Here is a 138,807-nt window from a genome sequence, read left to right as displayed (position 1 = left end):
TCCCTGGCATTGGGAAAGGGTGGGAGGGGAGATGCAAAGGGAAAAGAAAGTAGGGTGGATGCCAAAGGCTTATTTCTCTAACCCTCCCCAGAGCGCCCTGTCAGCCCATGAGCAGCGGTGTGTGATCACTGTGGGGGCTGCAGCGTGTGGGACATGAAAGGACTGGCGGCCAAGCTGTCCCCAGGGTGCTGAGGCTGGCTCAGGAGGAGGTGGAGCTGATGCCAGGAGAATTTCAGTGCAGGAAAGTAACCTTTGTTCTAACATCGCTGGCTGCAGGGTGCAAGGGGAAGGGGGCAGCCTCTGAGGCAGTGGCACCCACAGCGCCGGGGAGCACAGGATGCCCTTGTTCCCCCTGTATTTACACCCTGATCTGCAGCTAGCGCAGGTCGGGGACTTTGCAGGGGCTCCAGTGAAGCAAGAGAGATCCACTAGGGCTTTGCAACGTTGCATGAAGATGTGGGAGCCTGCAAGAACTGCTTGCATAGAGCCCCTTGGATCATGCTGCCATGGAGCTGCTGGAGGCGCAGGGAAGGATGCTCCGTGAAGGGGCACCCCGACAGAGGGAAGCACATGCTAGAGAAGATACAGGCTGGGAAACCACTTTTCCCAGGGTGAACGTACCCAGGAAATAAAAAGGGGATCTGGTGTTGAGGCACAACATTGGGATTTGGCAAAATAGGTTTTACTCACAGACAACACAAAAGTTCATGAATAAACTGAAAGCAAGCCCAAACCCCAGTCCCCTCCCTGCAATGCTTCTGCTTCTTACTTTTGAGGAGGAAGATGGGAAAACATTGGCCTACATTGAGGTGTACCTCACACCTTCTCATTTTAGTCTGTCTCACAGGGAAACGTGCCCCCAAGGTGCGGCGGTCACTTTGTTGGTCACTGCCGCAGCACCGTGCCCAGAGGACGAGGGTAGAAGCAGGGTCCAGGCATGGAGATGATGGATGTGCACTGGTTTCCCTCCTGGGCATTGCTGCTGGCACATGCCCCCGGTCCATCCCTGCCCCAAAGCTTAGCTGCCTCCTCTCACCTCCTCTCACCATGAGCACCTGCAGAAGTGGGAGATGGGGCAGCCAGGAGCTTTCCACCATGGTTGCATGTGGTCCCTGGCCACTGCCTGGAGGGCAAAGGGATTCCCCTGTTGCCACCAGCGCCCAGCCGTAGGTTCGCTCCAGCTCCCGCCGTGGCACAGAGGAATGCTGATATCCATGCTGGGAAAGTCACGTAGGACCAGCCCTTCCTCCTCCTTGCAGGACAGCGGAGCCCTGATTTGCACAGGTGTTGAGCACCCTCCATCCCCGGCAGCCCTCAGGGCTGTCACGATCACTCAGCACCTCCCAGGATCTGGCCTTTTTTCCCCTGTTCTTTTATGAAGACATTATTTTACGGCTTGTTAATTTGTACTTTTTCGAGCTTTTAACAGGGAGCAGGGGCCAAGTCCCCAGGCAGCCCATTGGCCGTGAGAAATCCCATTTGGTATCATATAAATTATTGCAGATATTACTAATATTGTGTCTATTGTGTAAATACTGACTAAATGTTTGAAAAACACAAATAAATACGAGCTGAGCTGATGGCTGGAGCAGCTGCCTATGAGCCATTCTGGGCCCCCGGGGGAAAGAATCCACATTTTAAACTAATGTGTAAATATGTAACCTGCCTCCATCCCCCGCCAGATCGGCGTGAGCAGTCCTTGGAAGCGGCCCAGTCCCTCAGCTGCAGAGCTATGATTTAAGAACAGCTATAAATACATCTCATCCGCCGGGCAACTGCGCAAACAAGGGCTCACCTGGCAGTAAGGGGTCACCAAAAAGTCTCCCACCTGAGACCACTGCGCACGGAGAGGCGCGTGTTGGTGGGAAATGCTCAGGGCTGCCCGGTCCTCAAAGCCTCCCTTGGGTCCTGGATCTCATCAGCCCAGCCTAGCAGAGCTCAGTGCTGCACATTGCAGCCAGGTATGATCTGATGGACCACTGTCAACTGATGGGCCACCAGGAGCGATGATACTGCCTCCAAGCCAAGCAAGCTTCCCTTGTTGGGGCAGGTGCCCCTCCTCGCTTGTAAGCTCTTTTCCCCATTCCCCATTGTTGCAAAAAAGTCACAGAGTCCTCTAGTATCCCGGTCCCTCAGTGCCATCCAAAGCCCACGAGCAACATGCCCCTTGCCAGAGGGCAGAAGGACCGGCCAAGGATTGTGTCCCTGCATCCCACTGCCTCCCGGCCTCAGATGCTGGAATTTTCCAGCCCCTCCTTGCAAGTCCCCAGTTCCTCCCCATCACTCAGGGTTGGCTCTGAATGGGATGAGGAACCCCCTTAATCTCTTCCCCACCCAAACCAGGGGTACTGCAAATTGCCCTCTTGACACAGCAGATGGAGTGGTGAACCACAGGCTGCAGACAAGGGAGAGGAGGCAGCCTGTATCCCTGGGCTTTGCCTTTGTTGGATGTGGAATGATGCTGGGTTTTTTCCCAGCCTTTTATTTTGTGACCTTCCCAATCTTTTCAATTAAATTTAACCCATGGTCACTACGCAGTTGGGTACAAACAGCTCTGGGTTTGCCCAGAGCCGCAGAGGTCCTGCAGAGGATGAGAGCTGCTGGGTTGGCTACAAGCAACGCCGTGGGGTGGATTTGCTCCTCAGCTGATGGACAACAGCACAGCAAAGGTGTTGCCAGGCTGTGTAATGGGTCCTATCACCCAGGACTGCAGAGGGAGGTGCCAGCAGCCGCAGGGCCCCCACCGCCCTGCCAGCAGGCGGGTAGTGCAGGCAGGGAGGGAGAGGAGAAGCCAGGCCAGGAAGATGTGAGTCAGGGCAATAAGGTCATTGCAGTGGAAGCCGCTCAAGACACTTCTGGGCGGATGCCTGTCCCCTGGGGCAAAACATGGGATTTAATGCCATTTCTCTTGAGAAAGGTGAAGATCATGGTATGGGTTCCCATCTCCAAAGCTGCAGGTATTTTTCAGGCATGGGGTGCCAGCTCTGATCTTGGCTCCAGATGACAAAGACTAAACCCACATGATCTCCATGGGACCAAACGCTGCAGGGAAACTTTCCCCAACTTGTTCTGCCTCCTACCACCTCTTTGGGACAGCCAGAGAGATGTTTCCCCACTGATTTTCTTAGCTTCTCCCACATCCTGGGGATCAGGCCGGTGCAGCATCTGCTTGTGAGCTTGGACCTTCCCGGGGTCCACCATGGCCACAGCCTCCTCCAAAACCCAGTCTGGCGCCTCCAAGCCCATGCAGCTGGTGTGGGTGCCCAGGTGCCCAGGCTTGGCTGAAAAGGAGCAAATCCCTCTCCCAGAACTACCCTTTTGGCTCTTACATGTCACATCTCTGAGCCCTTGTATAAGTCCAAGCATGGGTCCTTGGCCAAATGCACCGAATGGAGCCAAGCAGGGTGAGGGACCAGGGGCAGGACAGCACAGGACTGGGTTATGCATCAGGGCTCAGCTCTTCCCCTGTAACTACAGATTAAAATAATAAACTCAGAGAGATCCAGTGTTTGGCAGGGCCTATGAAGAACTGATGTTTGACTGGCCCTCAGCTCACAGGCACACCCAAATAAATAGCATTGTTTATAAGGACTGAAAATTAAAAATTAAGGGCTGTGATTTTCAAAGCTCCCTGAGGAGCCCTGACATTGAACTCCCATAAAAATTAATGGCAAGAAATCCCATCCCTACATTTCTCTGGAGTGATAAAAAGAGCTATTCATTGTGCAATCAATTGCAGAAATTCATAATAATTTTTACTAAAGAAATCCTAAGTAATTTCACTGCTAAGGAGCGTTTCAGTTAGCAATAAATCTAATAAATAAAGTACCTACCATTTGAGTAGGAGAAATGACTGCAAGATTCAGCAAATCAGCTAACACAATACAAAGTAATTCCACTTCTTATTATTTGCTGGGAATTGCAAGCCACCAATTGAAATTCATTTACTCTAGTTTGAATTTTAAGTCATTTTTGGCTTCAGATGAAAAGCAAAACTTCTGTGGCTGATTGGAAAGCATTTGAGGAAAATGTGGGGGGTTGTGTGTTTTTTGACAAAATCATGAGCTGTCAATCAAACCGCATTGACCGCTGCTTCTCGTAACAGCCTCAGTTTTGTCCAGAGAAAAACATAACCAGGAGAGATTTTGATGCGGAGACTTTGGCCTTCCCTAGACGTCTCTGCTGAGTTTCTGCATATTTGCATGCACCTGTGGGTACCAGGATCCTCTGCCATCCCCCCTCACTTGCAGAGAGTTGTTCAATTTGGTATCAGGCACCCTCGTCACCCTTTTGTGTGGTCTGCTGAGGATGAGATAGATGGTGCACAGGACTAGATACGCCCCATGAAATGCCACTGCTGGAGACATGCTGTGGAGTCAGTTGATCCCATCCAAACACACGCACACAAACACACATGTGCAAGTCCCACATCCGTCCAGACCACCCGTGTCCATACTGCAGGCGTACAGTGGGAGGTCACCAAAGCCACACGTGCCCCACTGACACTCACAAGCAGCCGGCAGGGACACTCCTCCACATCCCATCCTTGGAGATCACCCGTGCTGAACAAGCATGTGAAACGCACTCAGAGCATCAAATGCCATGGTTGGACCCTACATCCCTTTCTGAACACCATGGTCCTCTCTCCACCGCATCTCTAGAGCTGGGCATTGCATTCTGGCTCTACTCGGGAGATGGACCCTGCAGCCACGCAAACAGCTACCTCACTTCCAGATGAAGAGAAGATCAGCAGCATCATTCATGCCCAGGTACAATCCTTTTTTGGGGAATTTGATCCACAAAATTTTAGCTTTCAAAGTTGGCTGAAGAATTAACCATTGATCCCATAATAATTTAGTAGGAATCATGTCCCATCCTTCTTTAGATTCCTCTGAAACCCTGCCCTACCTTCAGGTCTTTACATAGGTGTACATCCAAGCTCAAATTAGCTGTACCATCAGAAGTCACTGCAGATGAGAGTCCCCAAGAAAAGGTCCGTAAGGAAAGAGAAGCAGGAGGCTGCAGGTCGCAATACCAGGCACACACACGGCATGGTTATCCCAAATTCGTGACCTCTTTTTAAAGAGATGCCACAGTAAAGGGAAAGATAAAGAGGAAAAGTCTTGAAACTCTTCCTCTCATTTGAGTCATTTTTGGGTCTTCCCCACAGGTCACATCCCATCGTGCCATATGCCCACTCCACACACTGAGCAGACCCAATACAGGGTATCCAGGATTTGCAGACCTGGAAAATGCCAGCCAACCTCTGGAGTCATACCAATGACGAGCGGGAAGAGTGAAGAGTGAAGTCCACCCCATCCCACACCACAGCCATTGGCTTCACCATCAACCAAAGGGACGGAGACTTTCACATGCACGTTGCCTTCCTGTGGCTGGGTATGAGCTGGCTGTAAGCACCATGGGCAATCAAGGTCCAGAAGGTCTGAGACGGCAATGGCTCATGCTGGCCACCCGGTCACTGGGCCACTGAGTCTGCCCCACAGGTCCACGCTCGTGGCTGGTGGCCACGTCCCATTACACGTGGCTGTGTCCCCCTCTAGTGGCGTGTCCCAGCCAGCACGCTTCTGGCCACTGCGGTGAGCTGGACACGCTCACCCTTGGCGTGGTCACCACGAATTCACGCCTCCATGACTCCTCAGTGGTCCTGTGCTGGGTGGAAGCATGGTCAGACCTGAGATGCACAAAGAGGACCTCCAAGAAAATGTCGAGCACCAGCCTCCATCGGCCATGGCAGGACAAGGTTTTCCTGTAGGGAAAGGCTGGTCCATCAAGGCGAGCAGGACATTCCCAATCCATCAAACCTCTCCAGCAGCTGGACTAGGAAGGGCTAGAGGATGGCTTGGCCAAGCAGGACAATGTTACAGCCAGTCACAGGTACCAGAGTTTGTAACAGCTCCCCTGCCTCGTATGAAGGGGTTTTTTTTGAGAGGGCTGGCAGGATTAAGTGGAATTCCCTTCTGGCAGCTGCTGCCTGCAGATGAAGAGATGAGTTACGGCCATCCAGGCTGCAAAGTTAGCAAGATACCTCCTTGCTACAACTAGGATGTAGCACTCTGCATCACTGTTAACTTGGACTTCCTTAGCAGTTCTGGTTTCGTGTTCCCCCATCCATAGTATCACCACAGGGCAGGATCAAAACTTGGTTCCTTGCTGCATTTATGGCTGAAGATTGTGTTTAATCCTGAAAAACACAGCAGGTCAGGCTCCCTGTTAGCTGCGTGTGCACCATGGGATGTAGCTGTTCTTGCTTTCCTAAACATTTATTGTTTGTTTTGCTGGCTGATTCTCTTAAGCAACCGTAATTGTTTCACAGCTTCGTGTTTCCATATATCCTGGTGGAGTAAGCAGTGTGAATTGCCCTGGTTTGCTCAAGAGAGCAGAACTGTGTTGAATCAGCACGGCATTTCCTTTGGTGGGAGGACAGACCCCCTCTTGAGTTTGAAGCGGTGCTAAAGCAGGTGACCATAAGAGCTCTAAGAGACGATGGGACACCACGGGAATCTGCTGAGCACGCTGGGATTGGGCCAGGTCCTTAAAAGTGCATCTCACCAAAGTGTGTTTCAGTTTCTTTCTAAATTGGGTCTCCAAACAAGGCGCCCTTGTACACTTAGCAGCAGAGTGTCCGCTGACAAGGGTGCTGTGAGTGCTGCAGGCTCTGCTAGCGTTCACTGTGAGGCTCTTGCCATCATCTCCTGCACCTCTGGAGAGGAACTGCTTGGAAATCAGCACTCTAAATATTTTCTAATTTTCTTGAAAACTAGAAATTTCCCCAAGCAACAGAAATCAGTAATCAGAAAAATGAAGAAATGACAAAAAAAAAAAATGCACTTGGGGGGGGGGGGGGGAATAAAAATGAAAACTTTGAGTATTTTTCTGCTCATTTCAGCAGGCCTGAGTCCATGCACACTGGCCACTCTGTACTGCTCATCTCAGCTTGGTAGAAAGCCAGAGAGATGGTTAAACACCTTCCCTTTGGCTCTCCCTCGATACCAGATGTGCACCAAGGTATTTCCTGAATCATGCAACATTTTTGGGCTGTATGAAGTCTGTCACTTTGTACAGTGTTTCTAGGATGGAAGATGACCCATATATCAATGTCAGCATTTACAACTGGGAGTCCTTTGAGACCCTTGAGTCACCCACGACTGCACTTATGAATTCTGGCATCTGTGACAGCAGCTCTGTGGGCCTGGGTAGCCTGACTTGCTGCTGTAATTTCCCCTTCAGAGACATCCAGGGAAAATGCCTCAAATCAGCAAGCGGGTCACAAATTTCATTTTTGAGTCCTTCTCACATGGGCTGCCAGGGATGAATTCATTTCACCCACTCACCCCCAAAAAAGTCCAGTCTTGAGAACTTACATGGGCTTCTCTACAGCTTTGCCAAGCATTGCCCCAGGCTCTGCAAGAACAATCCACTGGGGAGAGATGGGTGAACGCCTGCTGGAGAGGCCAGCATTTCTCTATAGATTAAGAAGGGACCCTGGCTGATTATCTTACAGTTGACACCCGTTTTATGGGTGGTTACACTTAAGGAAGATGTGTTGAACCCTTTGTGGTGGACTGCCATGTGTGAGCTCCCCACAGTGTGCCGGGTATCTGGCCTTTGTGGGATGGTACATCTGCAAATGACAGCAAAGGACCTGTCTAAGGACCTCAAAGGGGTCCAGCACGCCAACGATGCCCTCCAGGCTCTCTGATGTTTCACTGTCGTGTGTTACACATCTGAGCATGGCATCCCCACACGAAACCTCAGCATCCCCAAGGCCTTCCTCCCCGCCATGGGTTCTGCTATTTCTCCCTCCCCAGGGGAGGAATAGGGGCCCGTGAGGGGAAGGAACCCACCAGGGTCCAAGTCAGAGGACACTGAAGAAACCCTTGGGAGGAGGAACATGGCCAACCTCTCAGCTTCAGTCTCCAGGTTATTTACTGCCTAGAGGGCCTTGACCTAGGACATTTCCCTTGATGCTGAGCATCTGCCTCAGAAAATATCTGTGTTAGGAAGCTCCGGTACCCATAACATCCCTCTTCCCTGAGGCACCGCTTACCCAGACACCCAGGGGTGATGGGAAGCCCTGCATCCTCTGTCTCCACTGCTGGGTTTCTGTGCTGTGCCCTTCTGCTCCTGGCATCTCTTCCTCATCAGCTGCGACTCAAGAGCCCCTCTGTTGGTGTGTTCCTGGTAGGTAGCCCCAGACCACTGCTCTTCTGTGTCTTCATCACTAACATCATCCTGGTAGGACTCCTGCATCTCAGCACTCAGTGGTCCACCCCGTGGCTGGACACTCTTGTGATCCTGGTAGCCCACAGTGCTCTTCGTGTGTTCAGGCCACAAAGCCCAAGTGCTACCCCTTTGATGGGAGAGGACATTGGGTCTAGCAGCCCTAGAAACAGTTCTCAGCTCCTCCTCATCCCCCACCAGCCATCCCTTCACTGGCCTTTGCCCAGAAACCCCCCAGGAGTTACTCTGGAGGTGCAGCTCCCCTCATCAGGGAAACAAGATGCTGCTCCACTATCCATCACCACCAGGTTACTGAGTACAAGAAACACAGGTACACGGACAACACAATCTGTCATTTTTAATCTCCTCTCCACTTGCTATTTAACCTTGTCCAAGGAGTCCTGACTCCTTCCACCCATCCGTGTCTTGTCTCCCAAACATGTCGAGTTTCCCCTCTCTTTCCTCCAGCCGTTTCGTTCTTTGCCACTAACCTGAGTGAGACTGTGACCATGCGCCTTTCTGATCCCGTCTCCTCCCCAAATTTCCTGTGTCTGAGCCCCTCTGCATTTCCCCCGTTTCCCTGGCTCTGCAGTATTTACGACTTATCTCTTTGTTCTGCTCTGGAGAAATCCCAGTGCTGCAGACTCGGCTGGCCGGGCTCCCTAGGCTGCAGCCACCACATCGTCCCCAGGAGCTTTCCCATGAACAGGGGACAGGCGATGGATGCAGCACTGCCAGTGCGGGCCTGATTTCCCATCCCCTGACCCATGCAACATTTTCCTGACTTCAGGCTGAATTCATAGATCAAAATAGATATACATATGCATATTCATAGGTCAAACATGCAAGCACCCACAGCCATTGCTCGCCTCAACAGTCCCATTCTTGGTGATTTCTGTTAAGAGGTTTTCTGGAGCACATCTGCCCCGTGACTCAGGAACCCCTCTAAATTCAATATGCAAAACAATTCACGTCTAACTGATCGACTGTCTCCCGTGTATCTCTTGGATCTGCACTTTTGAACCTCTGATCCGCAAATCCCTACTTATGCGGGGTCCACAGAAAGTAACTCATCAACCTGGAGTCTGTTATCAGTACAGTTAAGTTGCTTTAGAAGGGCTGCATTGCCACAGGAAAATTTTTCGGACTCAGCAAACCGAAGCAGGTTGAAAACCACTGACCAGAGGTTTTGGGATTCTGGGGAATGTCTAAGACGATTCAGAGGCTCTGCACTTCTAGAGCTGAAATGTTAATAAGAAACTATTGACTTTAGTTGGGATGAACACTGCTATATTGACATGAGAAGGAAGTACCAACCGAGGAAAAAAAAATGAAGTCAATATTTGCCAGGTGGGATAATAAATCCTGATTTATGATCAATGCAAAACGCAGTGACTGCGTTGCTATATACAGTCCATCGGGTAAACCGAGCCACTGCGTTTCCTTTATTTCAATTAGCTGCAAGTAATTTGCTGAGATATTCGGGGTAATGTGTAACCGAGATGTTCTGAGGGCCGTTCCCAGCCTACGGCTAAATAACCTGACACCTCTAAGTGATGTGGAACATTTTTAGCCTTTGCTGGAGGCAAAACCGAAAAGTTAGACAGTGTGACCCTAATTCTTCCCCAGATTGCAGGGATGGTTTCTGCTGGGTCCCTGCCCCACCGCCGCGCAGCCTGGGTGGGAGCCGGGGGTAAGGCGGCTGACCCAACACGCCGGGGGAGGCTGGGTGCAAGGGGGGTCCTGTGCTACCGCTCCTCCCAGCCTTCACAACCCACCCAGGCAAAAGGCAGCGCATGTCGGCATGGAAAATTTGCCCCGTTGTCTCTGACCACAAAGTGACTTTTAGCGGACAGGAGATCAGCGGTCGCCTTCCTCCATGCGTGTTAGGCGGCTTTTTTGTCTGTTCTTCTGTACACCTCCGTAGAGCCATAAAACTCTGCCTTTCTTCCCTGCCACAGATGTTTCAAGCTTCACTGATTAGGTTTGCATTGTATGTAGCTAGCTATTAAAGCCAAGCATTTACGGTCCTTCCAGTTTTGCAGGATAATTTCAGAAGCAACAGCCCCAAAGAAGTCCTTTGCTGTAGTTGAATAACCTGATTTGCACAAATATTTTAGCAAAAATCTGGACTACTCTGATTTCTACGTGGCTTCCTTCCCTTCCTAAGAGTAATTGCGCCAAATCCTCCAAGACACAGGATAAACACAGTGGTTTCACTTTATTATAACAAAGTATAGATTTTTCACTGCTGCATCACCAGGTCTGTCGCTCGCCTGCGTCTCCAAAAGGTTTTGTTTTCATCATCTTACCACCATATTTACGTAGAAATGCGCTGGACAGCTGAGGGGATTTTACTGTCTCTTACATTTCCTGTTCTGTTGTTTAATTGGTCATTTCTGAAAAGAACATGACTTAAAATAAGAAGTTTCCTGCTACAAGAGAAAATTAAAGAGCCCCAGACAGCCCAACACTGCTGTGCGAGCTTCATTCCTGATGTGTTTCAGGAGAAACAAGGATTTGGATAGGGAATCGGATTCAATTATCGATTGCATTTTGGCAAAGCGGCGGACTCAAAGTTGGTCGGAGTGCAGGAACCTGTCCCTTGGTTATCTATCTCCCAAAGCCCAGCCCTGCATCTTCCTCCCAACCAGGAGACTGCGCTATCCATGCCCCTTCCTCAGCCACCAGCATGAAGAAGCTGCAAAGCCACAGCCAACGCCTTGCTCCACGTGCACCTGAGAGGCCCCATTAAGCAAAGGACCAGCTCTCCGGGAGATGCTGCTCATACCTCAGGTTCCTGTTTCCTCCACTCTGGGGATGCAGATTGTACATTAAGCCAATAGAAGAGATGGTTCAGCACAAACATTGGGACCTCCCGGAGATGGGTGTGGAGGGGAAATGCTGTCCTCATTTAAAACATTCCCCACTCAGGGAAGGGGAAGACAGGTTGATGTCCTCCAAACATAGCCATGCTCTGCCGTAAGGCCGGTGTCTTGTCCTTTGCGTGATAGACAAAGACAGAAAAAACGCTGTTCCTTACTGATACGCCATATGGCCTTCAAAGGGCTTGGCCAAGGCAGCTCTGCAGCCTCTTTGGTGAAGAAAAGAGGGGGAATTCATGCATGGAGAAGGCAGACACCGTGGGCGAGATGTGGCAGGGGACTTTGGGCCTGGACTTCTCTACCGGCACAGACAAGCTCACTTGTCTCTTTCTGCCCTTGTCCCAGGAGGAAGCTTGGAGGCTCCTTCCAGGCTCTAGTGCACAATTTTTCTTGCTGCCTGAGATTCAGCGGATTTTCTCCAGCAGCACTTTATTCACCATCAGTAGACCCAATATCCCAATCAGCATCTCTCCTTTCCTTTATTTTCTTCTGTTCCTTCCCACCTCGGGGTTTGTAGCCCCAAAAGGCTGTGGCTGCATGATGAAGCAAAACAGGCCAGGGAATGGTCGCACAGAGGGTTGAATGGTATGGACCTGCTAGGGACCTTATAGCTAAGCCTAAAACAAAGCTGCCTCGTCTGTCCCATTCCTTGGGACAAGACCTCCCTTGAACTTTGCCTAGCCACTGCCTGGCGGGGTGCAAGTTGGCTGGGCCAAAGCCACACCGGCAAGAGCTTTAACAGGTTGGGTTGTGCCAGGAGAGAGCTGGAGTCCCCACAACCTCCTTTGAAAACAGTCACACGTGGGAAGAGACATGTGGACATCACTTAAGGTGAGCACCTTGGCATTGATAACACCACCTGGTGTGGGAGTAGGTCTTATCTGCAACGTGCTGAATGTGAAGACAACTCCACCGCAAGTCACCCGTGGTCAGACGTGTTCATCCCTGCTCAGTCCTTTCCTGGCCATCACCAGCTGGGAAGACCCTTGGCAACCCTGGTGGCCACCATCCCTCCTCCCACCCTGCTCAGCTGAGCGTGGCTCCCCCCCAGCTCCCGCGACGGGGGGTGAAGTCTCGGTGCTCCTGAATGCCTGGAGGTATAATTAAGCACTGAAGAGGAGTCGATCACGGTGTTATGTATCCGACCAGCCGGCAACCTTGTTGTCTGCCTGGGCAGGGTGAGCAGGGCAAAGGTTGCAGTAGCTGGCTGTCACTCCGTCACTGGCTCGCTGCACGTGCACCGCCGTTTATGACCACTTGTCCGGCACCTGGATCAAGATTTGTTTCAGCAGTGCTACGATCTGTTTGGTTTGGACGGCACCCGGGTGAGCGGTGAAGTCAGTTGTGGTATTTTAAACCCCGGAGCCTGGAATCGTGATACAATCTCCTTTGAAGATAGCACAAGCCAGGAGACAATTCATTCACAGTCCTGTACAACAGGATATATTTGGCTGGTCAAAAACTTGGCTCTTTCTGCAATGGTACGGTTTGAAAGCATTCACCATATTCAGAGATGCTCTTCAGCTCCCGCATGGACAGCACCCACAAATTCACCATAGACACTCGCTTTTCCCAGAGAAGCTTTCCTGGTGTGTTCAGAGGCAACATCCAAAAGCAAAGACCTTAAATCCCAAGCCACTCCGCCTTTTTTTCAGTGCCGTATTTGACAATAAACTCAGAGGAGTGAATTTTTCCAGCCTCGGCGCCGGATTTCAGGTGATGGCACGGCAGATTTGTTAGGCCTGAACGTCTGCGCCTGCGGTTTCCGAAGACTCGCACAAATAAATGCACATCCCCACGCACGCACGCTGAAGTGCTCTGCAGTCCACACGGAGCTAAAGGCTTCCTGTGGCAGCTGAAAAAGGACCGTCTTGATTTTCTAGTGACCGTCACGTTGTGTTTAGTCGACCAGGTGAGCACGGGTTACAGCAACCACGCGCTTTCTGTTTATAATGCACTGGACACAGTTCTTTTGTCAGAGCAATTTTCATCTTTGCAAAGCTGCTTCTGTTTGTGAACTGCACTCCTATACAGCACCTTCTCTGAGCAGTCATCAGCGCCGCTCTGAAATGTTTGGATAGTTTGAAATAAATTTCATCAGAAAAACCACAGGTTTCTATAAAGGAGTACAATTGTCCTGTGTTTTCTGGTATGGAGGCTCTCAGAACAGCTTCTCCTTTCTCCAGGACAGGATTAATACATGCACTGTTGCTAAGTGTCCGATATTTATGTTCCATTAAGTTCAAAACAGAATTTATTTCTATTCAGCGTCAACCCCCGCAGCCTCGGATTCACCCATGAGTTTTGCCTCCCTCTTTCTCGCAGCTCTTCTCCCCATCGCGTGGCTGAGACCACCACCCAGATTGCAGACTACCCAACTTTCAATCCCATTTGGTAAGCCCTAGGGGCATCAGAAAGTCAAAAACCTGTAAAATATCTCCCACAACCTCTGTGACTAACAGCACTGGTCAGATCCAGGAGTTGAGCAAGAGTGCTACCTGCCTGCACTTATTCTTCGGTGTAGTTGGATTTACATCGCTTGAATCCGGAGTCTGGCTACACTTTTGCACAGGCCTTTGCAAGCTCTGTGCTTTCACGCGGGTCTCAGAGTTGGAAACTCCCATTCTGCTCCCACTGCTGGGACCTTTTCCTCGCCTGTCATATGGTGATGGCAATTTCTCTGCAGCCTTTGAATAGAGAAGCACCTGGGCAAGCCTATGAAACACTCCTCAGGTGCATTTTATTCCTCTTCCCATCCGCTGAAATATTTACACATCAAAGGGAGCCTTCTTATCTAATGGGGTTTTGATGTTCATTAAAGCAACGCATGGGCAGTAATAAAAAGCGATGCCTTGCAGCGCTGGGGTTGTCGGCAGGATCTGAGCTCCAAGCCACACCGGGGGTGACAAGGGCTCTTCTCCCCCGGCTGCTGTCCTGAGAGGGTGGCAAAGGGGGGGGCTCCGCTGTGCAGGATGCTCTGCGCCAACGCACAAGGCTGGGAGACCCGGTACCTCCTTAAATGCTCTCCTGGATCTGGGCCTTCCTCTCTTCCAAACCAGCTGTGCTTTGAAGTCTTTACAGCAACCTGGCATCTTCTGAATAAGAGGCCAGCTTGCAGAAAGCGCCTAGTCTGCAGGTAACGACGGAGCAGTGTTTCATGGGCATCTTTGAAAAGGCCAAGGCACCCCCCTCTCCTGGTGAGTGCCCATTTCCATATTCCATCCGTTCACACTCATCATCTCCTCCACCGCAGAGGCTGTAAAATAAACACCCCTCCTGCCCTGCCATGCTGTTATCTCTGCAGACAGCTCACGCTGCACTTCCCTTCGGGGTGACTCACTCCAGATGTGTCTGCATCTGCCTTCCCTCCGGCATGGGGCTCTCACCCCTCACCCTGGGGACACCCTGGTCCCAACGCAACCTGTGGACGTGATCCCACGCTCTGACTGCTGCAAACGGCCTCGTGTTCATGCCCCCTGCATATACCTCCCTTCCTGCTGGGTTAGTTGGGATGTTCCCCTCTGCTCTACCTGCTGTGCTGGAGACAGCGGCTTGAACGTGCTGCAGAAGCAGGTGGACATGCTCTGCAACTCCTCGCCCAGGCCAGGAGAGGCGTCAAGGCGGGCACCTTGCAGGCAGAAGGTGGGAAGTGAAAAGGAGGAGGGAGCAGACCCGGGGGAGCACCTCCAGGGGTGCTGGGGCCAAGCGACTGGCAACCTCTGCTGCTGCTAGCAGGATGAGGAGCAGAGCGACCAGGGACGTGCCTTCCCCAACACCTCCTTGGCCCACCTAACCTCCCCTTAACACAGGGCCAGCAAAACAAGCCTGCAGCCAGGTGCTGGGAGGGGGCACCATCGGGCGGAGGAGCATCTCACATCACCCGGAGCACACGGGGAGCGTTAGGAAGGGCCCTGGAAAACCACACTGTGGCATCTCACAGAGGTCTTCCAGCTAACGTCAGGCACTCGCCGCACCATCCTGCCATCACAGCGACCCCGACACGAGCAGCGCCGCCAGCCCGGGCACCAGGAGCACCTCGGCCAGGGATGCTCCTCGGGCTGCAGGTGTCCGCACCGGCCAGGGTGCGCCCACAACCGATGCAGAAATCTGGGAGCGTGCCCACCCCTCTGGCTTCTGTTGAACTCCGGTGTTTCTCCTTGGGGCGGGGGGGAATAACACATCTGAGGCCCAAAAATATGATCTGCCCATGGACCCACGTGGCTCTGGCCAGCCAGCCCCGGCCCTCTAACCTCTCATTCCCCTTAGCTTTTCAATTAGCTCTTGCCTTCCTGACGACTTCACTCAACACCCAGAGCGATTAGAAGCCAGAGGAAGGCCACGGCTTTGTCTCGAACGATGAGCCAGATTAATCAGCTCCAGTTGCACTGAATTACCCAGTCGGGGCTCACAGCAACAACCTCCGATTCACCGGCAAAGCAGCCAGCATCCCGCTTTCAACCGGGATAATCAGCAAGGACGTGAAAGCCAGATGAATGACTAGGTGAGGGTGGGCTGCCGCCTGTCAGGAGCTGGAATATAAGTCAAAGCACTTTGAAATTAAATCCTCGCTTTGACAGGGAACTAATGCAGAGATTTTAAAGTAGGTGTAATACACTTAGACAGGCATGTGCGCAGCCCAGCACAAGTTGCCGTGCTTTGAATGAGTGTGTCCCGGCTACGCTGAGAGCAGGAAAATGGAGTTGAAAAGACAAAGGGAATTTTGAATAGCTCCAAACCAGCTTGGCAAGATTTTAGAGATGGTAGCAAGAGGTTTTAGTAATGGACCTAACTAATAACATTGTCAGGAGGAGATTTGGTGCACGGTTGTTGGCCGCCTGGGATCTTGGATTTCATACCGAGCAGTCATCTTGCGTCGCGCCTGGCTTTAAATTAAGTCATTTGTGCCCACGTGGACCACTGGGGATAGATGGAGGCATGGTGGACGGGGGAGGAGACGGGGATCCCCACTGCATCTCTCGGCCTCCAGGGTGGGCAAGCCGTGCTGCCAATAGCTCCTGGGATTCCAAGAGCTGACCTTTCTAGACAACTTCAGAGGTAGATTTAAGCCTCGATACTTGGTCAAGCATCACCCTGCACATGCACAGCCCAGAGCCCATCACCAGATCACCGTGGCTGGCTGCTCTCCACGGGGACAGCCCTGCGGAGGCACCAAGAGCGTTTGCAACCTCGTCCCTGCTGCCGGCTCTGGCCGCTATTCCCTCCTGATAGAAACCCCCCCAGACCCCTCTCCTTGTTTGTGAATTTTCAAGTGCCAAAAGTCGGCCTTTACAGTGAAGCCTCAGAAACTAGGATTTGGGAAATCCCTCCCGATCCAGCGGGTGGTGGTTAACGGGGAAGGCAGGCTCGGCGATGCCCGGGCTGCTCCCAGCAATACGGAAACCCGAGGCAGCGCCAGGCCCCATCCCGAGGGCTCTGCTTTTCCACAGCCACGCGGAAATTACCCTAAAAGCATCAAACGCGAGAGGAAAAAACCCTCCTCCCCTCCTCCCGATGCCGCCGGCGCTCCCGGCGCTGCCGGGACAGCGCACCCCGCCGCGCCCCGACCCCGCCGCCCCCGCCCGGGGGGTCCCGGCGGCCGCCGCGGGGGCGGAGGGGGGGCCCGCGGCGGGGCAGGGGGCTCCGCCAGAGCCCCCGGTGCCCTCCCCGCCGCCGTCCCGCCTCCGGGGGTGTCCCCGGCGGCGGGTCCCGCCCAGGTAGCGGCGGAGCTGGGGCGGCCCCCGGGGCTGCCCCCGCCCCCGGCCCGCCCCCGGCCCGCCGCTCCATCCCGGGATGGGCCGGCCGAGCTGACAGTCGGGCTCGGCGGCCGCCGCGGGCGCATCCACCGGGCAGCGCCCGCCGCCGCCGCCGCCTCCTGCCCGGCGCCCACCTGCGGCGGCGGCCGCGGCTGCCCCGGGCGGGCGCGGGGGGAGCCGCCGCCGCCGCCGGCTCCGGCTCCGCTCGCTCTCTCCCTGCCTGCCCTCCAGGATGAGCCCGGAGTATTTCCTGCGCTCCTTGCTGCTCATCATCCTCGCCACCTTCTCGGCCAACGCCAGCAACTGGCTGTGAGTAGCCGCGGGGCGAGGGCACCGGGGGCGACCGGGGAGGGGCCGCCGCCGCCACTTGTTGATACGCGGCCGGGGCGGCGGAGCAGGTGCCGCCGGGGTCGGCGACGTTGGGGCGCGACCCCCCGCAACGACGCTGCTCGGTAGTCGGCGGGGCATCGGGCTTCGGTCCCCATCGCGCTGGGCACCCACTGGCCCTGCTGACCCCCAAACCGGTGGCGGCGGGGGTCGCAGCCTGCATCCCGGGGCAGGTGGGCTGCGGGGGATGCAGACCCTCCCCAGCCGCTCGGGCGTCTTATCGAGGCTGTTTGGACCGGGGCTGGTTATCGAGCCCCCGTCCCCTTTTTGTCCTTAAGTTATGAACCCGGACCACGCCGGGGGAGGACGGAGGTCAGGGCATGGGGTCAGAGCAGGGCCCGGGGCTTGGCGAGGTGCCGCGCGAGGGCCAGCGGTCCAGGGAAGGATTTGGCAGGGCTGGGGCGGCCGAGCGTGCCAGCCCCGGGGATTTGCGGCGGGCAGGGCTGCCCACGCTGTGGACCCCCGTTCCCGGTGGGCAGATGGGTGGCGGGGGGCTGCTGCACGCCACAGAGGAGCCCGGTGACACTGGGAACCCGCTGAACAAACACTGAAATAATGTGTAAGGTAAACAGGGGCGGAAATCGTTCTGGAAAATTCCTGTGTGTTTGCCGAGGCGGTGGGACTGTCTTCTGGGGAGACCCCTCCTGGGACAGAGGGAATGGAGCACGACAGCACTTTCCCACCTAACTTTGAACGAAGGCGCCAGTTCCTCCCCATTAATCTTCTCTGGTGGGAGATGGCGCTTCCCCTGCTCCCAGTGTCGCCGGCTGCCGTGAGCTAATTAGCTCCCGGTGCACGCACCCAGCAGACCCGCTCGCAGGCTGGGAAAGTGAGCCACCTCCATCTCACCTCCCCGGCTCGCCATCAGCAAGGGCAGGTACGCTGTGGCCGGGTGCGGAGTCCCCGAGGCTGCCGGCATGAAAGATCCCGAGCGGCTTGTGCCTCTCCTGACACCTATGCCCAGGTGGGCACGGTCCCACAAGCACATCCCCTGCGCGAGGCGTCCTCTCTGCATCTGGATACGGCTCCCGTCTCTCCTGCCTTTAGATTTGGCTTGCTGGAGGCTGTGGGACGTGGGTGGGTTTTGGAGGATGCTCCCTACGCCCTGGGAAAGCGCCAGGTCAGCGGCATGATCCAAGTGTCCTGTCCGTGGGAAAAGGTGCTCGCCCGTCGGTAGCTGCTGGGGATGCGTTAGCACTTAGTCCTCCTCCCCTCCTCCTTTGCCAGATGGAGCGACTTGCGCACCACGCGTCTCCGGCAAGCGGTGGGTGGATCATAGCAGCTATCAAGGTGGTCTTTTAAGCTGCCACGCTTCTGGTGAAGGTATATTGGGAACTGTGGGAGTGTTTTTCCTGCAGGGAGAAAGTCCTGCTGAGGAAGCCCTGGGGGATGATGTCAGGTCCCTGGAGAGGAGCAGCCTCGGCTGCCCCGGCACAGGCACGGGGAAGCGCCTGGCAAAGGGGGATTTCATGAGCGAGGTCGACAAGCCGCCCGGCGCGGATGCGCAGAGGTGGGACCCTGCACGCAGCTGGGATCGTATTTGGGAAGCCGAGGTGGAGGGGGTTCGCTGCAATGGCCGGGGAGGGCTGCGTGCAGCCCTCCGTGCTGGCGAAGCGAGGGGTGGGCGCCGGGGCTCGGCCGCGGGAGAGCGGAGGGCTCGTTCCTGCCAACTGGGGAGGAAAAGCAGATGCATTTCAGTGCGTTTGAAAGGAAGGGGGGCAGCTTTTTTTGATGTTGCAAATGTATCGTGATAAAAGGATCGTCCCCCGCTTGGTGCTTTTTATTCTTTGCCTTTAGGATTAAGACAATTCCCATTGTTTATCTTCTCACATCAGAAACAAAGGCTGCCAGAGGCAATAAACAGAGTTAGAAGGATCCCAGGAGTTATCAGATATTCAAGGAATGAGTGTGCCTCGTACGTCTTCGCGAAGCCTCACGCGTGTGGGCTCCGGCGTGCTCTGCGTTATTGCGGGGCTGCCCGGGCGCTGCCAGCCCGCGCCCAGCACATCGGGGCCAGATCCAGCCTCGCCGGGCGCATACTTCTGCGCATAGGTGTGTGCGCTGGGTGGCAGCGCGCGGTGAAGTTTGCTTTTCCAGAAACCTGCTGGATTAGTGATTAAGCTCAGTTGTGACTTCTTTTTTTTTTTTTTCCCCCCTAAAGCTTCTTTCGACCTGTCCGGACTCGCATTCCCCCAGCGCTTCGGAGAGACGCCGCTTGCAACACTTGAGCTGAAGGTTTTCTGTAAGCCTGGCTTTGTGGGGAAGGGCTCGTTTTGGCCATGCAAATGGTGTCCTCCGAGCCACCCCATCCCATAGAAAAGGGAGACGGTGTAGGTATCTCAGAGGGATTGCTCTGCTACAGCGACCGTTGAGCTGGAAGGGACTTTACCAAATCTTTTCATTAAACAGACCAAGGTACTTTCTCTCTGGTTAGGAAGCAAACCTCAGGTGTGTTTTCTTAGTGTCTGAGTTTTGGGAGTCGCTGCTTGGCTTGCTGCCTATCCAGAAAACCTCTGTTCTCCAAAATTGAAGAGATGCTCTGTTCTTCCTTCTCGTGAAAGCCTCAAGTTTGCTCTTCCTCCTGCCTTTGGAGGCTCAGGGAGTTTTAAAGCTCTTCCTCCTACCTCTTCAGGCACAGAACTGTAAAATTAAATAAAGGGCTGTAGCTAGTGCCTTTTAGATCTAGCTGGTTGTGCGCGGGAAGGTCCCTCCGGCTTCTGCTTTATCTCTGGAGGAGTCCAGGGACGCCCTTTATACAGGGGAAACAGCCGAGTTGTTACTTTCCAAAGCAACTCACATTTCACAGACTCGATTCAGCTCTTGAACCTGGCCATGCAGCAACGTGGTTGGATTTGGAAGCGTGTTCTCTCAGTGGTCCAAACCCATCCCAGTGCTGGGAGTGTTTTGTAGAGGGTTTCAGCCAAACGAGCACCTCTCTGAAGCCAGCATGGGAGCGCAGGGCTCCGGTTTCAGTGGGAGGTAAGGGGCGAGCAGTCGTTATTTATTTATTCATTTATTTATCTGTTTTGGAGGGAGGGAAGTCCACCTGAAGAGGTGAACTAGAAAATGTGCGAAGTGGCGTGCGGATGTGAGCATCCCCTAACTGCACGTGGCACGGGGGCTGCTGGGATCTGTGGCTGTGTGGGTGGTTGGAATGATGAGAGTCAATTCCCGTGCCCAGAAAGCATCGGACACAACAGGGCAGGGGTCCTTTATGGGTGAGACCCCTGGTTATCAGGCTATCTGGGAATCAGCCTCTCTCCATTTTCTTGCAGCTAAAACTGGCTTTGGAGGAGGCTCTCCGTACGGACGCTGAATAGCCGGAGATGCGGTTATGCCATTGCAGAGCAGGGTGTGCCACCAGCAGCTCCGTCTACCCCCTATTTACAGGGGTTTAAAACTTCCGTCTGGGCTTGAGTCCTGGCTTAAAGGGCCAGGAGCACAGATGGGCTTTTAAACCCTTTAAAAAAAAATGAATTTGAGCACTCAGGGAAAGCTTGAAGACCTTGCAAGTGTCCGAACAAGCCTGGCTAAGCAGCTGCCCTCTAATAGTAACCACTTTAAAGGGCTGGAGAGGGAGGGATAAAAGGAGTTTGGGTTTCTCTGGCCCCCTTTCATCTGAACATCACAAAGTGCTTTACAAATGCAGGGCCTGATTCTCCACGCTCACCCCTGCCAGCTTTGCAGTGGGGATGTTGCAAGAGCAGCCTGAACGCTCATTTTGTGCCAGTTTGGGTCATTGTGCAATGTAGAGGATTTGGGAAGAAGCATGCCTGGGTCCTACGCTTGCATCCCTCTGGTTTCAAACCAGACTTGGGTTTTTTTTTTAAGGTGAATCTCCCCAGCTGTGGTAGGGGGGAGAGGCCACTTCGCTTTGAGCCTGGCTTGGTTGAATTTTGTACGAGATTCTTTGCATTGTCAGTGCGACCCTCCCATTTTCCACCTGGCGAGGAACCGGTCCAGCATTTTCCCAGCGGATGCCGTGCCGCCACGGCGCTGATTCAGCAGGTGCAGCTAGCTCCGGGGCAGAGCTGCGCCCGCCGAGCCCCGCTCCCCTCCCTGCGCTCCTGTTTTTGGGTGCGAGGACAGCGTCAAGAAGGTTCCCCGGTCACGCCTGGTCTGGCAGACGGGATGGCGGATTGCACCGATTGGGTTTGATGGAGAACTTCCTTGCTTTGAGGGCCACTGTGGGGGTGGACGAGTCGCTCTCCACTTTTGGGGTGCCCAGAACATCTTTGCATTGCTCTGGGAACCTGCCGGGTCTGCGAGGTTGGTGCATGCAACCAGTGGCACCCGTTCCCCGAGGGTGTGGGGAGGGAGAGCGAAACCGGCAGCCTCCAATGGAAATATTTTTTAATTTTTATTCATTCATTTATTTATACGTCTTGCCGCTTTTGACAAAACCAGCTTATTTTAGCTCAGCAATGAAAACAGACTGGCTTTAAGGGTTGCATCCTGCAGAGGCAAGAGACCTCTGCCAATTTTGGCGCTGGACTTCCAACCAGCTTGGCTTGTCTCCGAGCTCTGGTCCTGCCTGGAGGGAAGGCTCAGGGCGGCGTGTGCCAGGGTGTAGGAGGGATCCGTGCTCTCGGGCTCCTCAGCGGTGATGGGCATTTTTGTCTTTTCCTAAGGAAGCCTTAAATAAAGCTACTCCCCAGTCTTTAGTAGCAGGGCCTTATTCGAGGGAGGATGGAAATGAGTGAGATAAAAGCACCCTGCACCCCAGGTTGGGCAGAACTGGGTCAGCTCCAAATACCAGCAACAGCAAGAAGCAGATTTCATTTTTGCAATGGTTTGCTCTGACTCCATGAGTCAGAACTGGACTTTTGCATTGAAGCAAAAAAATGTTTATGTTACTCTGCTGAGAGCTACTGTCCTCTCAATTAATTCATCCTTGCAGATGGAGAGAAATGAATTACAGCCATTTATTTGGGATTTCTTAAAATGATGAAATTGCTGAGCAATCCTGGAAGTTAACAGTTTCCAGGAGGTTCTTCCGTATTTCCTTACAAGTGCAACGACGCTGGCTCTTACAATATTTGGTGATTTTTTTTTTTCTTAAAGCTTGAAAGCCTTGCGAACCCACAAAAATCTCAGTCATCCAAGGCTGCTCGAATGACAGGCTCTGCTCTGGATACAAAGTGCAGGTAACCTTTGCTTGGCTCCAGCCCCAGGGTCTCTCCCCCCACGCCTGTGGGTGACCCCCGACAGCGTCCTCCAGGCGCTGCTGCCATGCAGCTGGGAAGGTGGCCTGCAGGATCTGGCTGGCTCAGCAGAACCAAAGCCAGTATTGTGCTTTCATGAAATTACTTGGGGAAAAAAATTAATTGAGTGTCTTGGCTGATGGAGAGCAGCCTGGGGTCTGTTGCAAGTTGGGCGAGATCAAACTAATCCTGCAGAAGTCTCCTCTCACCACGTATTTGTAAATTCTGATCGAAACGAAAACCTCATCAGATTCTCTCCAACCACGTCTAGCCTGAAGCGCTGCATGAGGGGAATTCCCGCAGAGCTCAGCCCAGTGGCCTGCACTTGCTTCCTCTTGCAACAAGGCATTGCTGTTGTGCTCAAGCCCAGGAGTAGCTTCTATTAACTTGCAAAGGAAGATGCAGTAAAGGATATTTCCTACACATCCAAAGTGGATTTCCAAAGTGGATGCTGCTCTCAGGGTCTTCCCAGCTTCCACCCCGGTCTTCCCAGCTTCCACCCCGGTCTTCCCAGCTTCCACCCCGGTCTTCCCAGCTTCCACCCTGGTCTTCCCCATCAAAGTGGAAATGTTGCCCCGGGATGCTCAGAAAGCCAAGCAGCGCTGGCTTGGGACCAGCAGCCAGGCCATCACACTGTCCCCAGAGACTTGTGATGGGGGAGGCAGGCCACCAGCAATGTTTGGTGCATGGGTAGATGGGTGTCTGCTAGGTGCAGATGGTGTCAGGTGCAGGGTCCAAGGTGTGGGAGGACAGGATTTGAGCTGTAGGTTCACGTTTGAGCTCAGGCAGTGGAGCTGCACACTCAGGTCTGTAGGCAGGTAGTGGTGAGCATGGCAATGCCTCCTCCTGGGAGACTGTTTTGACAACTGGAGGTGGAGATTAGGGTGTGAAAAGCACGGTTTCGGCCAAGAGATGAAATGTGCAGTAACTGTGACGGGAAGGACTGAGCCAGAGAGCTGCTCTTCTTCCAGGGAAGAAACCAGACAGCCTCTCAGATGATGACTTTGTAAATCATGGTTTACACTTAGAAGGGATGGAAAGGCGGGATATCTAATCCCAGGAGGGGATGCCTGGTATTTGGGAGGGACATGTCCTGCTGCAGAGCCATCAGCTGGATGAGGGCAGTCTTGCAGGTTGCAGGTCTCCAGCAGATCCTGACAGGACCATGCCCAAGTTGGCAGACCTGCTGAACCATGCCAAGGCTGTGGGTGGTACCTACAAGCCTGGCCCTGTTGGCACAGGGAGAGTGGTAGTAAGCCCGGTGCGGGACACCACACAGAGCACAGGGGCTCTCCGGCCCACCTAGAGCATCCTTTGACCTGCCAGCCCTGGGACATCTCTCCATGCCTTCTCTCCACTTGTAAGGGGAAAGCAACAAGGAAAAGATGATCCCCTTCTCCGTAGCTGCAGGGTGGCTCCTTGCGGTGCCTGATCAGTACCCCTCTCTGCATGCATCTGTCTGTCTGTCTTCATGCACTTTTGGTTTTTCCATCCCAAACAAGCCTTTTCTTCTTCCTCAGAAGAAACCTGTCTGCACAAGGCAGTCTCAATCCCAAGTACACCCCTGAGTCCCTGGCTGACCATACGTCCAGCCACAAGAGGCACAGAGATGCGCTGCTGATCCGGGCTGCCTTTGTTCCTCCACGAGCAGGGAGGACATTGGCAGAGGGTGACCCTCAGAGAGGAGCGGAACTGGAGCATCTTTGCAATTTAAGACCTGAACAAGCCTTTTGTGGCCTTGGCCAGGCAGGTATCCCAGGCAGGTTGAGTGTTTGCTGAACAGGGTGAAGCTTCTGAGCTCATCTGACTTCTCAGCATCTCTAAGTGATCTATCAGTGATGCCACTGGCCTGGGTCTGACTGTTTACCATCTTCAGGAAAATAGTCCCAGAATGAGACAATATGAAGAGTTCTGATACTTGAAACTCATTTGTTTAAATAAAAGAAACACCAGAGATTTCTGCTTTCTCCAAGACATCTGCTACATCTTCCCTGACCCGCCTCTGTCGAGAATTTGTCAATGACTCAAATTTCCACACCTTCCCACAGCAGGGAATCCCCTCCCCTCTCCTTCTGGCTGTATCTGCCAACCGCTGTGGCTCTTCCAATGTCGGCTTGTCATTCCACCAACTAGTCTTCCTCCTGAAATTATTATCGTCATTTTTATTTAAGTGGGGCTTTCCCCCCTGCCCCGCCTTTTCAAAGCTCCCTGGATTTGAGGTTTCCTTATTTGCCATCTTGCAGGGTGGATCAACTGCAGCTGCTTAAATTATGGGGCTTCAATCTTGATCTATATATTGTGGATGGAAAAAAAGGAAGGGCTTTCCATCATTTTTGTGTTAAATCAATGACTTATTAAAAGGGAGTGACTCATCTGCATTTAAAGGCAGGAGAAAAGAAACGTAAATGCCATGATGAAGCAAGAAGACAAAACTTGAACAAATGGCTTGGGCGGCAGGTCACCCCTTGAAACATTCTTTGCCCAGTCTTGGAAAAGGAAGAAAATATGCCATTATTTGGGGTTTTTTCCACAAGCAGGGCTGTTTGGAGGCTGCACGTGAGACTGAAGTCATAACCTAGAGCTCTGCGCAGCTCTGCACAGCATTCGAGATGTGATACCAGGATGGAGATCTGCACCGAGACCTTGCAGAGGGCAGGAACTGTTGGGTTCGTGCCTGTCTCGCTGTGTGTGCAGGTAGGCAAAGGCTTTGTCTGTGGTTTCTACCACCTCAGTCCAGGAAAATGAAGTTTGGAGCAAGTTCCTCCTTAAGGACCAGGCGAAGTGCTAGAGCCAGGTTTCCATGGTGACCGTGGGATGCTGCGGGTGGGTTTGGTGCCTTGCTTGTGCTCCACAGCCCTGAGAAACACTCTGTGAGTCGCGGGGTGGAAGTATCTTTGAGGGCTGCTGAAGGCAGAGCACGTTTCCCAGCTCTTATCTCGCCCTTCACCTGCCCCAGCGAGGGGAAAAGAGGCGAGATGTTCCTGTCCAGTGCCCCTGAACATGGTGTGGAGAGATGCCATGTGAAAGCCTCAAAGCTGAGGTCCTTCAGCAAAGGCCCTTCCCTACGTCCTTGACTCAACCTCTGGATCCTTCCTGGAGCAGGGAACAGGATGGGAGCCTCCCCCCACCAAAAAAAGCACCTCGTTTGGAAAGCAGCGGTGGAACGCGTGGGACGTAGGAAACTGGTAGCAAGCTGGGAGTTTGATGGGGCCGTGGCATTTTAGGCCCAGTTGCCTCCATCCCCAAGGAGAGGCAGACACGCACGGGCTGAGGAGGGATGATGGCATACAGAGGATCTGTCACGGGGGAGAGAGGCCAGAGCACCGTTCTGGATAACTTCATCTTATTTGCCTGCCTTGCAAAACAAATTACCAGACCTGTTCTTGGAGAGCTGTACCTATCTTTGAAGCATCCTTGGCCTTCGTTTTATCATCCCAAACAGCATTAAATGCTTGTTGGGGAGGCATCTTATCAGGCACATCTACTTGGAAAGGCTTGAAAGGCTCTTGTCACGCTTGTCTTATGCATGCTTTGAATTTATAGCTCCCCATTGCCTGGAGAAACCCACCAAGCTGGGAAATATATTAGAAAAGGAGATGATGCCCCCGTCCTGAGCAGAGCTGATATTAATGTGGCTGTTACACCTGCGGCACAGCTCTCTCCTGCCAAGGTGCCTGCAGTCGGACGGGGCACTGACTCATCGGCAGGACCGGCCGTGCTGCTTTGCCGGAGCTGGTTCCCTGCTATGATAAATGCTGCTTAAGTTGCAGGAGGGGGGAAAAACCAAATCAGCACAAGGGCTTAGTACTGGAGGCAGAATCTGGTTTTCTTGGCTTCCAGGCTCAAAGCTGATCAACCAGCCCGTGGTGTCTTGGGATGAATCTCACCACTCTGCCCTGTGTCAGCTTCCCCATGCCCACACTGAAGTGATGGCTGGACCTGTGAGGGGACAGAGCTGTCACAGTCACTCCGGGCTTGCTCGGCATCAAACATCCTGAAAGCTCCCGAGGGTGGTTTGCTGCCTTCATCCTGGCTCAGACGAGAGCAGCAAGATGCTGGAACAGCAATTGTCACATTCCACGTGCAGGACCACAGCACGGGAACAAGGATGCTCGTTGTATGGTGTGGGGGCCAGCAGAAAGGTGACAGCCCTGGGCTTGGCCACAGTGGGGTTTCCAAGCCAGCAGTGGGCATCAGGGAGCCATGCGGCAAGTCCTCTGCAAACAGGGCTGTGCCCTTGGAGGAGCAGAAGGCTTTGGGCAAAGATGCTTAGCTGGTATAAAGGCTAGAAAAGAACTTGGCTCTGAAACCACGGCAGCCTGCCACTTCCCGCTGTCCGAGAGGCATTGCATCAAGTGATCTCCACGCACAAGGAAAGCTGAATGCTTTTGACGGCTCGCCATGCAGACTCCCCACGGACGCTGCAAGCCAAGTGGGCTTTCTCACCGTCTCCCACGGCCCCCCAGTTGTGAGCGTGAAACCAAGCTGGTGAATAATTCTGCTGATGCACAGAAGAGAAAATCCTGTTCTCTCCTCCTGGGGCAAACTGGCAGGGCTAATGGGAGGAAGAGGCTGTGACAACTTGATTTTGTGGCTGAAGTCAGCATATCTGCCTCCTGGGACACATGGGAACAGGCAGGGAGCAGGAGCCACTTTTGCACAGTCACTTCTCGGAGGCGAGCAGGGCTTCAAAGGAAAAATTCTTAGCAGGATGTCGCAACTTGGGAGGAGGAGGAAAAAAACAAGCAAACAAAAAAACCCACAAGCTCTGTAGGGCTGGGAAATGCAGAGTCAAGGAATGAGGCTTCCAAAAAGCCTCTGCTCGGTACTCGCATCTCTCGGTGCAGACGAGGTAGCAACGTGAGCTGACACTGGCGATTCCTGAGGATGTTAAAGCTCAGTGCGGTCAGCGGGTGCAAGTGTGAGTTTTGCCTGTCCAGTGCAGGGATCTCCCTTCTCCACAGCAGGATGGGGCTCCACCGGTGGCAGCGTCACTTAAAGTGGGTGCCGGCAGCCACGGGAAGGAGGGAGGCTCAGCTAGGCGTGTGCCAGCACAGGCACAGACAGAAGAACTGGAATTACACAGCAGCCTGACCGAGCTGTGCGGGTCTATTAAAACCCCTCTGGGGTGCAGAGGCTGGGGCAGGAGGATGGACCTGGGAGATGGGCAAGCAGGCACGTGTGCAGGGCGCGGTGGGTTGGGTTACTGGGATGTGCAGGACGGACCATCGTGCTCACGTGCTCGGTGGGGAGATGCCAAGAGCTTGCGGGGTGCTTGCCCCAAAAGGGTAAGATTCTTCTTCCTCCTAATGCTGTCACTGGAGAGCAGCTCTGTAACTGAGGGTGGGGCGATGGAAAGCAGAGCACATGGTCATCTCCACGCTGGGCCAGTCTTTTCCAGGTCAGCAAAGACCTCGTGGCCATGTTCACGAGCTGGGCTGGTGGAGGAGATGCCCAGCGTGTGCCGGCTCCTGACTCTGTCCTCCCCACTTCAAGCCCTGCTGAAATCCCAAGTGACGGGAAACCTGGCAGCTCCCAGAGCCCATCCTTGCCTGCTGGGGGCCGGGGGAGCTAAAAGCAGGCTCCAGGAGGGAAGTGGTTTGGAGGGTGATGTTTGTCAGTGATGAGCACACAGCCACGCTGCGGGAGCAGTGTGGCAGCTGGAGCTGGCAGCCGAGCGTCTGTCCTGCTTGTTTTGGCTGACTTCAGAGACCTCTGGCTTTTCCTAGTAGCACTTGGATGTGCCGGTACTCAGGAGACCTGACCGGGCACATTCAGACAACGCCGAAAATATCTTCCTTGCAGGCAATAGAGGCAAAGGGGAGCCAGCAGCTGGGCTCCCCAAGAGACAGGGGACCAGGCTGCAGAGGACGGTTGTTTTGCTTGGGCTTGCTCTCTGCCAGCCAAAAACGCATCCTGTGGATTTAAGGTGACCCCAGATGGGCACCAGCTCTCAGCTACGGACGGAGGGGACGAGAGGCTAGGTCTCCTCGCTTTCTGCGGTGCACGGTGTCCCAGCTGAACGTGGATTCATGGTCCCCCAACCCTTGCCTCCTAACCAGTTGTGCTGGCTGTCACGGCAGGTACCTGGCGAAGCTGTCTTCAGTGGGGAGCATCTCCGAGGAGGAGACCTGCGAGAAGCTGAAGGGCTTGATCCAGCGCCAGGTGCAGATGTGCAAGAGGAACCTGGAGGTGATGGACTCGGTGCGGCGCGGAGCCCAGCTGGCCATCGAGGAGTGCCAGTACCAGTTCCGCAACCGCCGCTGGAACTGCTCCACGCTGGACACCCTGCCCGTCTTCGGCAAGGTGGTAACGCAAGGTGAGACGAGAGGACACGTGCCTGGGGTGCTGCTGCGTGGGGAATGGCTACAGCAGCAGTCTGGTGGGCTGCAGGCAGGTTTTGCTTGCTTGCCCCTGAGCCAGCGGCTGGGGAGCGTAGGGAACAGCCCAGTGTTGGATCTTGGGGTGGACAGGTCTTCCCTGGGCATTTCAGCAGCGTTCTTTTGATTGTATTAGGGGCAGCAAATCCAGACCCTTGCAGTTCCTTGCAGTTGCTGGGTGCTTCCTCTCCCAAACGTTTTTCACACCCAGCAGGTGCCCATCACATGGAGGCACCAGGCCAGGGCCTCCGGAGAGCCTGGATGTTTTACGAGGACATGCTAAGTTCGAGCAGGGACCTAAAGTCACCCTGCGGTCCGATCTCTGCCCCGCCAAGCTCGGGAGCTTCGCTCCGCAAAGCCGTGGCTGCAGCGGGATGCTGGATTCAGTCCGTCTCTTCTCCGGGCAGCCCTGAAGCGGTGACCGCTGCCAGGCTGGCGCGCAGCTCGCCAGCGGAGCCGTCTGCGGGTGAGACCTTGGGAGGACAGCCCTCTGCCGCCCGATGCGAGTAAAACACACGGTGGCTGGACCCTCTGAGGACAGCATCATCGCCCGCCGCCACCACCCAGCTGCCAGCCTTCAGCGGGGATTTATGGCCAGGGCAGCCCCCAGCCCCTCCGATCCCAGCTGCGCACAGGCATCTCGGAGGCACGGGGGTGTGATCAAACCAAGCAAGGACCCAGAGCATCGGGGTGAGGAGGCGGAGGGGGAAGCCCCTCTGCAACCCCTGGAGACCACCGAAGCGGCCCTTGCCTCCCCTCGTGTGCCTCTGCCACCTCCGATGCACCGTCTCGCTTCCCATCCCAGGACCCATAGACCAAAGCCTCCCCCCCGGCTCCTTGTTTGACTTTCCTCCCCTCAACGCAGGGTGAAGATCTCTTCTTGTGAAGGTTCAGGGACTGGAAATACCAGAAATACCAGAAACTAAAAGTCGTCTCTTTTTAGGCAGCCACAGCACAAACCGACCAACACGATCCTACTATTAACCTCGATTAACTTGGAGGCGGTTCAGTCCCCGCACTGGCTGGGTCCTCCCCAGCCACTGCCGCCCGGGCCAGATTACAGCTGGGCCACCAAAGTCTGGGCTGCGACCACCAAAGTAGCTGCCCTCCGTCCGACTGGCGAGCTGGGGCAATGTCTGCTTGCAAGCCATGCCCCCCTCTACCCCTAGCATGGGACTACCCCAAATGCCGACCCTACTTGCTCGGAAACGAGGGGCTGTGTCCTCAACCAGCCTCGGAGGATGGTGGGGATTTGGGTGTTGCAAGGGCTGATCCCTGGCCACGCCGCCTGTGTGTTTATGCCCAGGGCTGTCCCGTGACTTCCCAAACAAGCTCTTCCTAACCGTGGGACGCCGCAACGGTAGACGCAAGAGCTGGGAAGGGGCTGCACCCTGGGGGCCAGCGTTGTTTTCCAAGGCACTTTGGGAGCGGAGTGGAGCGTTGCAGGGTAGTTTGGGAGGTGCTGGAAGCTACAGGACCCTGGGTGAGAGGATGGCAAGGATCTGCAGCTGCAGGAGGTGTTCCTGCATGTGGAAAGCAGCCAGCTATTTTGGATGCAGGAGGGATTGCATGGCAGAGGTGCCCTGCAAGCACCAGGCAAGACAGTCTCTCCATATAAGCTCTGGAGGGCTCTCCCCACATTGGCAATACAGCCTTTGCATCTCCCTCATTGCCAAGTTATAATTTGCCTATCGCATTCATGTTTTGAACCTTGTAGGGCAGTTCCCAGCTCCCTCACTATTGCAAGACAAGGCTCTCACTGCAAACGACAGGGCTGCAAACGATCTCCCAGCATTGAGGCGTCTCTGCTGAGACGGGTCCGAGCTTGGCACTAAGCAGGCAGCGTGTCTGGGAGTGGGGAGGATGAGTGTCCTGCCTGGGGTACCCCATCTTGGGAGGAAGAGACGGAGCAAAGGCCTTGACTTGATAGCTCAGCATAGCGTATTTTGTCGAGAACCAGTTTTCAGACCAGCTTTTCAAGGGGGTTTATGTGCAACACCAGTGTTAGGAGGGAAGAGGAGCAGAGACACATGCAACCACCCACCAAGGGTCTTTGGCCACCTGGCTGCATGCCTTCCAGAAAGCCCTCTCGCGTGTCTCAGACTTGCTGCCACATTTCCCACCATCGTTTGTGCTGTTGCAGGGACGCGGGAGGCAGCATTCGTCTATGCCATCTCTTCGGCAGGGGTGGCCTTCGCAGTGACCCGAGCCTGCAGCAGCGGCGAGCTGGACAAGTGTGGATGTGACCGCACGGTGCAGGGCGGCAGCCCACAGGGTGAGCACGCAGGGCCGGGGGGACGGGACAGTCGAGCGGGGATGCAAAACGGCCAAGCATGGAAATGCCCACTCCCTGGAGCCATCCAGAAAGGAGGTAAAAGAAAAAGCCTCCTGTTAGTCTACGTGAGTCCCTCAAAAAGGCATCTGGGAGCATCACCCATGGGACAGAGAAAGCATCTTGTCCGTGTCCCCCCCCCAGGTCCACACTCCCCAGCTTCCCCAGTCCCCTTAGGCAGCCCAGCCTAGTGGGTAGCGAGACAGAAGAGGGGGCAGGTCAGCTGTATTTTAGCAAGAGCAGGGCTGGAGAGGACGAGCAAGGCAGGCTGGCGGTATCTGTCTCATCCGTGCTCTCTGCCTTAGGCTTCCAGTGGTCGGGCTGCTCCGATAACATCGCCTATGGCGTGGCCTTCTCGCAGTCCTTCGTCGACGTCCGCGAGAGGAGCAAAGGGGCTTCTTCCAACAGAGCGTTAATGAACCTCCACAACAACGAGGCAGGGAGGAAGGTAATGGTGAGGGGGAAACCCCGGCAGCCAGTGCGGCTCTGCAGCATCCCAGCTGGGGTCTGCAGCCACTGCTGGAGCCTGTTTGGCTTCATTTAATCCCATCAGCTCACGTGCATCAGCATCGCTTTCTGCACAACCCTTCCAGACCCCGCATGTTGCACCCTTCTTGCTGTGTCCACCCCGAGCTGACTGTCCCGTCTCGTTTCTTGTGTCCGTTCCTCCAGGCGATCCTGAACAACATGCGGGTGGAGTGCAAGTGTCACGGCGTCTCAGGCTCGTGTGAGTTCAAGACGTGCTGGAAAGCCATGCCCCCCTTCCGCAAAGTGGGCAACGTCCTGAAGGAGAAATTCGACGGTGCCACAGAGGTCGAGCAGAGCGAGATCGGGTCCACCAAAGTGCTGGTGCCCAAAAACTCCCAGTTCAAGCCGCACACAGATGAGGACCTTGTCTACCTGGACTCCAGTCCCGACTTCTGTGACCACGACCTCAAGAACGGGGTGCTGGGCACCAGCGGCCGGCAGTGCAACAAGACCTCCAAGGCTATCGATGGCTGCGAGCTGATGTGCTGCGGCCGGGGCTTTCATACGGACGAAGTGGAGGTTGTGGAAAGGTGCAGCTGCAAATTCCACTGGTGCTGCTCCGTCAAGTGCAAACCCTGCCATCGGGTGGTGGAAATCCATACGTGCCGGTGATGCACAGAGGGGAGCACCCATCCGTCCCCCTCTCTAACTGACCCTGCTTCTCCCTTGCCCCACGGCCAGGACTGAGGAAGTAACCCAGACGCTGCAGGGAGAGCACAGCTCTTTACAGAGACAGAGCCCCAGAAGAAAACAGATTTTAAAGAAAAAAAAATATTTAAAGTTTCAAAAAATTGATCATTGTTGGCTTTTTTTTATTTTGTTTTGTTTGCTTGCTTTATTTATTGCCAGAGCCCCTCAGTGTCCTGTGCCAGCAGGGACGTGTCTGCTCTCGGCAGCTGGCTGGGGACCTGCGTGATGCCTGCTCTCATCGGATGAGCTCCTGCTGACTCTGGAGCATTGCAAACGGGAGGTGTTTAAGCCGAGGCTAGCGTTAGGCACTCGGTATCTTCTCTCACAGTTATTTTTATTTGTTTAAGGCATGCGCTGAGCATCCCAGAGCACTGCTTGCCTTGGCTGAGCCTCTGGAGGGGATGGAGCGCAGCCAGTGCGTGCAGCCCGGTGCACGACGGTGACGGGGTGGCACTGTCCCTGGGAGTTAAGCTCAGCGCGGGGAGATCCCAGCCAGGGTGATCAGTAATGAGGGGGACGTGGGACACTGCTGCATCCCCTTGTTGTGGGATGCTCGATGGCCTCCTGGGCGTTGGATGGATTTTGGAGCAGCTCCAGTGGCCACTCTGATTTACAGAAGCTCCTCAGCAGCTGCCCAGGGCTGTCGGAGGACGCAATGTTCCCCCCACGCTCCCCTTCCCCTTGCAAGGCCCCTTCCTCCCTCATTTCTCCAGCATCTTGTTTAACTGGAGACTGTGAAGAGGGTCCAGAGAGGCCGTGGTACCCGCAATCCAGTGACTCTTAATGGAGCTGGGAGCTATTGGGAAGAAATCCCAAGGGCTTTCTTTTCCTCTGTCCCATAACTGCCCCCACCTTGCTCACCAGCATCCCACAACCAGGCCTCCTCTTCTTCTTCCACATGCCTGCTCTCCACACCCAGTGCGGGCCCTGGGGACAGCCCCCATCCCCTGGGCTGCTGAGAAAAGCAAAAGGATAAAGTGGAGCAATTGCTGGGGGTGGGGGAAAGATGCTGCTGGGGGGAAAGGCACTGCTCGTGCTCTGCCGCTACCCTCGGGCAGCAGGAGAGGAGGGCTGAGCCGGAGGGATGCTGCCATGTGTGCCCCGACCACCGGGATTTAGTGCAGCAGGGCCCCAGCTGCCCTGTCCTGCTCCCTGCGGGCTGGCCTGGAGCGATGCCATGAGGATAACGCGCTGTCCTACCCGCTCCGGCTTCCCTTCTGCCTGGGATCGGGTTAGTGCAGAGTCCTTGCTGCCGGGCTGCAGGACGAAATATTTGGAGAACTAATAAGCAGAGGGGCACTGCGAGGGGAGGTGGAAAGCGAACTGGTTCCTCTCTCCCTCACCCACTTGTCTGCGAGTCAAGAGGCAAAAAGAGAGTGGAGAAAAACCTCGAAATGGCACCTCGAGCCAACAGGAACATCTGCCCACGGTGCGGCAAGCAGTTGGCATGGGGTGGCATCGCCAAGCCCTCGTGTGCAAGCTGGGAGCTCTCTGCATGGTCCAGAAAAGCCCGGAGCTGAGACCATCACCCTCTGGGCTGGGGGGGTCTTTGCAAACCTGCAGTCTTGTTTTTCTTCATTGCTTCATCTTGAGAGGGGAAAGGTTGGGGGAACGCGCAGACATACATTAAATCCCGTCTGTGCTGTGGCAGTGATGGGCTGGGGGAGAGTCTGTGGTCGCTGGAAAGCCTCCAGACACCGTCCGGCTGGAAGGCTGCTGACAACTGACTCGAAGCAGCGCAGGGCGAGGGAGCTTTGCATCGCGGCATCCCCCCGATACCCCCCGGCTGCCTCCCCCCTCCCTGCCCGGCCCCAGCTCCAAAAATCCTTCAGCGAAGGGTGCCAGGCGGCGGGGGGGCTGACACCAGGGGAGACCCCGAGGTGGAGCCACCATGGGTGGATCCACTTCAATGCAAACCAGAGATCTCCTCACCAGAGCAGTGCAGAGCAGGGATTGCCTCTCTCAACGGCTCGGTTGGCCAAGGGTGCAGTATTAAACCCTCAGGGAAGGAACAAAGCGTTGCCCCCCCAGCTCCATCTCTTTAGCTGCAAGTTCTCAAGTACCTTGGAGGCTGTTCCTCCTCTTCCCAGCTCATGCAGAGAAGGCCACAGACCTCAGGCCACTGGCCAAGGTTTCTGCTCGTTGTCCATCTAGGATGAAGGCCAAAGCTGAACAAGACAATCCAGATCAGTGTGGAGATAATCTCTGCACAAGGGATTTTTTCAAGCTGCGATGAAAGCTGAGCCCTGTAAATGTCACCCGGAGATACCCCAGCTCCGCAGCGCTCTGGCTCTTCTCACAACTGTAAATTTCAGCACCAGAGCGGGGAGGAAATGCCTTTTTTTCATATTTACTTTGTCTATTAAATAAGGATTTTGTGCTGAATGAGCCACGGGCTTTTCTCCTAGCAATCGGGCTCCACTGGGCTGTGTAAAACCAGGACGTGCTGCAAACACCTGACAGTTGTTGGTCTCCTCCCGAGAGCCCTTGGCTGGGAGGAGAGGTGCCCAGGTGGGGCCTCTTGACAGTGTAAAGGGGACACCAAGGACATCCTTGTCCCTCCTCCTGCCTCTCCTTGGGAGATGCTGGTGTTTGGACCACAGGCTGCATCCCTGCTTTCCCATCAGTGGGAGGAGAGCTTGCTCACTAATCTTCTGCCTTAACCACTTGACACACCGCTGGCTTAAGAGGCCACTTATCTTAGATTTCAGTAAGTCTGCGACTTCCTCCTGTTGAGAGGGTGCTGATATTCATCTGCTAAAACAGCCAAGGGGCCACAGCTGCTACGTGTGCTGCTGGAAACATCTCACCGTGGTCTCGAGGTGCGTTTGAGCTGGGAGCGGGCAAGAACTGCCCGTAGATGCGGAGTCAGGGACCCGCCGCCTCTTGCCTTCATCCCTGTGCTGCAGGGTGCTGGATTTGGAGGGGCTGCGGTGCCAGATGCCCAGCACACTCCAAGCTGCCCCCGGCCAGTGCATTTCACTTGTCCCTTGTCCTTCCACAAGCCGGGGGCTCTCAGCTGCATCCTCTTCATGCCGTTCCCTATGGTCCGGAGCTGCCCGCTTCAGCACGGGCTGCTGCTGGGTCCAGCTGCACTGACGCTCTGCCTTATCTCCTTTCTCTAGCTGTAGCTCTCCGTTTTTGTGCTCTCCAAGCTCACCTTTTCCCAGGGTTCATGGTAAAACCAAGGGCTTCTCTCACTTTGGCCTCCATGGGTTGCAGGGGTTGAGGGCTATTCTTTTAAGTTTAACTGTTGTTGCAGAAATAGGATGGTAGGATGGGAGCAAATGAGCTCCGAGCCTCCCAGAAACCCTTCCTTCACACGGCTCCTCTGGTGGATCCCACCCCACAACCTCCCACCTCCATCCCTTCCCCTCCCCACTCCCGCTTCGGCCCCAGGTAAGGGACTGCCTCCATTCCCCCACACCACCTCCCAGCACGGCGGTGAAACGAAGACGTGCATCACCCCTGTGCTGAAAAAAGGTGCAGGGAGATGCCAGCTTCTCTGTGACCATGGATGGAGCAAGACATTCATGTCCTCCTCCTCCACCCGCTCAGCCTGTCCCTTACATCCCCCATGCATCCGAGGACATCCCGCTAAGCCCCTCCCCACCACCGCATCCCTCCACAGGCTCGCCCCCGTGCCAGCCCCACAGGCTCAGCACTCGGCCCTCCTCCTCGGCCCCCTCGACACCCTCTCCTGGTGAGCTCATCCCTCCTCCGAGGACTCGCAGGCCAACGTCTCCACCCAGCCTCTCCCGCTCGTAAACCTTCCTGGATGTCCCACTGCCAACTCGAGATCATCGTGGCAAAAACAGGACATCCCCTCCAAGTCCTCCCCACCCTGCTCCAGCGGATGGGTAACTCCATGATTTCTTCCCATTCCCTGAACTTCCAACTTCACCACCATCTTCTGCTCCTTCTTTTTTCTTCACCTTTTCTCCTGGAAAACCCACCCCATGTGTCACATACCTTCAACCTCAGCTACTCCATGCTCTGGGCTTCACGTTTGCCAACTCTCCACCCCCCGGTCTGAGCACGACACGGGCATGGGCAGAGCTGGTATTTCTCTCCAGCTGTTTTGGCCACATCACCCTCGTGCCCTTTATTGGCCACGAACACTTTCATCACTCCCAACTATCTCATCCTCCCTCCCCGGGCATGCTCAGCCTCACCCGCCGCTCTCCTCGCAAAGCAATTAAATCACCATGGATGACATTAATAACGCTCACGCAGAGCACGAATTAGCACTCGCATTCTTTCCCTCCCTTACACCGTCAGCAAACGTAATAGCAAATCCTACTGCATATTCCTGCAGCGACGACCACAGTAATTTTCCTGTATCTCCTGCCCTCCCTTTATCCACACGAATTTACCAGCTGGCTGTAGGGAAGGCAAGTGATGGAGACAGCAGGAAACAAGAGCCTGGGACCGGTGAGTAAAGATGCTTTGAGGATGGGATGGTGCCTCTCTGCATGGGCAGATGGCAGAAGTGGATGAGTCCTCCTTACAGCTGCCACGCCATGGGAATTGGAGATGATGGGCCTCACCTCAGTCTGGCATAAGAGCACCCATGCTGGGGTGACCACTGCTCCCACCTACGCTTGCTGAAGATGTCCGTGGTGTCTCGGCCGCCTGGGCACTGCCTCCATCAGCCCCGACGCTGCGGCAGAAGGCCACGCTGAAGGACGCCCGGCGGAGCAGAGCCTTTGACAGCAGCGTGATCCCGTGACAGCGGGAGGGCGCCCAGCCAGCGCTCCTCAGAGAGGCCTCCCGACCCTGACTGCCAAAATCCTGCTTTAAGTACAGGAAAATAAATTGTGCAACCTGCCTTAGACCGGATCGTAACACCCCGTGCGGGCGGCGGGGGAGGAAGGGGCAGGAGCCAGGCTGAGGATCAGGCCCCGCATCACAGCATTCAGGCTGGACCATGCTACCCTCTGGTGCCCGAGCAGCACCTGCACCAGGCGCTCCCCTCCTCGTCTCTCACGGGTACGCCTGGGATGTTTCTGCAGCCACACAGCCCCTCCTCAGGGTCCCAGAGATGTGGCCACACACAAGCCCCATCCTTGTGCCTGTGCTCAGACCTCAGGAGCCACAAGCTCCCCTAGGCTTGGCCTCCTGGCCTGGCGAGACATCCCTCCCCCCATCCCAGATCCGACCATTAACATCTCCTCGAGCGCAGGAGCGAGGCCTGTTGGCTGGGGGACTGCAAAGAGTCTCCGTACCACCGCAGATCCCCAACCTGCCCTGAGCAGTGCCTCAACGCCAGGCTCTTGGTCCAAAGCAGCTAAATCATACATCGGGGTCCTCTCCTTCCAGACCTCCAAAAGCACAAATTGTGAGCCTTAATTAGAATCAGCAGTGCCAAAAAGAAACCCACCCAAAACCCCTGAGCGGCTGTTGAGCCCACTTGCTCCTCCGGCTCTGGTCTAGGACGGTTGTTACACCATCGCAGCTTTGCTCCTGTAACTGCGGCCAGGCGAAGCGGAGGTTAGACAGCACAGAACCATCCCTGTGAGCTCCTCCACACCACAAGTGAGAGCTATTAGAGCAAGGCATAGTAAGAAGAGGCTGGAAAATGCAATGTCCTCTTTCTTCAGATATCCCAGCCTCCCTGAGCTGGGTGGTAGCCAAACTCCGTCGATGAGAAGGTCTCACCACTGCCTCCAGCCCTTTCCAAAAGTAGACTGTGAAGCAGGCAACCACCAGTTAGATAAACTCCCTTCACAAGTGACTACTGGTGTACGGACCAAGAACCAAAACCATGATGGCTGGTCACCTCTCTCACCTACCTTATCATCCCCAGGTGCCCAGAAGATGGTCTCATGCACTCTTTGCCAGAACAGGACCACTGCTCACCAAGCAGGAGCTCAGCAGAACTGTGACTTCTTCCCCACACCATAACCCAAGAAGCCACCAGCTTCTCCAGGTGCCATCTTTTGGCCTGCAAGATGATTTCAACTACATGTACGTACAAGCATTGCCTTGCTGGTCCAGAAACAAGAGATGCATGATCCATTCCCACCAAATGTCAAGGAACTGTCAGAAGAATTGCCAAGGCCAGGAAAGGATGCAGGCCACCGAAAGTGCTACTTCATCTTCTCTCTTATCTACAGTTTCCACCAAATAAACCCAGGAGACTCAGCACCTGACAACACATGCAATTTACAGCCTCAAAACCTCAACTTTTCTGATGGAGAGCAAGTTGGTGTGTGGAGGTTTATCAGCAAATGGCTCTTGAACCCAAGAATTAGAAATTTAAAAGGGAGTTTTCAGGCTGCTTCTGAAAAAGACAGTTCAGGCACCCTGTTGTACTGCAAAAAGCTGCTTGCTGAGTTACTGCCCAGGAAGGAAATTGTGCAGAAAATTCAGTGTGGCAGGATTATAGATATCTTCAAACTTGAAACTTGGCTATAAAACAAGATGTCCAAGAAAGACCACAGAAATATAAAACATGTTCAGAGCAGTGCCGGGGGTCAAGGCACTGTGGTTTATATGCAGCTCAGTTGGAAGAGTGAAAAAATCTGGAATCGTGGAAAAAAAGGAACATCAATATCCATGTTGCCACAGAATTACCAGGGGGAACAGACCTTGCGCAGACAAGCTATCGGAGGCCAACCACAGGGCGACTGTCAGCTTGCAGCCACTTCCAAGGACACCATGAAGACGTTCTGGAGTCTCTCCCTGCAGCAGGATATTCAGCTTATTTTGCATGGTAACAACACTCTCCAGGCTCACGGGGGGCTGTACGAAATGCATCTCAGAAGGCTTCGTGGTGCAGCTTTGTACTCTAGATCAAAGTCCTCTCTCTGGAAAGTCAGAGGCAGGTGAACTCAAGCACTTCATCTTTTGCTTCATTAGCAATGAGCCACGCTTCCTTCCACCTGGTTTGCTTTGTTTTGGAGCAGAAGGCAGGCGTGTTCCAAGCCCATCAGCAGACCTCGCTAGATCTGCAGTAATAAAGACAACTGGGTACGAGCGTGGAAGAGGAGGTCTTGCAGCTCCAGGGCTGCCTCTCGCATTCATGGAAGCTGGCATGATGGTGCCACGTCTTTGCTGTTTCATCAAAGCCAAGCAAAGAAAGACACCAGGTCTGGACAGAAAACAGGAGGAACAAGTAACTGATGGGGTGAAAGAAGGAAGAAAACATACAACCCATGGCACCACGGGAAGACGCATACTCTCCAGGGGACTGGGACCAGAAGGGGAAGAGTGGGACAGACAGGACTCCCAGGATGCTATTAAGAAAAATGAACTTTGAGATGAATACGGGGAAAGGCAGAACAGCCGAAGCGAAACAGCAGCAGTGGAAGCCCTGCAGATAGCTCATTTGGGACTTGGCCTGGTGTAAGTGCTCTGCTTTCCGTGGCCAGCTGGAAAATCTGCAGCCGTTTCATTTCCACCAAGAAACCCGGAACATCTGGGAGGGCCTCAGAACTGAATTAGATGCAAAATAAATCAGTCCTTTGTGTCTTTTTTTTCTCAATAAAGTCACTTTGCCATCTCAGTTTTCCACGTGCTGCAGCTAGGAAAAGTCAGGCTGATAAAGAAGCCCTCCGGGATGATGGTACACCTCGGAGTCCTTGCTCTGGGCTGCCTGCAGATTCGGGAAGCCAATGCATCAATTACACGCCACTGTTGGGCTTTTTCCTTTTACCTTCTCTTGGTTAGAGAAGGTGGGCAGATATTTTTGTACCTGCAAACTACATGGAGGTTTGAACACAATCCTGGTCTCCTTGGTGAGTGTCAAAGGCACAGAAGCCCTGATAAGAGAGGGCAGTCACGCAATGGGAGGGGATTTCCCAATACCAAGGCCATGAGAGAGCTGCCAACATAAAGGCTTTAGCAGGTGAAGATGCTGCGGGTGACAACGTACCATCTAGAGGAGCAGAGGTCAGGACAAAGACGTGGCTGAGGAGGCAAATGGAGATTTTGGAGCTGGGGAGCCTGTCCAGGCAGGAGGCTCAGGGCAGAGGCAGTGGCGGAGGTGCTGCGACTTCCCCAAGCCCTCTCTGAGTTTCACAGCCAGCATGAGCTGGAAACCTCCCAGAGCCGGGCAAACAGCCCAGGAGAAGCTGAGCTCCGGGCTAGTGAGGATGGTGCCTGGAGAGGAGATGAAGCCGAGGTCGTAACAGGGGTTGGACCAGATGATCTCTGAAGGTCCCTTCCAACCCAAACCACCCTGTGAGTCTATGTGAGCCTGCAAAAGCCAGTTGTGTGGGCAGTGGGACAAATTTACCTGAGATCTTCCTGCATGGCTCTGCCACAGTTTTAAGAGGAGCTCTTTGGAGGTGCCCAAGGTCTCTTGGCAGAGCAGTTTCCCAGCTGCATCCCCTGCCTCTTCCCATGGTGCCAAGACCCACCTGCCCGTGTGCTTCCCCATGAAGAAGACCCCCCAACGCTACGGAGGCAAGAGCAGAAGTAGATGCTTGGTTGGGTAGATGGAGAGCTGCTGTTTCGTCGCTGCTGTAGAAAGCACTCAGCCCATTGGAGATTTGGGGGGAACCCAATTCTGCCCTGGTGCTGAGCACCCGCAGCCCAGTGCACCGGAGGAAGAAGGGAAGGATCCCAGCACTCGGTCGGGGATGCCGCTGGGCGTTTCGCAGGTCATCTGAGCCCAGCAGCCATTTCCAGGGATGTTCTCGGGCACGGTAACAGGCTCTGCCCATGTTTTTCCAGCCAAACCCAGCTCAGGAGGGGCTGTTCTGCACCCTGATGTAGCAGAGGCCCTGAGCTTAATTCTGAAAGTACAATAAAAATCCCCTCTAATAAACAAATTCACAGTGGTCTTAATAATGCCAATCCCTTTTTTTCCTTTGGAGCAACCAATGGGGAAGCCACCTCAAGCTGTTTTTTCCCCATCCTATTTCTGTCTCCATCTCCCATTTCCTTCTATCCAATATTACCTTCCAAATTCCAGCTCTGATCCTTGGATAATTCAAACATATTGCATTGCTTTACAAACTGTGTTATTTTATCCCTTTCACCTGCCACTTTTGTTTTAGATAAACACTCATAACTCCCAACATATCACTTTAACTCTTTGACCGTCACTGGAAATTGAACCAGCCAAGACTTTCACAGGGGAAGTTCCTTCCTCTCCTTTTCTTCTCTGTTTTGTGCATTAAAGCCAAGCAAAATTTCACCTGCCTTAGCACTGTCTTTAGATCATTTTACTTAAGCTCTGCCTAATAATTTCACCAACTTCTGGGGTTATTGTATCTGTCCAGGCTGGACTCCTGGTGTAAAGCTGTCTTAATCACAGCTCCTTGTTGAGGGCTACTGATTTTCCGCTCCAACCATCACCTCCCAGGATGTGAAGACCCAGATTTAGATACAGGCATGCCCCCAGCAAAGCAGGGAGCTGACACATCTCACACCCATTTTCCATCCCAATGCAATGGGCACGGATGGCACCATGAGCAGGAGCTGAGCAAAATGCTCCCAAATGAGGAACTCATGCTCCTTCCATATCACTGCCAGGACTCAAAGTCCAGCCCCACCTCGTCCTTGCTGTTGGATCTAAGCTCAGAGTTGCTCCAGCATCACCTCTTGCACATCAGCAGCATCCTGGTGAGCCAAAAACGAGCCACGGTGGAGCTGGGGAACAACAAAAACATGGGGCAAAGGGAAAAAGCTGCAAGCTATAAATCCTCTTTTCCCCTACAAAGAAAACTCAGGAGCACTTCACTCATCATTCTCACCCCCATCACCCAGGGATCTCGGTTCAGCTCCTTGGGCTTAGCTGTGCCTGCCCTCCTCAGGACCCAGATCCACCTCCTGTAATCATGGGATCAGCTAAATCACCATCCTTCAAAACATCTGATCCCCTCAGTCTTCCCAACCTTAACCGCCTTAAAATCTGTTGTCCTTCCCCAAACTTCATCCGTCAGGACACTGGACCAAAGCGGGTTTTGGTTGGAGTTTGCGAAGGCAGGGGTTTGGCAGGGAAGTCACCCACCTTGCCCGGAGTCCCTGCACAGGTCAGAGCCGACAGCAGCCGTTCAGCTGTGCTAAAAGGAGACCAGCATTGAACATCTCTCTCTTCACCCTGCACCAGCTGGACCCACACTGAGTCCTGCTGAAAATCCTACCCTGGCCAGGTGCTCCTCACTGCTGGGCCACCATGGCCGGCAGCCTGGTCCTCTGTCTCCCATGCGCCTCACCACCACCGTGTCCTCGGTTTGGGTGTCATCCCAGGCCAGATGGGCTATGGGAACATGTCGCACATGGGGCAGGCGAGGTGGTAATGGACAGAAGCTACTTGGAGCACAACTTTCTTGCTCCCACGTGAAAGCATCTCCTGGCATTCACCAGTGGATGCAGCACTTACTGTCACCTTCCTCCAGGGCCACCTTCACCATCCTTCAGACATCATTTGGGGGGAAAAGAGCCAAAACATGAGTGTCTTGGGGGGTCCCACACTAATGCAGACTGACCTCCTGGCCTCAGCGCTCCACCGCGGAGCCAGCAGCACCCCAAATCAGAACTCGGGAGCCACCAGTGCGACCAGATGGAGTAAAGCTCTGACATGAGCTGGGACACCTCACAGTTCAGGAGGGAACCCACAGCCCTCCGAAAACTGCTGCTGGCTCCTCGCCACAAGTCTCAAAAGGCTGCCGGGAGGTGCCTGGGTTAACAGGGCTGCTCCACAGAGACCCACCAGCTCAGCCAGGGGTCACAGCCGATCTGTGTCGCAACGTCTCTCTGAGTCATCCGCTTCCTCCCAGTCACCGAAAATGGCCTCAAAGTTTGCACAGATGGTGCTTAATCCCCGTTTGGACAATGGGCGTTTGGGCTTTTAAAGGACAATTACTAAATGAAAGCAGGGGAAGGGAGGGGAGGCAGCCAGGGGTGGGCGAGGGCACAGGCAGGACTGCAGGATGGAGGCCAGCGGCACAGCGAGGGATGCAGGCACCGGACGGGCACCCTGGGGTAGCCCACAGACGCTCAAAGCAACAGTCAATGCTACATCTCAGAGGGATGAGGACCAGGGGACCACGTCCACACCAGGGACCTTAGCCTGCCTGGGGCTTTCTGTCCTTGACCTGGCCTAGAGCTCTCTCCCTGCACGTCACCCTGGGGGTGCCACGGGTCAACAGCATGGTCATGGCTGCATGAAAGATGGTGGTGGGGTTGGTAGCCTCTTCCCAAGGCCAGGAGAGCATCTGGCAGCTCCTCCTCCTGCCCTGGATCCCACCCACCTCTGGGAAAGGACATCCCCTCCCACCACAGATGGACGGCTGATGCTGTGGTGAATTTGGCCTCCTCAAAGGGCAGCGATGCTGAATGATGCTGTGTCCATCCTGCAAAAGGAAACGCTCAGCACCCTACAACGTGCAGCCAGGGCTTTGGTGCTGGCATGGCTGGAGGTCCCAGAGATGCTCTGTACAACATGCAGGGTGGTGCTTTCAAGGTCTCTCCTCTCCTGCCTGCGCTCAGCTGGACTCACACTGAGGTGGGGGAACCGGACCCCTCTGCACCACCGCTCCAGTCCCAGAGCTACGGCAGGACCAGGTACAGCGAAGGTTTAGGGATGAAGGGGGTCAGCCCATGCTTGTTTGCTCTCTACAACTGCCTGAAAGGAGGTTGTGGTGAGGTGGGGGTTGCTCTCTTCTCCCCAGTAACGAGTGATAGGACGAGAGGAAACGGCCTCAAGCTGCGCCAGGGCAGATTTGGGTTGGATATTAGGAAAAACTTCTTCACTGAGAGGGTGGTCAAGCATTGGAACAGGCTGCCCAGGGAAGTGGTTGAGTCTCCATCCCTGGAGGTATCTAAAGAACGGATAGATGTGGTGCTCGAGGACATGGTATAGATGGACTTGGCAGTGCTGGGTTAACGGTTGGACTCGATGATCTTAAGGGTCTTTTCCAACCTTGACGATTCTGTGATTCTAAGGGGGAAGCCCTTCTGCAGGGCAAAATCCTCCTTTCCCACCGCTCCTCCTTCTCAGCCACCAGTCCCACCAGTCAGAGCACTGGGGGATTTACAAACAAGCGTGAGAGCAAAGCTGGGCTGAGACAGGGCAGAGAGCCAGCAGGGCTCAGCACAGGGATTCGGGGCAGGGAAAGCCTCTTCCCTGCCAATTCCCCCCTCTCCAGCCCAGGAGGGATGACGTGGGGCAGGGAAAGGGGTTGCTCTTTCTCCACCAAAAGCAGAGCATCGCATCTCAGCCCCGGGGCTCCTGAGCAACTGGGTCATGGCCGAAAAACCTCTGCTCCCTGCGGGTTAAGTGGGGCTGATACAGCCAGGAGAGGGGAGATATCAAGGTCTCGAGAGCCCCGAGCAAAGTGGTACGGGGCCAGCTTTCCTCCCCGGCTGCACTCGCTGTCCCCGTCACGCGTCCACGTCCGTTTGACAGAGCCCCGCACTTCAGAAGCAATTAGCAGCCGAGTTGAACTAATTCCCCGCGTGGCAGATCCAACACAAACAGCGCACGCTGGCCCGCGCCCCACACCTCCGCGCACATTCACCTCTGTTTCGGAGGGCCAGGCTGCCTCTGCCAAGAGCAACACAAATAACCCGCTGCTTCTCCAGGTTAAGAGGCAGCCCTGGAGGGCTGGAGCTTGGTGGCCAGGGCCGTGCGCGCTGCCGCCGGCTCCGCAGCCGGCAGAAAAGCAGCCTCTGTTAACAGCTCGGGTCAGGACGGAGGCAGGCAACAAGGATTCGTGTATGCAGGGCTTGTCCCGGGGGGCTGGAGAGGCGTGAGGTCTGGGGGCGGGTGGCGAGGGAGTCCCGAGCCAGGGAGCGGGGGGCTTTCAGGGGCTGTCGGGGTGGAGGGGAGAAGGTACTTGCAAACAGCACCTGCGGGGTGTTTGTCAGCCCCGCAGAGGCTCCAGCAGCTGAAATAACAACTTGGGGAAGGCAGGGGGAAATGGTGCTGGGCCCCCTCGCCCCAGCGCCGGTCCCTGCTGCTCGGCTCAGGCACTGCTGGGATGCAGGCCGATGGGTCACCACGGGGATCGCCCGGTCCCTTCTGCAGCCAGGGCTGTTCCTGGGCTTGGTGAAAGCCCCTGGCAGGGTTTTGGGACTCACCCAAGGGCTCCTGCTCCTGTTTGAACCTCACGATGCTGCAGCACAAGCAGGGTTGCCAGGCTTTTCTGAGGCGCGTTGTGATTTTGGGCGCGACAGGTTTGCAGAGTTAAAATCTCTCCAAGGAGAGAATGCAGAACACATCTTGTGACAAGGAAGGGACCCAGGCTGCTCTCCAGGAGACAAACCCACGGACGGCTGAAGAGGGGAGGGGAGATGGCAGCAAATCCTCCCCCGTTGGCACGCCAGCTCTGCTTGGAGCCCTTTGGCACGGGGCACCACGCTGCCGCTGCCAGGCCAGGATGCCACCCACGCAACCCGAGCAGGTCAGGGCTGCCCGCCTTGTGCAAGCATGCCGAGACAGCCCCAGGGCAGCAGCTGAGCACCCGCTGGAGCCGGCACACAAGGAGACGTGTTGGGAGTGGTGCGGGAGAGCAGCCAGTGGGGTTACGGCAGCGCTGAGCACCGCGTCTCGCCTGGGATCAGCAGGTACTGGGGATCCCCGGTGGCATCAGAGAGGCCGCGACCCTGGTGTGCCAGCTCCTCAATGCTCACTGCTCCTGTGCCTGGGGACGTATTTCTCCCACCCATCACCCATGCCAGGACACGGCTGGGATCATGCTGGGAGCACCCACTAGAGGAGAGGAGAGGAGAGCTGCATCACCAAGCATCAGCCCCAAATCCACATCTCCCATGTGTGGCCAGGGACAAACCCCTGCCTCCGCAGGGTCCCTTCAGGTACCCTCGGACAGGCAGGGGCTTGGTTGCCCGTCCCGCCCGTACTCCCCCAGCCAGCTCCTGACCCAGCGGAGGGGTAACCACATCCCCCCTGCAAAAGTCGGGCTCACGCAGCCTGTCTAGACAGGGGGACCGACATCTCCAAGAGTCACAGTGCGCACACGAGCCTTTGGCCTACAGATGCTTGGTCCTCTGCTGTGAGCAGAGGTCTGTCCAGCCCCTGTTGCAACGCAGGGCCGGAGATCCACCCCAGCAGAGCGATGCCTGGCTCGGGACGCGTTCCCACACGTGCTGCAAAATCACAGCCGCTGCCCCAAGCAGGCAATGGAGAGGTCCCGGGGTCAAGCTATTAAGCCTCCTATCTGTTTAAACCCTTAAGCTGTCCTGTGATCTTGGCCAGGCAGCCCCGTCCTGGAGCCCCTGGTGGGGAGGGAGAGGGGTGTTCAGCGAACGATGCCTCGTGCAAGCACCCCAAGGAGCCAAGGATTGGGGGCTGCCAGGACTGGGGGGGAGTGGCAGGAGGTGGAGGGCTTGGGGGGCTGCCAGCGGGCTGGGAAGGCCCCGCGGCACAAAGCAGCCCCTTTTCCACCTCTGCCCAGCCCTTGGGCTCCTTTCCACCATGCCTGCGTGCGCCCAGCAGCTTCCAGCCCCCTGAATGCATCCGCAAAGCCACAGGACAGGAAAACGCGAGGAGGCCAGGGCAGAGGCTGGGGGATGGATGCACGTTTTGGGCTCGGTGGCAGAGCCAGCCAGCCGTACCTGGCAGGGCCAGGCTGTTCGTGGGCACTTGCCCCAGGCAGCAGGGCTTGGCCCACTGCTCAGTGTCTCCTCAGTGTGCTCCACTGATCCGGCGTACCCAGTGGCTGGGATCTGGCTGCTGCCACGTCCCCAGGGTCTCATCCTCAGCAGGGTGGGCAGGAGGAGGAAAGAAGCCATAAAATGTGATGCATGCCCTGAGACAGGCTATACGGATGCCACGCCAGTGCCGGCTCATTTCGGGAATGTCGTGGAGGCAGGAAAACTCCTAGGACATCTACCCACCAGATCTCCACTCTAGCCACGCAAGGTCTTCAGGGACAAGTAAAGAGCCAGGGCGACAGAGGGACAAACCTCCAAAAGCCAGGAATGAACAGAGCCTGCCCAGCGAGCTCCAGGCCAGCCGGGTCTGACCCAGCCTGCTCTGCCACCGGCGGTGCCGCCAGCCAGACTTCTCCCCCAGCATCGCCAAACCTGCGGATAGGACACACAAAGGGTATTACCACCTTTTGCCTTGGCTCCCCAGCTGCCAGCACCTCCCCAGAACAGAGCAGACCTTCCCAGCCAGCCCTTCCGAGGTGCCAAGACACAGCCATCCAGCCCACACACAGCCAGGCTCAGCCTCTGGTGTTGGCTGTGCTGTGGGCCTCTGGTCCTTCAAGCTCTGACAGCACCCGGAGTGACCAAAATGATCCATTCTGTCGCTGCAGCGACATCACGACAGATGTAAGTGCTCGTTCTGCCCGTGTCTGTGCCTTCCAACCAGCCTTCGGGAGGGAAGCAGGCAAGGAGCCAGAGCTGGCAAGCTAAGCCAGCAGGTTCAGGGGTTTTTTGGATGGGACAGTGTCAAGAGACTGACAGACCCAGCTGCATACCGGAGCCCTGGTTCCCTGAGCTGCTCCCAGGAATGAAAATAGTGACGCAGACCTTCCTAAACCAGCACCCCAGTCCCGAGACGTTCCCATGGGTCATCAGAGCCAGCAGAGGCTCCTCCAGTGTGGTTTGCTTTCACGTTCCCGCCTTACTCATCCTCATTCTCCAAGACTCCAGGTCCCAGCGTCGGTCTTTGGATACAGACATCACCCAAGGAAAGATGGAGGATTGCTTGGGTGCCCAGGAAGGAGCCTTGGTCCCCCCAGCTTTCTTGGGGTGCCTTGGGGATAAGCCTTGGGAGAGAAGGGGTTGGCGATGAGCACACAGCACGTGGGGCCTGCCCTACAACTCCAGCCCCGACAGGACCCGCAGGGCGCACCGCGCTCCCTCCAGCCTGACATTTCCTAACTCTACCCAAGACAGTAATAAAACGCATCTGGCACAGATGGGGAATAATACGGCTGTAGCCCTCTGGCTTCGTTATCTGCACGCGATTAGATCTCCCTCCTTGAAGGCAAGAGGCAGGCAAGGAAGGAACTGGAACCCTGGCTTTGCTCACGACGCCTGCGCAGAGCAAGCCTGGAGCAAGTGCCGGGCTCCGGGGTTGGGCTGTGCCTCCTGCCAGGCAAGGCGAGGTGGGAGCCGGGCTCACCTGCACCTCCAACCGGCAATAGCTGCCCTGAGCACCGCCGCGTTGGCAAGGCAGCTCCACAAGCACACGTGCAAGTCCTTCTGCGGATGGAGAGCTGGGGAAGGGCGCCGCGCATCACCTCCGGCCACAGCAACGGCACCGCCGGGTGACTCAAAGTGACTTCAGAGACTGCCGTCACCTTGGGGCTCCCCAGGGCAGAGAGGGATGTGCTCCATCCCCCTTCCCATCCCACCACTCCGAGGCAGTGCCCTGAGGCTCTGCACTTTGGGAAGAGTGGCCAAAACCTGAGCTAACCCCCCCAGCACCCTGCCCCCATGGCAGGGATGTCCATCACCAGGTCCCCTGCTCCTTTGCAGGCTGACCCCCGCAGGGGACACGAGCAGCAGGTGAGTGAGCAACACACTCATTTTGCAGTGCACTGTGCTAATTTTTAAACACCGCGAGAGCAAACTGAACCTTTTGCAGAGCTGGAGCCTACCACGTAACCTCAGTTATCTTTAGCAACCAAACCCACAATCTCCCCCGAGAATGACATCAGGTCTGTTAGACCAGGACTATTGTTCTCAAACCCAAATTGCCATCGGTCGCAGGAGGGGCAAGGGGGCAGAGATGTGGGATGGCTGATTGTCTGGGTGGGTTTGTTAAAACCAGTTTGACAGATTAACCCACGCTGGAGCCAGGCTAGAGCCAAGCCCAAATGAAACTAGAAGGGAGCAGAGTAAGGGGCAGACGCTTAAAGTGAGCAAGGAATCAAAACCCAGGTGCTCTTCCTCCGCAGAGGCGAAGGCTGCAGCAGGCAGCGGGGCAGGGACCCTGCGCAGGGCTCCGAGGAGGGACCAGGGCGAAAAGCAGATGCCCACAGCACCACGCTGAGGCTTTTCCTGCATTCACAGCCAAGTTCAGCACTGAAGGGCAATGCAAGCTCTGCGTGCGCTCCACGCGTGCCCCACCAGCACTGTGGACACATCACCCGGCCCAGGCCCTTCCCCATTCCTCCCAGGGTTAGGAGTGCATCTGGATGCCCACCCGGGTCAGAGCAGGCAGCCCCAGGGCGAATCATCCCCCATCGCGACTCCAGACAGGGCTCGGGAGCAGGACAGGCTTGATCAGGGCACAGGGTCAAAGCTCACGTTTCCAAAAGCCCCCTCCAGCAACACGGTCCCATCTTCAAAAGCGATACTGCTTTCTAGGCAGGGCGGCCGAGCTCCGGCCAGACACCACGGACAGATTTTTCAAAGATACTTCAGCCCCTCAAGATACAGATTACAGTCCGGAGGGGTTTTCGGGGCACCTCAGTACCTGCATCCATCAAGCTCCTGAATGACTCGGGCATCTTGAAAAAGTCTCCCGCTCTGCCGCAGAGGCAGCCACGGCCCCGGGTTCCCCGGGAAGCATTTGGAGCTGGTAGCAGCTCTTCCACAGCGCAGGAGACACGTCAGCCCAGCAGATTCAAGCTTCCTCGCTCTCGGGAGACAGAAGATGCTCCCACTGTTTCACTGAACCTCAAAAGTCCCAGCTCACAAACCTGAGCGGCATCTTCCCTTCACGCAAGAACGTGGAAAGGTCCAGAAGCCAAAGCTGGGGAGAGGCATCAGCCCGGCGGCAGCGCCCTCGCTGGGACAGGTTTGTCCCATCCACCTGAGCAATTGCTTTCACCAAAGAGACCAAACCACCCCAGCTTCACCAGGGCCGAGACACTGCTGAGAGCAGCACGGAAGGACATCTACGGAGAGGGACGGGGCGTCTGGGCAGCGTCGCAGCCGGTACAGGCTTCTACCAACCCCGGATCGGGGAACCCGAGAGGGGCTCAGCGCTTTCTGCCCGCTCTCCTGTCCCCATGCAGAAACCACCCCCTGGGGACGCAGCCTCAGGGCAAACAGGCGCTCGGGATGAGCTCGCTCCGGAGCCAGGGAGACACAGGGAAACCCAGGCCGCTCAGCACAGCCCGTCAGTGGAAACGCTAAACCCCCTCGCCTCTCTCCTCTTCCTCCCGAGCCTCTCCAAACCAGGGCCGGGTTCATCCGGAGGAAGCCAAAACCAACAGAGCCGAGGCTGCTCTCTGCAGTCCGGCAGCAGTCGGAGCCCAGCTGGACGCTGCTAATTCAGCCGCGCTCTGTTGATGGCGGAGCCCCGGCGCAGTTGTAAACAGCTCAGCAGTTTGTACACTCTCCAGTATTGATGTTATACAAAGGAGCTGGAAATGTAAATGATTGCAGTAGACCTACAGCCGGTGGCTGCTGGTGCAGACGGCCTCCGGCAAAAGAAAAAAAAAAAAAAAAGACAGACAAAAAATCTCTCCAGCCCACTCCTTGGCACTGCAAACAGGGCCTGACTCCGGCCAGGAGCGGAGGAGCAAAGCTTTTACGTGTTTGCCATCTAGTGGGCTTGGGAAAGCCTGCAGAGAGGTGCTGCCCTGCAGCACGAAGCCTCGCCAGGTTGCGGGACTGGAACAAAAATCTCTGCCATTTGGCCAAGACAGGGCGGTTGGGTCACCGGTCAGCCCGCTGCTGCTCTGTGATGGGGTCGGGGCGGGGGGGTGAGCCAGGACCTCGCAAAGCACCCTGCTGATGAGACCCCAGCTCAGGAGGGAACACGTCGAGGGACAGGACACCGTCCATCAGGGGCGAGGGGTCTGTATCTGCGTGGGAAGAGCCTGAAAATCCACCCCGGACCGCCGAGGTGGCCACATCTCAGGAAAGCAAGGATGCCGCCTGCATTACATCTGCCTCGCCTGTTCGCAGAAGCAGCTAAATACTTTTTTTAGGAATAATATTTTCATTTTTAAAATCAGCGGTTTCAAGGGAAAGGGGCTTAACATTTCCACCATGCTCCCGGCCAACTTGGCTGCCAGCTCAATTCAAAACCATTTGGGCTGTACGGACCCACATAGGCCTGCTGCCCCATAGCTCACTGGAGCGTCTTTAGGATCGTAAAGAAAAGGGGACATAAAAAGAAAGAAAAACACACGATACTATGTAATGGCACTAACAAGTAAACTGTTTTAATTTTCACCCGAATAATAATTCCTAAGGAGGAAAAACAAAGTTTGTTCAGCTGTAGTTAAGGTTGAGCAAACATAACACTAATCACTTTTGCTTCGCCTCTTGGAAAAGGCTCTACAAGAGCGTCACATCTAAGAAAAAAAGGCAGCAGTACCAACTCTCAGCCCCTGGGAAAGCTCTGAAGAGCTGGTGCCGCTTCACCCCCGCTGAGAGAGGGGTTGAAAAGCCTCCCCGTAAGCTGGAGCAAGCTCGGGAGGCTGCGGCACCGCCGGCCCAGCTTCGGCAGCACGTATCCACCCTCCGAAAGGCTTTGCCGATAGGTAACCCCGCGGGAATCGGCCGCAGGACTGCTGGCACGCTGAGGACGAGAGGGAACGGCCTCAAGCTGCGCCAGGGCAGGTTTGGGTTGGATATTAGGGAAAACTTCTCCCCCCAAAGGGCTGCCAGGCCCTGGCCCAGGCTGCCCAGGGCAGGGGCTGAGTCCCCATCCCTGGGGGGATTTAAAAGCCGGGGAGATGTGGTGCTTGGGGACATGGTTTAGTGGTGGCCTTGGCAGTGCTGGGTTAACGGTTGGACTCGATGACCTTAAGGGTCTTTTCCAACCTAAATGATTCTATGATTCTATGAAAAGGGCTTGAGCAGATGGGATCTGCTGCCTGGCGGCGGCTCCTGACGCTACTTGCCGGCATCTCTCCATGCTGCTCCACAAACAGGACCCTGTCCGAGGAAGGGGGGGCCTAGGAAGAGGCAGCTCAAAAGGACAGAAGGCAAAATGGGGGCAGGGGGAAGACGAGAGAAGGAAGCCGCGGAGGGAGGGAGGGATGGAAAGGGAGCAATTGCAGGGGCTATGAGACAGGTGGAAGGGGTTAGAGTTACAACAGAGAAGAAGAAGAGGGTCAGGGGATCCTGGGAAGACACATGGGGAACCAAGACATGGGAGAAGGCTGCCAGTGGGAGAAGGAGGCAGAGGGCAGTCAGCAGGAGCTTTCCCCTCCTCTGCTCCAGCCTCGGCGCACCGCAGGGCTCACTTGGGATTAACTGGAGCAGTGACACCCGCTTTGGAAACACCAGGCTGGTCCTAAACTGCTCCTTTCAGGTCACCAAAGATTTGCCAAGCAGCCCAGCAAGGAGCAGGCGATGAGCATCCTCAGAGGAGAAGGGGGGACCTTGTCCACCCCTACACGCCCACGACTGACGCGGACAAAACACCCCTGTGGTTCATCCCCGCAGGATCCACCCGCATCAGAGGCCCGGCTCGCACGCCCTCCCCGGCCCCCGCTGCACCGAGTCCCCTCCGGCTTCGCTCTGGCGACGGTGCCGCAGCCACCCCACGTGCGACAGGAGCGCGAGCGAGCAGGAACCCGGACAACCTGCATCCCACTGCTGGATTTGATCCCAGGGAAAGCTGCCGTGACTAGAGGCAGGGGACAGCACCGTGGCTGAGGGACGCCATGGCGAGGTGAGCTGCACGGGCCATGACAACCCATGTGCCAAGCAGCAGGGAGAAATTCCAGGTTATTTCTTGCAGCCGACTCCACCCCCCATCCTGCACCCCCCCATCCTGCACCCCCCCATCCTGCACCCCCCCATCCTGCACCCCCGCACGTGCCCCCACTGCGCGTAGGTGACAAATTACCGTCTTTGTTATTCGAGCACATACCAAATTGGGGTGATCAGTATTTGTCAAATAAGGGAAGAAAAATATATTGCGCAAAACATTTCAAGGTTTATTTTAACAGGGCTTTAAACATCAGTCAGTGCCAGGTTCATAAGCACCTCTCGGGATGGTTGGCCCCAGTTTGCCATAAGAGACTTTTTTTTTTTTTTTTCCTTTTTCTTTTCTTTAATTCAAAGGAAATAAAAAAGCCCGCTGCCTCCAGGGGCAGCAGTAAGGACGCCTATCCCATCAGGACAAACACGGTGCCAGGCAGTGCCTCACGCACAGCTCGCGCTCCCCTTGCCTCCCCGCGAGCCCGACGCAGGCAGCGAAGGCTAAATCCCTGCCTGCACCTGGAAGGCAACGCTTTTCAATCCCCAAGCAACAACAGGGCTGGCCCTGCCTCCCCTGCAGCAGCAGGCAGGGCTCCCAAGAGGCGCCGGTTCGCACCGCAGAGCGGAGACCCGCACCAGCCTTGGCGGCTGCTGGTCTCCCGCCGGTGTCGGGCGCACTCACAGCACTCACGGAGCTTGGGTACCGACGGCAGATCCAGCGCGGGAGCCCAGAGTTATCCGCCCGAGGTAAACACGCAGCTCGCCATCCTCAGAAGAGGTTGGTGGGCTCGTTTTTTGCCCCCAAATCCAAAAAACCACCACAAGTGCTCCCCAGTCCTGTAAAAACTGTGCCTGCATCAAGCAATACCTGCCTGGTTTACCCCCCGAGCCCCGCTCCTGATGCAGAACATGAGCAGAGAAATGCAGCGTCATGGAAAAGGCTTTTTCTTGTGCTTCAGAGCCAGATCTTTGGGCGCTAGAAAGCTGCGATTGCTGCTACATGCTCTGGTGAGTTGGACTGAACGAAGGCAATGCAATACAGGACAAGCTTCAGAGCTACCCACGGGCAAATCCTGACAGCGAGCAAAGGCCGCAGCGCCCCGTCGGTTACACCCACGGTATCTCCGATTTACTCGACAGGAGCCACCGAGGGTCCAGTCCCGCTTACACAGCGATGCCCCGTGCCTGGAGAGCTGAGCAGACCCCATCCTCCGCCAGGACCCGACCCAGGGCCAGGACAAACTCCTATTGAACCAATGCTCTTAGCTCACCCTGCGCTGGCACAGGAGGCTCCAACTCCGAAGCAGGGCTGAGCGGCTCCCGGGATCTGCCACGACCCCCTCCCGCGTTGCCAAGTATTCCCAGCTGTCGGTGGCAACCTCGGCAGCCGCCTGCGCATCCCAACATTGCCACCACTTGGGATGAAGCCAGGGATGTTGCGCTCCAGGGCGGGCCAGCCGACGCCTCTCAAAACTAAATTTTGGATAAAAACAGAGAGCAGCGACCCCGCGACCGTGTCGCAGCCCCCCCTCCTGCCTGCCGGCCCTTCTGCCTCTTCCCACTTCTGCTTTTCAGGAAGCGGAGTGGCTTTTCCTCGGCAGCCGCGCTGCTCGGGCACGGCCACATCTCCCCATCAGCACAGGAGCGCACCGGAGGCCCAGCCCTCGCGTCTCCTCGCAGGAAACAAGCAACAGCCTCTTGGCTGCCGGGACGATGTCTCAGCAGTTTCTAAAAGCGGTGCCCGAGTCAGACGCTCCCCAGGAGAAAGGAAGAAGCCAGAGCATGTTTACAGGGCAAGCCTTTCCCATGCTGTTAGCTCCTATGTATATTCAAGCATCCCCTCTACACCCAGCAGAGCCCTGCACCTCCGCTGCACACATACAGCCCGCACAGGGCACGAAGGAAGGAGCTGACCGCGCTGGCAGGCCAGGGATCAGAGGGCTGGAAGGCTCCTCGAGGGCCAAAGGAGTCACTTACCTCGCTTGGAAGACATCGGGTCTCAGCTCGTACATGAAGGTGCTCGTTGCGAGCTTCCAACCGCCACCTGATGCTTCTGGTTTTGCCCGCGTTAAAACTCTGTGCGCGCGGTTGCATTTAAAAGGAATCGCTTCCCACCCTACGCTGACCCTTGGATGTAAGGAAGGTACGCAGCCAGAACGGGGACAGGCAGGTGAAAGACAGCAAACGACCCTGAAACCATCAAGGAGAGCAGGCTGCCGAGAGCTCTGGGAAGCACGCTGCACTGCGCTGGCATCTCAGGTTCCCCTTGGATACCAAATTATGAAAGGTGGGAGGGAGGAGATTTGGGAAACGTGCCCCAAACCAGGACTAGCGGCGGAGCGGGAGGGCAGGACTTTGTGAAGGCTCCCACCTGATGGGAAGGGGAAGAGAAACTCCTCCAAACCAGCAGAGCATCACGAAGGAGGGGGCAAGACACCTACCTGCTTCACTGCCGCCACAGCTCTTGGCAAGGGAAGCTCCCCACCGATCTGATGCTCCCAAAGCATTCAGGAAAGGTCAAGAGCAGGGAGTTTCTCCTGGGTAAGCTCCCTCTAGCTGTAACCATGTCATTGGGAGCACAGGGAGGTCGCATCTACACGAGGAATAGCACCCTGGACTCTAGAGCCCATGCTAAATTCAAGGAAGACGTATGCGGCACTCTGCTTACTGCCCATCCGTCTTTCCAGGGCTGTATGTCGGATAAAGTAACCGTTCCCCTCTGTGTGAACGTCAGAAATCCTCTCCCCTCCCCACACAATCACAGGTATGCTTTGGTGAGCATCATCACCCCAGAATAAGAGGTGCTGATGTCCTCCCACACGTTGAGCGTTGGCAGGTCGTCGGTGTCCCGGACTTGTGCAGAAACCACTTTTATTCAGGAAAGAGAAGAGCTGGACTTTTCAGCAGCAACATTGGCGGAGATGTCAGCACGGTACCTGCAGATGTCCTACGTTTTTGTACAGCTCACCCGCTGTAACTGCTACCAGGGAAATATCAGCCCGTCGGACAACAGGCAGACACATCTGGGGTCAGCCTGGCAGGAATAAGCCACACAAACCTGCACAGTGTTCGTCCAGCTCCGACCAGTAACTGTACAGGCGGGACCAGTACACTCCTTGCACTGTGGGGTTTAGGCTTTTTGCTCGCACGCTTACCACTAGCAACGAAGTTGGTGAAGGGTCTGGAGCACAAGTCTTACGAGGAGCAGCTGAGGGAGCTGGGGTTGTTTAGTTTGGAGAAGAGGAGGCTGAGGGGAGCCCTCATCGCTCTCTACAACTGCCTGAAAGGAGGTTGTGGTGAGGTGGGGGTTGCTCTCTTCTCCCCAGTAACGAGTGATAGGACGAGAGGAAATGGCCTCAAGCTGCGCCAGGGGAGGTTTGGGTTGGATATTAGGAAAAACTTCTTCACCGAGAGGGTGGTCAAGCATTGGCACAGGCTGCCCAGGGAAGTGGTTGAGTCTCCATCCCTGGAGGTATCTAAAGAACAGATAGATGTGGTGCTCGAGGACATGGTATAGATGGACTTGGCAGTGATAGGTTAACGGTTGGACTCGATGATCTTAAGGGTCTTTTCCAACCTTGACGATTCTGTGATTCTATGATTCTATGATCTTTCACACGGGCACTTCTCTGGCCTGAGAGGGGCAGCAAGCGAGGCACACGCACTCCCTATACGTGCAGGCAGTAACGCCCGGCTGCGCTACACAACCCTCAGCAGGGTCCCGATTTCTTCAAAACCAAGGAAAAGCTGGAAATTCAAAACTAACAGAAGTGTTTTCACACATACATGAAGTCTAAAAGTCAGGAACTTAGTAAATCTCTAGTTCAATTTTACGTTTATGTAGTTTATCCCAGCACAAACACTGATGGCAAGGGATTAAAGGTGATAGTAAACCTGTGCTTCGCAGTGCGAGCCCATGAAGAAGCTGCTGTAAGGCCTGCAGCCGGTGTTTTCCTGCTCCAGTACTCCACCACCTCACCCTGAAACATCCAGTCACCTCCCGTGCAGATACTAAGCTGTGTGACCCTTACAGCCGATTCGTTTAGTTCCTCCTCAGGCTTTCTTAGCAGCACACGCACCGCCGGCACCGCTGCAGGCCATCCAGGAGGCCCCAAGGGCTGCTGGAGTCGAGCCCACCGCGTCCCACCCTGCCGGCTCCTGCTCCGAGCGCTGCTCGGCTCCGGAAGCTCCGGGGTGTGGTGCGGAGAGTGCTCAGTCCAATTTGCTGCAGAGGCTCTTACGAGCGGCTGACGTCAAGAACGCAGGCTGATTTTTCATCTCAGTCCTTCTGTCCGAAACCACCAGAGGGCAGCTTGAAGCTTAACCATTTACGGGCTTGGCCACGTTAAATATTCCATTTCTGAGCACTAAAACCTGCTTGCCCGGCTACTGCCCCACAATAACTAAAAAGACACCCCACCACACGCTCTCTGCCCTTTAGATGGGCTTACAGGAGTGATGAGATGAGTGCTGGTGGCTCAGGGAAGCCCTCTTCCCTCCTGCAAAGCAGTCCCAGAGGCCTCCCAGCACACACCGCAGCGGGTCTGTGTCGATTTGGTCCCTAGCAGCGATGCTTACTTTGACAATTCAGGCCCAAGAGCTCCTTGGGGTAAGAAAAAGATTTGGCTCATTTCCAGGGACCACTGGATCAGGGCTGATCCGATGAATGCACTGCCTTTGTAACTCTCAGCCTCCAACAAAGCTGAGAAGCAGGCAGAGGGCAGCAGCATGAGGCTGGGTCTAAAAAAATACAGAACCTACACCCGAGAGTCCTCAAAATCAGACAGGAGCCCTGCTGCGGCATCAGGGGTTTCATTCCCCTGCCCTTCATCCAGGCTCCTCTGTCTGAGCTAAAGCCAATTTCTTTTTTACCCCAGCTTTTTATCCTGGTCCAAAGCCCATGACAAACAATCTTCTTCTCTCACCTCACCATAGCGAGCAGGAGTTGGGCAGTTGATGCCAGCTTGCAAGGGAGGAGGTCCTGGACTTGCCAGTGTGCTTACGACGGGCGGCAGGATCTCCAGTTAAGACAACCTTGCTGCTGAGCCCAAGCCTGTGCCCTGCTACCGGCTTCTTGCGCAATCTTGGACAAGTCATTTAGGGCAGGAGTTCACAGGAGAGCTCCAGCCGACGACACTCCCTGCTCCCGGTTTCTTCTTTCCCAGGCTGGGTTTCAGGAACTGATTCAGCTCATGAAAGGGACAGATCATCAGCGGGACTGAGATAACAAAACCAGCAGAAAGACATTGCCAGGAGCAGGGGCTGCTCCTTTAGCCAGCTACAACTAATTTATTCTTACTTTAACCACTTCAGGATTCTTCTTCACCGTTTTTGAAGCAGCGCTTTCCTCTTTCACGCTTGATCTTCTCGATTTGTTTTACTACTCACGAGCAGGAAGGTCTCCGGGCACCCAAACGGTGACTTGCAGTCCTCAGACGGGAGACCAGGGGTTGAAGGCCAACAATAGTGAGGAGTTATTTCCCAGAGGAAGCAGAGTACGTGCAGGCAGGGAAAGCAAAGCAAAGCAGCGCAGCTCCCCAGCAGAGGACCCCAGAAGCACCCCACGTAAAATAGCTGCACGGTGAGAGAGGGTGGTTCGTGTAAGTTAAGGCAACAGGAAGGCTGGGTCAGGGGCACTGCTGACACAACAGCTCTCGCAAATCCCACTCAAAGTCTGTTTTTAAACGGAGGCAGCTGCTACCAGCTGCATAATGAGACCTAGATGGTGGCCAAGTAACAGAGGACATTGCTGCCTCTTGGGAACACGCCAAAATCATCAGTCTGTTTTTAGCTGCGTCTACAGCAGCAAACGGCAGAGACGGCAGGAGCAGATCTGCCAAGTGAAACCGTACCCAGCAGCAACACTGCGCACTTTGCAGGGGCCCTGCAAACGAACTCTAGCTGGGTCCCAAAGACCCAAACTCCATTAGCTGCTGGAGGACAACATCCATTTAAATTTTACCTAGTACCAATCCAACTAGCACGCTCTAAAAAACACTCCGGGATGTTAAATAGAGCACATGGAGCACAGACAACTCGGAGATTTGCACATTGATCTGGCCTAACACACTAAAGTAGCTGCACCTCGTCCAATCTCCCTTCTGGGAGCCCCTTAAGAAAGGGCGGGCGGGCAGACACAACCCAAGAAGAGGGAGTAAGCAATGAAGAGGACCATCCCAGGCCAGATGAGATAGCAGGCTGCTTGGAAAGCCTTGCAAGCAACGGGCAGCGTCTTCCCAGCGGTGTACTCCAGTTTGGGCAACGCCATGAAACAAACTGCTGAGGAGCCTGGGTGACTCAGCGGTGCTGGTAAAGATGCAGTTGCTCCAAAAACCTCTTCCCTCAGAGGTCTTATCAAATGTGCTCATCTTTCCTTACATGATACCCTACCCGTGTTTTAATAAGGGCCACACCTAGGTAAGTATAATGCACAGCGCTGACAGCAAGAACTAGCACACTACTGGGAAGGAGACGGGGAAGAGGAGTAAAGAATATGGCTGAGCAGATGAACTGGCTCCTGGGAAGGCTGCAGAGCTCAGCCTGCCTCGCTGATAAAAGCCATCTCCCAAAGGCTTAAGAAAAGACAACCCCAGCTGCGTCTGCTCTTCAGCAGCACCATTTCTTCCAAGGCATAACAGTTTCCCATTGCCCACCAGGGAAACAGGCAAGGGAGAGCAAGAAAAAGCTCACATCTCCAACGTGTTCCTGATGGCACAGCACAGGGAAGCTTGGAGCGGGGAAAAATACAGCCACTAGCTTAACACAATCTTAGCAGCAGTCTGAGTTACAGCAGCCACGCAGAGACCATGCCTGCACCAGGAGCTACGGGAGCAGCAGGGTTAGTTAGATCAGCTTATACACAGTGGGCAATTCTCACATATTAACTAAATCAGCAAGGGAGGGAGGGAGCGTAAGGGCGTGCTTGAAGTTACCTGCTGCTCGGGAAAGCAACTGCTGCCCTGGAGCACTCTTCCCACCAGTAATCAACCCTGGAGTCCAACCTCTGGTTTTGGACTTCTCATCCAGGTATGTCCCTGACAAGAGAGGCAGGACTTTTCTCTGCATTAACTACTTGCCTATTTAGCTGATAATCCTCAATTTCCATATTCCAACTCTGTTGACAACAGCACAGTGGAAAAACAAACTGATTCATGCTCTTTGTCACCACGCCATACAGGTGTTTACCTGATACAGCTGAACTGGTCAGACTGTGTGCATGCTCCCACCTCCTCCCTAAGCCTCTATCAGATCTGGTTCTCCTACCTCCTCCCTCACAGTCATTTTGGCATCAGCTTGACCATGAAAAACAGGCAGTAGAGTCCACCAGTTCAGCAGGAAAGTATCCTGCGAGATGGTGCATTTCCGCGCAATTAGTGAATGTACTCGTCTCCCTGTACAGCTTAATGGAGCTAATGTGAAGGATGGTGCGGGAACAGGCAGCCGAGGCAGGGAAAGGGGACGATCGCCGCTTCCGAGACAACAAGCGGCTGCTAAAGATACAGAGCCACTTGTTCGGAGTAGCCAACGGAAGCAAGAGCCCCGCTCACTCGTTTTAAGCAAAACTGATTTAACATTAGGAACTAGAGGTTCACATGAGAGCCAACCAAAAACCAGAAATCACTAACATAGTCCTTGTGCAGGGTCAGTGCTGTTTAATAGAAGAGTTACACGGATAACCGAAGGATTTCATTAAGAAATCGTTGTGCGTCCCAGCTATTAAAACAAGAAGCTGCTCTCCGGTTTCCATGCAATCACTGGAGCAATTTTAATAGGATTCTAAGGTGCCTTCCCATTGGAGATTTTTGGCCCTTTACAAGAGACACCATTAACACACGCTGGTTAAGCAGCCAGCCCAGGCCTCATGCACCATTTGCGCCAGCGAGCTGCTAGGCGTACCTCAAGAATCCTCACGGGTGAGAAGGAAGACAGCACCGAGCTGCGGGTGCATCTTCAGATAAGTGAGTCCTCTCTTGTAAAAGCAGTAACATGAGGCAATCCCAGCTCATACCACACGCTAGCTTGCCACACGAGTATCAAGGGAAGTGCCAAGCATTCCCACCTCCCTCCAAGACCTTTGCTCTCAAACCTGCTAGCTGAAAACATCTCACCCCCCCGGCCTGAGAGGGACCTCACTACTGAGCTCCAGGGAAGAAGGGCACGGTGTTCAACAGCCCACAGGCTGAGCTGTTTGAGCTTGTTTTACCAGCTCCAGCATCTCGTCCTCTCTCTGGAGCGGGACAGCCGTGCACTAGCAGAGTCGGGGAGCTATCAGCCAGACTTCTGCAAAGCTCATGCAAGGCTGAGAGGAAGGAAGCAGCACCGCTCCTTGAAAAGGATGTTTTTCCATCATCCAGTGCCTCCAGGATTCCCTCCAGAGACAAGTTTAACCTCGTGGCACCAATTTAACACAACGGACTTTATTGCTTAGCCAAACGGACCTGCACGAGAGGACTGCCACAGGTCACTGCCAGAAAACGTATGCAGAGGGACCAGATAGCTATAGGCAACCCCCACGTAAGGATGCATCCAAAACAGAAAAAGCCTGACAGGGTAGCTACTTAAAGCAGAAGTCCTAAAGAGTTCTCCCTCCACTTCAGAGAGAGTCTCCTGCCTGATTTCACGCAGGCAATCCCTGGGTCACCAGTCAGTCTGCCGTAAGGACACGGAGCAGCCACCGTTGCTCACCAAGCATCACAAGTACCAGCGGTGCTTCCACCTGGGAGCCAGGCCTACGAGCCAAGCTTCCCCGCAGAAGACAGCAATTAAAAACTGAACTGCGAAGTTTAACAGCAGCACTAATCACGATGAAAAGCGGAAAGCACACATTTTACACTAAGCTTTTGGATTACAGCACCCACAACTCAGCTTCTTAAAATAAAAGTGACCTTTAATAAGGCTCTTTGGAATGTGTTTTAATAATTAACACAAATTGTGCATCAACAGTGTAAGGCTTCACCATTTCTTTGCTGAATTAACAAAAAGGTGTAATAAATCCTGTGCATTTTTGGGAGGGAGATCTGTACGATGTCACTTATTCCGTTAGGGCTTTTGCTATTTGCCCATGAATAGGGAACAACAGGAAACTTCCAGAAAGACTGGTTTCTTGACAGAAGAGGTGCAAGAGCCCAGTAAGCCCCAAAAGCAACTTTTAATATTTGGGAACAGGCACGACGATGAGTATTCTCTTCGTTAAGAGCCACCGTGCCATCTCTTCAGAGTTGGGTATGGCAGCAAAGACGCTGCATCAAAGATTAGAGCAATCTTGACAGAACTGAGGCCAGCAGCAGAGACGGGGAAGGCATGAACCGACAGGATTAAGCATTAAGGAAAGACCCAAACTAACTTGCACGGAGGAGAGCGGGGCTCGCAAGGGATAAAAGCCACATTTACAAGTCCTTCACACTCAAGAGAAAGGCAAGGGAAATAACTACCCTCAGGCAGGCTTGTCAAGATACCATGTTTAATACATCCAAAAAGAATGCATATACAAAGAACTTAGACATGAAAAAGCATTGGTTCCACACTAACGAGTCTACAAGAAATCGGAATTTTGGAAGATGGAGAATATTCCCTACGTCTTAAAAAAATTTTGAATCTGCAAGCCAAAATATATTTTTGGTAAAATCCCTAGGACACTGCAGTCAGTCTACGTAAAGACCCTGCGCACAATCCCCAGCAGGCTGGAGCCCATCCTCCAGGCGCACCATTACTTACGAGCAAAATGCAGAAAAAGGGGATTCCCTTAACTGGTCCCTATATGGTGCCACACTAAACACTAGAAACCCCTCCCTGCAGTTCCTTCCTCCCGCCACAGGTCTGCCTTTCCACCCCCCCCCTGCAGGATGCCAAGCCATCCAGTAAGAGATGCACCACCAGGGCCAGCTCCAAAACTCGTCTTAACATACACCAGGTCCTTTCTGAGTGTCCGAACAGCGGTGTACATGCTGGTCGCTGTAAGCGTTTCTCTAATAATTAAGGATTGGCAGAAGATGGAGTTGTTAAAAGCCAACTGAATCAGTTGGGCATGCTTTAAAAGGTGCAGTTATTTCTTCATCACGTGACAAAAGCTTATGATGTCAAGGTTAAGAAAGAGACTGGCAAGCTAGTTTCAAGTCTGATGGTGCATCCAGAGAAAAAGGATTCTCCTATTCCTAAGGCTTCATAACTTAGAGGATGGGGTAGAAATTTATGACCTGCACAGTGGAAAGCCAGGGGAAGAGATACAAGGCAACTTCAGAGGAGATGCAGATAGGTTTTCTACACTCCTCCTTAGAGGAGCACCAGCTTGGGACATTTTACTTTCCTGTATTTTACTTTCTGTTACCTTCTGTATTCTACTGTATTTTCCCTTCCTTTACTTTCCTTTAGTACTTTTAGTACTAAAGTCTGCTCACGCCCAGGCTGCTGGCTGGCTGCAGAACAGCACTAGAAGTTCTTGAAACCAGGAGCAAGTCTTGCCAGACTGGCATAAGGGACAAGGCTTCAGTAAAACAGCCTAGAATTAGTCTGTTACAGAAAAAGTCATCACAAGCATGCCTGGATTTTACACAAAAAAAAATTAGAAACAGTGAACAAAATAAAAAACTAGTACTGATCAGTGTTTTCTGAGAATACATAATTATTCAAAATTAACTAGTTTAACTGAATTGAGGGGGCACTGGGGAATAAAGGCTAACATTCTCATCTCGCACAGGGATCGTGTGAGGGAGATGGGAGTGCAGGGCATTCGTCATTATTGCAAAAACAAATTTTAAAATTTGTATCTTTAGTTTGATTTAAACATTGCTTTTTAGTATGACATCAAACACCAGCTTTGCAGAAGGGGCTGTGAAGGGACGTTCATAGCAGCACACACCTGCGAGTCTTCTTCGGCTCCGGAGGCTCCAGGGCAGCCAATATCGCTTCGTCAAATACATTCTTTAGGCCTTTCTGAAAAGGGGCAAAGAGAGAAAGGGGCAGTCTCATTTTTGAGTTTTCACACAAACAAAACCACAGACAGCCAAGTGGCAGACAAACTCCTCTAATGACAGACCGAGGTTTGCCACCTACAACTCCCAGCGTCTCCTTCGCTCAGCTTGGCTCTGTCCAAGCCGTGTCGCTGTGGTCAGCGGTTCCTTCGCACAGCATCCGATTTTCTGAGCAGGAACGCGAATCCTTTGACACCAGACCAGTATACTTCACAAGAAGCAAAAACACATGTACCAAAGTCATTTCCTCAAGGCAATTTTTATGATTAGTTGGCTGCTAACACATTTCACATGCTAAGGACAAAGCGGAAAGTGCTGCATTCAAATGGAAGCGCTCGGTCTGGAGCACGCCGGGTAGCGCAGCGCAGACACCCGCGTGTCAGGGGAGAGAAGAGACAAGGCAAGCATGCAACGATAAATCGGTCCGGTACACGCTCTGGGCAGGCTTCACCCGACGGCTCGGAGCAGCCAGGCAGAGCCCAGAAGGTGTGCGTGGTACCAGCGAAGTCACGATGGGAGGAGTACGGAGCGGGGACTGTACGTGGCGTTAAGTGTTAAACTGAAGCCAGGAAGTGCAAATCGGAATAAAGCTTCATCAGTCATTTATACAAACAACTGCAATTTTTAATTTCAAAATTGAAAGACAAGCTACAATTGATGTTTTCTCCTTAAAACAATAAAAATCAGAAGCATGAGAGTAAGAAGCAGCTTTACATCTTACAGTAACAGGCTTTAAGGATCTATTATTGAAATGAAGAGGTCTACCATGTTAGTGAAAGCAAGAATTTTAACAGTTCATAAAGCAGTAGCAAGTACATTGATATTTCCTTCCCCCCAAGGACTGACAAATACTCCACTACAGCACAGACAGCCAAAGCAACAGCAACAGAAGAACATCTCACTGCACAAAGGAGAACCAGAAAACCCTTCACATTACAGCGTAACTTGCAGATCACCATTTCATGTACTTTTGTCATGCAAATACAGTTAACAAGAGTCACAAGTAGAAATTGAAAAAAAACACGCATTGTTTCTTCCAGTTGGATTCAGGAAGATCAAACATCATGTCTTAGTCTTTTGATCTTTCTTTAAATAATGATGTAACCAGATCCTTTCCCCAACAGCCTGAATTATAAAGCTACCCACATCTGGCAACCCAAGCAGCAGAGAGTTAAGCGAGTCCAGTTCATGTTCCACGGTCACAACGTTTTACTAAATATCTTAAGTATTGTTTTCAGTCCAAGAGCTAATACAGAGGTTGCTCTAAGATGGTAAGCAGACACAACAGCTTTCAATCAAGGTGGTTTTATTCATTTTTTTAACCAGGTTTCTACAGTAGTGGGACAGAGGAAGCAGCAGCAAGAGGGGAAGGAGAAAGTTTAGAATATACAGCACTTCCTTTTGGGCTGAGTTTCCGGAGGCTCGAGGGCAGCTAGGATAGCCTCATCAAACACATTCTTCAGACCTCTCTACAAGACAGAGGGGAGGAGAAAAAACAGCAGCCAGGTTAGCGGATTAGAGAAAAACAAGCAGATACAAAGAGCATTCAGGATAGACCGGGCTGAATTCACAGAGGCAGTAAACAGATTTACTTTGCAAAAAAACAAAGTAGATCCCAGCAGGAAACCTCATTTCGATGACCCAGAAGTCAATGTCAGAGACAGACAGACCATGAGATGGACCAAGTTCGACAGAACGAACACCCAGAACGGCAGAGGCACAAACACAGCGGCAATCGGCAAGAGCACGGGGTGGGAGGGGCTCACAAAAGATGGTGGTTTCCACCTCGCTGCTGAACACACACTTCGGGAGTTTACAGGGGAATAAACACACAGAGCAGCCTGCCCCACCGCAGGGCTCCAAAAGGTCAGGTAAACCTTTGGTAGTCACCCGCTGTGGCTAAGCGAGCGCCTCAGACGCACGGACTTACTGGTCCCAAGTGCCCCAGCGGCAGCTAGGCTGGAGCAAAGGCTCCGAACCACGCCTCTGCTTTGTGAATTCAGCCCCGAATAACTGAAGATCTCCAGATGGCTGGGAAATCATCATCTGGGATCGAAGCAGGACCTCTCTGGTAAGCCATCGTCATCTTCAGACATCGCCTATCAGTCTTTTCAGAAGCGATGCAATACCTTACCAGCACGGCTATTTTGACATTGAGAGCCAGCAGGGAAACGGTGCGTTTCAGTTATTCAGTTTAGTTACCAAAGCAAGTATAACCAACTCGAGTCACGGGAAGACAGAAATTAGGAACTGGAATAACTGAGATCCAACCCCAGACGAGGCCTCACAGAGCTGCAAGGAGCCTGCAGGGATCGCGCCGGAGCACGGAGCACGCGTTGCGTTTGCTGTAAGCGCGACAGGACGCTGCGGCGCGTTACCGCTGCCACGCAACGCTGCCCAGCGGCACGCAACACCAGAAGTGAAACCTGGCACGGTTTATGCTAACTGGACTCGCCTAAATCTACTGTCATGAGTGCAACCTTCATAAATTCAGAACAACTGCTTTGTCACAGCTAAAGGCAAACAGAAAAGCTTAAATTACTTCCTGTAAACAACTGTAGCCTTTGCAAAATTAAGATTTTTTTTTTTAATCATTCAAATATAACTGCTTTCTCCCTCGCAGGCTAGACAGGATATATCCCTTTTAGAAGGTCTTTAATCTTGTTTTACTGAAGCACATACATGGGAGATCTCTAAGGCAATTCCATCTGGAAGCATTTAAGTCCATCACGTTACATGCAATATTATACTTGAAAGAACAGAAGTTAAGGAAATTACCACGTACAGTCATTCTGTACATCCTCCCCAGCAACTTTTTTTTTTTTAAATGAGTTGCAACCCAGGCTGACAGAAAAGCTAGAGGCTTCAAATAAATAATGCTTATGTGAAGTCTGAGTACTAATTAGATTTTCCTTCTCTGCGACAATAAGGCTGTAGTATAAACTCAATTATGTACTGTTAGATAGATTAAGAACCCAAGGCAGGGCAAGAGTCAAGAAAACATGCGTCCTTAATTCTCCTACTGGGGGACTCCTCTTTTGTTTGCCTATTGCACAGGAGAAATTAATTTGTTCAAGAGAACAGAATTTGGGATTTGTTTTGAAGGACACAGCAAAAAACTAGGATAAGGGAAGAGGAGAAAAAAACCAGGACAGGGACAAAACTGTTTGGAAAATGGGACTGGGGTTAAAAGCCTGGATGATAGAAGAGTAACCACATGAAGGGAGCTGCGTTCGACACCACTGGCACTCGGGACTCCCGTTAAAGAAACACGGCTCCTGCGCTCCTGGGGAACAGGCTGTGCTCAGGCTCCCCTCACCCCTTCGTTCACGGGCAGTTTAAGACACTTTATAAATCTGCCTGGGTCAAAACCGTCAACCCAACATCAGGGGGGGAAAAAAGGAACTGAATTCAAAGTTCTCCCTTGTGTCAGGTACCAGCACTGAGCTTCAGAAAGTCTGCTCAGACATTTAACTCGTAAGTGTAACAGAAGCAGCAATCATTTTAGTTGTAATCTGTTTGTCAGTCGCCCTTTCAAAGCAAAGGGTCACGCACTTTTTACAGTGGTATTGGGTGCTATTTTGCAGAGAAAGGTTGGAGACAGACACCTACAGTGCCTTCATCACAAAAAGGGATTCCACAACCTGAGGAAAGGGGGGATAGACCTGACTCCTCGGTACGGCGGTCATCCAAACTTGGGCAAGAAAAGATATTCTGTCTTTACAGAAAAGACTCAAACTCTTACGACTCACCTACTACTTCCAGAACACCGACTCTTCCACACAGACAAGTAAATTCTTCCTCCCAGGGAAAAAAAAAGAAAACAACCCACACTCTGGCTCCATGATTTTACGATTACTTGCTAGTGTGGTGTCAAAGACATTTGTAAATTGGTTGGGAAGGAAAAAACCACCCTAGACTGCTGAGGTGAACTGTGCAGACGGAAGCCAAGGTAAAGAGAGATTGAACTACCCAGCTGAGTCTAGCTTTGGTTGAAACCAGCTACTACAACATTGCCTTGCAGGTAGGAAAACAACCCTCCTGGCTAGGAAAGCCAGACTGCTGTGTTTAGCAAGCTGCTGCCAGCTAGATCACCGCCGGGAACTTGAAACAACCCTTTGCAGATAATCTACATTTCTGTTTGGCAGCTATTACTGACAGACTGAGAAAAAGGTGTTTTGTGAGGGGAGTCAACAACAAATGAGGGAAGAAGAATAGAGCAGATGCAAACCGACTAGTCTTCCAGGTGAGAAAGCTTCTGAACCCTCCTCCCAGGTTATCCTTGATTCCTAAAACCATCAATGGCTATACAAGCACTAGCGCTCTGAAGAAATTCAGGCTGAGCTTCCAAGTGCATAAAGCTGTTCTCTGCAACAGATACAGTTTAGTCTATCTGGAAATAAAAAGAATGGATAAACACTGAAATTTTTAATCATATCAGCTCTTACTCTGGTAATTCTAAGTGCTTCCATGCGATATGAGCAGACTAAACAAGGCAAGTGTAAAGCTGCAGAGGGAAGGGTCTCAATGAGCAACACAGGACAAGAAGTCCTGGTATGTATTTAACCAACTAGCAGGTTCTACAGCCTCGTTAGCAGCAGCATTCAGGATGTGCCAGACACCATCTAAAATGGTATTTTGGGACTGAAGGGATCTAAGAATTACAGCTTAAGCACAAATAACCCTCAGCTTGCACGTGGGCAGTAAGGAAGCGCAGCCAAGACCACCTTTTGATCAGGATTCCCAGGATGAACTGCAGTGGGCCTCGGCACAGCACCTCCGGTGCCAGAGTCCTGCACAACTCCAAAGGCCTCCTCCTTCTCAGCAAACGCTCAGGCAAAGCTTTGTTACAAAACCAGAGAGTCTCGGGATCCCAAATGGAAGAGTCAACATGCAATCTGAGCAAAAGGTGCAAGACAAGCGGAACTTCAAGCTTCGTGAAGTTTAGCAATAAAGCTTTGCGCTCAAGATACTGGAGAGGAATGTGCAACAAATCTGGAAAGAGCGAGGGACTTGATACCGTGCGCCACGGGTGCCATGCACATCAGGGGACAAGTCCTTTACAGAGTAGCGTTAAGGAAATTGTTAAAGAGTTGTAGTCAATTCTGCAAGAGTTGGCACGCAAGATTAAGCTCCCAGGGCATCCAAAGTCAAGGCAACACGCCAGCTAGCCAGCCGATGGCTCCCATCCACCCCATCCTAGTATGCCTAACTTGAAGGGAAAGGATAATCAGGTTTCCTGGCCTCAAATCAGGTATTTTAGTTGGCTTTAGACAAGTTCACAAGTTAGTTCACACAACATCACCACGTTTATGCCTTAAGAACTATTTCATTGTTATTTTCTGTTTCAACAGAACTTCCACCTTAAGGCAGACACAGGAAACAGCTCACCGCCGCTGCACAGAAAGAGAAAGCAGCTCTCACAAGTATGAAGGCTTCTAGGCTTAGAAGTACCAGAGATGAATTCTCTGAGAGGGTTTTTCTTTGCTTGCTCCTATCAGCAGTGAGCTGCATTCTGTGTCCTAACCCACTTATTGTCCGTAAGACACCTTCTAAGTTTTCAATAGCTATTTTCCTCCAACACAAAAGCAAACACAGCAAGCACATCATCCTCCATCACCCCTCTACACTATGCCTAATCTCCACAGGCTGATTTTCTTTCTACCACTGCCAAATCCTTGTACCTTGGAACAACAGGACAAAGAAAGCTCCTGTGTCACCAGCAGAAACAGAGCTCATCCCCTTGCACGTCCATATTGAGCTGGTTTTCCCCATAACTGAAAAAAAGTATGGAATACAAGCAAGCGAAAATGGTCAAAGACCAACCCTCACCTGCGTAAGTGCAGAGCATTCCACGTATTTGACAGCCTTCAGGTCCCGGGCCAGTTTTTCAGCCGTCTCTGGAGTTATGGGCTTCTGCTTGTTCTTGGCAAGTTTCTCAATTGTTGAGGGGTCATCTCTTAGATCAATTTGGGTCCCAACAAGCAGGAAAGGAGTCTTTGGACAGTGGTGAGTAATTTCAGGTACCCACTAAAGACAGAGAAGACACAGTATTTGTTACTAACCACCTAAGATAACTCCTCAGATGTTTCTGAAATCACTGCAGCAGCTCCCTTTTTAGGCAGAGCCCGACCAACCTTTTCTTTCACATTTTCAAATGACGAAGGAGACACCACTGAAAAACAGACCAGAAATACATCTGTCTGTGGATAGCTGAGGGGTCGTAATCTATCATAGTCTTCCTGACCTAGAAGAGGAGAAAATTAACACAGTATTAAACCCAGACACTGAAATATTGCCCCTTAAAGGTGGTTAGAATGCGTATTCCAGCACAATAGCATTATTGTGATTAATCCTAACTCTTAAGCAAATACACATGCCCTGAACTCAAGCATTCAAAGATCCTTGTTTTCAAATACAGAATTCATTCAGTTGCCACGTAACAACGAGCTGCTTAAAGTCACAGGAGAGCTGGGAAGCCTGATAGGGGTACGCTCTAATAAATTTTTAGATTGAACACCCTCAGACTTCCCTCATTTATAATGAAAAGCCGCAGAACATGGGTCTGGTTATAGATGAGGTCTTCTGCACCTAGTCCATTCATTAGAAGTATCATACCATCAAATTTCATTACCCTGCAAAACCCCCGCAGTTTGGAGGAAAAAAAAAGGTAGTTTTGTTCACTAGAACAATTCAATAGCAATCTGTTTTTAGAAAACAAACCTGACACAAACCTGGCACTATCGGTCCCTTCCAACCCAAACCATTCTACGGTTCTATGCTTCCTATGACATCGCGGTAGAGCAAGATGTACAGTTTGCAGACGGAGTTGTTAGAGCTATCATGCTTAGCTGGCCACAGAGGAGCTAAGCACTGACCAAAACACCTTGTTACAATTAAGAGACTACTCCAAAAAGCTTTGTCTTCAGAGCATAAGTTCAAAACAAAGACTTTTTTTTTTTTTTTTTTTTAATTTGACAGCTAGTAATAAGGGTTTTATCCATTGTTAAGTTCTGTAACCTGTGCTGGCTACTGTTTAGCAAAAAGCAGGTGACCTTTAAAGAACAAAAGCCTCCCACTTCAGAAAGGAAAGCCTTTATATTCACAAGTGCGTCGAGTCGCCTACACGCACTAAAGCCACTCGGTAAGTTTTCACAATTACCAGATGGGTTTCTGCGCTCACGTTGATCGACAGCACACCGATACGCGTATCTACACACGCACCAGTTTCCACAGGCCTGGACCCAGAGGACCTCAGCAGGAAAATGGGCAGAGAAGGACGTAACGCAGCGTTCACCCTTGCAGGTACCGGAATGCTATAGTTGAGCCATCCAAGTACTTGTCCCTACAGCAGCCTACACAACGCGTGTCAGGAAGGAGCCTCTCCTCTCTCCTTACCCATGAACAAGGGAGCTTGCAATAACTGACACACAAATCACATTTGGGAGAAGAAGGTGAAGAGCTAATTGAAGTTATAGCATTTACTTGGAAGCGTAAAATCGTTTCATTAATCAAATAAGACACTAATAATGCATCTGTAAGAATACAGCTGGAAACAGTCAGATTAAAGTTTTATCAAGACAATTTTAGGTAACAGCTTATCAACTAAGCTCTCTGGAAGGACTCTCCTGAGGGAGAGTTTACAATACCAGATGCTGCCGTACCACTTTGGTGTTATTACGGGTTGAGGGACCAGGTAACTGGCAGTTGAACCAGTTTCTACCCTTCCTTGCTAAATTTTCACATGTGCAAAGCCATGTGCATAGCTGTTTAATCACTGTACATTTCTCCAGCCAGAAACTGAGATACACTCTAATAACCATAAACAAAGAAGCGTGTAGATTTATTTTTAATTTTAAAAAAAAGCACACAGTGAGAGGGCTTCTGAAACTCCACACATCCTGAGTTCATCCATGTTAAGAACGCAGAGACACGCCACATGGACATCTACGATGTTCTGATGTTAGTCATTCTGTCTTGGCATTTGGTCAAAAAATAGGCTGTTTACTAAACAAAAACCACATACAATCCACGTATTTTATTCCACACAACTTTCTCCTTTAATTTTGTTTAAAAACATATAAACCCCTTATTCTTCAGCTATCGCCTAGATTAGAGGTGAAAGTTTGAAACTTGTCACCTGCTGTCATAAAATAAAACAGCTCTAAAAGAAGTGGAAGGTTTTCTTGTTTTGGTTTGGGTTTTGGGGTTGGTTTTGTTTTGTTGGTTTTTTTGGTTTTGGGTTTTGTTTGTTTGTTTTAAATAAACTCAATTTAGCAACTCCCCAAAGGTCAGGAAAGAAGAATCAAGAAAGATTTTTCCCTTTCATTAAAAAAAAAAAAAGAACCAACTGTCTGTCTTCATGTTCAACATCACCTCAACTAAATCTTGGGCAGTTACAAGGAGACAAGCACTCGATTTCTCACCTGCAGTATCAAAGAGGCCTAGGGTGTAAGGCTCTCCTCCAATCATCACCGTGACAGCATAGTTATCAAAAACCTGGTAAGAAAAGAGAAACATTTAAGCGGATGTGAATAAACCATCTTTCAAACCATCATCCTACTCACCTTGACAGACAGCCTCCGATTTGTACAGGAGTCATCTGCACAGGATAACAGAAGCCATCAAGCTGACAATGCTATTACCATTAAGGCTGTTAACAGGACAATTTAATTTGGAACAGGGATGCAAGAGCTGTTTCCATGAGGTATCTAACGCACAGGCACACTAGGTGCACCACTGCATATAACAGGGCAAAAGCCACTGAACGAAACACCTGCACCAGCTCTTGCCTGTAATTGCAGAGGTTTCCCACACCACCACAGAAATTTCAACCTTCGCACCTGGTCTGACACAGTAAACACGTCCCCACAAAGACAGAGCCGATAAACTTCAGCCCTGCTCTTCAGGGCACAGAGCTACGGGCTGCTTCTCACAGGACCCGAGTCCCCTGAAGTTCATCTTTCCGAGCATCTAGGGAATCCAACACAGAGCCCACCTTTTCAACAGGAATTTCTCCTCCATCTTTGGTTTTGACCAACTATATTGCTTCCTCCAGTCTGTGTCAAATTCGCTCTCAAGCTGAATGGAGGATCTAGCTCCAGAAGACCAAGTCATACTGTCTCTCTACAGCATCTGGCACAGCCGTCCTGTCCTCAAGGGCGGACCTGCTACACGGGGTAGCTAACGCTACCAAAAATGCTTCCCCACGAACTTGTTGACAACACAACTGAGCACGAGGACCTACCCAAAGCCTTCTCCTTCAACACCCACATACTCAGCATTAAGGAGTATACTGCCCGAGGTCAGTATCCTTAGTTTCAATAACTGTTTTAGCTTCAGAACTGCAACAGACAGTATTTCAGAATTTTACCTTTGGCAAAAAATCCTTCCCGCTGTAAAAAAACCCAGCCTGTCCCTGCATACTGCGCTGCAAGGCTATTTAGAGACAGTTGAGATCTCCGAGTAAGACTAGAGAAGCTCTGCTTCAACACAAACCTGAAGTCTGAGCAGCTCCCGCAGCTGAAGTAAAGCCCAACATTAAAGAGGCCAGCAATCGTCTCAAAAGCTTATCATGGAAGTGAGGAGGGAGGGACGTGGAGAAAGAAGCAGCCACACGCGTCTATTAACACAGCTTTAGTAAGAGCTTAGGTCCTTGAAAAAAATCCCACCAAAAACTGAGATAAGACCAGCGAGACAGCACTTCAAAGCTGCACTTCCAAGAGTTCAGATCTGTCTCCCTTCCAAGTGACAGTCCTGGTTAAAGCAATACCTGACACCCCACTGATTTTTTCAACTTGTCACAACTCACAGCATCTGAGAAAGCCGCTATGGCCACAGCACGCTGCATATCCCCAGGAACATCAGCTAGAAGCAGAAGCCCACCTCTCACGCTATTTTGGATTAGCATTCAAGATTTTAAAGTACCCCAAGAAATTTCAACATTCATCTCCGTTACCTGCAGCCCAATCCTTTACACGTTGCACTGAGTTTGCCTTACTGACCACCCCAGAAAGCATCCAACTACAAATAAGCTCTTCAGGCTGGAGAAGGGTGGAAGGCATTTCACAGGGCGTATCAATACGCAGCGACTACGACTTCAAGACTCCAGAGGGCCAGTCGGGATGAGAACTCATCTGTTGCTAGGTACAGAACGAGAAACTGGCATGCTCTGCGTTGAAGGTCAGAGCGTTTGCTCTTTCAGATGTCAGAAGATGGCAGCTTAATCCTCCAAAGACATCCCCTCCTTTTTGCCCAGTGAACAGCAAGTCAATAATACTACTTGTAGCTGCCCGTTAGGAGGATTAGCATGCATCTTCCCTCACATTTTGTTTGTTTGTTGTTTTTTTTTTTTTAATTTAAGCTCCCCATCTGCAAAATGGGATTTTTTTAAATTTTTTTTTTTTGTACAGCCACCATTGAAGAGGTCTGGGGTTCAGCCCTCAGGAGGCCAGGGTTACAAGGCTAGCCTTCAGGCGAACCTGGCAACTACAGTCTCATAGCGTAATCCACGGACAGTTTCACCCTCAGTTGTGCCAAACAGGCTAAAAACCAGAGCAACAATTAGCCCAACAAGAAGTTTTGATTCCTGCCAGTGCCAGACAGCCCACTGCAGCAGGTGGCACGAGCTTTCATGATATAGGACTCGCAGATGACCTGCCAGCGCCTTTCCACGGACCTGCCCCTCGCTGCCTTTTTTGAGAATGGCAATGACGTCAAACACATGCAGGTGACAAACCATGTGCGGCACCAGCACGAAACCCATCTCCCACTGAGAAATATCTTCAAAAAAAGAGAAAGAGCTGCAAAACACAGAGCCAAGTGAAAGAAACTCATCCATCAGCCGGAACTGGTGCATTCTCCATTGATGTTCTGGCCGCAGTGCTGCACAGTACAGCTACGCGGGGCAAAGGCTGGTTTACAGCAGCCGCTCCAGCGCCTACGCACGCAGAGCAGCTCACTTTGAAGCCAGACTGTTACTGATTTCCTGAAGCACCCCTGCCTTCTGCTTAACTGCTTTGCGCCCCGAACCCCTGGCCACCCTCGAGGAAGAAGGCTGCCACCTTCCTCTCAAGAGAGGCTCGGCAGTAGCTGTTGCAACGGGATCCCCGGTGCTTGTCAGTACGCTGGCCCTGAGCTACCACCAGTATTTACCAGCTTCTCAAAATCAGAAATTTATCTCCAGGTTCTTTTCCTGCTTAAACATTTTTGTTAAGCAGTTTGAGTCCTGCCCCTTTACCCTAGGGTCCTGATTCAGCCACAAGCGTTCTGGGGATATCAAGGCTTGTCGACTCTCAGACAGCTTGCTTTCATTTTGGGAACAATGCTATCTGTTGTATCTCTTTGCTTGTTTATCACCAGAAGCGTGAGCCAGAACATCAGAGGTTACTTACCAGTTTCCAGAGTTTGAAATACACCTCTAGGCCATACAGAGAGTGAGGAATAGGCCTGTGATATCCCCAGAACAGCGAGTTCCTCAAGCCATGAAGTTGAGGTAAATACTATTCCAGAAACACGGGACAGGTTTAAAAGGCACTGTAGATATGCCTTAGCACACCCTGACCACACGTTACTGGTAAGTAACGTCGTTTCTTTGAGTAGCTTTTCCATATTGCCTGTTAGCAGGGATTTGTAGACAGTACTACCATCTGCAGGACAGCAGACAAACTCTCAAGGTTTCAAAATACACATTTTTAAGATTTAACATTTTTCATCATAATTAAGGGTGACTTCACTAAGGCTAAGTACAGAAACACTCACTGCCTGAGCTCACTGACCGCTTTCATTTTGTCCGGACCATAAGGAATAGCTTAAATAGGGCAAGCAGACTTCCCCAGGTTGAGCACGGGATGCGGCTGTCCGAGAAGCATCACACCAGGGTACTCGGTACCACTCTCAAAAACTTGAGAATGGCAAAATGCAGTTTCAAACGCAACTTCTTCTCTACCAGTCCCTAAGGAGAGGATCTCCGTGAGGCTGAACGTGGGTCTCCATGCCTACAGCACGGCCCTCGCGTTCGTAACAGTGGCCACTGCATCCAACCTGAGCGCTCTCGGCTTTGGGAGTCCTTTCATCTTTAGTTCCAGATCTACAACTAAACACAAACATTTTTGTTCTGTGGAAGTCTGTCCTATTCCTAACAAGCCTCTAACGTTGAAGATCTTTGGACAGTGTACAAAGCCAATACCTCAAAAAAAGGCAATGAAGTTCACTGAGACTTCTTTTCCACAAAGAGAGGACATCTTTATAAAGAAGTAGTTATTCTGACAGAGCTAGCAGGCAGGAGCTACCCAGCATCTCAGAGGAGCTATCTGTTCTTTTAAGCTGCTTCACAATAACAGAAAGGATCATTGACCCTTTCACCAACAGACATTCAACCGCCTTGCGATGCATTTCCAGACCCAAACTCGTTTGAGGCATCTGGATAAACTCTTCAATTTGCGTAGGTGTAGAAGATGGCCTTTTCAGGTCCGTAACAGAGAATAATAAGAAGAGCATCCAGATGTCAAAGCCTCTTGCGGCAACCTCACTAAAAAAACCAAACCACCAGCGTCAGCACACTGATCCTACATATGCAATATTAACAAGAAAAGCACTTTTCTATTAGAAAGGTAATGCACATGTTCCTTGTGGGCAGTCAAACTGCTCCCAACTTGATCTTTAGATAAGCTAAGCGATTCAGTATCTCAGAAAACTGAGCCTGCAAGACTCAAAAAGCTTACTCAGCAATAGTCAAGGACTATGCACAAAGTTGACAAGTGTTTGGAATTACAAATTAATGAGACTGGGCAGTCTAGATCCAAACATGACCCCAGCTAAGCATGTGAGAAATAACTAGCCACACTCCATAGTTCACTGCATGACCTCGGGATCTTTCAGAGTTGCAAAGCAAAAATGAGCATCAGAAAGTGTTAACTGCAGTCACTGACTATTCCAGCAACATAAAACTAACGACAAAAACTACTTTCCCTAAAAATGAAGATGTGGCAAGAACTGAGAGCGCAAGCTGGAGAGCAGGTGCTCCTGCTGCTTGCTCTCCACTTAGCAGCCCTAACAACTGCAAATAATCTTGTTCACAGAATCCAGCTGGTGGCCAGCAACGAACAGAACTGACCAGATACAGGAGAGGCATCCCAGCACTACCAGGTAACACGAAAGACAGGTAGCAGCAGTGCACCAAACGCACCGATCATTACTTTTCCACGACATATTAGTCAGTCTCCAACAGGAAAGCAGGCTATAAGAACAAGTATTAAGGTGTGCATGCCGCAAAGGTTAGTTAGGAAGGAAGCCCACCGTGCCCAAAGAACAACAGGAGCCATTCTCTCACTTACCGTTGGTACGTATTCCGATGGGAATTTATTTGTTGTGTAAGAAATTAAGAGACAGGTTTTACCAACAGCACCATCACCTACGACTACACACTTGATCGTCTGCATAGCTGAATTCTACTAGAATATCAGCTCCAGTGAGAACCTAGAAGGGAAAAAAAAAGATACACATATTTAGATGTTTCTCATTTTCACAAGATAGCAGTACCTGTCATTGACGAGCTTCGACTGGAGCCCAAACCATCAACAGCATGTATGGGATCTGAAAGTGAGACACTCCTAGATGAGTTGGTAGATCCATTCTCTCCGTCACACACCAAGATAGGAAGCTGCTTATTTTCATAAATGCAAATACCTCCTGCCTACAGCTAGACCCCTCCCACTGCATACAACTGCCAAACACCACCTAAGACTATCTTAGCCACGGTCACTTTTCTACATTGGGAAGAACAACTAGGTAAATTCAGCGTGATTTTTTTTTTCCTAGTTACCTAGAAGTGAGGAAGAAAGGTCTTGAGGCCTTCCCAGACTGTTTTTAATGCAAGGGAGCATCCAGCCTTAGATGCACCGAAAGCTGAAAGTGTAAGCTTGGGTCTCGATAGCCGCTAAGTCACACACATGCCTCCCAAGGGATCTTCCCTCTGGAGAACACTTCAGTAAAGAAAGCCCAGCGAGAAACGGCAGTATGAGCTTTGAAACTAGTTTATGGGATAAAAATAAGCAGGTACAGACAGAAGTAAACATGACTAATTCCTCCTCCCACTGCCTTTTTTGTGGTTTTTTTTTTTTTTTTTTAAAGCCTAAGTACAGTTCTGCAATCTTTTGGTTAAAGTTGCTACTTAATCCTTTATCCCCACTTTGAAGTGGCTAACAGCACGGAGCGGCTCAGCAGGGCATCTGGTTCCCAAGGGATCCTATTACTCTCCAGACATTTCAAAATCATGATGCACCCAGCTACTTCAACACTGACCCAGCACAGACTTTAGCACATGAACTAAATCAATATTTGCCATCAATACCTCATCCAAACATTATTTAGCTACCTCTAGTGCCAGACACAGCTGCCCTTCATTAATATATTACTTTAATTAGAAAAGTACCAGGCCTCTGGCCATGCATTCCCATACAGGTGTGAAATCCTGACCCCAGCAAACCGCCCACTGACTTTCCACATTTCCATGTTATTGGAAGTACTTTTATTTACAGCAGCAGAGACTTGCAAACTGAGTTACCCCCTGCCAAGGTGTGGGGGGAGAGGACAAGAAGAGACATCCATTGCAGCAAATTCACCCTCAGGGTGGTGGCAACACTTTAGCCCAGCAAGGATGTTGCCGTGGCTCTCAGTTCTGGGTAACCGTGTTAAAAAAATTGAATTGATCCCTACTGAACTATGCGCTTGGGCACGTCCTGGGGATTTCACTTCTCAGAGTGATCTGGAAGAAATACAAAGCAATGCCAGGTTTTTGAGCGCTCTGGTCACAGCTAGCAACATGATTTGATAGCGCACAGCATCACCCCGCTTGCAAGGAAAGGTAATTGCTGGCGACTCAAACCAAACCTTATACCACCAGCTTTTCTTCAGATGCTGCAGGGCTGCTCCAAGATTTAGACAGAGCCATTACCTTCATAATGAACATCCTCAAAAGTTCCTAAAAACAGTACTTGTAAGGGAACACCAATCACCACCGTTCCCACAAGCCGCCAATCTCAGGAAAGGGCAGCACAGACTCTTTCTCAGAGCAGGACATCAGCCAGCATCTGGTACGTCACGCGCTCACAACACTGCTATCTATACATCTGCTTTCAACGTATACAGAGACAAAGGATTTGCGTAGGCATCAGGCGTTATCGCCAGGCCTCTACTTGGTGCCGTATTTCAATATCAAAATAATAGAATCTGTTGATTTATGCAGATCTCCGTTTCACACAGGAGGATCAGCAGCATGCACAGCGAAGCCGTATCAACAGGCCCTTCATTAACACTACAAAAAGCTCTGAAATTTGGCCCTGAAGCAAACACACATTTACTTGGAAGGACAAAGCAATCATTTCCATTTCGAAAGACATTTTCTGTGATCAGGTCAGCTCAGCTGTTTCTATCTAAGTAATATTAGTCAATATTGCCTCAACTGCTAAGGTGCTCACGTGGTTCTGCCTTGCCACGCTGGTAGCACTGATCACAGAGAAAAAGTCACATTTTAGAATAAAAAAAGTCACCAGAAAGAAAGCAGGCAATGGAACAGAGCAGCTCAGTCCCAAATTACAAAAGGCTACATGCTCAAAACAAAGGTGGAAAGGCCTGAGTCACTTGTTAAATAGATTTTAAACAGAAAACGCATCAAAACAGGTTCAAGCACACTCCAATTAAAACCAGCCTAAGTTACCAGCACGCCTCGCTAGCTTGCCAGCCTTACCCACGCAACAAGGCACCATCATCTGCCTTCTGTTTTGGGATTTACCCAAACGCAGCCTGTCTCGCTGCGCAGCACGGGCGGTAGCCTGCGTGAATTCCTGTCGGAGGTAATAAATGAAGTACAAAACAACGCTCCACGCTGGCTTTCCCAGCCACTTCTTGTGGGCTTTTTCAGTTTCAACTGGAATCCATCACACTGCCCGCCCAGACTCAGGAAACCTCTGCTCCGGCTGTCCTTGCTCACCCCAAGGGCTATCGCAAGAGGACGAGCCCATCCACCTCCGGCTTAACAGCACTGCGCGGCCACCCCTGCAGAGAAACCTTACCTGGCTTTCCACCCTGCCCTCCCCCGGCAGACACCTCCTCCTCCATTCTGTATTCCTCCCCTCCCTTCCTGCTCCAATTATTTGTGTTTCCTTGTTTACCCATGATTTGCAGGTTACACATCACCTGCCTCAAGACAGCCTTGCCAGAACCTGGAAAGCACACTAGAGCGAACATCCAGGCTCTGAAGCACTTCATATGGGCGTTGTAGCACACCAATCCATGATTAACTATCAATCTTAAAACTCTGTATATGCACTCGTACAAGAAAAGCTCACATAAAACTTTGCAAAAAAACAAACAATAGGAAGGATGTGTTTAATGTTACTCTTTAAAACTCATTACTCCAGAGAGCATCAAGCAAGCAACAAAATGAACCCACAGTATCAGAAAACATATCGGATCACGCGAGGATACCGCAACCCTCCGCTGCTTTCCCGTCCTCGGGCACAGTCCCCGCGCGGGCTCTGGGAGAGACGCTGCCGTACGCTGGTACGGGCTCAAAGACTCCAGCTACGGCAAAGCGCAAGCTGCACACACGCCTTGCACGCGGGCTGCGTTACTCCTGCAACAGTCAGTTCTGACTCGGGCAGTGAACGATCAACTCTATCTACATCGTTACTCTTGTACGGTAGGGAACACCAGCAGTTCAAATTAAGAGGATTTCCCACAAAAGCACTGCTTACTCCCACCCTGCTCCTCACATTCACGGGGTTGGTATGGCCCACATCACCCATTCAAACATCTACCACCCCACAGCGGGCGGGAGCGGGAGGCCAAGGCCCAGCGCTCAAACCCCACACCGCCTTTGCCCCCCCGGTACCCGATGATCCCTCAGGCTTTCTGGCAGCGGGAACAAAACAGAGCGCAAATAACCCGAGGCCTCACTCCGGAGCGTAAAGCAGAACCTGAACCGCTCAACAGGGAAAAGCCTGAGAGGGGTGGTTGTTCTTTTTTTTTTTTTTTCTTTCTAAAGGAAGAAGTTAACAAAATTTACCATGAAAAACATTGAACTGGCCCACTAGAAGTTCCCTGTGCACCAAGCGAATACCACTTCTCTCGCACAGCTGTTTAACTGACCCCCCCATCAAACACATCAGGATTACATCTTTAAAGGAACAAAATGCATTCGAGCACATCTTTAGGTAAAGGGATCCCCTCACCCTTTTTTTTTTTTAATGATACATAACTTTATCGTTAAATGCTGAAATACGATAGCCTAAGTTTTAAATAGATTTAGAGTTTTAAGCACAGGCCTCCCAAGTCTTACCAGTGGGAAAGCAGAGTTGTTGAATACGTTATTTTACTTGGATTAGCAGCCTTTCTAGATTGGCTGGATGAGCTACGTTGTTTTCCACTTCTAAGAGGACCACAGACACAGCTGAAAACAAGCTCATTTTTAGGGAGCTTAGATGCAATATCCTGGGACCTACTCTTCCATGGGGAAAGCTGTAAAGACGCAAAAATCATTGACCTGTGGTTTAAAAGTAATTTAGCCCAATCTGAGATAACGACTAGAAAATAACTCATCCCCAGAGCGCAACGCCAAGGGAGGGAGAAACAAAGAAGTTACAAGGGGTTTGGGCTTGTTCCCCCTCCAAAGTAGCCTAATAAAAGGAAGTTTACATACACAACACCCAGCAGGACTAGAAAACACTCCGAGTAGTTTTAAATATCTGAGGAAATTGAAACAGAGTGGAAAGCGCTGAAGTCACCCCAGTTTGAGTGCAGTGAGTGGATTTTGAGCCATGTAATCATGAGCCAGCGGCCAAGCCCAGAGAGGAGAGCTGATAAAGACTGGGAATGCAATGCAAGTCAGTATGACTTCGTTCTGTCCAACAAGATCTAAAGACTTAAAAAAAAAACAACACTGAATTGATTTAATTTCTCAAACCTCTCTGTATTGTAATCAAAAACTTCAGTGCTTCAGTAAAGGACATGTTAACTGATCATACCTCTAACCCGTTTTGGATTTTAACCTGTTCAGCACGTGATCACACCAGCGGGACTTCACAGAACTCAACGGTATCCTGGAAAACTGGGGCCTAGCATCCTGGAGACTGTGGATTACAAAGGCTTGGAAACTTTGTCAAATTCATCAGATGGTCCCATTCCAGAATAGGCCCGTTTTACAGAATTTTGCTCTAAAGCTCAGTTACACTTTTATGCAAGACAGCTGATCTGCACTTTGGATTAATCCCAAAAAGCGGTTACCGAGACATGCAAGTGTTGCAACGAACAGTTAACCGAAGCCTCCAGCGGGATGCTGTAGGCAATCCTTCCCAGTGCAAAGGAAAATCTGAAATTTCACACTTTCTCCCCACAGGCCTGCACACACACCAGAAGACACTGACGGATCACAAAAGGCTGAAGAAACCCATGCTACCTATGGCAGGTGCCCGTTTACTAAGCACAAGTTGCAAGAAATGCTGTCCCAAACGCAGCCTGACACCAAGGGCCACAACCCCTCCTGCGCAAGCCTCATTTTCCCATTTTAATGGCAAGCACGTGAAGTGTGGTGTTACTATGGGAGCTCCTTAGTTTTAAAAACCGCTTGTAAGGCAGAGTAGTTGCAATATATTCTAGCAGCAGTATGAACTACTGTGAAGAATTAACTGAAATTTTGTGGGTCTTTGTACACAATCAGTGTTGCCTCTGAAACCAAGAGGTGAGAATCTGAATGATCTTGCCTTCACTCTTGCCGTACAAGTAATTTGATGCAGAAACCACAAGCCTTCAAGCTTGCTAAGATTCCTTTTATTTTTAAGCTACTGAATTCTGTTTTCAGGTTAAAATGTGTACATTCTCCTAGCCAAAGGAAACCGAGCTGTCAAATCTGTCTACACATCCTGCACCGGCTTCCTGCCGAGCCCCGGCAGCACCACGGCTTCCTCTTTCAGGCGGGACTGAAACTGCTGCCATTTCATCACAGGTACCGGCTGAAGGCAGCTCGCTGCAAGCAACTGCCGGCTGGTGACCAAGAACCATTTCGTGATCCTCTTTAGTACACACCGTTAACTCACGAGTCGAAGCTTAACCAGTCCGTCACAGCTTCCAGATCTTGGTTTGAGAGCCTGCTCCACATTGCGAGAAAACAGAGCCATTTCTGAAAACTGAGAATAAGACCGTTTCTCCCCCCACCCCAATGTAATTTTACAGTAAACAGGTTATTAGCTCCTGTGGGGTCAAAGCACTCAGGAGTCCACAATAAAAGGAACAATATTCACAGGATTTTACTCATAATCTCTGTTAACCACTATTACCCTTCCACACTACTTTCATTTCATATTTTATAAAAAAGTAAACAAATAAAGTATTTGTATTTGATAATTTGTTCCCAGATTAATCACATCCATTTCAAGGCACCCTTGCCCTACCATTCCAAGGTCCTTGCCCTCTGCCACCTCCTCTATCCCTACTACAAACTAACACTTTTGCTTTTCAAAGTGACAAGTCTCCCAAATCAGGGGCACCAAAGAGATAATCAGCTACTACGATCCAAGCAACCGGGTTTTCCCCACCGGAGTTATGTGGAGACGGTACTGATCGCATGCCTGTGTTACAAACCTGGCACAGCAAACGCTTCATCACAAAGATCACCGCGTACAACGCACCAGTTCTCTGCAAAGATCAGAAACCACCAGTGAAGACCACACGAGTTCAGCTGTCAACCGTAGAGTTAAAAGACCTTGGACCTCTTGGTACACTGATATTGTCACAAACCTGTGATGCAAAACACCAACAGAAGCTGCTCTCCGATTCAGAGCTGAACTCCAGAAAGACTAACTGGCACAGAAGGCAAAACTGGTTTCAAGAGCAGTATTAGCGTGGCCAGCATTCTCCTCTGCAGGTGTACAGCAGCCATTTACAGAGGTTACCTAAACTTTCCAGCCCAGAGCCCACCTTTCGGCTTGCTAGGAATCATCTTATTGACAGAGATCTCACCCCAGAACTAAACACATCTGCCACTTCTATGCTAGTAATGTGGTAGATGAAATTTAAAAGAATCTATTATGCTCTAAACCACCTGGTGCCCAAGATGACCTGCTTGCCTTCCCCACAGCCCAGACCGCTGCAGGCACACAAGCTCTATACAGAAATGCATTTGCTCCCAAAGGTTCCAAGTTGAGCTTAAGCCTGGGTATTTGATTTCTTAAACAGAGCTTAGAAAGGCTGTCCAACTACAAGCCAGCACAGGAGTTGCACTCCCTTAGAACAAGGCAAATCATGAAGTCCAAGACAAAACCTGCAAAAAGCAGAAAGGACAGACTGAAGAAATATCTTGTATCGCATCAGTTCAGGATCTTGAAAAAGATATCCTTCTTTTTAAGCATTGTTTGTTTTTTTTTTCCATAACTGCCACTAGCAAGTCAGACAATCCTTTAAATCCTGTCTCAGAATTTGCACTCCACAAGGGAGAGCTACCTCCAAAAAACAGCGTTGCTGTGTGGTTCATATGGAAGGTGTCTAATTATGAGACATAAGGCCAAAAAAGCTCAGTTGCGCTACAAGTTGGTGTCGAGACGAGCACAAGAATTCAGGTAAAGATCCAGATCGGCAGCCGGCGGGTCTCAGTCTGAAGCTGAAGAGACTCGCGGCAGCAGAGCACGCTGGCGGGCTCCCTCCCGCACGCCTGCCCGCACCCACAGTCCCAACCTGGTGTTGGATGCAAGAATGGGAAACATTTAGGCAGGCCCACAAAAGCAAACTGTACGAAGAGACACGGGATCACCATCACCGACGTGATGCCATCACTGGCACTATGACAGACCTAACTGAGCTCTCAGGCTGATGTTGCCCTTGAAACCCACAAAATTTGCTATCATTACGGGAATCCCTGTTCCGAGATAAGTATGTGTCTGGGATCTTGGAGCATCCCCAAGCCTGCCACTCGACAGAGCGTGTGTATCCCAACACCTCCGTGGTTTTGAAGCGCCCGTTTCTGGACAAGGCACTACAGATTACCAAGGAATAAGTAAGAGATCTCTTCTCAAAACACAACTGCCTGAGATCAACTGATACTTTCTACACTTAATGCAACTTTCTGTTTCTAATTATGTAAGAATTGACAACTACTTTGCATATCTTCATAAAAGATGTGCCAACAAACTCAAGTTGTGCCAGGGAAGGTTTAGACTGGAAAAAAACTGAAAAACTCCTTCCCCGAAAGGGCTGTCAGGCCCTGGCCCAGGCTGCCCAGGGCAGGGGCTGAGTCCCCATCCCTCGGGGGGGATTTAAAAGCCGGGGAGATGTGGTGCTTGGGGACATGGTTTAGTGGTGGCCTTGGCAGCGCTGGGTTAACAGTTGGACTCGATGATCTTAAGGTTTTCCAACCTTAACGATTCTATGATTCTATAAAGCAGAGACATACACAAGATGGGAAGTGAAGACAGCTGGGTGGGGGAATTTTAAAAGCCCGAACCTAAACTACCAACACGTTTCAAGTTCTGTAACTTCAAAAAAAGAAGGGGAAAGCCATGACATCCCGTTTTAGCCCTAAGTTCAAAACAAGCAAGCTGCCCATGCAGCCTGGCCAGACAGAGAGCACGGCTCGGTAGGCTCCTTGCTACCACACCAGTTATGCCGCGGTGCGGCCATGCCTCCACCTGCCTCAGCACTGGCATCGCTGGTCGATCCCACTTGATGGCTCAAAACAACTACCTCAACTTTATCACAAACTCAACAGAAAAAAGCAAAAGTGTCAACTTCTCTGTTATCACTTTGGTTAAAGTTACACTGTCAAAAGCAGCCGTCAGCACTGGGAAAACCTGCCCCAGATTAAACACTGGGAAGTATGTGGGCTTACATTAAGTCCTTTTCTGCCAAAGGCATTTTAATCTTACATTATTACTCTTCGCTTTCATACACTACAGGAAGCTGTTTTACTCTGCCGTGTAACAAAATCCTGTTCAGTATTTTAATACCACACTAAAAAATTCTGTCTTTATTAGCTTAGTCTCATACTGTTACTATTTAAAAATAGGAGCCATACCTATACTCCGCACATACTACCAAATCATGGCGCACACTAGCCTCGATGTTTCTCTCCCCACACCCGTGGCCAACTACATTTAACAGCGGTAAAACAGACGCTGGCAGAAGTTCCTCTATTTTGAGGCACATTTTTGCATAATGGGAAGCACCCTGCATGCACATCAGTTGCAACAGATCGCTCCTCATTCCTGTTATGCTCAGGGACGGGGCAGTTGTGGGTGCTCCATGTGCACAGCCTGAGGGGTGCCTTGAGGAAGCAGCGTGTTCGGGGGGGATAGCTGAGGCCGACTAGCAATGTTCTGTCTGAGGACTAACGAGATGAAGCTTCATTAATGAACAGTCCCAAAGAGACTCTTCCCAGCCACAGCACTACCTTGGTGTTTCTATTAAAACTAACGAAGTAGCTGGAAAGCTCGCCAACAGCAGGACTGAGGCGGGAGAGGTGGCCCTGCACTCACCTAACCGGAGGAAGGAACCGCCCTCCCTGGCACGGCAGCAAAGCCACCCGCAGCGCCGGGGCCGCAGGACCGAGAGCCTGTTGGGCAACCGGCAGCTTCTCGGCAGTAGGTAAATGCAGAAGACGCGCAAGAACTAACAGCCCCCACACCGGGACATGGAAGAAGAGGCTCCTTCTGAGAAGAACTAAGCCTTTCCTCAGCAACACTTCACAAGCACTAAAAAAAAAAAAATATCACTAAACCCCAATTAACTGCTCAAACGCACGAAGGTGAACCACAACCAGAGCGTGCCTGCTGTCAAACCCAAGCCCAGTACGCAGCCCTCCCACAAGAAGCCCTTTTGCATTCAGCTGTTTACCAACCACAGCTGGCCCAACGCAAACAGCTACACCAGTTGATGAAGTGGCAGATGCCTTCTTTCCTTACATCCAAAGCTGCAGGAGCATTTTTGTCATTTTTTCCCCCCCAAAACAGAACACTCATCATTGGCCAAAAACACAGCACAGCATCTTTCAACTTGAGAAGAGCTGAGCAATTCAAAACAGCTTGTTACAAACCAAGACAATTCTGGCAGCCTTCGCTCTTGCTGCGAGTCTGGCACCACAGGCGACAGCGCTCCTCTCCCGTTGCACCCGGCAGTCCCGCTCCACCACGCAGCCTGCGGTTTGCTCTAACGCTGTATTAGCTTGGTAAAAACCTTCACCCTGCCATAGTTTGGTCTACGCTTAAAAAACACGCGCTGATACCACGCAATCTGACCACGGGCACAGAAGCCTTAGTACAGATGAGGGCGGTATCTGCACCCACCTCCAGACAGAAGGGCTCCGAGGAAGCCCCTGCGTTGCTTTATTAAAAAAGGTTTTGTTTTGGTTTTTCACGAGACAAGGGAACAGCGCGTGGAACAACTCTCGTGCTAGGAACTGCACCATAACATTCAAAAGTATTGGGGTGAATTAGCAGCACAAGAGCTTAAAATAGAACAATGGGTTTTAAAAGCTTTTGCAAAACTCTGTTTTCTCTTTATAAAATGTTACTTGTTTAGAAGAAAAGTCAATGCATCTCAAGAAAAGGACAGCTGCTTTCCTGATGAGAAAACAGGCCAAACAGCATTTTGAAGTTTTAAAACTCTTTAAAACAGAAGTCACTATCTGAAACTCAAAGGGAAGATTACAAAGATCAATTACATGGCAGCAATGTTGAAACTCTGCTTCTCACATTCACTATTTTCAGTTTACTGCACGGCCAGGAGTGGATAAACAAACCCAGTTCTTCCACCCAACAACGATCGAAAGGATCCACCACCAGAAGCCAGGAATGCCTTGGCTTAATGCCATTTTTGTCACTTATCTCAGGCATTTACCTGCGCACCACCATGCAGACGCAGGAGGGGCTGCAAGAGGCAGCTCACCACTGCGTGTGGATGGCCACACGTAGGCAGGGAGGGTAACTTTGTGCCAGGCTTTAGCCCCAGGGATACTCCAGCGAAAGGGTTTTACCTGCCATTTCCAGGGGTAATCCCTTCTGGTGGACACCCTTACACCATGGTGTAAGCTATTTGAAACAGGGCTTGAAGGAAGTCACCTAGTTAAATGATGACAGGCTGCAGAAGCATAAAGATACTTTAAATTTCTTTAAAACTTCAGCATAAAAGCTTATCTAGTCAAGATGCTGTTTTATTTGTCATCTATTAAATACTGAAAATAGGGGGGTGTTCACCTGCATTTAGCATAATGGGGGGAAGAGGAGCCAAGGCAGAAGTCTACAATACGCCAAGTGGTTAAAGAGAGCTTCTTGCTACCTGGAGTACCAGAAACCAATTTCACTTCCATTTAATTTGACAGCACCTTCATCTTCTACCAAAAAAAGGCGTTGTTCTTTCCTCGGGAACGGAGCCTCGAGAGCGAGGATAACTACATCCCCCTACAATTCCTCCTTACAGGCTATTAGTCTAGAAGCTCCGATCATTGAAATTCATATGATGGAGCCTAATGACAGCGTGAAAGCTCGGCTGACCACAGAAGGCAGGCGGAGGAAAGAGAGGGCTAAAATACACAAGCCCATAGGTGACTTAAAAGCTGTGAGCACTCACATTAGCGTAAAACAGGTCACACGCACCTCAACGGCAATGATGCATATTAATTTATTGTACAAGTTCTCAGGAGCCAGAAGCAGAGTTGGAACCCAGCTACATCAATATGCTGTATTAACTTTGAAGCTTGTAGGGTAACAGATAGCTGTTGAAGAGATTTTAATTAAGATGTCCGGCTGTCTATGCTCGTAAGACTTGGAAATTTATTCTAGTACTACAGCTGCATTTTAACCAGAGAGAACCTTTACATCAGGACTAGCGGTCAACTTTGTGCTGCATCGGCCTTTCATGTGCTTTACAGGAAAGCAAGAAAAGCACCGTTGCACGCTCATCAGGGAAATCCCTAGGAGTTTCAGATGGGCTCCATTTCTGTTTACTATTGTTCTTGTCGTAGAAGATCTACGGTTTCCATTGTAGATAGTCCAGACACTCTAGGACTTCCAGAACACTTCTATTTAACAGTGAAAACACAATAAACTTCCCAAAACCAGCCATCAGTTTCAGGCAAACAAATACCCCCAGAGCAGGCTACAGAATGAACTAAGAGCATCAGTTGCAGGTCATGAATAACCAAGTTCAAAGTATGCAAATCTAATGATTAAAAGTTCTGCCTACAACACGTTACCAAACTGCAAACATGTTTTATCTTGCATCGCAGTAGTTTTATTCCCTGCCAAGACTTAAACACCCTTTTCCTCGTTGCTACTGAAGCATACAAGTGAACAGCTTAAACACAGAATCGTTTCTACAATTAGCAATATACCGATTTGAGTCTTACGTGCGTCCATAAGACCTGTTTCAAATATACATTTGCCTATACTGCCTTCCCCATAATCCTACACTAACAAGAACGAACGGTTTACAAAGCAGAACAGCGGATTCTCCACGTATAGCTAGCCGAATACAAAGGCTTTCTATCTAAAGTTGGTTTTGCATAAGACCCTTCTGCTAACTGAAAGAGAGAAGCTTTAAGTGCTTTACTGTGTTATGCCGATTAGGAATACGAGAAGCTTGATCCAGGTTTTAAATACCCTTCCAAAAAAGAAAAAAAAAAAAAAAAAAAGGACGTTTGGGGCACTCTGATTTAACGCTGAATAAAGACAGCTAGCACCTCCTTTGCTAGGAGAGAAGAAGCACAGATGAACAGGAGACAAAGACAACCACAGATGGCCAGACTGAACTCTTCCTGACTACACACTTGTCATCTAACATGGCCTCCTCGTTAAGGCCTCATCTTCCCCGTGCTTTTGCCAAAAGCGGGTAGCAAAGCCGCTCTGGCTCCACTGGTTGCAGTACCCACACAGACAGGGCAACAGGAATTCTGACCATTTTGCAATTCTTCATTAAGCACAGGTTTCACAACGCCGGTTGTTACATTCACAGCTACCTGGCTACACCGGCGTCTCCCGCTGCTGCCACCAGCTCCAAGTTCTACCCGCTGAGAGGAAAAAACACTAAGTCCAGACCACTAAAAACAAACCTTTACAACGCAGCAAGGTGACACGCTGCTGTAGCATATACACCTTGATGAGGTTTTAAAGGAGGAAAGAGAAACGCATGTCAACACCGACCCTCGAAGCAGCACTGGCTCCTACCCTAGCCAAAACCAGCCACATCGCTGGCACTGGGTAACGCCGGCTTCGGGACGGTCTTCGAGGAAGCCAACGACCTGGCACCTAGGGAGGCAAAAGACAAGCGGCACCTCCCAACTCCTCCTCGGGTAGGGGCTGACTTTTCGCAGCGCACACAGCTCGAGCTGAGCCTTTCGCAGCGCCCGCACCCCCGCTGCGGCTCACGGCTACCGCGGTGCCCGGGCGTTGCTCGCCCGCAAGAAGCCAGGGCGCCCAGCCCGCAGCCCCGCAAGGCCCAGCTGAGCCCCGGGGCTTCTCCCCCCCGGCCCCCAGCGCAGCCAAGCCGCACCGCGGAGGAGGAAGCCGCCGCCAGGGCAGGGCGGTCCCCGCGGGGAGCGAGGCCCGGGCCCCCGCCACGGCCGATGCACCCAGCCCCGGAGCGGGAACGCTTCCTGCCGCCGCTCCCGACCGCCGAGGGTCCGGCCCCCGCCCGCCGCGCCAGGAAGCGGGGGAGGGGAGGAGGCGGCGGCGGCCCGGCACCGCCGCCCCCGGCGGACCCGACCCCGCGAAGGCCGAGCCCCCCCAAAACGGGCACCGGGGGGCTCCGCGCACCCCCCCCCCCCCGCGGCGCTGCGAAGGGCCGCCCCCCCCCGCCGGCGGCCGCCCGGGGAGGCCCGGCGCACACCGCGGGCCCCGGGAGGGCGGCTCCCGCACGGCGGCGGGGCGGCGGCGAGCCGGAGGACGGGGAAACGGGGGCGGGGGGTCGCGGCGGGGGTCGCGGCGGTACCGTGCCCGCCCCGGCGCGGCCGCTCACCTCAGAGTCTCCGCCGGGCGTTGGCAGCTCGCTGCGGGGTCTCCTCGGCTCCGGCACAGGGGCACGCTGCCGCTGACGTCACCACGCAGCGGGCGCCGGGCGGGGCGGTGGCGGCGGCGAGGGGCGGGGCCGGAGGGGCGGGGCGTGCCGCCGAGCAGCGCCCCCTGCCGGCCGCGCTCCGCCCCACCGCGGCCGCGCGCCGCCGCCTGCGGGGGGGGGGGGGGGGGGGCGGGGGGAGCCCGGGGGCCGGCCCGCACCGGGGAGCGCGACCGCCCGCAGCAGCCCCCGCGCCGAGCGCGCGCCGCCCCGCGTGCACCGCCCGCACCGCCCCGCATGGACCCCGGGGCCGCGGGACCCCCACCCCGCACCGCCCCGCATGGACCCCGGGGCCGCGGGACCCCCACCCTGCACCGCCCCGCATGGACCCCGGGGCCGCGGGACCCCCACCCCGCACCGCCCCGCATGGCCCCCGGGGCCGCGGGACCCCCACCCTGCACCGCCCCGCATGAACCCCGCGGCTGCGGGACCCTCACCCCGCACCGCCCCGCATGGCCCCCGGGGCCGCGGGACCCCCACCCTGCACCGCCCCGCATGAACCCCGCGGCTGCGGGACCCTCACCCCGCACCGCCCCGCATGGCCCCCGGGGCCGCGGGACCCCCACCCCGCACCGCCCCGCATGGACCCCGGGGCCGCGGGACCCCCACCCCGCACCGCTCCGCATGGCCCCCGGGGCCGCGGGACCCCCACCCCGCACCGCCCCGCATGGACCCCGGGGCTGCGGGACCCCCACCCCGCGCCGCCCCGCATGGACCCCGGGGCCGCGGGACCCCCACCCCGCACCGCCCCGCATGGACCCCGCGGCCGCGGGACCCCACCCCGCACCGCCCCGCCTGCACCCAAGGGCTGCAGCAGCACAAGGAGGGCGCGAAGTCTCCCCTGCAGGGTGCACGTGCGCCCCTGCATCACCCCAAATTCCCTCCATTTCTTTCTTCCCCCCCCCCCCCCCCCCCCGCCTGGAGCTGAAGCTGAAAGAAAAAGGGGGGAAGAACCCCAGCTCCTCTTGCGGGGAGGCTCCTCCTGGCTGGGAGGCGGCCCCGCGGCGCAGCGGGCACTCGCGGGCCGTCATAACCGAATCTCCCTGAGCCCCCCAAATACAATAAAAACTGCCCTTCGGGAACAAGAGCACAAGAAGAAAATCTCTGAAATTTGAAAAGTAGGAGCCAAAATCCAGCCCGAAACAGAAAACTCGTTTAGAGTTAATTCGATTTTTAAAAGCCAGGAAGACCTGCCGGTCTTGTAGCGCGGCTCAAGGTGACGTGGAAGCAGCAGAAAGCCTGTGGTTGAAAATCCCTGTTGTGGGCAGCTGAAAACCATCTGAAAAGGCTGGAAAAAAAAATGCTCTATATCATTTTTAATTTTGCCTGCGGTGCCTGGCCCCGCTTCGGTGCCTCCTGCAATTTTAGCCCATCCAGGAGATGTTTTCCCTCGCTCCGTTGTCGTTCGTGACATCGAGCCGTTCATGAACCCGGCTCTCAGGGCCAGAAGAAGATGAGAAGGCTCCCGGCAGCCCTAAGACTCAGCAAACATCGGCTCTGGGGAGCACCCAGCAGAGGATCGGACGGTAAGAGCATCTTTCTACCGGCCCTTTTAAACGAGCCCTGGTTTATCTGCACGTCCGAAGATGGAGCAAAAACCGCTCTGCCCCACGTTAATGGTGTCAGAAGCCCATCTGTGTCTTCTCCTGCAAAGGTTGTCCGTCCCTGGGGATTTCAGAGCGAGCCGTTGCCTTCGGACCAGCTTCGCTGCTGCCCTGAGTGCTCACAAAAGGGAGAGGAATATTTTCAAAATTAATTTTAAAGATGAAACCGTGAATGGAAACGAAGTCTTGCAGGAGATGGCTGAGTTTTAACCTTTTTCTCCGGGAAACGCATTATTTACTGCAGCTGGAACTGCGGCCTCTGGTTCTGCCTCCTTCGCTCCTTACCTACCCGGTTGTTCCTCTAAGCAAAGCAGAGGGCACACGCTCGCCTAAATGAAAGGCTTGAAAAACACGTCGGAGCGAGATGTGGGCCATACCTCATCTGCGGACAACCTCTGCCCTCCGGCACTGCGTCCCGCTGACTCTTCCCAGCTGATTTTTGGATTAAATCCCTGCCTCGTCAAGCCAAAAACCCATCAAGACAACGGCTCGGTAGAGGCCGAGCCGCGCAGATGAGATCACGAACCTCGAGGGACTTGGGGAATCCTCCATCGAGCACCATCTCCTCGGTTCTCCAGAAACTCCTCCTCGCTGCGAGCGTTGCAGCAGGCTCCAGCTCATCTTTCTGCCTCCTGCTCCATCCTTGCCCATTTTCCACGGGACGGGTTGCTCGGCTCTGCAGCAGCACCTTCCAGCGTCTCTGACGTTGCCTCGGTTCTTTGGGTTTAATTAGATCAAAAACCAGCCAAGATGGCAACGCTGGGTGAGCCGTTTCGGGGGAATCAGCCGGCATTTGGGGGGAACAGTTCCCCCTTTCCCGCATCACCTCCCTGCTCCGCAGCAGGACCGTTCGGCAGCCGCATCCCCGCTTCCCGCACACGGAGAGCACCGAGCGCGAGCCCACCATCTCCATCTCTTGCCTCTTGATACCTTCTGTGTATTTTCCTACACGGCTACATCCAGAGCGGTTTTGCTCTTTTGGGGCAAAGCCAAGAAAAAGACTTGCCAGCGCAAGAGGACCCGCGGGACGCCGGGGAGCTACGGGGTACGGAGGGCTGGGGGGGTTTGCTGGAGATGTAGGAAAGCACGCGGGGGATCCCACGCCTGAAATCAGAAGCTACAGAGGTCTACGGGCATCACCCCGATCCCCTCGCACATGTCATCGTACAGATGTTAATGACGGGAAACAGAGATAAAACTGGGGCAGGATTCCCCTCTTCCCAGAGGAACATAAATCAACCCATGTGAAGATCTCTGCTCTTGCTGTAATTAGCGCCATGGCTAAGCCCATGCAGTAATTAACTTTCTCCCTTCCAAGTTAAGATTTAATAACATGCAGTAAAATAAGACCTGGGGCGATGAAACAAGCAGGGAAAAAACCCATCAAATTAGACACTTGTGACTCGATAAGGAATTAATTATACCTTGGTCTAATAATAATAATAATACGTTGCTTCTAATCTGCCCTTGTGCTCCAAGTGAGGGAGGGTGAGCTGGGAAAAGGCGCTGGAAATGTCCCGCGTCGACTCCGAGGAGCGGGTTTCTGCCAACCAGAGGGTCAGCCACACTGGGATGGGGATGAGCTACTGCATCTGGCAGAGCTGGGAGAAGAAAATCTAGGACAAAAAATAATCCTGGGCTGCCAGAGAGCTGTCTCAGACCTCCCATCCTAGCAGGGAACTGCTCTTCCCACGGGGAATCGGTGCTGCCAGCAGCCCCGAGCATCCCTCAGGGCAACTCCCAGGGTGTGCCGGGGCGGGGGGACCAGGAGAGAGGGAGACCGGAGGCCGGAGCCCTGCCGAAGGGGGAATAAACTGCAGCGATGGCAAGGCCCGGGGATGGTGCCGGTCCCCGAAGGTCTTTTGGGGATGCAAAGAGGTCCTCCCTCCCCTTGGCAGAGCCACTGCAGCACCTAACCCGAAGCAGCAGGTTCAGACATCGAGATGGAGATGCAGGAGTCGAGGGTGACCTGGGAGGACACGGTGCTGCAGCATCCTTCTCCACAGGACTCCAGTGGGGCACCCAAACCCCTCCCAGCTGCAGGCGAGGGCCAGGAGGAGCAGGACACTGGGAACTTGGTGTAAGACCAACAAATCAATGCTAGAAAGAGAACAAGGAAGTTTAGAGGAGTTAAAGAGATTATTTTGAGAGAGTACGCATGAATCGACCCAAGCCTGATGCAGACTTAGCCCCGAATTGAGTCACACATCACCCAGCAGAGCTGAAGGCAGCGATGTCTTCCTCGGCAGTGGTTAAGGAGAGATGGGGCGATGCCTGGGAAGGTCACCTGGAGCTGAGTGACCGCCTGGAACAAGCAAACCCCCAGGAAGGTGAGCGATCGCTGCACCCAAGGCCATGCCATGGGGAACAGGGGACACCAGTTTTCCATCACCACCTCAGAAGTGAGGAGAGCCCAACTGCAAATGTGGGTGGAGATGGTGCTTCTTGGTGGAGCCCAACCGCAAGTGCACTTGCTCCAAGAAGCACCATCTCCACCCTTGGTGGGCCCAGACCCCAGGGTCACAATTCCCCTTCCACGAACGGTCCCCAACCTTCACACCTCACCAGCGGAGGAGGAGGAGGCTACAGCCAAGTGTGCACATGCAACGCCTTGAGCATCACCTAAGGTCACTACCTTGTCGTCTAGGGGAGGTGAACAAGTCACAGGAGGATCCGACCAGATCTGACGTTACACGCCGGGATCCAACCTGGGCATCCCCTTCTCCATCTGTACATTCCCATCTCGGCTCCTTGCAGAGCAGGCGAGCTCCTGGAGGAGCCCTGTGCGGCTGGGCAGAGGGAGGACATCTCCTCAGCAGCTCTGATCTTTGCTTCACCCCAGTTCTTGGTGGAAAAAGAGGCTGGAGATGTCCTACCAACCCCACGTGCCACCCAGTCTCCCCGGTAAAGCCAGAGGGATGTTTGCCATGCAGACAGGACACCGGGCCTGTCTTGGAGGCACGTTTGAGACCAAGATTGATTTATTTTATTGTCTCCGCTGCTCCGGCACAGAGGCATTCAGTGCGCCTGCACGTTCCTGTCTCACCCCGGCAGCTCAACCACTCGACGCCAAGGGGAACACACGAGGACTGTGAAACACCCACCTTTTGAAGAGCACCTGACGCCTGCATGGCACTTTTGAGGACGCTCTTCCCAGAGAAGAGAGCTCCGGGTCTCCCTGTGTGACAGACGCAGGGGTTTGGGCCAGCTGGGACACAGACCAACAGACTCAGGTCACAACAGACCTTTCTGTGCGGGGTTTCAACCGCTCTTCCCAGGCCACAGAGCTTCCTAAATATCGGCGTTTTAATGAGGGGCAAAATCCAGCCCTGAACTCCTTACCTGCCGCAGGTCGTCACAGTGAGGTACGCCAGAGCCAGACAGGTAGGACATATTTTATAGCATTATCACATCTGCCCCAAGCATTTTTGCTTTTTGCCCCAAGCCCTCCTGGAATTGCCTCCACCTGATATTATCTGCCTCTCGCTACAGCTTGGCATAAGTCAAAGAAATAAATTACTCAATTACTAGAAAATCCAGTAAGACTGAATGCAGAATTAGTCTCGTTAAAGCACAGAGAAAGTACCGGCGGCATCAGCATTTTTGTTTCTTGGTCTCCTTCCTCGCTCTGCCTTTGGCAGCGCGCAGGCACTGCGTGTCCTCACGCAGGGTGTCTGCGCAGGGGGTCCCGCGTGGTCACTCGTGTCACTTGGTGAGGCCCTGGAAGTTGGGCTCCGTACAGGGGGGCAGCGCTGCCTGCCGGCTCAGCAGCTTATCCAGGATGTTTATTTCAGCATCTCGTCTCTCAATGTCCTCAAACGGAGTCCAGGACATGTCGTGCTGGAGCTTATAGGCACCGAGAAATTCGTGGGGACTGGTCCCCCATTCCTGAAAAGAAAGGAGAGATTCACGTCGCCACTCAGTTCCCCTTGGAGCTGGGCTGTGCTGTCCCTCAGCCCAACCTCTGCCCATCCCGGATAGCCCTGCCACCTTTGGAGCAGTCCCAACGACGTGACCATCCCATTTTCTAACCTAAAAATAGGCTCAACTACTCTAAGACCAGGTCAAGCTACAGCGCTGCTGACGCAGGGAGGCTTGGGAATACAAGATCTCCCTGACCTGCACAGAGCACCTCTGCATGCTCGGTGCTTTGCTCTGAAGCCTTCACCCTGCACCTAAGAAAAGAGGTGGCCTGGGAGGAAGATACCTCCAAGACCACCCCTACCAAGCTGCAGACAAACTCACTCCCTGGACTGAAGCCCCTGAGAAGACCATGCCGCCAGACAGCCACACTGGACAGGGAAGGCCCAGGGCATCTTTGCAGTTCTTTGCTTCCAGAGAAAGAACTGCAGGGACCGAAAGGCAGAATTCAGGTCCACGCACCAAAGGTCTTCTTGCCCGCCACCCACCAAGAGCTAAGAGAACTTCATAAGATGGCTCTTACACCAGCAGACCAAGGACAACCACCAACTGAGGAGGAGCCAACAAATGCCGCCACCAAGTTGGTGCTTTGGTCTGAGGTCCAGAAGTGCCCAAGCACCAGAAATGTGGCTTTTTTCGCTCCCTGCTTCCTCAGGGGCTGTTACCACCCACCTTGGGAGACAGGATGGAGAAGTATCGCTGGCCACTCTCCCGCCTGTACATGTAGTAAATGTTTCCTGGCTTCTTCACGAGGTTGCAGGCCACGTGGTGCAGATCAGCATCTCTGTTAGCTTCATCCAAGACCTAAAAAAAAAAAATGTAAAATTTCTACACTTGAAATAAAATGACAGCACACTATTGCCTCTCAGCCAGAGCCCGAGATACATCACTTGACACACCTCCCGCGAGGCCTCATCCTCCCTGGCACATGTCTGGCTTCACGCGGCACATCTTTACTTGTCCCAGGAAGGAGATGCTTTCCAAAGGCATAAAGTTTTCTCCAAGTTTCCCCTGTCAGCTGGACCTCAGAGCTCCTGCACCCCTCCACAGAGGTGCAGATACCTCCAAGCATCAAGGACCTCTTCACCACAGCCCCAGGTTCACCTCTGTGCCTGACCCCACCACGTGCTGGACTCGGTCCTCGTCTCCGTACACAGCTGCCGGACCCTGGGGGCTTCCCTGCTGCGGTCCCCAAGGGAAGGGACAGCAAACAAAGGGGCTGTTGTCTCCCCAGCTCCACCAGCTGACTGCTCCACAGCTCCGGCTCCACCAGTTAACGATTATATGACGTAGTGGCCTTGATGGCAGCGGGCCAGTCGCAGTGACTGGCAGATCCTTTCCCACTCCGGCTCTGAGATTTCACCCCCAAGGGTGAAGTCTGACTTGGACAGCCCAGCCCCACTGGGCTTGCTGCCGGAGCCACCCGCTCCAGCAAATGAGCTGGGACGAGCTGGAAAGCCAAGCCCATCGTCAGGTAACAGCTCATCTTCTCCCAAGGGCTCAGATCCAGCCAGGGCCACGTCGTCACCCCGCTGCACTGAGTCCTCCCGGGAGCACAGCGCACACACTACGGTGACAGGAGTCATCTGTCCCCAAACCAGAGTCATCTCTCTGTCCTTCCTGACACCTGAGCTGCTTTTGAGTAGCCGCCCTCACTCCTCCGCCTTAACAGACGGCCTCCCTGATGTGCAGAGGACTTGGGGAAAGCACCAAAACCAACCCTCCCCCATCCCCAGCTGATACCAGACAATAAACCCTCCTTATCTTCCCACTGAATCTTCTCTACTTGGCTCCTGGCCACGATTCACATCCAGGCCACAGCTCTTCCCAAAGGTCTGGCAGTTAAGAGGGACGCTCATCTCCCTCCCCTCACAAGCACAAGGCAACGAGCCTTCCGCCCAGCTCGCGGACACATCCTCACCTTCCGAGCCTGCTCCTGCAAGTACCGGATCTGCTCGGCGATGACGGTCAATTTATTGCAGGCATTCGCTCGGATGAAGTCGTCCGCCTGCAAACAAGAACGAAGTTTGGTCAGGACGGGGAAGAGCCGCGGCCCTTCGGACCCTGCCGTGCTGGGTGCGTGCTGGAGAAGCAGCAGTCGTGGCCTCGCTCAAGGCTTTACCGTGGGTGGTGCAGGAGCTGCCCTGCGTGCGGCTGGGGGTGCCGGGGCACCCCTGGGCGGTGGGGTGACAGCCGTGGAGCAGGGACCAGGCGCTGGGGGGTGCCTGGATACACTGGGTGGCAGTGGAAGGGGGCAGTAGGACATACTGGGAGGCACTAGCATGGACTGAGAGGTAGTGGGATGCACTGGGAGGAGGCAGTAGGACTTAGAGGGAAGCATTTAGGTGGACTGAGCAGCTCTGGGGGACATATTGCACTAGGACGTAGCACTGGAAGGCAGTAGGATGTACTAGGAGTCACTGGGGGGATAGCAGAACGTATTGGGAGGCACTGGCGTAGGCTGAGAGGCACTGCGATGGACTGGGAGGGGCAGTAGGACGTATCAGGAGGAACTGGGGTGGACTGAGAGGCACTGGGATGGACTGGGAGTCACTGAAGGGGGAAGACGACATATCAGGAGGTGCTGGGATGGACTGGGGAAGCGGGCAGTAGGATGCACGTGGACACACTGGGCTGGACTAAAGGCAGTGGGACATACTGGGAGGCAGCAGGGCATACTGGGATGGACTGGGAGCTTAGTGGGATGTTCTGGGAATCACTGGGGGGCAGCAAGACACAGCGGGAGGCACTGAGGTGCAATGGGAGGTACTGGAGGCATAAATAGTGCGGCTCACTGGGAAACATAGGAAGGTACTGGGGGGCACTGGGGCATACTGGGAGGGCACAGTGGGATATGGTGGGCGGGACCACGGGACACAGCGGGAGGCCGCCGGGGACACCGGAGAGCAGCAGGACGTGCTGAGAGGCACCAGGGCCGCCGCCGGCTGAGGAGGCCCTGGAGACGGCCGGGAGGGAGCGGGACACCGGGCACCCGCGCGGCCCCGGGCCCGGCCCTGCCTCCGCGGTGCCGCCGCCGGGGCCCAGCCCTCACCTGCTGCACCTGCCGGGCCAGGGCCACCAGGTCCCCGGGGTCCCCGACGCGGGCGGCGCGGCCTGCGCTGCCCTCCACCAGGGCCAGGCCCACGCCACCACCACCACCGGGCTCCGCGCCGCCCTCCGCCGCCATTACCGGCCCGCCACGCCACGCCCCTTCCGCCCAGCCACGCCCCTTCCGCCCAGCCAGGCGGAGCTTCCGCTGCAGGGCGGGGCTACAGTGCGGCGGCTGCGGGCGCTGATTGGTCGGCCGGCGGGCGGGGCGGGGCGGGGCGGGCGGGGCGCGGGCGCTCCCGGTGCCCGGTTCGGGGGCGGGGCGTCCGCCGGGGCGGGGCGGGGCGGGGCGCGCGCGGCCCCGAGGCTCGGCCATGGCGCTGCCCGCGCTGCTGCCGCTGCTGCCGCTGCTGCTGGTGCGGGCGGCGACCCCACCGGAGCCGGTACCGGTACCGGGGTCGGTACCGACAGACCCCCCGCTGCCGGCCCAGCCCCCGGACGCTCTGTTCGCCGCCGGCGCCGAGGCGTACGCTCGGGGCGACTGGCCCGCCGTGGTGTTGCAGATGGAGCGGGCGCTCCGAGCCCGGGCTGCCGTCCGTTCCCGGTTGGTGCGGTGCCGCCTGCGCTGCGCCAACGCCACGGCCGGACCGGCGGAGGGGGCCGAGCCCCGGGCCGAGCCCCAGCCCGACCCGGTGCTCCGCGACCTGCTCTTCTTCCGGGGGCTGCTGCGCCGTGCCGCCTGCCTGCGGGGCTGCGGGCCCGCCGCGCCCTCCCGGTACCGGCTGGGCGAGGAGCTGGACCGGGAGTTCAGCAAGCGCAGCCCCTACAACTACCTCCAGGTCGCCTATTTCAAGGTACGGGACCGGCGGCGGGACCGGGAGGGGGTCCGGGGGCGGCGGGACCGGCAGCGAGCGCGGGAAGGGAAGGGGGCTGTGCCGGTGCGGGGGGATGCCCGGAGGGATCGCGGGACCGAGGCGGGGGATGGTGGGATGGGGCCGGGAGGAGCGGGCGGGGGCGATCCCGGGTGGGGGGGTCCCGGGGCCCGGGAGCGTCCGGCCGCCCGCCCCGGCGGGGTGGGGGGTGCGGGCCGGCGGCCCCGGGCCCTGCCCGTCCCTCCGCTGCCCCCCCCGCCGTGCCACGTCGGAGCTCGCCGGAGCCGCCCCCGTCACCGCCCTCCGCCCGGCTGCGGGACCCCCGGCCTCCGCCGGGCCCCGGGGTCCCCTCCGCACCCCACCGGGGGTCCGCGCCGTGGGGCGGGCGCTGCCTCACCCCCCCACCCCGTCCCGCCCAGATGAACCGGCCGGCGCAGGCGGCGGCGGCGGCACACACCTTCTTCATGGCCAACCCCGGGCACCAGGAGATGAGGCAGAACCTGGAGTACTACCAAGCCATGGCCGGCGTCCGCGAGGACGACTTCACCGACCTGGAGGCCAAACCCCACCTGGTGAGACCCCCCCCCCGAAAACACCCGTCCACCGCTGGACCTGCGGCGGTCACACCGCGGCTGTTGGCTCGGCAAGCTCATGAGATGCCACCTTGGTGCTGTGAGGCCCATCCCGTGGGGACAAGGCGCCCCGGGTGCTCCGTCACGGGGAGCGGGGCATTGAGCACCCCCCCTCCATCATTTCTCATCCCTCCGCAGAGCGAGTTTCGGCTGGGCGTCCGGTTTTACACGGAGGAGCAGCCGGCCGCCGCCATCCTGCACCTGGAGAAGGCGCTGGAGGAGTATTTTGTGGCGGACGCCGAGTGCCGCGCGCTCTGCGAAGGACCCTACGACTACGAGGGCTACAACTACCTGGAGTACAACGCGGACCTTTTCCAGGCCATCACAGGTGGGAGCTGCGCACGCTGCATCCCACCTCAGGAGTTGGGGTCAATCCTGGGGGGGGGTGGTCCCCAAAGAGGTCCCCAAAGACCTGGGGGGTGGTGGGTCCCCATAAGACGGCAAACCCCATCCTAGGTTTCGCTAGGAGGAGCGTGGCCAGTAAGTGGCAGGAGGTGTTTGCCCAAGCTCAGCACTGGGGGTGATGCCCAGGAACCCCCCCAAATTCCAGAGGGATGTGGAGAACCAGGAGAGGGACCAGCAGAGGGTCACTAGGACACAGGGGGGGGTCCTGAGGATGGTCACTGAGAGCAGCACAGCCCCATCACTGATCATGCAGAGCTGGGCGACCACCATCCTTGGGGGTTTCCACCACCAAAAAGCTGCCAACAGCCCTGCTGCCAGCAGGAGGTTGGAGTGGAGACCCCCAGGGTCCTGTCCCCCACCCCTTGGGCCACCACGTGCAGTGACACGGGGTTTTTCTCCACCAGATCACTACATGCAGGTGCTAAGCTGCAAGCAGGGCTGCGTTACGGAGCTGGCCTCCCAGCCCGGCCGGGAGAAGCCCTTGGAGGATTTCCTGCCCTCACACTTCAACTACCTGCAGTTTGCCTACTACAACAGTAAGCAGCTCATTGCCCCGTCCTCCGTTGGCCATCGGCGCTGGCTGTCGTGCTCTGCACGGGCCGTTCTTCATGGGCAGAACTCGCAGACTCACAGAATGGTTTGGGTTGGGAAGGGACCTTCAAAAATCATCTAGTCCAACCCAAGATGCAGGGACATCTTGCACGAGATCAGGTTGCTCAAAGCCCCATCCAACCTGACCTTGAACTCCTCCAGTGATGGGGCATCCACGTCTTCTCTGGGCAACCTGTTCCAGTGTCTCACCACCCTCATCATAAAAAATTTCCTCCTTGTGGCCAACCTAAACCTACCCTCTTTCAGTTTAAAACCGTTGCCCCTTGTCCTGTCGCTCCAAGCCTTGGTAAAAAGCTGTCTCCACCTTTCTTGTAAGCCCCCTTTACATACGGAAAGGCTGCAATAAGGTCTCCCCGCAGCCTTCTCGTCTCCAGGCTGAACAACCCCAACTCTCTCAGCCTGTCCTCACAGCAGAGGTGTTCCATCCCTCGGATCACTTTTGTGGCCTCCTCTGGCCCCGCTCCAACAGCTCCATGTCCTTCCCGTGCTGAGGACCCCCGAGCTGGACGCAGGGCTCCAGGGGGTCTCCCCAGAGCGGAGCAGAGGGGCAGGATCCCCTCCCTCGCCCCGCTGCCCACGCTGCTTTTGACGCCGCCCAGGAGACGCTTGGCTTTCTGGGCTGCGAGCGCACGTTGCCGGCTCACGTCCAATGTTTTGTCCATCAGTATCTCCAAGTCCTTCTCCACAGGGCTGCTCTAAACCCATCCATCCCCCAGTCTTTACTGATACTGGTGCAGGACCTTCCGCTTGACCTTGTTGATCTTCACGAGCTTCACGCAGCCCCGCTCCTCCGGCCTGAAATGTGCCACGGGAGAGCTGGGTCTTGCTGCGCCTGGTTGTAAGCACCCTCCACATCGCTTTAGGTGCTCGATTCCCAGGCAGCTTCGCTTTCCAAGTGAAATGACAGCCTGGAGAAGCATTTGGTTTTTTCTCCTGCCAGCTCTCCACCTCTGGCTCCAGACCCCAGAGGTATCCTCCCCCTCCAGAACAGTTACTTATAACCCAGGCAAATATACCCAAATTTATTTTATTTTTTTATTCACCTCCTTAGAAAACTCTAAACTGTTTCTGTGCAAATTTCTCCAAAAGGAGGAAAAAAACCCCAATGACGTCCAAGAAGATTGAAAGGCTGCAATCCTGTGCATGAAAGTGGGTCAGGGTGCTTAAGTGGCTGAAAATTGCAGGTTAGCCTGGAAATGGTTGGTTCTTGCTGCCTGGAAATAGGCTTCAAGATGTTTTCCAAGTGAGAAAACTACCCAAGCAGTGGCCCTGCTTTCTGGTGAGATGATTTCTGGAGGCAGGAAAGCGCCTCGGACTCTGAATTTTGCCTTTGTGGCAGCAGTTGTCTTTGCGCCGGGGTATCTGCCGTGCTTGGGAGACCCTTTGGAGAACAACAAGAACTTTCTCTCTTGTTTCTCCTCCATATCCATGTTTGCTCTGTCTCTGATGCTCTTGGACGTGCCGTAACAGCCCCGTTTCTCTTTGCAGATGGGAATTATGAAAAAGCCATTGAATGTGCCAAAACCTATTTGCTCTTCTTCCCCAACGACGAGGTGATGAACCAGAATTTGGCCTATTACACCGCCGTCCTGGGGGAAAACCTGGCGGGACCCATCCAGCCCCGAGAGGTGAGTGACCGGCTGGGATGAGCCGTTGCAGGGACATCTCCTCCCCTCCTTGGGGACCTTTGCAGAGGTTTTGGGGTCTGCTCTGGATGGATCTGCTCTGGTCCAGCCCCCCTTCCATGGCAAGGTGGAGAGGAATGGATGGATGCAAGACCCAACAAGCTGGAAAATAGCTGAGGGACTGAAAAACGGCACTGAAAATATCTTTGGCCAAGTGAAGGCTTGATGGCTTGCCCAAATGGACCAGCTCTTGTGGGAGAGGTCTGCGAGAGGCAGACGGACAGACTTTTTAGGAGGATCTGAGCCCACCTCTGCTACAGAATTCCACAACCAAAGTGAAATTGCTTAAAAAGGAGATTTGGCTTCAAAATAGCTGTATCTGGATGCTCGGGTGCTGCCTGGGAGGTGGTAGGCTGGGATGGAGGTCTCTGCCCCATCTCAGGTGGAGCAGGGAAGGGAATCTGCTTGTAAAGAGCTTCCGGAAGGAGAGACGTGCCTGTGCCTCTGTCTCCCCCATCCTCTTCCCAGGGCTCATCCACATGGGACCGGGAAGTTCATGCAGGATGGGGAAAGCTACTTGCTTCCCGGCTGCCAGAGGGACTGGGAAACGAGGGCTGCGGGTCTGGAGCAAGGACCATGGGAATGATGTAAACCCAGCACCCTCCTGCCCTTGCTCAGGGTCTTCCCAGAGCCCTCGTGCCGTGCCCTCATCCCATCCCTCTGCCCCTTGCCACAGGAGATCCAGGCATACCGGCAGCGAAGCCTGATGGAGAAGGAGCTGCTCTTCTTCAGCTACGATGTCTTCGGCATCCCCTTCGTGGACCCGGTGAGTGATGCTGGACTAGGCTGGACGCAGTGGCCAGATGGGAAGGGGATGAGGGGTCTGCGTCCCAGCCAGGTCCTCGTCCAGCTCCTGATGTTGTTGTTCTTCTGGCTGCAGGACACTTGGACTCCCGAAGAGGTGATACCAAAAAGGCTGCGAGAGAAACAAAAGTGAGTGTTCTCCCAAGCTGATGGCCAAGCCTACCCAACGGGGGGACCGACAGGACGTACCCCTCTTCTTCCGTGGGGTTTGGGCCAAAGGCATGGCCATGGAGCTGCTGCCAGGGAGGTTTTTTGGTGTTGGGGCTGGAAGAGGCTGCTGGAGGGCAGAACTTTGCTCCCCATCGGCCCTTGGGGTGAGGGGAATGGGTAGGTCATCCCGAGCAGCTCAGGGTGAGGGATGCGTTGAGATTACTCTCTCCAGCCTTGGGCTTTGTCACCGGCCCCTGGAGACACCTTGTCCTGCCCTTGTCCTGGTGCCCCTCGTTCCTGACACGGGGGTAGTGGGGCAGTGGAGCTGATGGCTGCTGCGTGCCCAGGGCGGAGCGGGAGACGGCAGCACGCATCTCGGAGGAGATCGGTAACCTCATGAAGGAGATCGAGACGCTGGTGGAGGAGAAGGCCAAGGAGTCTGCCGATATGAGCAAGTTCATCCGAGAAGGTGCGGAGGGCCGGGAGAGGAGGTGGGATGGAGACCACCGTGTCCCCTGCTGCCAGTTCGTGGTCCCTCCACATGGGTGGTGGCAGGACCACAGCTTCCCCCAGCACTGTACCCCAGGGTTGGTGGCACCCATCCCTGTATCCTCCCGATCCCATTTGCACCACAGGCGGCCCCTTGGTGTATGAAGGAGCCAGTGTCACCATGAACTCTAAAACCCTGAACGGCTCCCAGCGCGTTGTGGTGGATGGGGTCCTTTCTGCCGAGGAGTGCCGCGAGCTGCAGAGACTCACCAACGTGAGCATGGGGACGGGAGGAGCGGGCAGGGATGGGGCTGAAGGGTCCCATCCTGTGGCTCAGAAGTCAGACCAGTAATGCCAGTTGGGTTTTGCAGGCAGCTGCCTCGGCCGGGGACGGCTATCGTGGGAAGACATCTCCTCACACCCCCAGCGAGACCTTCTACGGCGTGACTGTCCTCAAGGCCCTCAAGGTTAGGGTGGCTGCGGGGAGGGGGGAGAAAGAGGCTGTGGAGACCAGGGAGGGGGGGGTTTGAAGGCAGGCAGCTGCCCACACTTGCCCAACCTGCCTGGGGCTGAGCCTGTGTCCTGTCCGTCCCCCGCAGCTGGGCCAGGAGGGCAAGGTGCCCCTGCAGAGCGCCTACCTCTACTACAACGTGACGGAGAAGGTGCGGCACATGATGGAGTCCTACTTCCGCCTGGAGGTCCCGCTCCACTTCTCCTACTCCCACCTGGTGTGCCGCACAGCCATCGATGGTGAGCATCGGAGGAGCACAACCTGAGGAGAAGCAAGTCTCCTTCAGCCCCTTGGCCTCTCTGGGTCCCCTCCAACAGCTGGGGTGGTCTGGTCATGGACCTTTCCTTGGAGACCTCCTTGCTGCTCCCTAACCTGCTCCTTTTCCCAAAAGGAAGGTGTGGGGAGCTTGTCCCTAAGCCTGGTTTGGGAAGATGAGCAGCTCTGTTGGTTGCCTCCAACGGGGCGGGTGGCTTCATGCCATACAGGATTTCAGCACTCGGAGGTATTTGGGATCGGGTGCTGGGAGAGACTCTGTGTGGAGGGCCATGGAGGTACCATGGGATAAGTCAATGGAGGCTTGTGCCACCTGAATGGCCTCTCGTGGTCCATGCTCCAGCGAGTGGAAGGGCTTTAGACTACAGGTGACTTTCTTGTCACCTCCAAGCATGTGGCACTTGGGGACAGACCCCGGTCCTGCAGAGGCAAAGGGGTCCTGACGTCCCAGGTCTTGTTCCACCCTAGAGAAGCAAGAAGGCCGGAGTGACAACAGCCACGAGGTGCACGTGGACAACTGCATCCTCAATGCGGAGGCCCTGGTGTGCGTGAAGGAACCTCCAGCCTACACCTTCCGGGATTACAGGTACCAGTGGTGTCCATCGGCCAGAGCTTCCCCACCGGAGGGCACCATGGCTTGGTGGGAGGGCAACCCAACCTGGACTCTCCTGCCTCTGGCTCTTGCCATGATGTTGGGGAGGGTTCCTGGTCACTGGAGCTGTGGCCTGGAGTGATGGTCACCCCCCTCTGCTTGTCCCGTGCTTCCTTTAGTGCCATCCTCTACCTCAACGGGGACTTTGAAGGAGGAGCTTTCTACTTCACTGAGCTGGATGCCAAGACCGAGACCGTAAGTAGCTCGGCTCCTTGAGGATCCACGTGCAGCACCAAACCCAGCTCCTGCCTGCTCCCCCATCCCCTGTGCCACCGCAAGGGATGCACTTGGGTTGGGAGGGACCAACCCCCCCCTCACCCACCGGCCGCATCCTGACCGGGGCCCCCCATCCGTTGCAGGCGGAGGTTCAGCCGCAGTGCGGCCGCGCCGTGGGCTTCTCCTCCGGCTCGGAGAACCCCCACGGGGTGAAAGCCGTGACCAAGGGCCAACGCTGCGCCATCGCTCTCTGGTTCACCCTGGACCCTCGGCACAGCGAGCGGGTAAGCTCCCTCCCCGGCAGCGGGTGGGTTTTTTTGGGGGGACGATGGCCATGTTTATCCCTGTGGTTCTGCCCCGCAGGAGCGCGTGCAGGCGGATGACCTGGTGAAGATGCTTTTCGGCACGGAAGAGGGGGATTTGCTGCGGGAGACGGAGCTGGAGCAGGAACCACCGGCTGCCGTCGCCATGGGGAAGGACGAGCTATGAAGTCCCATGGGGACCAGGACGTCCCTGCCGGGACCAGCGACACCAGCATTGCAGCTGCAGGCTGCTCAGCCGTGGGGCTGCCGACGGGATCCCCCCCGCCCCCAGCCCACGCGGGATGGGGAACTGGGGGATGCCCCGCACCACGCCTGCGGCATCCAGCACCCCCTGCGGAGCTGACCTGGGGGTATCATGGAGACTCTGGGGGGGGGGGTGACATGAGGGACAAGGGAGGGATGCTCTTTTGGGGGTGAGGACCCAGTGCCACGGTAGCAGCCGTGTGCCTTTCCGCTCGGCTGAACCTGCGGCTATTTAAGTGCCTTCTGCAGGAAATGGGTAAATAAAGGTGGTTTTTTTCTAAGCTGCCGCTTCCTTGGCCGGGGCTGGAGGCTGCTCTCCTATCCCCCTCCCTCCTTGGCTGTCACCCGGTGTTGGCACGCATCCTTCCCTCCTTGCAAACATTTACCCAAGGGGTTTGCAGCCATGCAACCCCAGGAAGGCGTTTTTTGGGGACGAGGGAGACTTTTTGAGGAGCCAGCAGGTCCCATGGGTGCTGCGACCCCCCTCCATTAGCCCCGCAGCATCCCCTGGACCCGGCTCCTGGAGTGTGGGAAGGGACCCACGATTTCACGGAGGAGGGAACCGTCCTTGAACAAGAAGGACATTGAGCACTGGGGCACCCCCGAACAGGGCATCAAATTGTTCCCGTGGGTGTCTGGCCCCGGCCATTACCATAACCATCTGGGGAATGTGAGTAAATAAATCCTGCCCCACGCCGCCGGAGCTGGGCACCCCCATAATATTTAGAGAGGGCGTAGGGCAGGTCCTGCTCAGCATCGGGGTGGCAGGGGGGGTCCTGGGGGATGGTTTCTCCAGGATGACTGGACGGTCCCGCTGGTGGTTGCCCACCATCCCGGTGTCCGACCCCGGCCGCCCGAGCGCGTGAACAGACTGCTAATGAGGCCGGGGCGGTTAACGATTGCCAGGTCCTGGGGCTGCCACTCGCTTGGTGTCACCGGGGCGGTGGCACATGTCCCCCCCACCCCCCGTGTCCCACTCCTGCGGGGGGGACGCCGCCATCAATGGTGGCTCTTGTTGGCATGGCGGTGGCATGCCCGCCTTGCCCCCGCGGAGAGGCGAGGGTCAGGCGTGGGGGGCGCGACCCCCTTCCCCGCTTCCCTGCCGCATTCCCGGAGCCACCCCCGGGGCCTCTGCGGCTGGAGGGGGGTCCTGGCCCCCGGCAGGAGCGTGGGGGGCCATGGGTGGGCTGGGGGCTCAGCTCCCCCAGCCCCCCCTCCCTTGGGGACCCCCATTTTCCCATCTCCCTCCACTGTTGCTTGGGGGGGTCCCCATCTCCCTCAAGGCCCAAATCTCCTCCCTAGGACCCAAATACCCCCCATGCCCCAAATCTCCCCCCAAGACCTAGTTCTTCCCCCCAGGACCCAGATCTCCACCCCGACCCAAATCTTCCCCCTCAGATCCTAAATCTCCCCCCGAGGCCCCAAATCTCCCCCTGCTCAGACCCAAATTCCCCCCACTCAGGACCCAAATCTTCACCCCAGATCCTAAATCTCCCCCCCAAGGCCCAAAATCACCCCCACCCCAGGATCTAATTTTCTCTCCCAGGACCCAAATCCCCCTCCCCAAGCCCCAAATCACCCCCCCGCCCCCCAAATCTCCCACTCGGGACCCAAATCCCCCCCCCCCAGCCCCAAATCACCCCTCCCAGGATCCCAATTTTCCCTCCCCAGCCCCAAATCTCCCCCCCAGGATCCCAGTTTTCTCTCCCAGTACCCAAATCCCCCCCCAGCCCCAAATTCCGCACCCCCCAGGACCCAAATCCCTCCCCCCGGCCCCAAATCCCCTGCCAGCCCCAAATCCCCCCCCCTCGGATCCCAATTTTCCCTCCCAGTACCCAAATCCCCCCCCCGGCCCCAAATCTCCCACTCGGGGCCCAAATCCCCCCCCCCGGATCCCAGTTTTCCCTCCCAGTACCCAAATCCCCCCCCAGCCCCAAATCCCCCCCCAGGATCCCAGTTTTCTCTCCCAGGACCCAAATTCCCCCCCCCCCAGCCCCAAATCCCCCCTCCGGATCCAACCCCCCCCCCCATCCCTCCACGTCCCCCTCACCCCTCTCCCCCCGCCTCCCCGCCATCTCCCCAGGGGCGTGGCCGCGGGGCGTGGCCGGGCGCGGCGTGGGCGGGGCGTGGGCGTGGCGGCGGCGGCGGGCGGCGGCGGGGAGCGCGGCGCGGCCGGGCCGGAGGCGAGGGCGATGGGCGGCGGGGCGCGGGAGCTGGCCGGGTACCTGGCGGCGCTGGGCGGCTGGGTGGCGGCGCTGGCGGCGGCCGTGCTGCCGCAGTGGAGGCAGAGCTCGTACGCCGGGGACGCCATCATCACGGCCGTGGGGCTCCACGAGGGGCTGTGGATGAGCTGCGCAGCCCAGAGCACCGGGCAGGTCCAGTGCCGCCTCCACGACTCGCTCCTCTCCCTCGACGGTGGGTACGGGGGGGTCCCGTGGGACGGAGCCCCCCCGCTCCGGGGCTCTGAGCGCCCCGTGCGACTGAGCTGCCCTTGCCCTGCTGCAGGTCCGAGCCCCGTTGGGGGTTTGACCCCCCGGCATTGGTCTGAGCCCCTCCTATGGGTTTGCCCCCCCCCCATATGGGTCTGAGCCCCTCCTATGGGTTTGCCCCCCCCCCCATATGGGTCTGAGCCCCTCTTATGGGTTTGCCCCCCCCCCCATATGGGTCTGAGCCCCTCCTATGGGTTTGGCCCCCCCATATGGGTCTGAGCCCCTCTTATGGGTTTGACCCTTCCCCCATATGGGTCTGAGCCCCTCCTATGGGTTTGCCCCCCCCCATGGGTCTGAGACCCTCTTACAGGTTTGAGCCCCCCCCTCATTGGTCTGAACCCCTCTGTGGGTTTGGCCCCCCCCATATGGATCTGAGCCCCTCTTTGGGTTAACCCCCCCCCATGGGTCTGAACCCCTCTTACGGGTTTGACCCCCCCCCGTAAGTGTCTGAGCCCCTCTGTGGGTTTGCCCCCCCCCCCAACAGGTCCGTACCCCCTCCACGTCCCAGTGCCCCCGCAGGTCTGGGCTCCCCTGGCCCCTCCGGTGGCCTGGGTCCTTGGCAGGTCTGAGCCCCTCTTGAACAGCCCCTCCGCCATGGGCCTGCACCCCCCAATGCGCCTGAGCCCCCCTCAGAAGGGTCTCAGCCCCCTTTACCCCTCCACTGCTCTGAGCTGCAATGTGGGCCCAAGCCTCCCCCCTCCGCCCCCCGGGTCTGAGCCCCTCTTGGCCCCCAACTCCCACCCGGGTCTGAGCCCCTCTTGGCCCCCAACTCCCCCCTGGGTCTGAGCCCATCTTGGCCCCGTGGGTCTGAGCCCCTTTGTGTGTCCGAGACCCCCCTGGCCCCAGGGGTTGGAGCTGCAGGGTGGGCATCACGTCTGGGGCCCGATGGTGCCCCACGGGGACATCGCAGCCTCCGGGGCTGGGCATCACCCTTGTGGCATTTGGGGACTGTGGTGCTGCTGCGAGCAAGGTGTTGCCCAGCCCAGGGCACCATGGGGAGGATGAGTGTGGCGGGGAGGAAGGCCAGGGAAGGCACTGGGAGCCGTGCCCTGAGTTGAGCTGAGGTCTCCCCGCCAGCCGTGCGGGGAAGGGGTGACGCGGGAACCATGCAGCGAGGACGGGGTTAAGGACAGGTTCATCCCCAGCGTGGGACAGGGTGACCTTGCTTTGGGAGAGGCTGAAAGCACAAGCTGCTGAGCGGCTTTTCTTCCCCCTCCCCACCGCCTGCAGTTCACATCCAGACCTCCCGGGCTCTGATGGTGATTTCTCTCCTCCTGGGCTTCTTTGGCATCATTGTGAGCGTGGTGGGCATGAAATGCACCAAAGTTGGCGAAGAGGATCCCGTCACCAAGAGCCGCATCGCTGTTGCCGGTGGCATCCTCTTCATCCTCTCTGGTAAGGCAGCTCCAGCCCTTGCACCTCTCTGATGTAGGCGACCTCAAACGCCTTTTAAAAGCTGTTTGGTGGAAGAAAGGGCGAGGAGCTGGTTTGATGATGGACTCGGTGTTGCTGATGTTCAACGTTTGACCTCCAGGTCTGTGCACGTTGGCGGCCGTGTCCTTGTACGCAACGCAGGTGACCTACGAGTTCTTCAGAGAGAGCACCGTCCCCATCAACGCCAGGTGAGAGCCCAGCTCGGGGGATGCTCCTTATCTGAATCCCAGCTTGTCCCTGCGCTTCCCATGGGATCTTCCCTTGCCGGTTTTGGCGATGCACGGGGTCGCGGGCAGATGTGCCGCACGGGGTGGGACCTGTGCCACCCCACAGCTGCCACGTTGCCGATGTCCCTGATGCTAAAGCTTTAGCCGGTGCTACCGCTGACTTTGCGCTGGGACAGTCGGAGCGCTCACGCGGAGTTTCAGCCCAAGGGAGGACTGAAGCATGGGGAAACCTGGTAGCTGGATCCGGCCAACGTGAAAGATGGGGATGGCCAGAGAGGAGAAGAACCAACATCTGCCTTGACGTCGCCCGTAGCCTCGTCAGGGCTTCGAGCATCCTTGTGTCCATGGAGTCCTCATCTCAATTTGCACCTCTGCCTTTTCTGCCCCGCTCCCTGATGCTCCCCTCTCTCTCTCACCGCAGGTACGAATTCGGCTCGGCTCTCTTCATCGGCTGGGGGGCCGCCAGCCTCACCGTGCTGGGGGGCTCCCTCCTGTGCTGCTCCTGCCCCGCCAAGGAGCGGCGAGGACAGCAGTACTACCGGCAGTCGCAGCCTTCGACGGCTCGGGAGTACGTCTGATCCCTACCCCTGCCCTCCTGCCACCCGGCGCCTCCCTCCCCTCCCAAAACCAGGCAAGACCCCGGCGCTCCCAGCCCGCGTGCTCCCTGGATGCCCCATGAGACCATTCTCCTCCTCATCTCCCAGGTTTCAGCACCGTTTGCAGCGCCATCCTCTCAAACGGGTTTTCTGGGGCCGTGGCTCCCTTATCCGTCATTGCCAGGCTCCCCCCAGCCAGGCACCCCCCGGGGTGGCCGGGACCGTGGGTGGCTGGACCGCGTCCGTCTGCGCAGCGCCGGGGTGATGCCGGGCCCGCGGGGGTGTGCTGCACAGAAGCGCTTTGTGCTGCCACCACCCCCCTGCACCCTGTGGCCCTGTTTTGGGGAGCAAGCAGGGAGCGAAGCCGGCGCTTGGTTTTCCCGGGATGAAGCTGCTGCCCACCTCCCTCAGACCCAGCCCAAGCCGGGGCTCGAGCATCCCTGCGCCCCGCTTTCGGCAGAGGGATGCTTTCTCGAGGCAAGCCCCTCGCCTCATGGCTACCCAAAAACAACATTTTTTTATATTATCATTAATTCGTGATTTGAGCCGATGAGGAATTAGAAAGCACCCGGTTGTTGGTGCTCCAGCTGAGCTCTGCCAGCTCAAATCTGCCCCGGGCTTATTTCTCACCAGGCACAAGTATGTGGCCTTGTTAAGCAGAAGAATAAATGGCATTGGGCAAATTAAAGCAGGCAAAAAGGGGGCTTTGAACACAAAGCAGCGGTTTGTTTTTATTTTTGGTGCCCAGTGCAGCTATTTCGGGATGGACAGACCCGTGAATTTTGATGCCTCCCCGCTGGGTCCAAATCCCTCTTCCCCCGACGGGATCCCCTGGAGCGGGCGGTGAAGTCTTCAAACGCCGGCGTGCTAATTGCCTCCACCTCCTCGTGCCGCGGCTCCACGCCACTAACTGCTCTGCAAGCGCCGTAGCTCCGATCTCATCAGTAAATCCCCCCAAACCCCCCCCGGATCCCCATCCATCCGTCCACGTCGCATGTGCTATGCCAGCTAACCTGCAGGAAAAAACAGTGGAAATGATCCAAAGAGCTTGATTATATATTTTTTTATTATTATTATTCTTTTTTAATCCCAATTAGCTGAAGTAGCTGATTTTTTTTAAATTTCATTTTCCTCTCTCTTGTTTCATTTCCCTCTCATTTTATTTCCCTCTCTCTTATTTTATTTCCCTCTATTTCATTTCCCTCTATTTTATTGTATTTTACTCTATTTGATTTTATTTTACTCTACTTGATTTCATGCCCGTGCGCTGCTTTGGGCCCTGCTCTGTGCCGGAGGGGAAGCGATGCGATTTCAGCCCGGGGGGGGGGATTTTTCTCTCTCTGGCGCGGGACTAACGGCCCTCTTTCTCTTTTAAATTGCAGACCCCCTGTAAAAATGTCTTCTTCACCCATCAGGGGAGAGCAGTGCTTATAGCCTGGCTTCACCCATCAGGGGCTTGGTTGGCTGAACCCATGGGGTTCCCCTCCAAAAAATACACACCAAAAGCTACTGCAGTGAGGATTGAAAAGGAAACGCGTGCTTTTAAAGGAAAAAAAATCAATCAAAAAGGCGTTTTTTTTTATCAAGAGAGCAGCGTTGTGTAGAAGAATGTTTTTATTCTTTTCATATAAAATTGCATTCACTTTTCTATGGGATGCGTGGCCGTGGGAATGGGACCGGTTGGGATTTTTAAATGCATTTTTTTGCTGATTGTTTGTACTAAAAAATTGTGACTCAGTGGTATTAAAATATTTCCGATCATGGGCATCTTTCTCAAATCGTCTCTTTGTTCTCCTCGCTTCCAAATCTGGGCCAGTCCCGTGCAAGCGACTCCTTTGCTGGGTCGAAGCAACTTCTGCAGCAGGAGCCGGGCAGGAGATTCTCCCCCTGCCGAACGGTTTTTGCCCTCCTGGGCAGGTGCTAGCCAAGTATCTCGAGTTTTTTGCCATGTGTCGCTCTCGAAGGAGGGGATGTGGCCTTAAAAATTGCTTAATTTAAGGCTAAGCCCGTGGAAGAGCCCAGCTGCCCCACGCAGCAGGGTTGCACCCGTGCCTGCGGCCACCGCTCGTTCCCTCTGCAGGGCTCTTCCCAAGGCTGCGATGCCACCAGCCCCCCCCTCTTATTGCCCCTCTGATGGACCCGCAAAGCTGGGCTCGCCCTTATTTTCTCCCATTTTCCATGAATCCAGAGCTGGCTTGTGCTCAGTTGGGCACTTTGCTAATTTAGGCTGAATTTTTGCTTTCCCCAGGGAGGGGCTGGCCCCCCCGTGATGCTGTGCCTGGTTTTCCTTGGGGGATGATGCTTTCCATCCAGGTTTTTGCACAGCCAGGGGCTTATCAGCATCCTCAGCCTGCCCGTGGCGCCTGGCCCACCAATACCCCCCATCCCACCTCCGAAAGCAGGGATTCGGGGTCCTCGGTGGCTCCCGTGACATCTCCGTGGGTCACCCGAGGGCTCCCTGGGGCCGGGCGCCCGGGCTGGAAGCACATCGAAGATGGGGGGGGTTGGAAAAATAGCTGAGCGGCGATAACATGTTTGGGGGTATAAAGGCCCCCAGTGTCCTCCGGACAATCCCTCGTGTGTTTGGCACAGGGCAAAGCGGGATAAAATAGAGGAACGGGACGCCGGGCTCGCTGCAATACACGGGCACTGCCTCCATCCACACCGAATCCAGGCTAAAACATGGGGTTTCTCCCCCCAAAACACTTATTTTATTCAATAAATAATAAACGAGGAACAATATTTACATTTCTGGTCATACCTCTTGCTTGCATCCAAAACCCCTGTGAAATAATATTCGTCTTTAAATAAGCAGAAATGAGGGAAAAGGGAAAATGCCCCCCCCCAGATGCCAAACTCACAGCAAATCGCACCAAATTGCCATGGCATTGAAACTCCACGTGAATAATAGAGTAGGGGGAAAAAAATCATCTTTTTTCTTAAAAAAAAAAAAATTATTAAAATAATTTTAAACTCCATTTCAGTGCCCCTCCTTATACTGAGCACGGAGATGCTTCTGCAGCAGCGTTGCCCTTGGCCGGGGGCCCACGGCCGGTCCGCACGCAGAGGGGCTTTTCTCACGCCTCTGAGCGTGGTTTTATTTGATGGCGGTTTGAAACTGGGTTTATTTGATGGTGTTTTTATTCATTTTTATTTGTTGGCCTGCCCCGCCGGCGTCTGCAGCGACTTCTCCACCTCCATGAGACGCTCCCATCACAGAAAACAGCTTTCTCTCTCTTTTTTTCCTTCCAGCCGCAGCGGGTTTATGCTGCACAACGTGGGCTAAAACACAAAGGTTTGGGTCTCCTGTCAGCACCGGTTTTTTGAACAGACGGGTTTTACAAACCTGATGGGACACGAGATCTTGTTTTCACCTTCATTAACCAGGGAAATGCTCTTAATTATCCAACTACTGACAGATCTGCCCCTCCGCCCGCATCTTTTCAAGCCCCCCCGAAAAGGTTTCAGTTGAGAATTGACAAGGCAGATTGATATACAATAAACTGGTTAGATGAAAAGGAAATAAAAAATAAACCTATTTTATAAGTGTCGTCGGGGCGTGCAGCCGCAGTTTTGCATTGCTTGGGGTCACACCAGAATGTCACGTCACGGATGTCTGAGTGCCATATATTCCTGAGCTGTAAATGTTGGGAAAGGAAAGCACCCAAACCCTCCTGGACGTTTTCAGTCCTAACGCCCAAACGCTGGCCCTGCCGTGTGCCGAAATCCCAGAAAAACAGGATAACCCAAAGTAAAGCCACAGCCATCGCAGACGTCAAGCACCCGGGTGCCTCTGCGGGGCTGAAGCGCGAGGCTTTGCCTGCGTCGCCAAAATCCCCACAGTTGGGTGCGCAGGGGATTATCCAAAGGAACTAAAAACCAACCCACAACAAACCTAAAAACCCAAGTGCATCTCTCAAACACAACCCGTGAAATGGAGACGCGCTGTGTTTTCCATGGGTCCGGGAGAGGAGGGTGCGGCGATGCCGGAGCGCCGCGGGGCAGGGCTGACCCCAGGGATGCTCGGAGGAGGCCACCCCACGACGCTTTGTGAGAAAGCCCAAGAAAAAGTGATTTTTTTTTTTTCCAACTGGTAGGGGATCAGGGACCAAACCTGCGGTTTTTAGGGCAGCTCCAAGTGCCAGGCGGCTGGGGTGCCGCTTTCCAGGGTCACAAAAACCTCCTCGGGGGCTGACCAGGCGCGTTATCTGAGCCAGAACCGCCGCAGCGGTCATCGCTTGTGCTCCACTTATACGGGAAAATAAAATAAAGGGTCTTAATTATTGGCTGCGTGCTTCGCCAAAGGGTTTTAATTGTCCTCCTTGCAGTTTAGCTTCTTTCTCCGGCCACCTCCACCCCTCTGACGCCCTTGCCCCAGTCCTGGGGACCCAACATATCTTAGGCCACTCACTCCTAGGCAGTAATTAAAAGGTCTAATTAAAAAATGTGGGATATTTGCCCGGGACACAGAGTCCCCCACCTAGGGAGTGTTCCCAGCGCGTTCCCACAGGTTTCCCCACGTGATATTTTTGGGGGGGAGGCTCCATTCCCAACCTACCACTGTTTGAACCGCAGGGATGCCCATCACGCCTCGGAGCGCAAAGCCCATCTGACGTGCCTTGGAAAAAACATAAATAGCCCAGCGCGGGCTCCGGCAGGCGTTGCATTTCTCCAACTCCATCGGGGGGTCAGGATCAAATCCCACCGGTACCTGAAAGCCTTCAAGCCCACGTCCCCAGCCCCGGTCATCGGCGACAAAGAGCTTTTGCCGTCGTCCCACCCCAGCAAGGATGAGCCTGCAGTGAAGGTAACGCTCTCCCCCGAGCTCCTTTTTATTGCTAACAGGGTTCGGAGCTGGGTTTTGCTGGGGTTAAGGATTTCTTTCTTTTCTTTTTTGTTTTTTTTTCTTGGCCATATAACTCAAATGGCTGAACGGATTTTCTTCAAAGGCTCCGAAACAGCCAGGGTCTAGTGGAAAAAACATAAGGTTGTGGAGAGTTTGCTCCAAAGGGAGCCGGGGAAATTAAAAACAACTTTGTAAATTGGGGTCTAGGAGGCTGTGTGTTAAAACCAGAGACGCTCAGAGTGAAGCTGATGGAAAGGCTCAAGGAGCCGGGGTGAGCGGCACCTCTGCTCCCAGCCACGTCCCAAGAGGGGAAGGGGATGGGTGGGAGCCCCTGCCTACAGGGTGTGGGATCTGCGCCCCTCCTTCGCCCCTGCCCACGGGGGAGCCTGGGCCAGGGCGGGCAGCATCTGCCTGAAGGCCACCAACTCTGCCATGGGGAAGAGTCATCGCCCTATGATAACTAACCCGTGCAGCTCAGAGACCCCGCCGATCTCTTTAATTCACCCACTCATGGGAACGCCTCTGCCCAAAGGGCTGTCGCAGTGGTTGTAACTTCAGGCGCTAAAATATTTAGCACCTTGAGTTGCAAAACACAGCAAAGAGGGACGCATGGCCAGGCTGTGGAGATAGGATGGCCTCTGCTCCATACCTTGGGCACAGCTCCTTCTCTGCAAAGTCCTCAGTCTCTGGCAAGGATGGAAAACAGAGGGTCCCATCCCCTCTGGTCTTTGGAAAGCCTCGGCAGCACCCAAGGGCACCCACATCAAGCCCCAGCAGCCTTCATCCACCTCCATAATGGGAGATGCTTTCTTTGGGCTTGTTGCTCGAGGTTAGGACATCTCCATGGGACGCTCGTCTGTGCTCCAGCCTGGATGTTACATTTCATTGCTTTTTCTTCAAAACAAAAGCAAGAAAAGGCAGGTGCTCTTCCCACCGAGTCACACGGATGCGGGGATGGAGGCACCAAGAAAACCTCCAGAGCCACACGCTCAGATCACAAGCTCTGACAACAGTAGTTGTTTGACAACGTTTTCCAGCAGCTCTTGATTCCCAAAGGGCGACTACTAAGGGTTGGCAACTTCAGATGATCTATTTGGATGAGAGGACACCTAGAGAGCAACCCCACGTGGGTATGTCGCCACTGCAAAATTAATGTATCTCTGAAGGCCCTGTCTGCATGCAAACCTGGTGGCCCAGCCTCAGCTGAGGGTATTGGAGCATTTTGGCAGCACCCAGGACCATGAGATGGGCCCCAGATGACTCACAGGGACCCAGAGGACACCCTGGCCTAGGTGGCACTTTGTCCCTGTGGATCAGGTGCCTGGGAAGTGGCCAGAGCAGAGCTGACGGACGTCTCTGTGCCCTTGCAGGCAACCCCATGAGCGCAGCCTTGCAGACGACGGCGTTCATCCTTGCTCTTCTCTCAACCCTCTTCCTGCTCCTTGCCACGTGCACCGACTGCTGGATGGTGAACGCTGATGACAGCTTGGAGGTGAGCAGAGCAACCATCATCAAGGTTAGCAGCTGGGAGCAAGGTGGGTACCTTGACCTCCATGGGGTTGCGCCATGTCTCCACAGGCTTGGAAAGGGGCCACGGTGGGACAAACCCACTGCTTTCTGCATGAGTTTGGAGGATTAGAGAAACGCAGGAGCAGGAGGAGACGGAGCGCAAGGTATGGGTAGGGAGTCACCGGGACGTGTCCAGCTGTGGTGCTGAGAGCCCCAGGATCTGCCTTGCTGGGCTGGGCCGTCCCTGGGGAGCTGGGGTGCTTGTGGGTGCTTTTTGCTGGAGTGTCTTTCCCCTGCTTGCAGGTCAGTCACAAATGCCGGGGGCTTTGGAGGGAGTGTGTCACCAACATGCAGGATGGGGTCAGGACCTGCGACCAGTATGACTCCATTTTGGCGGACCACCCAGGTAAGCTGGCGTGGCCTGGAGGCATTTTTTTAAGTTCACAGCTAAGAGTTTTCCCTCTTCCCTTTTCAAGAAGATGATCTGCTTTGCAAAGGGCTGATCCTCGTCAGTCAGCAATGCAGGCCCAGGGCTTCTCTTGGTCTCCTGCCCCATCAACGTGGCCTGGATGGCAACCCATGGGCCAGCCAGATCTGCCATGGGGCCACCAAGCTGGAGAGAGGCCATGAAGCTGTGCCACCTCACAACAAAGGGGTTTTGGCACGCAGAGCCCAGGTGCAGCTCCTACCCCGCGCTCCACGGTGGGATTTGCAACCCCACTGATGTTGCGTGCAGGGGTGAGGACCATTCCCGCTGGGCAAGCATCCTCAGCTCACGGCGTCATCTTGTGGCATGGAGACTTCTCCTGGCCTGCACAGGGCACATCAGGCCCTGCACAGAAGAACCCTCGTACAGGGTGTTGACCCAGGAGAACGCAGGTTCGGGAAGCGAAGGGAACAAGAAGTCAGCATGGACTAAGTCAGGCTGTTGCGCTGCTCTGGGGAAAAAGCTTTGTAGGGAGAAGTCCCATCGCACACGGCTGGTGATGTGAACCGTGCCAGCTCTCATATTTTTCACTGGTATGTTGACATTTGCTGTTCAAAACCCCAGCTACACAACTTGGAGAAGAAAAAACCCCACAGTCAGGACAGCAGCATCTTCTGTCCAAGCCTGTGCAAGAAGGTCTTGAGTAGGTGACCACATCGCAGGAGCTGGGATACACCATAAGCTGTTTGGTTTCTTGAGCTGGTCTGATAACGGGCTTATTAAGTCCCGTTGCAAGGTTTCAGATGAGCCCGATGAGCACCTTGCACGCAGCAGGCACGGGGTCGGTGGGTGCCGATGTAGGTGTCTCCTACGGACTGGTGAGCTGGATGGCTCTAGCAGGGACACAGGCAGCAATCGGGAGTGGGGAGACCAGTTCCTCTGACCGTTCCTCAGTCCCCTCTCTGGGTTTTTTTTTTTCCTTCCCTGCCCAGTGAAGATCGTGGTGACCCGGACCCTGCTGATCGCAGCGGACCTCCTGGCTGGCCTGGCTTTGGCTACGTTGCTCCTCGGGCTCGACTGTGTCAAGTTCCTCAAGGAGGAGCCTCGCGTCAAACTGAAGATGTGCTACGGGGCCGGCGTCATCCTCGGCATCGGGAGTGCGTGGCTGGGAGAGCTCAGGGGGCAGATGGACGCCGTGGCCCATGGGAAGCTGGGGAGAGGCTGGGAGCTGGGGGCACCCCCCCAGGAGGGGTTGGTGAGCATGGGGGTGTTGTATGGCTCTTTCTTAACCGGCCCCGTTCCTCCTAGGCATCCTGGGCCTTGTGGGCTCCGTGTGGTACGCGGTGGACGTCTACGTGGAGAGAGCCATGCTGGTGTCGCACAATATATTCCTGGGAGTCCACTACGACTTCGGGTGGTCGTGCTGGCTGGGGATGGCTGGCTCGACGGGCGGCTTCGTGGCATCCGTCCTGCTGACCTGCTGCCTCCACGCCTGCGCAGGTCGGTCTGCCCTGCCCCACCCCATCCCACCGTAAGCAGCTCTGTGCCCTGCAGGGACGTACGCGGGGCCACGGACCAGCTCAGAGGGCGCGGGCACTTCTTGCAGGGTCCAGCCGAAGCAAGGGGAAGCCCTGGGCAGCCAAGGCTGCGCCTCGGCCGGGGAGGCCGGGTCACGCCAGGCAGGACGGGGCTGCGTGGGGACCCCGTGAGGGCACGGCGGGGGTGCAGAAATGCTCCATCCGCATCTGGGGGACCTCGAGGTCCTGGTGAAGGTGTGTTGCCGTCTACCCAAAGCAGTGGCCGGGCTGGAGCTGTATCACTGTGACCAGCCAAAGCCTCAGCCGGTGGCCGCAAGGATGCGCCGGTGGCAATCTGGCCGTGCCACCGTCAGGGACGCGGGGCAGGCCATGCCTCGCCAGGCGCCCCCTCCAGCCCTTACGCCCACCGGGTGGAAGCCGACCCCACAGCGCCGGCTCTCCGGGTTCATTTCTCCTGCCGTGTCCCCATGCTGTGTCCCCCCCCGAGCCCCCCCGCCGCTGCCGGCCATGACACAACCCCAACTCTTTCCTGGCAGAGCCCAGCAGCCGCTGGCAACCCCAGAGGCTTCCCCAGCCGCGGGGCCAAACGGCCAGAAGCCAGATGTACGCCATGGACTCCCGTGTGTGATGGGCAGCAGCACCTCCCGCACCCGGCCCCGCTGCAGGGTGCTCTCCCCCCAGCCTGACCCCATTAAAGCACCGTCGCCTATACTGGGACATCTCCGCGATTGCTTTAAGGCTCTGATCGCAGGGTCTGCGCGAGCTGTAGCTTCAGTGGCTGCAAAAAAGCAAGGGTGCTGCAGAAGTCACCCGCAGAGGAGGCTTCCCCCCCCCCCCCATTTCCAGCCAGGTTTCACAAAACCAAACCCCAGAAAAGCGTTGCTTTAAGACAAGAGGTCACCAAGCCCCTGGGAAAGCCGTTGGGACGCTGAGGGTAAAGGAGCCGCTCCGACATCGCCCAGCCGCTGCTTTGGAGGAATTTAGGAATTTGCCTTTTCTGCGCAGAGCAAGACTGACTCCGCGTGGCTGGTGGCCCCGGTCACTCCGTGCCGGCCTGCTGGAAACCGCCCCTGCGCTCAGACATGTGGCAGCACACGGTTTGCATTTAAAAACCGGGTAAAGCTTGCAGCCTGGAGTGTTTCTCGTTATGGCGGGGCTATCAGCGGAGCAGCGCGGTGGCCATACGTGTCAGGCACCAGGCGCCGAGTCAGGTTGCAGCCTAACGGAGGTGCTCTGCCTGCAAAGTTGGGGTTTTAAGCCCACAGGAAAAGGGAATTCTGTTTTCCAAGTGAATTATTATCCTCCTTCACTTGCAAACCATTATGAAAACAAACCAGAACCCAAACCCACCACCACGCCCCCCGCCGCAATCGCTGACGGCTTCGTCCTTGCCCTGATCCCTCGCCCCAAGGCTGGCGCACAGAAACCACGGCAGCGCGGGGAAGCTGGGCAGAAACCTCCCCGGCAGGGGCTTCGCCACCCCGAAAGGCAGCAGCCCGAGCCCCTGGGCCTGCACTGACGTTGCCGCAGGGCTACAGCCGGTCCCTGCAGCGGGACGGCGCAGAGGAGGCTGGCAGCAGGGCTTTGGTAGCCTGGGCAGGCTGCAAAACACCCCCCCACGCCGTCCCTCCCCGGGGAAGTCGGGGACGTCATTTCTTATCTCACACGAAGCTGAAAGGCAGCAAACCTCTCGCCGGATCGCAGCTGCCGCTTTAGGTGCTACGCGGGAACGCCGCTGGCCAGCTGCTGCGTCCTGCAGCACGGGAGCAAGCGCGTCGGTCGTTAGCACGGGTTAAAGCAACGCCCCAGGGACCTGAAAAATGAAGAAATCCAATCACCAAAGCTGGGCGACAAATAAAGAGCGTGACTGAAGGCGGACAGCTCCCAGCTGACGCACGGGACGACGGGCAGAAGCGCGTTCGGAGGTACTTAGAGAGAGCAAGACCTAACTGCGCGGGGCTGTTAATGGCTGGCGCTTGAGCACACAGGAAAACAATGTAAAAAAAAAAAAAATTAAAGTTAAAAAGAGCAAGCGCAGAGCTCATCAGTGCGTAGAAAGGAAAGCTGTCAAGAGCTGCCATCACACGACCCGACGGGCACGTTCCTCACTGGCGATTCATGCCCGGTGCTATTAGAGCACGGCACGGCGAGCGGCGGGGCTGCCGAGGCCGAGCGAGCAGCGGCCGGGGAAGAACCGGCTCTCAGCCACCCCGGCAGCGGCCCCGGCTCTCAGCCGCCCCCAGAGCCGGTTTCGCCCCCGGGTGACGGGGGACTGCGGCACCGCGGGGAGGCCGGGAGCCTCCCGGCACCTGCGCGGGCTTCCAGGCAGCCTCCCGCCGCTCCGAGCGGGACAGGGAGCCGAGCAGGACGTAAAGCCAAGCCCGGGGGACGTTAAGCTGAGCAGAGCAGGACTTAAGCCAAGCCCAGGCAGGTGCCAGGCTGTTGGTGGAGGCTCTGGCTTTCAGACCCAGGCGGGAACCTGCCTTTTCCCTGGTTTTCCCTCGATTCCCCTTCCTGCACACCAGCAGGACACCAGCCACCCTTCCCACCAAGCGCCTCCCCTCTTCGCCCCCCGAGAGCCTTTCCACCCCGTTGCTGTAGGGCTCAGCGACTTGAATTTTCTTTTTTACTTTGATTTTTTTACATTTTACCCCAACAGCCTGTATGCTGAAGAAATAAAGTAGTATTTTTTTTCCCCAAACCTTATATGAACGCTTAACTTAAAACCTTTCATACAAACGTGGGTTTAGAACGAGGAAGCACACAAGGTAATTCTTTAAGACCTTTATTAACAGATGCTTGCAGTTTGACTTGAAAAAATCAGGTGTATTATTTCATACAAATTAAAAATGAGGTTCTTAAAAATCTCAACTTGACCAGATATGAAACAATTTAAAAACCTTTAAAGGTATATTGAGAAAAAACAGGCTTTTAAAAAACGTGTTTATCGTTTCCAAAAGGAGACTTCTTCAGGTAAAAATAATAAAAATCCCATGCTGCATAGATAATGCAGATAGTTCTGTAATCTGGTCAACAGCAAAAAGCAAGCACTTAAGGTCTTCAGTTCCAATTCTTTTGTTCATTTCTTATTGCTGGAATTTCATTTTCTTTTCTTCTTCATTTCTTAAGTCTTTTCTTTGATGACTAAACTGAAAAAGAGAACAGAAAGGACCATCAGGCCGGTGTCCAAGGGTGTTTTGTCTAACGAGACTCACCCGCAACACACAAGCTCTCCCCGAGCTCACCTCCACACACCGACAACGCCCTCACCAGCTGCAGCCCTTCAACCAGCCCACGACGCTCCCACCATCAGCCCGCTCTCAGCAGCCAAAACCGCCATCTTCCACCCAAACCGAACGCAAAAGACTCCAGAAAGACGCGACGCTGAATTTAAACGCAAAGGAATCCCGCCTCCGCCTCTCCCCGCACCGGCCTCCTGGGGAGAGCCGCCGACCTGGGGCTCCGCGCTGCGGGACCGGGCCTGGAAGCGGAGCTGGGAACTCCGAGCCAGCCCCTGGGAAGGCTCGCGGACAACCCGAGATCCTCAGGAGACGGCTGAGGAGCAGGTTTCCACCTGTGCCCAACAGAGGCAGCGCGGCATCAGCAAGCCACTGCCCAGACCACAGAAACCACAATTTACTTTCTCCGACACTACCGACAGACAGAAAGAGCAACCAAGGGCCATCCTGGGGTTTCGCTGAAGCCCACGAGGAAGAATTCATCCAGTTAACCATTAAGATGGACGCCAGGATAAGAGGTTCACATCAAGTGCACGGAAAACCCTGCCGCGAGGCTTGAAGAGGCATCGGGTAGCCCTGCACGACAAACCCAGCGGCACCCAGCCCTTGAGGACCGAGCTCTCGGAGCTGGGAGGCCCGCGGCTGCCGGTGACGCCACGCTACTCCCCACGCCCAGCTCCGCGCTCCCTGGTCACCCCGTTAACGTGACCACTCGTTACCGCTCCCACCAGAGCCTAAATCCGTCTGTCCATCTGCCTGCCCTCCAGGCAACAAGCAATGAGTGAGGCGCGAAGGGAGCGGGGTACGAACGCTGGCGAGAGGAAGAACAGCCAAGGCAGGTGCCAGGCAAAGCCCGGCAAGTAGAAAGCAACGGGGCAATGAAAATACTCCCAAATCAGCAAACTGTCCTTCAGAAGACGGCACCAAGCAAGCGCCAAGTCACAGCCAGCCTGCCTTGCAGCGAAAACAAGGTTTTAACGCCAGCCTCTACGCAATCCTGCCAGCGGCAACCGCACCCGCGCTGCAGCACCTCAGCCATGGGCGCCCTGGATGCTCCAGAAAAAGCACCGTCTCTACCAGCTGTTCCAGCACTTTTTCGGTTAGATAAAAAGCTGCTACTGAGACGCTCCTGCAAATTCCGCATCAGCTTTCTAGAAATTAATGCCTAGAGGTCTTAATGCCATTCACTTCCCCTCTGGGACCGAGAGGTAAAAGCTCGGACGCTTACAGAGCTGAGTAAGTCCCAGTGCCCCTTTCTCCCAGCTCCTCTCAAGCCACTCCGCCAGAATCGCTGTTCAGGGTGGGCAAAGGCTGCCCCAGGCCTGACCTGCTCCTGAGCACAGCCCAGACTTTGAGATTAACAGTGATTCTGAGATTAAGGCAGTGACTCCATCAATGAGAAGTCAAGCCTGGTAACTGAGTCCTCCCAATTAATCAGCATTTGTACAGCAAAGTCCCCCAGTTTGGTTTTGCAGACGTTAGCGCTCACAAGCACGGCCAGTTTGGTTACAACCCGCATGAGCAAGACTAGTCCAAATCTTTTAAGGCAAAAAAACCCAAAGGAAAGCATCAAAAGCAACAAGTCAGTCATCAAATCGTATCCTCAAGAGCCTCCGGACACGCACCCGGATGATGGTAGAGATGGTAAGCCGGTATTTACTCAGCCCCGCCCTGCTCGGCCTCGGGAGCGGACGTGTTCTCAGCTGGTGGTTCGGCTGTCTTCGTCTCTTTGCCATCTTGTGGTTTAGGGTTCTCTGGGCGTCTGCGTCGGTAGTTGAAGTTACGACGGTACCGACGTTGAGGTGGCTGCTGACTTTGGGTTTCATCCCCTTGGTTCTCTTTATCTTCTTCGTTCCCGTCCTCTCTAGGCTGTCTTTGACGAGGAGGACCCCTGAAAGTCAAGCTAGGCTTTAACAATGCAGCATCTGACCATCGCCATGTTCTGTCTCTGTTGCTAAAAGGCAAAATTTAAAAAAAAAAAGTTCGTCTGCAGCATACCTGCGAAATCGTGGTCTGTAACCTCGATACATGTTCTGCCTGACTGGTCTGCCTTGCTCTCCTGCACCCTGGTTGTCAGCACCCTGGAAGACATCAGGTAACAAATCATCTTAGCCACAGGCAGAAGCCTGTAACGCCACGAGCGGGCAAGCCGCGAGGAAGGGGGCTGTAAGGGGGCTGTCAGGTCAAGCCCGAGGCGTACGACGAGGCAGGCAGAGGTCCTAGGGCACGCGAGTACGCACCATTAGAATTTCCGTTTCTTCCAGTTAATCATATAGGAAGTTACCACAAATTCAAATTTGTGTTTCTTCCAGTTGATCGTGTGGGAAGTTACCACAAATTCAAACACATTCTTGTTTTTTTAAAAGCTGTAACATTAAGACCTTCTCCAGCTTATCAACATCTGCTCCAATGCTTCATCCTACCGCCAAACCATACCAAAATCACCTTGAGTATCTACAAAAGCGGCAAAAAGCTGCGTCCCATCACCCTGCTCCAAAACAATCAAGCCAGTTTAGCCCCACACGTTAAGCAAACGTTACCTCCACTATCTCTCCCTGCACGGGAGGGTTGGAATATTGTGGTCGACGCCCGTAGGGCCTACGCATATAGTAAGGTGGGTACCGCCGCCTGCGATAGGGACGGCGTTGCTGGGCTTGACCTTCTGGTATGTTCTCTGCTCCTTCGTTCTTTTCCCCACTCTCACTATTCTGGTAGTTCTGCTGGTAGTTGCGTGGAGGACCCCTACGACGTGGATATCGTCTGTAATGGTTACGGTCTGCTGCGTATTTACTGCCTTGCACTGGAACGCCGCCAGGACCTGTAACATTAGCTGCCTCCGCACCCTAAAGAGCAGGGATAGCATTAGGTAGGTAAACACTCAGCATCGAATCAGTTATAGCGTAATATAATTCAGTACTTAGCAACGATTTACATCCACATTGTAAAGCAATGAAAAACCATTCATCTCCTTGGATGTCATCAGGCATCGACTCAAACCACAGGCCACACCAAAGCCTGCAGACCGAGTTTTCCGTGCATACGCTAACACCCGAGAGGTGAGTTTACCTTTTCTCCCTCAACCACATCAAACTCCACGGTCTCTCCATCTCCTACGCTGCGGAGGTACTTCCTGGGGTTATTCTTCTTTATGGCAGTCTAACAACATAACATCGCAGAATTACATTTACAGGCACAGCATGAGAATACTACTTAGCATATCTGAAGACTTTTTTTTTTTTTTAAAGATTAAGGAATTTGAGTATTTAATATCTTAGCAGGAAGACCTGTACTCCTGGAAAAAAGCAATTAACACTGTGAAAATCCAGGAAGCCGTAGAATTTACCCATATCACTATAGTTCTGGCCCATCTGAAGTGTGTAACAGCTGACTAGAAACGTCTGTCAACGTGCTGCTTGCTAGCTGAAAAAGCAGTTTGAAAACAAACAAACCCCCCCACAATACACACCGGCCACAGCACACCTAAGCAGAGTTTAGCTTTAAACACCCCCGTAGTAGTTATACTTTCCTCTGAAGCAGATACACCAGTATATAAGCCTTTCCAATCATACACTCAGATTCCCAGCCCTCTACTGCTTTCCCACACCACCGCAGTGTGCAGTAGCCTACGTACAAATGAGGCCACCCCACGCTATATAAACACATCGATGGCCATAAATCAGGGGATTTCTTTCTCTAGGCTTCCAATACCATCGCTTCAGCCGTGGTATTTACCAATTAATCACAAATCTACTCCAGCCGTGTATTAGGCACCAAGGATTAGCCCTTCCAAGGTGTCAGCACCAGGCAAGCCTTTGCATCGCTATCTGCATGTTAAATGACATTACTAGAAAACACTGAATTTTCCGTCCTATTCAGCAGTAGATTAAATTTCTGACAGCTGAGTTAATGCTCAATATGCACCACTCTCAGGCACATTGTTTATCAAACACTAACTGAACAGTAATACAAATGTAACAACTTTACAAAAAATATCAGCAACAGCATTTGACTGGATTGTTTTCCCTAAATGGAACAAAATCTATGGAAAAACATGCCCACAAGTCTCAGCCTACAAAGCAGGGGCTTCAGGGAAAGACAGGAAACCTTATTACAACAGTAGCTGAGCGTAACAGCTCTTCGTCAGACCCAAGCTTGGTAACGGGGATGGGAAAAAGCACACGCAGCTATAACTCCTAAACCAAGCTGATTTCTTTCAGATTAGACCTCTCGAACTGTTTTATCATGAAAATTATTACATTAAAACGAATCACTGCCAAAACTGTGCTTTTAGAAACACAGACAGGAGTTACACGACAAGTCCTGAAATCCGACTCATAAGTCAAGGTCACTTACAGGTTACCCTACTTGCACATCGAGTGCTGAAGGCTGAAAGCTTCCCTTCAGGGTATATATTCCTGCCTCGGTACACAAACGCAGTGGAGTCGGTTGGCCTTTCTCCACTGCCCATTACAGAACAACCTCTTACAAACAAATGCCTCTATATTTAACAGCAGGTACTTCAGATGTAGCACAAGCAAGAAGCTGAGAGATGGCAAATCAAACTCGAGTCAAAACACTTGCCAGGGGTTACTTTTTCCTCCCTTTGTTTACAACATCAGCAGTATATCCCTAACTCAAAACAAAAGAGCGATCCATGGGCTCCTAAATGCCAGAAGTAAGCCACGCTCCACTAAGAACTCTTTGTGGGCTGCTTGACAACAAGAGATCCTAAGACAGGGTGAAAACACAGAGCCGATCACAGAGACTTACAAGTCAGATGCAAAGGACTAAACTAAGGCCAACCCGCTCTGTGAAATAAACCGCAGGTGTGCTGTGCAGTCTGACTCCGGTCTAGTTTCCAGACATTTACAGGCTCCCCAGAAATAATATTTAAGTGTACCTATCTGTTTAATTGAAAAAGTATCTATTAAAACGTTTTCAGGCTTTCACTGAAAGCCTGGAGCCTTAAATTCCATAAAAGTTTTGCCTAAAAAAAAAAAATTAAAAAAAATCTTCACTGGCACTTCATCCCTATTCCAGCCCAATTAATTTCACTCCCTGCTGCAAGCTTTTCATTTAACCTTATTTCCCTGTGCTAACTAACAACTACACGAATCCACAGGGCGACTGAACTGGACTTCAGTCACCCCCGAGTCAACAGAGCAAACTTGCAGACAGCGCAGTTTTCGTCATCATACAGTATCAGCCCGCTCGATCCCACGTATCTCCTGTCCTCACGACGGATGCAGGTGGATATGCAAAACCCCCGAGCACACGCAGGCTCTGCTTGCAATCCAATAGCGAGCAACAGTTGTTTGTGTTCAAGTAACACTTCTTGGAAAACGTGAGGCTCTTGCACAACTTCAATCCCAGTTCCATAGGTCACGCATAGCAAGTTTCGGTTTCAAGGAAGTCTTACCTGATGGACAAACACATCTTCCTTGGTGTCATTCCTGCAAGACAACGGGAAATGGAAATTCATGTATGAAACGCACACTAAATTAGCCCAGTTTATAAATTCAGTTGTTTGGGGAGGGGACCAAACAGGGAACTGTCAAGACAACTAGCTTTCAGCATCAGCCTCGCTCCTCAACGTGTTCTCACCCAGTCCCCTACTAGCTCACTGCCTGAAGCGAAGAGATCGTCAGGTAGCCTACGCAAGGGTCAGGGCACGCGCTGAAGCCCACTGAGTCGCGTGTGAAAGCCTCCTCCCTCCCCCCTGCACGCCCCTCTGCCCTTCACATCCCACCGATGGAGATGCTGGAGGAAAGGACACCTGACAGCAAGCAGTCGCTTCTGACGGGGGCTGTGTGGGAGATGGGCTATCGCAATCCTTGAAAGAAGCTACGATATCGCCGCTCGAGCCTTGCCTGATCTCCCCAGAGTTCCCTCCTCTCAGCCTCGATGCCTCCTTCATTTAAGGAGTAACACCACTAGCAGACCACTAGCAGGAGGGTTATTCAAGTTGCATTTGTCAGCACAGAGAGGGCAGGGCTTGGGTTTCTCCCCTCACAAGAAACAGAAAACAGCTCAAGTCTGTACCCACAAGAACCCGAAAGCACCCTTCAGCGTGATCACCGTACAGTTTCCACCGGTACCACGCTGAGTGAGGCTGGACAACCGCACCACCAGCTGAAGTCAGAAAAGTTTCTCTCCTGCCACAAAGAGGCAGAGCCCCAACAGCCGCCGCGCTGGTTTGGGCGCTGTACGTGCCGCTTCCACCACCCGTAACAAACTTAGAGCCATACATCCAAGCATCGTACCCACTGAACCTCGCTGCGGTGTTAGTTTCATTACTCTGTGGAACGGTTTGAATCAATAGCAAAGCGGCTTTTATTTCCTAGAATGACTGGTTAAAGACTTTTTTTTTTTTTTTTTTAAGATAAAGCCAAGTGTTCCTCACCACCGGCTTTAAAACATGAGGATGACAATGAAGACTTTTCCAAAAACTCAATCCGAGCTACGGCTCTTCTGCCAGACAGCACCAGTAAAAATAAGTCACCTTGTTTCCTCATGGAATTGATGCCTACAAGCCTCAAAGGCTCCTGCAAAAAGGTAGTCAAAAGGCAAACAAAGCCGAGCCAGCCTGCCCATCACGAGGCAGCGTAGCTCCGAGGCCCCACGATGCAGCATCCAGAAGCCCTTGCAAAGCCTGAGCCTACATACTTTCTTCTCTGCAATCTAAGATCTCTTACCAGATGCTCCAAAAGCTGAAAACCTTCAGAAGAGCCCAGTAACAGGTTTTCAGTTAAAAAAAAAAAAAAAAAAAGCTTAGCACATTCCTTCACTCTCAACTGAAAACCGGTGGTAGGAAGTGCTTCACCATCTATGCTCTGCAAGCGTGGATGCTCTACGCGCTGGTGCAAGTTTGATGTTGGACAACGATACCAGATGCTTGTTTGCAAAGGCTGTTTGAAAATGCAATTTCCATTTGAGAGGACACAGGAGTTTTAGATCAATGAATGCCTCAGTTACACAGATACAGCTCAAGGCATATCCATGGTTAGTTAAAAAAAAAAAATTCTCCTGGTCCATTTTGAAGCCCAGTGCCTGCCATGCGATTCCCGACGGTGGTTTCCAGCAAGCCCGCTGCCGCCTGGATGGGGTCAGAGTAACAGCCATCACTTTCCCAAAGAAAACTTGAAATGGTACGAGAGCAACCCCCATCCCGAAGGCCTAACAACCCTCTAGCTTATCTTTGCGCTAAACGCTTCTCCCCTCAACACCTTTAACACCCGAAATTAAAAAAGGAATCAGACAAGCACAGATTAAGAAAATGCCACTGCTAAGCTGAGGAGAGCACTAAATAGAAGCCAGCTCCAATTATGGTAAGAGGACCAAGTCGGTGGCCTGCACATCCATTTATTATTTTGACAACTGTGAGAAACAATTGACAGACACTCCGAATTCAAGCTAGCATTTCAGAACAGAAATGCACTTTTAACATTAAAAAAACCCACAGAAAATACTGGAAGTTAATGCGCACCTATACCAAAGCTAAATTTTAGTTCCAAAGCTAATTTTAGCTGCAAGCGGACCCGTCTGAAGCAAAGACAAGCAAGGGCAGGAGCTCCCGCAAAGTTTCCCTTGCAGCAAGCCAGAGAGATTCCAGAGTTGAGGAAATGTCCTCCACTTCGGTTCCCAGGCTGCGGCTCTAATCTCTTGATAACACGAGATCACACTGGGTTTCTCATTAAAAATGGCAACCTCAGGGATTAAACAGCTGCCAAATTAATGACTGGGGAAGCCATTCGGATGTCTTAACTAGCTGCTGCCGCTTCCTTGCTTGACTCACATCACCGAGCATTTCCACTACTGAGAGAAACAGGAAAAAAGCCTTCCCTAGAGGTAGAGTTTGTGGCCTGTGATTTTATACGCGTTTACGAAAGCCAAAGACGCTGAAGCTTACAGCACCGAGGACTAGACGACATTTAACATTAAAACCTACAAGAAGAATGCAAACTGGGCAGACTCGGAGTCAAGTTTGTAAAGTTGCAGACACAAAACCAATTAAGGAGCTTGGCAGACACTTAAGATTGGGTCATAAGGTAACAGACAATTTTAAAAAAGCAGTATTTAAAACAAACCTAAATAGAAGGCCCAATAAAAGCACCAGTATCTACACTCGCTTCCCTGAAGAGGGGTTCCCAAGCCTTCTGCCAAATTCTGCAGCAGCGGGTTGAGGCAGTAGGTGTGCAAGGGGGAACAGCTCTTCGAAACACGGCCTCTGCACCACAGCCCCCGGAGGCCTCCAGAACCGGCGGCTACAACTGTTTCCCATTTTTCCAGAACTGGTTTGCAGAGCAGTTCCAGGACTCCTCCACTACTGGATAGCTTCACTGATATGCCCGTTTTAAGTATTTACACAACTCTCGTTCATTTTAAAGAAAAATTTGAACGCTTAGACTGTCATAAAAAGAATCCTCTAGGCACTTGTTTCTTGAGAGCCCTTTACACACTCTCTGGTCTTGCGATGTAGAAGAAACCTGGATTTTGCTCATTTCCCCTACATTCAGGGTTTCCTCAAGAGAGCGTGCTTTTAACTACCAAGCGCTCAAAGCAATTTTTGCTCGCATCGATGCGACTGAACTTCATGCAGGAGTTTAAGCAAATACTCTGTGCGTGCTAAGAGCCAGCAGACTTTTATACCCTGAAGAGCAAAAAAAAAAAAAAAAAAACCCACAAAAACCCAAACCACCGTAAATAAAATAATCGCCATGGAAGAAATACCGCCATGAGGATAACTTCACTGAGAGCAAGGGCAGGATTCAAGCGCTAAAAAGCCAACCCAAGAAACCCCACGGGGCAGGGGATGCTGGGGTGGGGGTGGGACCCCCCTGCCGGGGGGACAAGGGCTGCCAGCCCCCCGAGGGGCACCCCCCGAGGCCCGCGGGCCCGGCCCCCCGCCCGCGCCCCTCACCTGTTGATGAAGCCGTAACCGTTCCTCACGTTGAACCATTTCACTGTTCCCAAAACCTTCGTTGCTGCGGGGGGGGGGGGGCAGAAGGGGGAGGGGGGGGAGAGAAGGCGGCAGCGGCGTCAGGGCGGCACGTGGCGGGGCGGCGCACACAAAGGCCCCGCGTGGCGGACATTTTGAGCCGCCCCGCCCCCACCCGCCGACACGCGGGGCCCGGCGGCGCGCGCGGGAGGAGGAGGAAGAGGAGGAGGAGGAGGAAGAGGGCGCCCAACGGCCGCCGCGGGCGCGCGCGCCGCGAGGAGGCGGCGGCGGCGGCGCGCGCCGCCCCTCAGCGAGGGGGAGCTCGCGCCGCCCCTCAGCGATGGCGGGGGGGGGGGGGGGGGGCTCGCGCCGCCGCCGGGGCCTCCCAACCGCCGCGGACCCCCCCCCCCCCCTCACCGATGACCTTCTTGTCCCCGCCGGCGGGAGGCGCCGCCGAGGCCAGGCCGCTGCCCCCGTTCCCGGTCCCGCCGTTAGGTTTAGAGTCGGCGGGAGCGGCGGGGGCCGCCGCGGGGACGGGGGCGGCGGGCGGTTGGGTCTCGGCCTCGCTGCTCATGGCGGCGGCTTGTTCGGTGCGGACGGTGGTGGTGACTGGCTGTTTGCGCCGCCTCCCGCGGTGTGATGGTGACTGAGGCCGGCCGTGGGGGGGCTGCTCCCTGCTCCGGGCTCGCTGAGCTCCGCTCTCCGCTCCCGATACCGATCGAACTGGCCACAATGGCGGCCCGCACCGGCTAGCCACCCCGCGCGCCCCGCCCGCGCGCGACGCTATTCGCCGCTCCGCCCGTCCGTTAAGCGGCCAGCGCACCCATTGGCTCTTCCCCTCCCGGCCACCGCCCCTCCCGGAACGCCTATTGGCGGCGGCGCCTGCCTTTCCTCAGGAGCGCGCGCCCATTGGCTGCCCCGGCCGCGGCTGCCAGGCTCGCTTTTCTTACCGGTCTACCCGGAGTCCCCGCCCCCGCGCCCTGATTGGCCGCCGCCGCCGCGGCTCCCGCCCCTAACGGGCCCGACCGGGGAAGTGCGGGCGACCATGTGGCGGCAGCGGCTCCGTCCCCGCCCGCTCCCTCCCGCCCCGGCTCAGCCGCCGCCCCAGCCCCGCCGTTACCGGCACCCGGCCCCGCGGACGCGCTGCCGGCGCTTCCCCTCGCTTTAAAAAGACGGGGCCGAGCGATGGAGCCCCCGCCGCCGGCCCCGTTACAAGGGCTGGGGGCGGCCCCGGTTAGGTAAAACACTCATCAGAAGGAAGGAGCCCGGGAGCGTTAATTAACGGTGGGGAATGAGGGACGCGGAGACGTGGCGGAGCTGCTGAAAACGTCTCATTACGGGCAATTAACGCGTTGTCATCAGCCCCCGGAGGAACGGCGGCGGGGCCGCGCCGGCGGGCGACGAGTTGGCCCAAGTGCCGCGGCTGGCGCTTGAAGTGGGGTGGGGGACCCGGCCTAACCCCCCCTGCAAGGGAGCAGGCAGCCCGGCCTAAGCCGCCCCTGCAAGGGAGCGGGCAGCCCGGCCTAACCCCCTGCAAGGGAGCGGGCAGCCCGGCCTAACCCCCTGCAAGGGAGCGGGCAGCCCGGCCTAACCCCCCCTGCAAGGGAGCAGGCAGCCCGGCCTAACCCCCCCTGCAAGGGAGCAGGCAGCCTGGCCTAACCCCCCCTGCAAGGGAGCGGGCAGCCTGGCCTAACCCCCCCTGCAAGGGAGCGGGCAGCCCGGCCTAACCCCCTGCAAGGGAGCGGGCAGCCCGGCCTAACCCCCTGCAAGGGAGCGGGCAGCCCAGCCTAACCCCCCCTGCAAGGAGTGGGCAGCCCGGCCTAACCCCCTGCAAGGGAGCGGGCAGCCCGGCCTAACCCCCCCTGCAAGGGAGCGGGCAGCTTGATCTCAGGCCCCCAGGCAGCCGGGCCTAACGCCCCACCTCAGAGGCCCCAGCCCTCTGCCAGGCCTCCTGGCGAGGAAGGGAAGGGGTCTGGCCTTCCCCTGCCCAGCCCGGGACCCGGCTGAGGCGCTCCCCCAGCCCCTCCGCGCCGGAGATGTGCGGCACAGCTGTGGCTCTGGTTGCTCCCCAGGGAGCTCCTTTGACCGCACCTGCCTGGGCAGCTCCTCAAGATAAATGCCTCCTAATTGAGCCATTTGAGAGCCAGGCTGTCGCCCTGGCTCAGAGGTCTCTGGAAAGGCTTGTCTTTAATTAGCCTCTCCCTAAGCATCCCATCCTTCCTTCCCAGTGGAGCTTCTCTGCCAGAGGGATGAGGAGAGACTGGGGGGCAGCTCCCCTTACCCTGAGCCCTTCTCCCCACCCCGGCAGTCGGGAAAGCATCGCTGCTGGGTTCTTCACCTTGGTGGAGCCCTTCTCTAACGACCACCTTTCACCTCCTCTTTGCCTCCATCCCCTATGTCTTCACCTCACAGCCGCTCAGAGAGATCCAAGATATCTGCTGGATTCCCCAGAGGGAAGGTCCAGGGGAAACCCAGCATTCCTGTCCACCAAGTCATTTTCCTTGGGCACTTGAAAAAATGTGGTTGTGGGCTGCAGATTCCCAGCCCTGCCCTTGGCTATGTCATTCCTCCCACGTAAGAGGAGGGAAAGGCCACCAGCAACCACCAAGAAAGTCTCTGGGAGCTGACCCATCACTCCACCATCTTTGCAACCAACGTGTACCCCCTTGGGATCAGCCCTTCCAGCATCCCGCACAAATCACTCCGGATTTCCCCATCCCAGCGTGAAGAAGAGATGCCGGTTCCTCACATTACGCCACGGCCAGGCGAGGGGCTCAGACGGGGCCAAGCTCAACCCACCACAACAACCAGTGTGGGTTTATGGACATAGGTCTTGTCAAGCTACCTTGGTAACTTTTCCACGAGACCTCCAACTCAGCCAAAGAAGGAAAGAGCTTTAAAACAGTAATATAATCCTGCAAGGGATCTGCATCAGAATTCTGACCTTGATGAAGAAACTAGAATGGTATCAAAACTGGATGTTGCTCAGTAAGTCAATTGAAAAATAAAATATAACGGCAAATAGGGAATCCACCACGCGAGACCCTAGAGGGAGAAAACTGGGGAGAAAACTTCAAATCTCGGTGATGAAGGCTGTGAGGATGTCAGGGCCATGCACTTAGAGAAGAAAATGTGGGCCACTCAGCAGCTAACAATATCTTTGGGGGGGCAACACTGTAGGGCCCAGAGGCCCATCTGATCCTCAGGTGAATAAAGAGGCAACCAGAAACGCTGTCTTTAGTTGCAGCATCCACAGCTGGAGGAAGACGCTGGAGCTCAGAGAGAGAAGATCCATCATCTGCTCTACAGCACGAGATTCCAGGACTTGCTACATACAACATAACTGAAGGCGGGCATCATCATCGGGGAACTAAACCCCAAAATGTGGTCTTTGAGAAACCTTTCAGCCAGCAGATAAGGAACAGCAAGATACATGAGCTGGAAAGCTGGAACTCTGCACATCCAGCATCAAAGAGCAACATAACAGGATATAATTAGCCATTGGAACAACTTTCAAAGAGGTTGTAATGGATTTGCCGCCGTTAATTAATTTGGGGAAGCTTTGTGACCCCTGCTATGCGGGAAGCGAGACTAGCTCATCACACTGCCGTAAACACTGAGAAAGTGCTGCTGAGCGGACCCAGAAATGAGCTGCTTTCCCTGGTGAAAAAGTACAGTGAGTTTGGGTACCTGCAGCCAGGACTGCAAGGCTCAGCACCGCAGCTGGCAGGCAGAGCTCCCTCGAGCCACCTGGAGCCAAGCTCCTGCCTAAAGCCCAGAGGCAAGGGCCATCTGGACACGTTTCCTGAGCAGGACCAGCAGCTGAGTTTTGCTTTTTGGTCACTTCTATCTCACAGCTGTCATCTGAGTCCGGTTTTCTCCTCCCTATTGGGAATTTTCAACCCTCATCTTACAGGAAAGAACCCTCTGCAAAGTCTTTTTGGGCCTGGAGAGGAAAGGGATGGTGCGCTTCGTCCTTCTTTCATCACCTGATGTTCTGCAGGTACAAGAAGATGAGATGCCTCGGGCTGCAGAGAAGTGAGCACGAGTGTCCTCAGCAACTGTGCAGTCCCAGGAACGGAGATTTGGGAATTCTGACAGCCAGAGTCTGCTTCAAGGACTTCAAACAGCCACGAGACAGAAGGGCACGCCAAAGCACGCCTGCAGGGTCTGTCCTCCGGTCCGTCAGCCCTTGCTCTCCAGCACTGGGTGACGCACAGACTGCACCTCCCAGGACAGCCCCGCACCACTCTCCTGCTGCCCGAGGAGCGATGGGATGTATCCGGATGGGACGAGGCGCCTGCACCTGACAGAACAGACTTTGGCCCAACTCCTTAAGTTGAATCGGCTGGATGAGAAAACTCACGCCGCAGGAGGGCTGCTTTCTTGTCCCTCGGCGGGTAGGTGAGCTTGCAACCCAATTCTGGGAGAAGAAAGTCAGTTTTTCCACCAACCTGCAGCCTCAGCTGTGCTCTTTGTAACCATGCAGGATAAGGAGCCCTGATTTCGACTCCTACAGCATAATCGTTCTCTGCTTCCCAGCCCAAAGCCCTGCTCCAACACCCTTGTGGCGCCCAGGTGAATTCCCCTAACACCCATGGCACGTAACAGCCCGAGGGCCTAGCGCCGCGACGTGCCAGGGGAGGTTTTACAAACGCTCATTTACAACACAACTCGCCTCAGAGCCCAGCAAACTCACGGTGATGGCAGGCTCTGCCATACCAATTTCTTATCTTTCACTAAGGCTGCACGTAGAAAGGTTCCAGAGATTCCCAAGATGCCCAAAACCTCGCTGCCGGGCAGCCTTATTTACCTGCCGAGTAAAGGAGCCGGTGGGGCACAGCACTGCCACGCTCCTTTCACCCCTTCTTTCCCATTTCGCAAATGCCCAGCAGCAATGCCCCTCCACACCACACACAGTGAGTGTCCCCTGCTGAACCAGCTAGGGATAACCCACGTCGCTGAAGATGCTACAGCCCTTCTCGCCTGAAGAATCTGTTCCCAAGCATGTTAACTGATGTGCGCTGCACACATATTTAACAAAATTCTTTATTTACATTTCAAAACGTAAAAAAAAAAAAAAAAGATGCCAATTATTAAATAATTTCAGAAGAATGTCAAGAGCGCAGATCTGGTCTGCGAAGGACTGGTGCAGCGGGGGGAACTGGCTGGAGTTGGAACTGCACGGGGCCAGCACAGGCCTAACCACCGGTGAAGGAGCACTGCAACGAAGAAGAAACAGGTCTGAAACGTCCGGCAGCCGTTCCCAACTCATCCTACAACAGCAGGACTGCGCAGCAACACTGGATGCCGCTATGGAGATATTCAAGCGAGTGCTGCTTGCTGCATGCACTAGCTCATGTCAAACCCAAGCTAGAGAAGCCAGAAGTCCTCCTGGGTCTCCATGCCAGGCATCTGCATCTACCTCTGAACTTAAAACCAACAGCGCCTGTTTCTCCTGGCTGATTTTAAAGCACCTCGACAAGTAGCGGATTTAGCTGTCTGAAGCTGGGCGAGACGAATGCCGCTCCTGTCTACAGGCAGCTGGGAGGGAGCAGGGTGCAGAAAGGCAGTTCCTAAGACCTGGCTGGGACGTAAGCAAGGTGGCACCAACCTCATACCTAGAAATGACAAGCTTCCAGGCTCAAGCTGGATGTTGGCCAGAGATGACGCACTCCAAATTGAAATGATCAACACGTCCGGGCCCGAGGACAACCCTAAAGGGGCCCGGACCCATCAGCACAGGTCTGTCCATCTGCAAGAAGGCCTGTTGACAAGGCTGTCCCTATCTTCAAAAGCCTATAAACGCCACCAGAAGCACCAGGGAAACGAAAGAATGGTTACGTTCCCTGGTGTCGCTTCATCAAACAGGAGGAGCTCCCAAGAGTCTGAAGCACTGCAGATCTGAAAGACTTCATTATTGAAGCGGGGACGCGTCTTCGTGGGCAATTCCAGATGTCTTTGGAAATCATTTAATGGAAGGTCAAAAACTGTGGGGATTTGCTTTTGTCAGTGCCTGCCTGCCTGCTGAAATTTGAAAAATCAGCAACCAAAAGGCTAATACAGCAGATTTTTGACAAGCTGCAGCCTGACACATTGAAATCTAGACAGATTTGTTTA

General features: G+C 54.2%; 8 protein-coding genes across 13 annotated transcripts in view; 4 read left to right on the top strand and 4 right to left on the bottom strand.

Annotated features, from left to right (window-relative positions):
• Positions 1-17,081: 17,081 nt before the first annotated feature.
• WNT4 (Wnt family member 4) lies at positions 17,082-32,458 on the top strand. The gene is made up of 5 exons (XM_082328740.1): positions 17,082-17,188; positions 28,554-28,789; positions 30,994-31,125; positions 31,488-31,630; positions 31,855-32,458. The coding sequence occupies exons 1-5, from the start codon at positions 17,112-17,114 to the stop codon at positions 32,320-32,322; spliced, it is 1,056 nt and encodes a 351-aa protein (XP_082184866.1). The 5' UTR covers positions 17,082-17,111; the 3' UTR covers positions 32,323-32,458.
• A 29,932-nt stretch (positions 32,459-62,390) lies between these two features.
• Positions 62,391-90,991, bottom strand: CDC42 (cell division cycle 42). The gene is made up of 6 exons (XM_082329088.1): positions 90,909-90,991; positions 77,249-77,390; positions 72,341-72,413; positions 70,052-70,161; positions 69,747-69,944; positions 62,391-63,876 (listed from the first exon to the last, which is right to left on the bottom strand). The coding sequence occupies exons 2-6, from the start codon at positions 77,351-77,353 to the stop codon at positions 63,787-63,789; spliced, it is 576 nt and encodes a 191-aa protein (XP_082185214.1). The 5' UTR covers positions 77,354-77,390; positions 90,909-90,991; the 3' UTR covers positions 62,391-63,786.
• Positions 90,992-93,925: 2,934 nt separating this feature from the next.
• Positions 93,926-99,716, bottom strand: LOC309598318 (uncharacterized protein C1orf50; the record flags this gene model as incomplete). Of its 4 annotated transcripts, none has more annotated exons than XR_014230029.1 (5): positions 93,926-94,913; positions 95,244-96,496; positions 97,202-97,333; positions 98,451-98,537; positions 99,582-99,716. XR_014230029.1 is itself a non-coding variant. In XM_082328762.1 (4 exons), 4 exons carry the CDS (start codon positions 99,714-99,716, stop codon positions 96,314-96,316), a joined length of 537 nt encoding a protein of 178 aa, XP_082184888.1. In that variant the 3' UTR covers positions 93,926-96,313. The 4 variants fall into 4 exon arrangements, 1 of the variants encoding a protein (XP_082184888.1); XR_014230030.1 differs by having other exon boundaries at positions 93,926-94,708; positions 95,713-96,496; XR_014230031.1 differs by having other exon boundaries at positions 93,926-95,786; positions 96,195-96,496.
• A 227-nt stretch (positions 99,717-99,943) lies between these two features.
• Positions 99,944-107,546, top strand: P3H1 (prolyl 3-hydroxylase 1). Its single transcript, XM_082329128.1, has 15 exons — positions 99,944-100,431; positions 100,869-101,021; positions 101,220-101,409; positions 101,891-102,022; positions 103,587-103,726; positions 104,460-104,549; positions 104,664-104,716; positions 105,085-105,206; positions 105,373-105,500; positions 105,598-105,693; positions 105,826-105,976; positions 106,479-106,596; positions 106,782-106,857; positions 107,022-107,162; positions 107,242-107,546. The coding sequence occupies exons 1-15, from the start codon at positions 99,952-99,954 to the stop codon at positions 107,365-107,367; spliced, it is 2,196 nt and encodes a 731-aa protein (XP_082185254.1). The 5' UTR covers positions 99,944-99,951; the 3' UTR covers positions 107,368-107,546.
• A 2,090-nt stretch (positions 107,547-109,636) lies between these two features.
• Positions 109,637-113,817, top strand: CLDN19 (claudin 19; the record flags this gene model as incomplete). The annotated part of the gene is made up of 5 exons (XM_082328979.1): positions 109,637-109,859; positions 111,164-111,328; positions 111,468-111,555; positions 112,016-112,162; positions 113,573-113,817. The coding sequence occupies 5 exons, from the start codon at positions 109,637-109,639 to the stop codon at positions 113,622-113,624; spliced, it is 675 nt and encodes a 224-aa protein (XP_082185105.1). The 3' UTR covers positions 113,625-113,817.
• Positions 113,818-117,193: 3,376 nt separating this feature from the next.
• On the top strand, positions 117,194-122,317 carry LOC309598421 (claudin-16-like). Its single transcript, XM_082328980.1, has 5 exons — positions 117,194-118,528; positions 118,849-118,951; positions 119,965-120,129; positions 120,281-120,472; positions 121,047-122,317. The coding sequence occupies exons 1-5, from the start codon at positions 118,277-118,279 to the stop codon at positions 121,136-121,138; spliced, it is 804 nt and encodes a 267-aa protein (XP_082185106.1). The 5' UTR covers positions 117,194-118,276; the 3' UTR covers positions 121,139-122,317.
• Positions 122,318-123,279: 962 nt separating this feature from the next.
• YBX1 (Y-box binding protein 1) lies at positions 123,280-133,430 on the bottom strand. Of its 3 annotated transcripts, none has more exons than XM_082329094.1 (8): positions 133,105-133,430; positions 132,670-132,733; positions 129,169-129,202; positions 126,816-126,905; positions 126,290-126,592; positions 125,748-125,830; positions 125,375-125,652; positions 123,280-123,654 (listed from the first exon to the last, which is right to left on the bottom strand). In XM_082329094.1, exons 1-7 carry the CDS (start codon positions 133,259-133,261, stop codon positions 125,406-125,408), a joined length of 978 nt encoding a protein of 325 aa, XP_082185220.1. In that variant the 5' UTR covers positions 133,262-133,430; the 3' UTR covers positions 123,280-123,654; positions 125,375-125,405. The 3 variants fall into 3 exon arrangements, with proteins under 3 accessions (XP_082185220.1, XP_082185219.1, XP_082185221.1); XM_082329093.1 differs by having other exon boundaries at positions 123,280-123,659; positions 133,105-133,429; XM_082329095.1 differs by having other exon boundaries at positions 123,280-123,659; positions 125,375-125,640; positions 133,105-133,287.
• A 4,334-nt stretch (positions 133,431-137,764) lies between these two features.
• Positions 137,765-138,807, bottom strand: part of PPIH (peptidylprolyl isomerase H) — a 10,075-nt gene continuing 9,032 nt past the window's right edge. The window contains exon 10 of the mRNA XM_082328899.1: positions 137,765-137,909. The gene's annotated coding sequence lies outside the window, so the exon portion shown is untranslated. The remainder of the gene's footprint in view (positions 137,910-138,807) is intronic.

The sequence above is a fragment of the Platalea leucorodia genome (assembly GCF_965183815.1).
Source record: "Platalea leucorodia genome assembly, chromosome: 17".
Lineage (NCBI taxonomy): Eukaryota > Metazoa > Chordata > Aves > Pelecaniformes > Threskiornithidae > Platalea > Platalea leucorodia.
The sequence above is the reverse complement of the archived record's forward strand: the minus strand, read 5'-3'. Positions and strand labels throughout refer to the sequence as shown.

Bases quoted from the DNA above. Each gene is read 5' to 3' on its own strand.
- LOC309598421 (XM_082328980.1), top strand. From the start codon at position 118,277: ATGAGATGGGCCCCAGATGACTCACAGGGACCCAGAGGACACCCTGGC. The intron at 118,529-118,848 runs GTGAGCAGAGCA...CCCTGCTTGCAG, and splicing joins ACGCTGATGACAGCTTGGAG to GTCAGTCACAAATGCCGGGG. The intron at 120,473-121,046 runs GTCGGTCTGCCC...CTTTCCTGGCAG, and splicing joins CTGCCTCCACGCCTGCGCAG to AGCCCAGCAGCCGCTGGCAA.
- YBX1 (XM_082329094.1), bottom strand. From the start codon at position 133,261: ATGAGCAGCGAGGCCGAGACCCAACCGCCCGCCGCCCCCGTCCCCGCG. The intron at 126,906-129,168 runs GTAAGACTTCCT...TTATGTTGTTAG, and splicing joins AAGATGTGTTTGTCCATCAG to ACTGCCATAAAGAAGAATAA. The intron at 125,653-125,747 runs GTATGCTGCAGA...GTTAAAGCCTAG, and splicing joins TACAGACCACGATTTCGCAG to CTTGACTTTCAGGGGTCCTC.
- P3H1 (XM_082329128.1), top strand. From the start codon at position 99,952: ATGGCGCTGCCCGCGCTGCTGCCGCTGCTGCCGCTGCTGCTGGTGCGG. The intron at 105,501-105,597 runs GTGAGCATGGGG...TGGGTTTTGCAG, and splicing joins AGCTGCAGAGACTCACCAAC to GCAGCTGCCTCGGCCGGGGA. The intron at 106,597-106,781 runs GTACCAGTGGTG...TGCTTCCTTTAG, and splicing joins TACACCTTCCGGGATTACAG to TGCCATCCTCTACCTCAACG.
- CDC42 (XM_082329088.1), bottom strand. From the start codon at position 77,353: ATGCAGACGATCAAGTGTGTAGTCGTAGGTGATGGTGCTGTTGGTAAA. The intron at 69,945-70,051 runs GTTGGTCGGGCT...CTCTGTCTTTAG, and splicing joins TTGAAAATGTGAAAGAAAAG to TGGGTACCTGAAATTACTCA. The intron at 63,877-69,746 runs GTGAGGGTTGGT...GCCCCTTTTCAG, and splicing joins AATGCTCTGCACTTACGCAG to AAAGGCCTAAAGAATGTATT.
- WNT4 (XM_082328740.1), top strand. From the start codon at position 17,112: ATGAGCCCGGAGTATTTCCTGCGCTCCTTGCTGCTCATCATCCTCGCC. The intron at 28,790-30,993 runs GTGAGACGAGAG...GTGCTGTTGCAG, and splicing joins CGGCAAGGTGGTAACGCAAG to GGACGCGGGAGGCAGCATTC. The intron at 31,631-31,854 runs GTAATGGTGAGG...CCGTTCCTCCAG, and splicing joins ACAACGAGGCAGGGAGGAAG to GCGATCCTGAACAACATGCG.